The following is a 126,943-nucleotide window of genomic DNA, read 5'->3' on the forward strand; positions in this document are numbered from 1 at the left end:
CAGAAGGGATCACCAATTGCAAGGAATGAGAAGAGAAGTTAGTGTTCTCTAGTGTGCACAATCTCTGTTCCCTCCTTCTGCCAGAATCTACTTTTTCAAAGACTTCCCCTTTTCAAGCCTTTTGGTCTATTTTATCTGTAATCAAAATACTAAACCACTCTCTAATGACAACAGGAGTTGTTATATTTTGAAAAAGCAGTGTGTTTGGGTGCTTAATAGTACTTGACTTTGTGCCTTGTATCTAATAACATACCCAGGCAAGCTTCCCTGCTTCCTTAAAAGATGAATGTTAAGGGCATTCTGCAAAGACATCATAGAACCTTAAACTAAATCATAAGGCTGGAAAAAAGCCACTTGGGTCATCCTGTCTGAACCCCTTTAAAGTCCAGGAAAATGTATGTTAGAAAGATGTGAAGGAAAGACTTCTCTTACGTAATCATTGGCAGCTCAGACTTCTCCACTGATGTTCTCAGGACAAATTTGAAATTTTACATACAAGCTATATCATTGCCAGGAATAATTGATCTAAGATCATGTTTTCGAAAATGCTCAGTATTGTCCAAATTATTTTCGCACTAACACCAAATGGGAGTTTTGTTAGACCAACAGCTTTGGAAATCCCACCCCAACAGGGCTTCCCAGAGGATTCAGAGGGCCTGGGGTCTTCGGCGGTTGGGGACTCCCACCGCTGAAATACCACCGAAGACCCGGAGCAAAAGAAGCTCCGGGGGCCCGGGCCCTGCGAGAGTTTTCCAGGGTCCCTGGAGCGAGTGAAGGACCCCACTCCAGGGGCCCTGAAAAACTCTCGTGGGGGCCCCTGTGGGGCCTGGGGCAAATTGCCCCACTTGCCCCCGCTCTGGGTGGCCCTGCATCCCAATCTCTTTTTGACTATCCACAGTGCTCCCAACTCAGCCATTGCTCTTAGCAGTCTGTTCCATGGCCCAATTGCTCTGATTATGTAAAAACCTTTTTCTAATTCTTCAACTAAATTATCCTTCTTTAACTTCATATTATTATTATAAATTCATAATAGATTAATAGACTCTAGGACTGGAAGGAACCTCGAGAGGTCATCGAGTCCAGTCCCTTGCCTTCATGGCAGGACCAAATACTGTCTAGACCATCCCTGATAGACATTTATCTAACCTACTCTTAAATATCTCCAGAGATGGAGATTCCACAACCTCCCTAGGCAATTTATTCCAGTGTTTAACTACCCTGACAGTTAGGAACTTTTTCCTAATGTCCAACCTAAATCTCCCTTGCTGCAGTTTAAGCCCATTGCTTCTTGTTCTATCATTAGAGGCTAAGGTGAACAAGTTTTCTCCCTCCTCCTGATGACACCCTTTTAGATACCTGAAAACTGCTATCATGTCCCCTCTCAGTCTTCTCTTTTCCAAACTAAATAAACCCAATTCTTTCAGCCTTCCTTCATAGGTCATGTTCTCAAGACCTTTAATCATTCTTGTTGCTCTTCTCTGGACCCTCTCCAATTTCTCCACATCTTTCTTGAAATGTGGTGCCCAGAACTGGACACAATACTCCAGTTGAGGCCTAACCAGCGCAGAGTAGAGCGGAAGAATGACTTCTCGTGTCTTGTTTACAACACACCTGTTAATGCATCCCAGAATCATGTTTGCTTTTTTTGCAACAGTATCACACTGTTGACTCATATTTAGCTTGTGGTCCACTATGACCCCTAGATCTCTTTCTGCCATACTCCTTCCTAGACAGTCTCTTCCCATTCTGTATGTGTGAAACTGATTGTTCCTTCCTAAGTGGAGCACTTTGCATTTGTCTTTATTGAACTTCATCCGGTTTACCTCAGACCATTTCTCCAATTTGTCCAGATCATTTTGAATTTTGACCCTGTCCTCCAAAGCAGTTGCAATCCCTCCCAGTTTGGTATCGTCCGCAAACTTAATAAGCGTACTTTCTATGCCAACATCTAAGTCGTTGATGAAGATATTGAACAGAGCCGGTCCCAAAACAGACCCCTGCGGAACCCCACTTGTTATACCTTTCCAGCAGGATTGGGAGCCATTAATAACTACTCTCTGAGTACGGTTATCCAGCCAGTTATGCACCCACCTTATAGTAGCCCCATCTAAATTGTATTTGCCTAGTTTATCGATAAGGATATCATGCGAGACCGTATCAAATGCCTTACTAAAGTCTAGGTATACCACATCCACCGCTTCTCCCTTATCCACAAGACTCGTTATCCTATCAAAGAAAGCTATCAGATTGGTTTGACACGATTTGTTCTTTACAAATCCATGCTGGCTATGCCCTATCACCTTACCACCTTCCAAGTGTTTGCAGATGATTTCTTTAATTACTTGCTCCATTATCTTCCCTGGCACAGAAGTTAAACTAACTGGTCTGTAGTTTCCTGGGTTGTTTTTATTTCCCTTTTTATAGATGGGCACTATATTTGCCCTTTTCCAGTCTTCTGGAATCTCTCCCGTCTCCCATGACTTTCCAAAGATAATAGCTAGAGGCTCAGATACCTCCTCTATTAACTCCTTGAGTATTCTAGGATGCATTTCATCAGGCCCTGGTGACTTGCAGGCATCTAACTTTTCTAAGTGATTTTTAACTTGCTCTTTTTTTATTTTATCTTCTAAACCTACCCCCTTCCCATAAGCATTCACTATGTTAGACATTCCTTCAGACTTCTCAGTGAAGACTGAAACAGAGAAGTCATTAAGCATCTCTGCCATTTTCAAGTTTCCTGTTACTGTTTCTCCCTCCTCACTGAGCAGTGGGCCTACTCTGTCCTTGGTCTTCCTCTTGCTTCTAATGTATTGATAAAAAGTGTTCTTGTTTCCCTTTATTCCCATAGCTAGTTTGAGCTCATTTTGTGCCTTTGCCTTTCTAATCTCGCCCCTGCATTCCTGTGTTGTTTGCCTATATTCATCCTTTGTAATCTGTCCTAGTTTCCATTTTTTATATGATTCCTTTTTATTTTTTAGATCATGCAAGATATCGTGGTTAAACCGAGCCGATCTTTTGCCACATTTTCTATCTTTCCTACCCAGCAGAATAGCTTGCTTTTGGGCCCTTAATAGTGTCCCTTTGAAAAACTGCCAACTCTCTTCTGTTGTTTTTCCCCTCAGTCTTGATTCCCATGGGACCTTACCCATCAGCTCTCTGAGCTTACTAAAATCTGCCTTCCTGAAATCCATGGTCTCTGTTTTGCTGTACTCCCTTCTACCCTTCCTTAGAATTGCAAACTCTATGATTTCATGATCACTTTCACCCAGGCTTCCTTCTACTTTCAAATTCTCAACAAGTTCCTCCCTATTTGTTAAAATCAAGTCTACTTTTTAAAATCAAGTCTAATTATAACTACTCCATTACTCTGAGAATCTGAATAATACCCTTCTTTGGTCACTTCTATCACATTTGAGTAAGTACAGAACAATCAACCACTATGATGTGTCACAAAAGGATGAACAATCATAGTTTCTCAAAGGAACAAGAGCCTCAGCTTGACAAATGGGAAGAATCAAGTGGAGTGTCATAGAGGCTGGTAGGGGCAGTGTGCTGGGAGAGAAGCTGAGCCCTGAGCAGGGGGCAGGGCTTCTCTGACTAGGGGTCCTATAAAAGGTAGCCAGCCAGTCACGCAGAGGCATAGACAGCTGCAGCTGCACAGGAGCCAGCAAACAGAGCTGTAAACAGGGAAGAAAAGAGCTGAGGATTGGAGATGCAGGTGGAAATGCTGGTTGAGTTTAGAAGGGGGTTTGAGTGGATGATGGAGCAAAGACCTGAGGAGTCCAAGTGGAAAAACTCAGACTTGCAGATGGAAGCAGGACCAAAGACTTCTGAGGGGAGACTGCTGGGTGAGGAAAGTGGACAGTGGAAGCACGTGACTAAGAGAACCAGGCAGAGGAAAAGACGGGCTAGTGAAGGAGAAATAGAACTCAGGAACAGGTTTGCAGAGTTGGAAAATGAAGAAGGGGCACAGCAGAAGGTCACTGAAGGTGAGAGGGCGAAGAAGAGAAAAACAGTTCTATAAGAAGATGGGAAAAGTCAATGAAGACAACACCAAACATGAGCCCCAGGAGGATACAGGATGGGTTGCAGAAGATTGCAAGGGTGAATAGGAATCGAGAGGACTTGCAGCCAGAATGAACAGGGGATAGATCAGAGAATCACACTGTCACCAGGAAAAGGCAGGTCTACGTGATTGGAGACTCCTTACTGAGAAGAATAGACAGGTCTGTAACCAGAGTTGATCCAGAGAACAGAAGGATGTGTTGTCTGCCGGGTGCTAAGATACAGGATGTGGACCTGAGGCTGAAGAGGATCCTAACGGGAGCGGAAAAGAATCCATTGATTGTCTTTCATGGGGGAATGAATGATGCGGCTAGATTCTTGCTGGAACGTATCAAGCAGAGGTGAAAGTAAGCTGGTCCGGTCCAGTCTGGTACCAGTACGCCGTGCCGGACTGCATCGGCTTCTGTGGTGGGGATTTAAAGGGCTTAAATCCTAGGCCGCAGCTCCAGCGGCTGGGCTGGGGCCGGGATTTAAAAGGCTCCTCCGGGCTCCCTGCCATGGGGGGGAGCCTGGAGGAGCCCTTTAAATCCAGCCCGCAGCTTTGGCAACTGGAGCTGCCAGCCAGGGCCAGAATTTAAGGGGCTCCCCTGAGTTCCCTGCCGCCAGTCCGGGATTTAAAGGGCTCCACGGGGCTTCCCGCCGCAGCGGGGAACCCGGAGCAGCCATTTAAATCCCAGCTGCAGTTTTGACAGCAGGAGTTGCCAGCCAGGGCCGGGATTTAAAGGGCTCCTCTGAGTTCCCTGCCGCCCGGCCTGGCTGCCACAGCAAGCCAGGATTTAAAGGGCTCCACTGGGCTTCCCACTGCGGCGGGGAGCTTGGAGGAGCCCTTTAAATCCTGGCCCCAGCCCAGCCACCGGGCTGAGCAGCAGGGACCCCTTTAAATCCTGGCCGCAGCCAGGCTGGGGCTGGCATTTAAAGGGCCTGGAGCTCCATGGCGTCTGGAGCCTCGGGCCCTTTAGTTCGCCCCAGGGGCTACCAGCCACCTCTTTAGCTGGGAACCCCCTGGGTGATTTAAAGGCCCTGGGACTCCCAGCCACCGCTGGTGCCCCAGGGCCTTTAACTCTTGAGGCCACGCCTCTTCCAGTTTAGGCCACATCCCCCAGGACTCCGGCCATACCAGTAAGTCCTGTGAGTTACTTTCACCCCTGGTATCAAGGAAGACTATGCCAGACTGGAGAAGACGCTTAAGGAAATCGAGGCTCAGGTGATCTTCAGTGGGATTCTGCCTGTTCCTAGAGAAGGGCAACAAAGATGTGACAAGATTTTGATGATCCACAGATGGCTCAGGCAGTAGTGCTATAAGGAGGTCTTTGGGATATATGGCCACTGGGAGGCATTCATGGACAGAGGACTGATCTCTTGGGATGGACTTCACCTGAGTAGGGAAAGGAAATAGACTTCTAGGATAGAGGCTGGCACTACTGATTGAGAGCTTTAAGCTAGGAATTGGGGGGAGATGGTTGGGAGATGTCCAGGTAATCTCCACACCAGATTTTAACACTGAGGGAAGGAAATGAAGTAAGAAAGTATGCAGCCGTGGGAAGGAGAATGGACATAAGGAGGAAGGGTAGAGTAGATACCAGTCTAATAGGTGATACTGGCAATAAAATATCTGTGCCTAATCGGGTAAAGAATGTGAGCGAAGCCAAACAGCAAGAATTAAGATGTTTGTACACCAATGCAAGGAGCCTAAGTAACAAAATGGAGGAACTACAGTTACTGGTGCAGGAAATGAAACTGGATATTATAGGGATAACAGAAACATGGTGGAATAGTAGTCATGACTGGAGTACAGGTATTGAAGGCTATGTGCTGTTTAGGAAAGACAGAAATAAAGGCAAAGATGGTGGAGTAACATTGTATATCAATGATGAGGTAGACAGTAAAGAAATAAGAAGGGATAGAATGGATTAAGACAGAGTCTGTCTGGGCAAAAATCACATTGGGGAAGAAAGCTACTAGAGCCTCCCCTGAGATGGTGCTTGGGATGTGCTATAGACCACCAGGATCTGACTTGGATATGAATAGAGACCTTTTAATGAAGTAAACACTAATGAGAATTGTGTGATCATGGGAGACTCTAACTTCTCAGATACAGACTGGAGGACAAGCGCTAGTAATAATAATAGGGCTCAGATTTTCCTAGATGCGATAGCTGATGGATTCCTTCACCAAGTAGTTGCTGAAGCTATTGAAGGCAGGGAAGGATGCCTCTGACCCAAAGAACTTCAGGTCAATATCACTCCTATGCCATCTTTATAAACTTTATGAATGTCTTATCCTCAGTCATCTCTCACCTCATATCAAATAGAACGAGTACCAGAATGAGCCAGATTTAGACCAGGAAAGTGGCCAAATAGTAAATATCAACCAGCATATGGAAGACGGATTCAAGAGAGGGATATGTGATGGGTTGGATCCCCGTTCTAGGGTGCCACCTGCTGTATTGTGGTCCCACTGAGCTTGCGCATTCCACCAGCCTGGGCTTCCTCACCTTGTCCTTCTGCGCGCGCATGCGCACACACACGGACACACCTAGCTGTAGAATCACACAAAGTCTGCAATCAGCTCTATGTGGAAAGACTCAGCTCAGGGAATTTCCCTGCACTCTGGTGCATACACCCTCTGGAGTGTAAACTCAAAATTTTATATTGTCTTATACTGTATAGAGATCTACACAGCATAAGTTCATGAAATTTGCTCCTTCCCTCAATGTGGGAGAAGATATGCACAGCTTTTGCCCCTCCCTCCCCATTAGGAATTGCACAAACTGGTTATAGAATAAACAAAAATGAGTTTATTGACTACAAAAGGTAGATTTTAAGTGATTATAAGGGATAACAAACAGAATACAGATCACTGAACAAATAAAACATATAAACTAAGCTTATTACATTAAAGAAATTATCTACAAATAGTAATTTTTCACCCTAAATATTGTTCTATGCAGGTTGCAGAGTTTCTTTAAGGTAAACTTGCAGCTTAAATCTCCAGGTAAACCCTTCACAGGCTGATCTTTCTCACTTGGGCTCAGCCCCTGTCTCCCTCTCCCTTATCTTAGGGTACGTCTACACTACCTGCCAGATTGGCGGGTAGTGATCGCTGTATTGTAGATTGGTTTATTGCGTGGAGTGTAGACACGATAAATCGATCCCCGATCGCTCTCCTGTTGACTGCTGAACTCCAGCAGTGTGAGAGGCAGAAGCAAAGTCCACGGGGGAGCCGCGGCCATCGATCCAGTGCTGTGAGGATGCGAAGTAAGTAATTTTAATTTGATCTAAGATACGTTGACTTCAGCTACCCTATTCTCATAGCTGAAGTTGCATATCTTAGATCGATTTCCCCCCGTCCCCCGTCGCCCCACCCAGTGTAGACCAGGCCTTAGTTCCTTTGTTTCTTGGAGTGTTTTCAGTAGTCTTCCTTCTTGGGCAGGGAGGCAGTGGGGAAGGGCCAAGATTAATTCACTCCCCAGACTTAAATAGGATTTACATATGGTGGGAATCCTTTGTTTTCTAATTTGACCCACCACCCCTTTCCAGTGGAAAAATACCAGAAGTCCAAAATGATGTCCAGTACCAGGTGACATGATCACCTGACCCTGCAGTGTTAAAGCAGCATCCCAGGAAACTTCTCAGGAAGGTGGGAAATTAGCATCTTCCAAGTCCTATTGTCCTTCCTAATGGCCCATCCAGGCTGTTTGCATACTGTCTGATGGGCATTCCCCAGGTGAAAACACAGTTGCAATTATTATATTGTCAATATTTCTTACTTCAGATACAGAAATGACACATGCATACAAATTGGATAATCACATTCAGTAAATCATAACCTTTCCAATGATACCTTGCATGATCCATCTTGCATAATACATATCTTAGTTATGCCATATTCATATCATAAGCATATCTCTATGAAGAATACAGGGTGTAGGGTCAGAGGATAACAGCAGCATACGATACAGTCAGCCATCAAAACTTGTTTGGCAAAGGCTATGATGTAATGCATCACTACCATCTAGTGCAACTCATCCAATCACTTCTGGAGACTAGATGTTTTTACATAAAACTGTGCAAGAAGCAGAGCTGCCGGAGACAGCAACGAAATAGCAGCCAAAACCCCAGAGCAGTGAGATTCCCGCTGCTGGCCCCTTGCCAGCCGGGGTCCCACTACCAGTCCCACACAGTGCCCGCTGCCAGCCTAGGTGAAGGAACCCCAGGCTGGCAGCGGGCTGAGACCCTGGCTGGCAGGAGCCAGCAGCTGAAACTCCCAGAGCTGGGGTGGGCTGAGCGGCTACGCAGGCTGAGCTGCTCAGCCCGCCCGCCGCTCTGGGGTTCCCCCTGCTGGCCCCTTGCCAGCCAGCATCTCCCACTCCAAAATCCCACTCGGGACATGTTGCTGGCCTGGGTCAAGGAATTCCAGGCTGGCAGCAGGCTGAGACTCCGGCTGGCAGGAGCCAGCAGCTGAAACCCCAGAGTGACAGCAGCGGGCTGAGCCGCTCAGTCACTGCTCTAGGGCTCTGGCTGCTGGCCCCTTGCCTGCCGGGGTCCCCTACCGCAGCCTCACTCACTTTGCTTCCAGCTGGAGTTCCAGCACAAGCCCTCTGCCAGACAGGGTCGAGGCTTCCAGCCCTGCTCAGCCCTACCAGCGCCAGCTCCACTCACCTCAGCTGCTGATCTGGGGTTCCAGCCAGTTAACAAGTGATCACTCAGAAGCCTGTGTGCAGCTTAAAATATCGAAATACATGCCAGACATTGGAAAACTCAGCAAGGATAAGCAAGGGCAAGGATCACACTAAACTGATAAGATCTGCATTTTAATTTAATTTTAAATAAAGCTTCTGAAACATTTTGAAAACTTTGTTTACTTTACATATAACAGTAGTTTGGTTATATATTATAGACTTAGAGAGACACCTTCTAAAAAACATTAAAATGTATTACGGGTACGCGAAGCCTTAAATTGGAGTGTATACATGAAGACTCGGCACACTGCTGCTGAAAGGTTGCCGACCCCTGATCTACATAAATAGTCTATAATTAAACTGGCATGTTATATAGCACTTGTCATGGTAAGTACACCTTTTCATTGAACAGCACAATAATGGTAATGTAGAACATACATGAATTGTCACTGGGCATCACTTACTGAGATGGTCTGTCTGCTTTTCCCTTGGTGTAAATAACACATGACGTCTGTGAAAAGGAAACAAAGGTTGTTTGCCCTGTGGGTTTTTTTAAATGACTAATGTTAATGATCTTTTGTTTCTTTTATGAAAATTCTAGATGAAGAATTGTTTCATTATCTCTTCCTATCCACATAAACATGACTATTGCCAAAGTGGGACTGAGGTCAGCTCAACAACTGGGGTAAATCAGCATACCACAGATATGGCCCTGAGTGTTTAAAAACAATATTAAAATTAGTTTAAAATGAACTTCACTGCACTGAGACGTTCATTCACGATTTCACAAATTGACCATAAATTCTACCAATGAATGTTCTTTCTGAAGAATAATTTAGACATGGTAGATACAGTATTCTGGATAAATATTTCCTGTCTAGTAAGTAAGTAACCCATATGGCTCACTTATAAATACTGTATCTATAAAAGTATTGTTGCCAACATTAAAAAGTAAATAAATAGAATTACGTATTACCCTAGCACCCCTTGATTCCAGTTTTCACAAGTGATTACAAGCACTTGTTATGTCAAGCAAATTTTAACTGAGAACTCTTATTTAATTGTAATTATGGTTTTGGGAAATTGGGAGCCTTGGCAAAGAAATCAAACCAAAGCATTTTTAATTCCTTGGTAAAGATTTGTTTGTGTGTACATCTCCTTTGAGTCCAGTAAGGAAAAAGCTAACTTTTTTATTTCGAGAGTGGGCGGGTTGTTTTTTCCAATTTCATGTTGAAGTATATAACTATCAATGTAAACTGAATTAATCAGAATAATAACTGAGAATCAGGGAACATTTCATTTAGCAAAATAACAACATATTGAATATAGAAACACTAATTTAGATATTTTTGTTAATGAATGAACTGTACAAAAGTAAATATTGACCTGAAACAATGCATTGTTTTATTCCTCACCTATCATTGATTATTAGGTTTGGAAGGGACCTCAAGAGATCATCTAGTCCAACCCCCTGCTTAAAGTAGGACCAATCCCCAAATGGCCCCCTTAAGGACTGAATTCACAACCCTGGGTTTAGCAGGCTAATGCTCAAACCACTGAGCTATCCCTCCTCCTACCTATAACAAAAGAAAATCTTTAGCATCATCCATTTGTTTTGTTTTTAATTTCAAGTGAGACAAGGTAGTTTACACTGTGGAGTAGAAAATATCAGTGTAAAATAGACCTGCATGCTGTCAAATGGATTGATTCACGAAATACATTTTTCTAGACTTTGACCCCAACAAGAAGCTCAATCTATGTTTACTTTTCATCTCCCTTCTTGTCATTACAAGCAGCAGCTTTTGGGTTCAGAAGCATTCAGATGTAGATTTACCAGTGCTTTGGCTGACCTTTTTCATTTTTGCAATTATTTAATTGTCCTCATGCAAAAAACAAAAACGCTAACTAAAAATTAAATCCACCACTAAACTTCCATACAAAAACTGAAAGTAAATGGCTGATCTCTGGCAATATAATATAGCTCAGTAAGATGTTCTTCCAATGCTGGTAATGTATACATTGATTTTCAACATCTGTTTTAAATTAGTGAAGCTTCCAAATGAGGTGCTTGTTAAATCCCTGGCCACTTGTGCAGAAGCACTAGTCTATTACCTGGTGCCTCTCTTAACAGAAGGTCAACTTAACCTTTCAGGGTTATGATATAATCCCAAAGGCACAGAATCACTTCTGGTCTGTCATATCAGTGCAAACATGGTAACAAAGTGCTTCATATTTCTGTCTGTAATTGCTAAGCTTTAGGGGGACTGAACATTTACTGGTCAAAATTGACTATAAGTCACAATTAAGTTTTACCACATTTATTTGGGCCTGATATTTATTTACACTAAGACCACTTTACAATGCTCGTTTTACATCTACTTAAAGGCCCCTTTACACTTCTAGAGTGTTAATGAGTTTCAGTCCCATTTATTTCTAAGTACTGCAATGTAGGTTAGTAAGGAAGTTAGCCTGTACGTTTACTAGTATCCGAGGGGTAGCCGTGTTAGTCTGGATCTGTAAAAGCAACAGTGAGTCCTGTGGCACCTTATAGACTAACAGATGTATTGGAGCATGAGCTTTCGTGGGTGAATACCACTTCGTTGGATGCATCACCCATGAAAGCTCATGCTCCAATATGTCTGTTAGACAATAAGGTGCCACAGGACTCTTTGCTGCTTGTAGGTTTACTGGTACTCTGGTCTTTAGCTACTAATAATATATAAACAAAGCTAAATCAGTATAGATTTCATATTGATTTATAAAAGCAGACAAGAAAGCTTGGGATCTCTGAGGAAACAGAGATTGATTCTATGCATCTTTTTTAAACACAGTAACTGCGCATGAGTTCATTTCAGAACTGGACGACTAAGCTGAACCAAGGTACATTTCCTAACTTTAAGAAAATGTGTGCCGTAACATACTAGGCAATGGAAAGACAGTGAAAACGGGGGTTGGAAGTGCCTGCAGCACTGGCATTCTATGCTAACATACATCCTCACTGCACAGTGTGTGAGAGAGAAGGCTGAATAATAGTGAAGCATTTACAATTCATCTGCAAAGATGTCCAGAGAAAAATTTCTGGGTAGTCAGCCATGAGACTTAAGCCTTGTCTACAGGGGAAGGATTTTGAAGATGCCATCACTAAAGGGGAAGTATAGGAAAATCTGTGCTCTGCTCTCTCAAGCAGTATCGCTGAGATGAGGTTACTCTTCACATGTCAGGTCTGCTGCCAGAGAGAGCGGGGTGTGAGCTACTTTCTCTGCCCTACCTTCCAGATGTGGTGGTATTATTGGTATTACAGTAAACCCTAGAAGCCATAACCAAGATCAGGGCCCCAGTGTGCTGGCACTGTACAGAAGCATAGTAAGGAATAGTCTCTTCTCAAGAACTCACTTCAACAAGACAGACAAAGGAAATACTGTTGTCTCCATTTTACAAATGAGAAACTGAAGCACTGAGAGGTGAAGCGACTTACCCAGGATCAAACAAAATCGGCAGTAAACTTGTGAATTGAATCCAAATCTCCTGAATTCCAATGCAGTGCCTTACCAAAAGACCCCTTGTGTCCCTTGGGTGGGGGTGGGAGGTAGGGCAGGGTTTCTCAGGGGTCGCTGCTTGTGTAGGGAAAGCCCCTGGCGGGCCAGACCAGTTTGTTTACCTGCCGCGTCCACAGGTCCAGCCAATCGTGGCTCCCACTGGCCATGGATCGCTGCTCCGGGCCAATGGGAGCTGCTGGAAGCAGCAGCCAGTACATCCCTTGGCCTGTGCCGCTTCCAGCAGCTCCCATTGGCCCAGAGCAGCAATCCATGGCCAGTGGGAGCCACGATCGGCTGGACCTGCAGACGGGGCAGGTAAACACACCTGCCCGGCCTGCCAGGGGCTTTCCCTACACAAGCAGCGACCCCTGTTTGAGAAACCTTGGGGTAGGGGAATAATTGTTTCTTAGAGTCGAGATACCTGCAAGAAATACATACAGGATACACTCCCTTCAATGAGACTTCAATTCTTCAAGATGGAACAAAGACACAATTAATTCAGCTACTAGAGTAAGGGTCGTAACACTTTCTCCTGATATCACTGCTGCTGTTTCATAAGTTTCCCCTTTGCAGCAAGAAGTTAGACTAATTGGAGGCTTATGTGACGGAAGCAAACATGCAGCCCAGTCATAGAGTCAGTACATTTTCTAGTGGATGCACGTATCTGCCTTGTGTGTTCCTAGGCTGTATATTCCTATGGTTTGTACAACAAAAACTGTAGCAAGTTGATGGAGCTTAATCTTTCTATTTAGTATACTACCATACCATCTTAAAGGTATTGGTTACCCATATAAGAGCTTCATATGAGCCGCACAATCAAAAGGGTGTCTGATCTGATTAAATGTGGGAGTCAGAGCAAAGCTACAGAAGCTACAATGGAAAAACAAAATTAATTATAGCAGAAAATTGATAGGACATTAACTGTTTCAAGTGGCATTAACCTGCTATTGGAAAAATCTGAACCTTGTGGCAAAATATGAATGCTTCATTGCATGTGAAATCATATATGGACCTTCTGCAAACAATGAAAACATGGGCTTCATCTCAGACTCTGACCAGCTTTGAAAAGTTATCTGCACATTTCCTTACGTTATGGCTTCTTGCTTGTCCCAAACTTGCTCCCTCTGAGATGGAAGACCAAGGGTCCAGTCCCCCTACTCTGAAGACTATTTTATCATATACCCCAGGGGTTGGCAATCTCTGGCCTGCGGCTCTCCAGGGTAGGCACCCTGGCGGACCAGGCCAGTTTGTTTACCTACCGTGTCAGCAGGTTTGACGGACTGCAGCTCCCACTGGCCGCGGTTTGCCATCCCAGACCAATGGGGGTAGCAGGAAGCGGCGCAGGCGAGGGATGTGCTGTCCGCGGCTTCCTGCCACCCCCATTGGCCTGGGACAGTGAACCACGGCAAGTGGGAGCTGCAATCAGCCTAACCTGCCAACGTGGCAGGTAAACAAATCGGCCCGGCCCACCAGGGTGTTTACCCTGGCGAGCTGCGTGCCAGAGGTTGCCGACCCCTGATATACCCAAAGTGGAGCAGCTTCAGTAGAAGACATTGAGAAAGCCCCACAACAGAATATCCTGTGACATAGGGGTTAGTGCATGCTTGTGAGAGGTGGGAGACCCCCTGTTCAAATCCTTTCTATCCATCAAGCAGAGGGGAGAATTGAACCTGGAGCTTCCATATAACTGTGCTAATCAGTGAGCTAAAAGTTATAAAATGGGCACTACACTTCCTCCAGCTGATTTGTGTGGAATGAAACCGGCACCTAACTCCTCACAAGAAATGTTTTAGGTGTCTAAAGTACCTCACTCCAGGAGAGAGTTTCCTGGCTATAGATTACTAGCAGAGTTAGGTGCCTGGATTTAGGCACCTGATTCCATGAGAGGCAGGCCTAGAACACACTCCTTTTGTCAACATCTCCCACTGGATTGTTTAGGTGGGTCCATGCCTAGTGTGTTGGCTTTTGGAGATCACATTCTTAGGCATCTGGCTCCCCATGCATTGTATAAAAGCCTAAGCACTAGGTTTTGTGGAATGCAGTGTTGTCCCCAATGATTTTTTGAGTGCCTAAAAGTTAGGAGTTGTGATACTCAGCACTGCAATTCCTAAGTCCCTTTCTGGGCCTAAGACCCGGGTATTGCTTTCACTAAAGTCCATGATAAAACTTATAGCTCTATAGCAATGAACAAATACATTCAAATGGCAAGGAGCCAAAGAATGGAATCCTCAGCCCTAAACTTAATACATTCAGATTATGTCTGGTATAAGGTGGTCACTATTGTTAGATGGATATAAGGGGAAAACACACACAAAATAAGAGACAGTGCTTTATTTTAAGGGACATTTTAGGGAAACAGCATTTCCCATAACATACCATGTATTTTTCTCTCAAGTATACATTTCTACTGCCCTCATGTATGCAATGGAATTATCAGAAGCTTCAATTTAATGTTTAAAATGATACTTATAATTTTAATACATAAGAACGGCCATACTGGCTCAGACTAATGGTCCATCTTAGCCCAGTACCCTGTCTTCCCGCAGTGGCCAGTGGTAGATGCTTCAGAGGAAGGAACAGAACAGGGTAATTATCAAATGATCCATCTCCAAACATGCCAAACCTGTGGGAAAAAACACAGAAATTGGACTTGTTTTTGGCTTAATTGTCTTATGAGTTGCATGTTGGCTAGTTTTTAGCTTGTTGCTTGTTTGGCTTGTAGCTTGTTTCTTCGTTTTTTTGATGGGCTCCAGGTAAGCAGCGGGCAAGTGGGGCAAGCGGGGCAAGTTGGGGAGAGAGTCAGGGGTGTACAGGGGGCCCACCACAGTCCCAGACTGCATGCCGGGGGATCTAGTCACATAGAGTGTTGAGGTTCTTAGGGATTGGCTTGTTTTGAAATGGGATTAGCTTGATTTTTGGCTTATTGTGAAAGTCGAGGTGCTTATTTGCTGCATGAAAGTTGGCAACTGCATCGATCTCCTGTTGTCTAGTCCCAGCTTCTGGCAATCAGAGGCTTAGGTTATGTCTACACAGCAAAGAAAAACTTGGGTTTGGCTGGACCCCCTCAGGGTCTTAGAGCCCAGGCTCTAGTGTGAGCCTGGAAGTTTACAGAGCAATGTAGGACTGCTGTGGGTTTTTCTTTGCTGTGTTGACATACCATGAGGCACATCCAGACCATCTTGGTTAATAATCATTTATGGACCTATACTTCATGAACATATCTAATTCTTTTAACCCAGTTATACTTTTGGCCTTAACATCCCCTGGCAATGAGTTTCACAGGTTGACTGTACTTTGTGTGAAGTACTTCCTTATGTTTATTTTAAACTTGCTGCCTTAACTTCATTGGATGACCCTTGGTTCTTGTGTCATATGAAGGGGTAAATCACACTTCCCTGTCCACTTTCTCCACACTATTCGTGACTTTATAGACCTCTATCATATCCCCCTTAGTCATGTGTTTTCTAAATTGAATGGTTCCAGGCTTTTTAATCTATTATGTGGAAGCTGTTCCATACCCCTAATCATTTTTGTTGCCCTTTTTTTGTACTTTTTCCATTTCCAATATATCTTTTTGCATGAGCTTTTCCCACTCATTTTCCACAGCTGAAGTCACTACTATGGATGACCAGATGTCCCAATTTTATAGGGACAGTCTCGATATTTGGGACTTTTTTTAATATGGGTGCCTATTACCCCCCACCCCATCCTGATTTTTCACACTTGCTATCTGGTCACCCTAGACACTATGTGGCATTTCTGCTGCAGTTGGTCCCTTACAGTTTTCCACTTGGGGTGGGAGGGCAGCAGGATTTGACTTCACAAAGCAGGCCAGGGTCCTGCAGACAAGTCTCCTTCACTCCAGGACTCATCGTTAAATCACTCCCTGCCTGAGCACTAACTGAGGCAGGAGGTCCGGTGGAAATAGCTTCTGATCACCCAGCTGAAGGCTGAATCCTAATGCAGCTGCACTGCGGGGCAGGTAATTAAGGATCATAGTTGGGCAACCTTAATCCTGGACCTTCCCTCACTTTGGAGGGATCGACCTTGCAACCCTGTTACTGCGCCTTCATGCAGCGCGTGTGTAACACCCCAGAAGTGCTGCCACAAGCCCATGGATTTTACGACGGTGGCCCCAGGCTGAACCCAGGGCTTGGCAGCCCCCCGGTCTCTTTCCCCTTCCTCTGCTGCCCAACGCCCCTCCCCGCGAAGGGGCCACTGTGCCTCCACCGCGCAGTACGGAACAGACCGACCCCAACATGGCCGCCAGCGCGCGCCGCCGCCTAACTGCTGCGTGCCGGCAGCGTCCGCCGCGAAACCCTCGCCCGCCTCTGCTCCCCGCCCAATGGGAAAGGTGGGTACTCTATGGTTCGGGGCGGAAAGCAGCGCGCCCTGCTCTCCAGCTCGGTGCATGCCGGGATACCCTGCTATGCCCGCGAGTCCTCCGAGGCTGCGCCGAGGCGATATTCGTGTTTCTCCCAAGATGGTGGCGCTGGGTTCGGGGTGAGAGAAGCGCAACGCGGGCCCTGACCACCTCCCCGACCGAGCGCCCCCAGCCCGGACCGGACCCACGGCCTCGCCCTCACCCACCGCCCTCCGGACCCCGCCGAGGCCGCTGCCCCGCAGCAGACCGGCTCGGCACAGGCAGCGGCGCGCCTCCCCGCCCCGAGAGCAGCGCGGGCCCCGCATGAGCCCGGGGCGGTGTGCAGCAGTTCGATCGCGTCAGGGCCGCGCCGGGGAGCAGGCCCGCAGGCACAGGTTCCGTTCCGCGGGTGCGGGGAGGTTCGGCCCGGCCCGGCCCGGGCAGGCTCTTCCGCGGCCCAGGCGCGGCCCGCCCGCGTGGCCCTCCTGGGGCAGTTTCGGTTTCGCCGCTGGGGTTTGCGGGGATGGAGCGCGGGGCAGCTGCCCGGGTGCCAGGAGATGGGGGTCAGTAGTGACCCCCGAGACAGGGGGTAGGTGCTGGTGGGGCCTCTGTTCTTTGGGGGGAGGTGTCCACGGAGCAGGGTACGTGGGTACTCTGGGGCACACGGTGTAGGGGGTCCTCTTAACATGGGGCTACTGCTTTGAGAGCAGGGGGTGGAGAGGAAGCATGACCAGTGCTTTGGGCATTAGCTGGGGAGACATCAAGTCCCTGTTCTGTCACCAACTTCCTGTGTGACCTTGGACACGTCACTTAGCTTCTCTAGGTAGGTCTGCACGGTATTTTGGAACCCAGGGGAGCAAGCTTCTGGGCCCAAGGCAATGGACTTGGACTAGCAGGGTGACTCTGGTGCTTTAAAAATTGTTGTGTAGACAGCGCTTTGAAGATGTGGTGTGGGCCGGAGCTGGGGTTCTGAAACCCTGGTCTCTACCCTGAGCCGCAGCTTCAAAGGACTGTCTGCACAGTTACTTTCAGAGCACTAGCAGGAGCCATGCTAACCTGAGTCTGGAAAGTTTGCTCCCCTGGGTTCCAAGACACTGTATAGACTGTACCTCCGTTCTTTAAAGTGTGGATAACAGTACTTCCTTATCTCACACAGTGTTGTGAGTTACAAATATTAAAGATTAGGAGGTGCTCACATGCTGCTGTGATGGGGGCCATATAAATGTGATAGGCTATTCAAGGGGGTAAGCTGACTTGCTTGTGTAATATGTCATTCTGGTTGAAGAGTTGGACTTCCTGAGCTGTAAACAAGCGGCTCTTCAGTTCACTTTATTTAGTTAATGTTGATTGCAGGATTTTTTTTGCTTTTTGTGCCAGTATTTAACATGAAAAACCAAAACAAATAGATTGGTTGGATTCTGCTCCTTGGACTCTGTCTGATCACGTTTCAAGTTATAACGTAACTTAGTTAACTATAAGTTATAACTGAGGTGAAATGTTGTAAAGTTGTGTCAGTGGCTGAGATTAAATTAATGGAGCTGTGGAAATGTTTTTATTAAATTGATTAGTTGTAAGGTTTGTAAGTGTTTATAGTGTATATATACTATCTTATTAGAGTTGTTACAGTCAAGGAAAGCTTTTCTTCACTTTCTGTGTAATACCCACGCTGCCCCTGCATTCTAAGCATCTTTGGGCTGGAAATGTGTTCTAGGCAACATTCTTGTGATCTGATGCTTGCAAGAAGGCCTGGTGTTTATGGACTTCAGTGGGATTCTTTACAGATGCAAGGGCCTTCAAGGATCAGTTTGCTGGATCTGAGTCTTATTTGGTGCAGGACATCAAACCTACTGTATCTATGGCAAAAAGTCAGTTTTAGGGCAGAGACCTTGGGTTTTTATTTTAATTTAATGAGAAGTGGCTAGCACATTTTGTGTGCTACCAGATCAAATAATTTAATACATCATTTGCATTCCAAAAGCAGAGAAGCTGGGAAACAGATTTAAAGATACAGATTCTATCACTTCGTAATGCTATGAACGTTAGTGTTTATGAGTGCATGTGAACTGTAACCATATTCATCTTGTAAATTAAATCTCTAAAATGTGTATTATAAAATTAATTTGAATAACTTTCTCGCATAACATTCATCATATTGACTTATATACCTATTCAGATTTTGATTATTCCTGGTTCTGGTCACTTTTAGCTGCACATCTCCGTCAGAACAACTGTAATTTTGTGTCAACTGTTACAGCATAAACCAGTCCTAGAAAAACTGGTTATCGCAGTATTAGGTAATATATGGCACTATTTATAACATTGGAATTTTAAAAGAAGATACTTGTTCTGTCTACTCCTGTGTTTTCCATCATTACAATATGAGTACCTTCCAAGAATTTAAAAATAAATAAGAATAGCCATACCGGGTCACACCAATGGTCCATCTAGCTCAGTAGCCTGTCTTCTGTCAGTGGTCAATGTCAGGTGCTTCAGAGGGAATGAACAGAATAGATAAACAAGTGGTCCATTCTGTGTCGCCTGCTCTCAGCTTCTGGCAAACAGAGGCTATGGACACTTCAGAGCAGGGTTTTTCAAACAGGGGTCACTGCTTGTATAGGGAAAGCCCCTGGTGGGCTGGGCCAGTGTGTTTACCTGCCCCATCGGCAGGTCCGGCCAAGGGACTTACTGACCACCACTTTCAGCAGCCCTCATTGGCCCAGAGCAGTGACCCGCAGCCAGTGGGAGCCGCAATTGGCCAGACCTGTAGACGGGGCAGGTAAACACATGGGCCTGGCCTGCCAGGGGCTTTCTCTACACAAGCAGCGTCCTAAGTTTTAGTCTTAGCGTTCACAACATCCTCTGGCAAGGAGTTCCACAGGTTGACTGTGTGTTGTGTGAAGAAATAGTTCCTTTTGTTTGTTTTTAAACCTGTCTATTAATTTCATTTGGTGACCTCTAGTTCTTGTGTTATGAGGAGTAAACACTTCTTTATTTACTTTCTCCAAAGCAGTCATGTTTTTATAGACCTGTCATGTCCCTCCTTAGTCATCTCTTTTCTGAGCTGAAAAGTCCCAGTCTTATTAATCGTTCCTCATATGGAAGCTGTTCTGTATTCCTAATAATTTTTGTTGCTCTTTTCTGTACCTTTTCCAATTCCAGTTCCAATATATCTTTTCTGACATGGGGTGACCAGATCTGCACACAGTATTCAAGATGTGGGCATTTCATGAATATATATAGAGGCAATATGATATTTTTCTGTCTTATCTATTCCTTTCCCAGTAATTCCCAACATTGTTTGCTTTTTTGACTTTTACTGATATTTAAGTAAAAACATGAATCTTTATTCCTAGGTTTTAAGAGAAATAGTTTGATTTGCTTGTAATTTTATTTTGGGTTTTGATTTGAATGTGAATGGGGGTGTACACCTCTGTGTTTGAGAAAAATAGTTATAGAAGGAAAGTTAGGTTGAAAACGTTAGTTTTATATTTAGCTCTGAAACTGGTAAGTTCATGGTCATTATTACCTTTTGTGGGAGTGAGTTCCATAGAATAAACCCAGTCCTGTGGAAATTCCAGCTTCATACTGTACCTCTCTTCCCTTTAAAAATTCACACAAGTTTGTTTAGAACTCGTTCTGCTTATTGCTGCAGTTGCTAAGAGACAAATGTCAATGATATTCCTTGTGATTGGCAATTTTTTGTGGATTTTGTGGATTTCTTTCATTAGTTAACTAATGAAAGAAAAGAATCAGTAAGTAGTATTAAATTGGCCTTTTAGAAATAATAATATTTAAGATTTGTCAAATACAAATTGACACACATTGTCACATTACCTAACTTGTCCCATTATAATGTCTATTTTCAGAAGGCTTAGGAGCTGTCTGTTTTATTTTATGTTGGGCTGAAACTTATTACAGAACTCGTTGGCCAAGATAGATATTTCTTAAGTTAATTAAAACTACACTTTTAACATGCAGAGTTTAAAAAAAAAAAAAAAAAAAAAGTAGTAGTCGCACTTTGGTTGATTTCAGGAGCTATTCAGTAGAACCTTTACTTAAAAAAAATCAACAGTGCTCACTTTTTAAAAATTAGAAAGCATGATCATAATGCTATTGCAAGACATTAATAGATTTATCTACACTAGGTTATCTTCTCAATTTCCCCACTATAACTATTCCCTGGTAGTGATACTAGCATAGACAAGCTGTTGGAATTTTAACCACTATGTCAACTAAACCAATACACCCTGGTTGCATTTTCAGTTCATAGAGCCCTGAAAAGCTGTGCATCTTGCATATGGCTCAATTTTTCCAGCTTCATTTTTTGTTATAGTAAAGCAGAGGTATCGATCACTTCTCTGTATCAGCAAAGTTTTCTTAACTATTCTGTCCCACAGTGATACGTTTCATGATGTGTCATAGCAGGCTTTGTGGGATGTGTACAGAATTTAATAGCTTAATTTAGACTTATTAATAACCTGAATCCCCAATTTATCCAATATTCTGGATAGTTGAGACACTTGATATGCAGTTCTGTACAGTTTAATGTCATTGCTTTTATTTTAACAATTTGTTTGATGTACAATGCATCATGACACTGTAGGCGGGATATTTTAATCCTGTATGCTTGTTTAGCAGCTTAAATAATCCTTGGACATGACACCTTCAATGCTTTTTTATCAGCCTCAGTTCTGTATTAAACTTCTATGCTGTTGAAATGTGATGTTTTGAATGCATAAAAATCAAGAAGTCTAGTTGTTGAGCAACTGCATCTCTTCTGCGTTGCAAATATGTTTTCTTCTCCGTTTACCTATTTGTAAAATAGGTGTAATATTTAATTTACTAAGGTATTCTGAGATATGATTAATTTATGTACATTATTTTGACATTCTGCAATTAAAGACAGTGTAAAGTATATAAATGTAAACTATTTATGTAAAAGCATACACAAACTATAGCTGCAGTTTTCTTCTCTCCCTTCCATCCCTCAAAAACATTCAGTGAAAACTGAGGATACTCAGTATTCATGGGATTGGAGTCTGTAATAAATGAGGCTCATAATGAGTTAACATGTAAATTCTCATGATGGAGTAAGTCTTTCCTACCAGCTGGTGATGATAGGAGTAGATCCATTTGTAGTTCCCTTCTAGTAGATATTCATGTAAGTAGACAGGCAACATATTTCTGCATAGAGCCCATATCGCATGTACTCATTCATTAGCCCGTTCATTTACAAGCCTACCCCCCCAAGATGGATAGGTAAAAATAGCAAAAACTGTATGACCCTTTCATAAGCTGACCCTGTATTTCAGGGCTTGGCAAACTTTGTCTCCTGGCCTGTTAGGGTAAGCCGCTAGCAGGCCTGGACGTTTTGTTTACCTGGAGCATCACAGGTACGGAGCCTCTCAGCTTCCTGCAGCTCCCAGTGGCTGGGAACCCTGAACCGTGGCCGCTGAGGGCTCCATGCCTGCAGACTCTCCAGGTAAACAGAATGACAGTGTATTAGATATTCAATTCAATGATTCCATGGAGTTTAAAATCATCAAATTTTGGTGTAGATCCGTTTATAAGCCGACCCCTGCTCTTTGACACATCACTTTTTTACCAAAAATATTCGGCTTATGAAAGAATATATACAGTACTTGTGCTTCTTTGGTTTGTGGTAGTCCTTGGGCCGTGCTTTCTGCTTTTGGCCTACGTCTAATGAAACTGACTGCCTGTGCACTACCGGCCTGATTTTCGGAGGTGCTGGGCACCTGCATTTCCCATTGATGTTAATTGGACTTGTTAATGCTGAACAGTTCTGAAAGTCTCGTCCTGAATCTCTTGATTTCCTTTCCACCACCTCCCTACAGGCCCTCTGTGCTGAAAGATGAATAGAAAGGGGTTCCATTGATCCTCTTTTTCTCTTCCAGCCTTTCATGGAGCAGGGATTTGGGATCTTCCACACACATACTTGTAACAGGAGAGGAAAGGAGAAAATAGGATGATATTCAAACTGGTTATTTTCATATGAATGGATTCTTTATAACAAAGGAGGCAGTGAAACATTTCTGTAGGGGGCTGAGTATGGGTAGGTTTAGGTGTTTGATTTTCCTCATAGCTATGAAACTGGCCCGCACTTCTCTCCGGTAATGCGTATGCATGTAATAGCTAGATCTCTTGAAGTGAGTTTGGAGAGAACTACCAATGCTTTACTGTATGTCTACGCTGCAGTAAAACACCCATGGCTGGCCTCTGTCAGCTAATCCGCACTTGCAGGTCTCAGATTGCAAGGCTATAAAATTGCATTGTAGCTGTTCACGATTGGGCTGGAAGATAGATGCTGAGATTCCAGCCCAATCCTGAACATTTACAGTGCAGTTTAATAGCCCCGAAGTCTGAGCTCTGCAAGCCCCAGCAACTGCCATGGGCCATCTGTGGGTGGTTCATTGTAGCGTAGAAATACCCTTAATGTTTTGTGTCTCTTCTTGTGCAGCAAGGGTTATCTCCTTGTGCTGTCATGGATGAGATGTTTACCAGATTGACCTCTTGACTCTGCAACAGGGAAGGAGAGGGACGCATTAAACAAGGACCATTCACTCTAACCTTAACAGGAATTCTCTTAAAAGAAAATAAATAAATCAGTGAAATCCTGGAGAAACAGGAATTTTGCATTCACAAAAGTTTGAGAAGGAAGTCAAAGGTAGTAAACAGGTGTCTGGTGTTGTGAAGGTAAGGGACTAAATGAAGTAGAAAAAACTTCACTTTTTTGGAAGATGACAGTACTGAACATGGGAAGGCTAGATTTGAAATAGAGGAAGCTTTCAGATTCCTGTGACACTCAGTGGCATAGAAGCAGGACTGAAGGAAGCAAATGTGAGAAATAAACCCAGTCTGAGAGTTAGTACACAAGACCATAAGAATGGCCATACTTGGTCAGACCAAAGGTCCATCTAGCCCAGTATTCTGTCTTCCAACAGTGGCCAATGCGAGGTGCCCCAAAGGGAATGAACAGAACAGGTGATCATCAAGTGATCCATCCCCTGTCACCTACTCCCAGCTTCTGGCAAAGAGGCTAGGGACAGCATCCCTTTCCATCATGGCTTATAGCCATTGATGGACCTATCCTCCGTGAATTTATCTAGTTCTTTTTTGAATTATAGTCTTGACCTTCACAACATCTTCTAGCAAAGAGTTCCACTGGTTGACTGTGCATTGTGTAAAGAAATACTTCCTTTTGTTTGTCTTTTAAACCTGCTGCATGTTCATTTCATTTGGTGACCCCTAGTTCTTGTGTTAGGAGATGGAGTTAATGGCACTTCCTTATTTACTTTCTCTACACCAGTCATGATTTTATAGACCTCTATCATATCCCCCCTTTGTCTCTTTTCCAAGCTGAAAAGTCCCAGTCTTATTAGTCTCTCATCATATGGCAGTCGTTCCATACCCCAATCATTTTGATTGCCCTTTTCTGTACTTTTTCCAATTCCAATATATCTTTTTTGAGATGGGGTAGCCACATATGCACGCAGTATTCAAATTGTGGGCGTACCATGGATTTATATAGAGGCAATATATTTTCTGTCTTCTTATCTAGCCCTTTCTTAATGATTCCCAATATTCTATTCGCTTTTTTGACTGCCTCTGCACATGGAGTGGATGTTTTCAGAGAACTATCTACACTGACTGCAAAATCTTTCTTGAGTGGTAACAGCTAATTTAGAGCCCATTCTTTTATATGTATAGTTGGGATTTTGTTTTCCATATGCATTATTTTGCATTTATCAATACTGAATTTCTTCTGCCATTTTGTTGCCCAGTCACCCAGTTTTGAGAGCCTTTTGTAGCTCTTCTCAGTCTTCCTGGGACTTAACTGTCTTGAGTAGTTTTGGATCATCTTCAGATTTTGCCACCTCACTGTTTACTCCTTTTTCCAGATCATTTATGAATATGTTGAATAGAACTAGTACAGACTTCTGGAGGACACCACTATTTACCTCTCTCCATTCTGAAAACTGACCACTGGTTCCTACCCTTTGTTTCCTATCTTTAAACAGTGATCAAGATAGAAAGAACTTGGTCATTGAGAGGTCAGGGAGAGAGCAGTACTTAGACATCCTCATGTGTAGGGCCCTATGAAATTTACGATCCTTTTTGGTCAATTTCATGGTCACAGGATTTTAAAAATTGTAAATTTCATGATTTCATCTATTTTTCAATCTGAAATTTCAAAGTGTTGTAATTGTAGAGTCCTGACAGAAGGAGGAGTTGGGAGAGAAGAGTACGCACAAGGTTATTGTAGGTGGGGTTGTGGCACTGCTACCCTTACTTCTGTGGTGCTGCTGGTAGTGGTGCTGCTTTCAGAGCAGGACAGCTGGAGAGTGGTGGCTGCTGTCTGAGAGCCCAGTTCTGAAGGCAGCTGCAGCACAGAAGTAAGGATGTCAATACTGTACAACGCCACCCTGACTTCTGCCCTGCTGCCTGCAGAGCTGGGCCATTGGCCAGCAGCCGCCACTCTCCAGTCACTTAGCTCTGAAGGTAGCAGCACAGAAGTAAGGGTGGTTATGTGATATTGCCACCCTTACTTCTGTGATGCTGCTGGTCAGGCACTGTCTTCTGAGCGGGCATCCATTGAACAGCAGGGTGGCAATACTGTGACTCCCTTAAAATAACCTTGAGACCCCCATGCAATACCCTTTCAGGTCAGGACCCCCAGTTTGAGAAACGCTGGCCTCCTCCGTGAAATCGGTATAATATAGGGTAAAAGCACACACAAAACCTGATTTCACGGTCCGTGACATGTTTTTCATGGTCGTGAATTTGGTAGGGCCCCGCTCATGTGACTTAATCTGTACATGCGAGTGTGTTAACTCATATTGATGGGTGGGGACAGGGAGACTTCCACGTGAAGAGGAGGAAGAACTATGTGGCAGATGCATTGTGAAGCAGGGAATAAAGGATAAAAAGGCTTATTGATTAAACTATAATATAAATGAAATAGTAGAGTAAGACAATAGATTCATTAGAATGAAGAAAAAAATTTCCAGGGATAGACTTAAAGGAAGTAGCAATCTGCTTCTCTTTGAATCTCCCCTAAGACTTTTTCCCAAACTATCTATAAAAAGCATTTCATATCAACTGGAGGAAAGGGCCAGTTGATTCAATATAAATATCTTCTTTTTAACCATCAACTTTTTTTAATAAGTTGAGCCTTCTTTCCCGTATCAGTTTTGCAAATCCCCTGGTTGGAAGGAAGTAGGGATGGTGTCGCCTGCTTCAGTTTTTTCTACTACCTTCTTCCACCTTTCCCACCCTTTTTGCAGAATAGTGGAGAATTCAGAGGAAGAGCTGCAAATGCTCAGCTATGTGGAACTAATTGGTGAGGTCTTTGAATTCTCACTTCAGTGGCTGAGGCAAGAGGAGTGAGCCAACCACTTCTTTGAAGCATCCTGCTCTTTTTTTACTTGAGGGGAGAGGGGCAGGGAATGTATTTTAAGAGAGACTTCTGATACTCATCTGGACAGAAAACTTGGATTTTCCTTGGTGGTTGAAGGAGGCTTTATCGTCTTGATGTGTGCCAACCTGACCCCCAGTATAGATGCAGCTAGGTTGATAGCTTCTGTCAGCTTCTTCCGAAGAATTGCATCCGAAGGTTGCATCCAAAGAAGTGAGCTGGAGCTCACGAAAACTCATGCCGAAATAAATTTGTTAGTCTCTAAGGTGCCACAAGTACTCCTGTTCTTTTTGTGGATGCAGACTAACACGGCTGCTACTCTGAAAGCTTAGCTACTGTCACTCAAGGAGATGGGGATCGTATCATAATACAACCATTGTGAAAGGCTGCATCTACGCCAGAGTTTCTCAAACAGGGGTTGCCGCTTGTGTGGGGAAAGCCCCTGGCGGGCCGGTCCAGTGTGTTTACCTACCCCATCCGCAGGTCCTGCCAGTCGGGGATCCCACTGGCTGTGGATCACTGCTCCAGGCCAGTGGGAGCTGCTGGATCCTGGGAGACCCAGCCTTCCCCTCCATCATGAAGTCAAACACCTGCCACCTCGACAGCACCAAGGAACCATTCAGCTACTATCTCAGCAGATTTGAATGTGGATTTGGTCGTCTGAAGGGTCATTGACATTGTTTACTCACAAGATTGGACCTCCAGTGAAAAAAATATCCCAATGATTAGAGCTGCCTTCTGTGTCCTGCACAATATATGTGGAGGTGGAGTGGCTGTCTGCTGAATTTTAACACTGAAATATAAGGGCTACTAGAAGAGCTCAACATGCTGCTATGTAGCTCAGGGAGGTTTTGAAATTTAGTGAGCAAGAGTAGTGTGTGGTGTGCTCGACCTGGCCCTGCTCTTTTTGTGGCCTGGTAAGGATCGTGTGGTTACTGTACATGTAGAAATATAATATTCAGTGCACCTATTTTGCTTTGCGTGATCCTATGAGTTGTGTGTCACCGTTATTACGAACTGCCTTTCCGTCAGAGCAGTTCAGTCAATTCAAGAGAGAGCAGGTGGATTTTAACCATTTCTTGAAAACTACAATAGAAGTAAGTAAACAATCTCACTCCCTGCTGGGTGGTTCAGCAAGGCATACCGACTGCAGGCAAATTAACCTTTTTTTTTTTTCTTGCTTAGAGTCTGTCACTACTCCACTACACAGAGAAGCTCTTAACACCCTCCTATATATCCTAAGTTACGCAGGTGCCTTGTAATGGTTACATGCAGGGTGGATTTGATTTAAATCAATTTGATTTAAATCAGGATTTAAACCACTGGTCAGGGAGACTCGATTTAATCATGGATTTCTACATAAAAGTGCATTCTTGTTGGTTGTTATAACCTTAATACATGTTCTTCACCACTCAGAGATAGATGTAGGTTTCATTTTTAGAAGGTACACACTATACATTTGTAAAGTGATTTATTTTGAAAACTTTTCAGATTAGTTTTACAACTATATCAGAAAATGAATGATTGGTTATTTCATTTACCAAAGGTAATTGAAGCCGATATTTATGAAGTCATTTGGAGGTGAACTATCTCCAGTTCAACAGGTTAATCGTTAATATTTGGAGGATTTTCTTGCCATGCTGTATTAGGAGAACATCACCAGACAGACATTTAAATTGTTTTATTTAACTAAAACAACAACATTACATATTCTGGATATTTTTTTTTTCTTCAACAGCAAACTAATAATGTTTTAACAAAACAAACATATGAATTTTTAAATTTAGTTAAACATTCAAGTTTTTTAATTCAGATTTGTTTTTGTTAAAATTGTTTAACGAAAATAGTTAAATGAATTTAAAAAAAACAAACAAAAATTAAATCGACTGTCAGCCAGGTCAACATGAGAAACTTAAAATATTGGCTTCTGCAGCTAACTCAGTCGTCTTCACCTTAATTTTCCTGTTTTTTCATAATCTGGAAAAGAAAAACAAGCTTTCCTGTTTTTTTCAGGTCCCAGGAAGAATATATTCTTTCTACACTGGCAGAAGAAGCTGCTGCTCTTAAGTGAGATTATCACTTCAACAGTCGCTGAATCCAAGTGCTTAAGTGACTTCCTCCAGTTCACTGGTGTGACTTTCTTTAAAACGTCATCGGCAAACGTAGATTTATTGAATGGTTCACCCTTAGCTCTGAAGTTTATTATGGTTGGCATTATGGAAGGATGATTGCTGGATGTCCATGTCCATGTCATAGCCATCTCCTCTTTTTCAGCAGTTTGACCCTAGTACTGAGTATTGAGAATATTTGCAAGAAAATGAGATGGAGATAGTGCTTGTCCCATTCATTTTTTCAATGCTTTAATTAAAATTTAATTTAACTCTATCATTGAATATTTCTCTTTTTAAGATCTCACTTCATTCCTTCCAAATTTCAACAATATCAGCAATAAAACAGCTTTTTCCCTGCATTTTGTTCAAGGCTACAGAAATAGGCTTCAGGGCACTCAATGTATGTTCAGTATTTCTCGTGAGTTCAATGTTGAGAACTTTGGCTGTGACAGTGCCATCTCTTTTTTTCACAGTTTTGTTCACAACTGTCATCAGATTAAGCCAATTCTTGATATAGTGCTCAAAACAGTCCACTACTGAGTTCCATCTCATGTTTTGTGGGAGGTTAGCTTGGTTCCTCCAACTTTTTTCAGAGCAGCTGCTGCAAAGTGGTTATGAAAGTATTTTGCAATTTCAACAATAGCCTTTATTTCTGGAACACTGAGGGCTTTGGCTAGGAGGTGTATCAAATGAGCACTGCAACCGTTATTAGCTTGGGACTCTTCTAAATAATTTCTTCTCATCTTGGCTATATTTGCAGCATTGTCTATGACCAAGCTGCATACTAGACATTTGATTTTTTTTTTTCAGTTTGTTATAGCTTTTACTGCTACTTCTTGTAAGTATTCTGCTGTGTGTGTATTTCCGGATGTATCAGTTGTTTCTGTACGGAAGACATTCCCTTCTTCTGTTGTCACACCAGCATATACAACAGGATCATTGTGGACATCGTTAACCTGAGTCTTGATAGGTAGAGCAATTTTACCCTCATGACCAGTAGTTCTCAAAGCCGGTCTGCCACTTGTTCAGGGAAAGTCCCTGGCAGCCTGGACCGGTTTGTTTACCTGCCGTGTCCGCAGGTTCGGCCGATCGCGGCTCCCACTGGCTGCAGTTCACTGCTCCAGGCCAATGGGGGCTGCAGGAAGCAGTGTGGGCCAAGGGATATGCTGGCTGCCGTTTCCCGGAGCCCCCGTTGGCCTGGAGCATCGAAGCGTGGCCAGTGGGAGCCGCGATTGGATGAACCTGCAGACATGGCAGGTAAACAAACTGGCCTGGCCCGCCAGGCGCTTTCCTGGAACAAGCAATGGACCGGCTTTGAGAATCGCTGCTCTAGACCTTCTGCACACTGCTCAATTTCTCTTTCAGATACTTTATCCAGCAATTTGCCTGCAACATCTGCTCTGTTTGGTAGACTGTATCCTGGTCTTAATGACTGAACCGTGTTAATGAAGTGTGGATTCTCAATCACACGGAATGGAGAGTTTGTTGCATAAACAAACCAGGCAATTTTTTCATCAATTATCTCTTTTTGTAATCTGCTGGTTCTTATCACAAAATTATCTAGGTTTGTTTCTGGATGATGGAGACTTTTTGCTACAGGTGATATACTGTGGCTATGTGACATACATGAAGTGACTGAAATACTGTCATTGGTAGATAACTCTGAAACAATAGAAAATGATGGTGATCTTGAAGGTGGACAGTCTTCAGAATCTTGTATGTTGAGGATGGTTTCTCCTAAATAAAATAAATCAATGCGGTTATTTAATTATTTCCATACTGCTTATTTAGTATCACTCATTGCATTCACTGGCACTCAGTACTACTTTAAAGGTGAAATTGTAGAAAAGATTTGCCTGTTTCGACTATTTTTTTATCACAACTGCATCTAAAATGATAGTACCATAGAGTAACAACTATATTTTTTGCTCACACATGAGAATTCAAGAATAGTCCAGAAGGAAGACAAGTAGTCCTTAAGAAAGAAGTATGAAATAAAAAAGTTTAGCCACCTGAAGATCCTGCATGTTCCTACTTATTCCTTTCATCTTCTTCAGTGCAGCTTCCTCCTGAGAAGGAACACATCTCATGACGTTGTGTCATTTGGGGAACCAGGCCTTGCATTTTTTTGTTGCACTATTTGTATTTTGCACACATGCCTGTCTTACCCACAGGTAGAGGAACTAAATGAAAATATTCCCAAACTAGGTTTCTTTTATGGCCTGCTGCCATTATAGGTTTTCCCTTCTCATGAGAGAATGGTCTGGTTGATCTCAAATGAGTGGAGGCTAGTCTCAGAAAGGCCTCAAGACTTCCAGAATATGCTCTTAAACAGTTTAACTTTTGTTTCTTCTACCTGTCCCTCCCTTCTCACATTTATCTCCAGACTTCTACCTGTGCAGATCTGTTCTGCCCTCAACAATCTTCTTTTCATTGAACTTTTTGAAACTTTGCACTTTTAGAGAGAGGTAAGGGATTGACTCTGCGTACACAAATTTGCAGAGGGACAATAGGGTTGAGGTCTGTTATTTCTCACCCCTGTCTATTAATAAATAAACATTTTTGCTGTTAACAAGCATGTTATCTCTGTAGACAACAAATCCACAGTTTGAGAACTGCAAAACTAAGCATCTCTGATGGTATCTTCTAGACTGAGCACTGAGTCCCATTGGGTAGATAGAAAGATTAACCAAAATTCATACAGAAGCCCCTGAAACTCCATAAGATTGGGTCCCTAATCCATGAACTGTTGGAACTGGTTTACAAAACTTTTCTTAAACATTACATAAATATATTGTCTCATATTATAGAATTAGACTTTATAATTCCTATTCCATGATGAGATAGTTTTAATTAAGATACATTGTGGCTCAAAGATATCTTTAGATTTTTTTCCTCAAATCATTTTATCCCGTGGTAACACTTTAACCGTCTTCCTTTTTGAGGTAAATATACTTGATAGAGGAAATTAGCATATCAATACTGACATAGGGTCTCACCCAGCAGGAGAGAAGGCAAGTTCCCTTTCCTTAGATGTTTTACCTTCATTTGACTCACTACTTCAAGTTCTAGTCCTTTTCTTAAAGAGAAATCCTCTGTAGTTTCCATCTTCTTTCTCCTAACTGCTGAGCTGCTCCATTGCTCGCTTTAGCAAGTCTAGTTTTCAGTTGGTCCAGAAATCTATCAGCAGATACTAATGCTTGACATTCTTCTAGAACAGGAGCATACCAGAGCTCTGGCAACTGCTTTTGTCTACCTGTTACTAATTCAAATGGGCTATATCCAGTAGAGACATTAATTAGTAGCTGCTCAGGGAGCCATCAGAATTTGTGTAATATCTCAGTCCTTTCCACTTTCAGTGACAACTTTGCCAAGTGTCTATTTAGTTGTGCAGTTTGACTGCTCCATGTTTCCACTAGCCTGAGTATGGGAGGGGATGTGGACTCTCTGCTCAACTCCATATAGCTTGTATACTAATTGGGTTAGATCTCCCTTGAAATGGGATCCCTGGACAAATCCAAAGAATGATAGAAATTCCCCACCTAGGCATTACATGTTCAGTGAGACACCTAGCCGCATTTAAAGAGGTGTTAGTTTTTACAGGGAAAGCGTCAATCCATTTTGTAAAAGTATCCACTTACCGAGGTATTTATTTCCTCTACATGTGGTAGGTATAATCGACTTGCACCTTAATCCATGAACCATATATCCTCTGGGTTTGTTAAGGGGATCTTGCTTCTTCCCTGATCTGCGTTGACAGCAGCACATGGCAATTTCTGACATATTGGTCAATATGAGATTGTACCAAGGGCCACCAAGCTGTTTGCAATAGACATTCAGTTGAATGAGCAATGCCCTGATGCCCCCCTTGATCATATGCAAGATACATGATGTCATTTTGTAAGTGTTAAGGCACTACTCACATCTGCTGGCTTTGTGGCTTTGCTATGAGTAGACCACCCCCTTCAGGCAGTATTTGAAGAGGGACTCCTGCCTCGTTATCTTTTTTAAAGAGATTTCATAGAGAGATTGTTTGTTCTGCATTTCAGCAAGACTGTTTTTTTTTGACTCTGATGTTTGAGTTCTTGCTACAACATTTTGTTGTGGAGATTGCCAGCAGGTTATATTTAATGCTGCCTGTTTAGCTTCAAAATCAGCCTGATCGTTTCATTCTGCTTTGGGTCCTTTCTTTTGATGTGCTTTAACGTTGCCAATTAAAGTTTCATTTCTTCTCGTTTTTAAAAGGGTAACTATATATAGCTATAAACCATCTGAACTATATATAGCATTTTTCTCCCATTCTGAAATCCAGTCAACCCATTGAGAATCAGAAGACAAGTACAGATCTTTTTTTTTATTAGGAAACATTTTCCAAAGTTCACTGCAGCCAATTCAACTTACTGAGCCAAATGTATATTACATTTGCTTGCAATCTCTGTCTAATTGCCAGGATCTGTAAAGTGCAAAGCCAGTATAGGCTTTTCCATCAGTGTGGTATAATGAACCATCTATAAACCACACCTGAATAGATTTTTGTTCAGGAAAAGGTTTCACATCCCATTTGGAGCCCCAGAAAGAGATTGCTTTCAAGTGCTTAGTTGAAGAAATAGGCACTCCTGGGGCTTCCCACCTACCAATAATCCTAAAGCAGTTTTAGATGGTCCAAACCAGGACTTTACCTGCAAATCTCAATCCATTAAAGCTGAAGTCCAGCAAGCCAGCTGAGAATTTGATACCTGCCCATCTTTAATTTGTCCAGAGAAGATATTTAGAAGGGTGTGAAGAGTACTAAGGACTATGTGTTTAACCCTGTAATAGATTGTGAATGGCCCAATACGCTGCTAGAACTTGTTTGGTTTGGTTTTGTCTTGCAGAAAATTTTTCCTCCACTCAACTAGGAAGCAGGGAAGCATAGGTAGTAGGTTTATCCTTGCCTAACTGAAGCTGCATTAACACAGCAGAAAGAACTGTAGCTGAAGCTCCTACTTCTAAAATAAAAGGTTTTTGTAGGTTAGTATCTGAGGGGTAGCCGTGTTAGTTTGGATCTGTAAAAAGCGGCAGAGTCCTGTGATTCCTTATAGACCAACAGACGTATTGGAGCATAAGCTTGTCATGTCATCTGATGAAGTGGGTATTCACTCATGAAAGCTTATGCTCCAATACGTCTGTTATTCTATAAGGTGCCACAGGACTCTTTGTCACTTTTTGTAAGTTAGGATGTGCTCATGCAGCTATCTGGGCAATTTTTGATTTTAAGCCCTAGACTCTTGATTGTGTTCAGACTTCCATTCCCAAATATCTCCCTTCTTGAGAAGTCTATACAGCAGTTTAGCAATTTCAGCAAATGCTGGAATAAATTCCCTATTGAATCCTGCTAATCTCAGAAAGGATCTCAACTCATGTTCTGAGTATTTGGACTTACTCCTGAAGGGGCTATCTGCTATCAGGGCCAATTTCACTTCCCAGGAAGCATACGTTATTCCTGGCTATCTGAACCTTCTTCCCATTCAGTTTTAACCCTATCTTACTCAGCAGTTTAAACAACCAAGTTAGGACTTCTTTGTGTGCTGCCTCAGTTTCTGAGGCAGCTGATATATCGTCGTCATGTACCAATACCCTATCAGTTTCTAAAAGAGGAGCCAGAAACTTGGTTATGTCTGCATGAAATAATGTGAGAGAGTTAATAAATCCCTGAGGAAGTAGGGTCCCTATAAACCAGGGGTAGACAATCTATGGCACGTGTGCCAAAGGTGGCACGCAAGCTGAATTTCAGTGGCACTCACACTGCTTGGGTCCTGGCCACCGGTCTGGGGGGCTCTGCATTTTAATTTAATTTTAAATGAAGCTTCTTAAACATTTAAAAAATCTTATTTACTTTACATATAACAATAGTTTAGTTATATATTATAGACTTATAGAAAGAGACCTTCTAAAAATGTTAAAATGTGTTACAGGCACGCGAAACCTTAAATTGAAGTGAATAAATGAAGACTCGGCACACCACTTTTGAAAGGTTTCCAACCCCTGGTGTAAATTGTTGACCTTTGTGCATGAAAGCAAACGTCTATTTCTGGGCTTTCTGGGGCCGCAAGGACAGACCAAAAGCTATTAGTTAAATCAAAAACAGAAAACTGCTGCCTTCCATCAGTTACTCGTTCTGTTAGGATGCCACCACTGAGGCAACTGCAGGAGTATGCTAATTCAATGCTCAGTAATCAGTGGTTAGTCTCCAGGAGCCATCCTGTTTATGGACTGGCCAAAGAGGAGAATTGTTTGTTCTTGTTGTGAGAACTAGTATCCTTTGGTCCACTAAGGACTTAATAATTTGAGTATCTGCCTCTTCTGCCTCCTGAGGGTATTCATACTGCTTTTTCAGTGGAGGATCACTTCCCACAATTAGCACTTCTCCACTGAGCTTTCCACAGTCTTGTTTATGGGTAGCCCACAATTTAGGGAATTGGCTTGTTAATTGGTCCCATGGAGGGTTCTGCTTGAGGCACTGGGATAGATTCATTGATGGCTCTCATGTAGTAAGTGCCTTCCATTCCTTCCCTTGAATCAGGATTAGTTTCTGTTCCCTTTTCTAATACACAAAATTTGTTTTTTATAATCAGTGATACCATGGATGTCTGGAGAATGTCACTCCTAAGAATCCCTATATCATCTTCCAAATTTTGTTTGTCAAATTTTGTGTTGGTCTGCTCCTGAGATATTATTATTGGAATTTTACCTTTTAAAAGGTATAAAGGGGGTTGACCAGTGTATCTATCCAGTTCATGTTTCCTGGATTTTAAGGACCCACGTGCACTTGGTTCTACAGGTAAGATACTGTTTGTCGCCTTGGTATCCACTAACATTTTGTATTGCCTATCATGATTTTAACATCGGGGCACCCACAGGAATCCCAGGATAAGGGAACCTCCATGGGTTGGTGGGGAATGCTGTCCTATTGTGGACAGGGAGCATTAGGCTCCAATCCTGGGTCACCACCCAAGGTTCTAACTGTGTTTGCAGGTACAGATTTAGAAAAAGTCTTTCCAGGTGCTATGTACTCATGTTTAGAAAGTGTCATTATTAACTTCCAGCATGGAGTTCTTTACTTGACATCTTCATTTTGTTTTTTAAATGGTCCCTTCATTCAGAATAAGAAGGCCTCTTTTGATCTTTTCCTTTATCCCCTTTTATCTCTGAAGCCCTTCTCCTCTCCTTCCTTTCTCCCTTGAATGGTCACAACAGATCTTATTTTTTCTTTTATCTTTAAATCCTGCCTAGCGGAGCTATCCTGCCATGCTCCATATGCAATGAAGATTTTGCCGTCGGTATTGTTTGCATTGACCAGCAAGACAATCCTATTCCTAAAACCAGGATGGAATCCTATTATTAATGTTTGTAGACCAGATTATCACAGTTGGCATCTGGGAAGATTAAATCATAGCCTCTCCAAAAGTGAGCTTCAAAAGGCTGAGTGGTCTCATACTCCCTTTGTTTTCTAGTCTACAAATTATTTTCCCCTAAGAATGTGGCACTAGATTATTTTTAGGTTCTCTTAATTGTGGTTTCTGATCTAGACACTTCCCTATAATCTCAGTGGAAATGGCTAATTTGAGGTTGGGTATAAGTGAAACCGCAACCACTAAACAAAAACCTTGATTTGTCCATTCATTTACTTTAGTTTCTCTTTTCCAGTTTAGAAGCCAGCTCTTGTTAAAGGTCCCATGGACTGAACAATGGCTCGAGTTGTTCAGGAAAAAGTGAAGTAGTCTCATTTACCACTTCTTTGCGGTCACCATTTTGATCGCCCCTTGGTGGGTCTCCACCTGACATGATGACATCTAGTGACAGGGACAATTGGATTAGGGCAGTGGTTCTGAAACTATTTACCATTGTGGGCCACATCCAATGCTACCTGTATGGCCCCAAGGATGTTACATGGCCCACAGCTGTGTGCTGATTGACTAGGTTGAGAACCACTGGATTAGGCTGACAATCTCTCTGATCTGGATCATCAAGCCATAAATCACACGCATAATATGAGGGATATTAATCTTCCTCATTGTCATTCCTCTGAGGAGGAGGGTGTGAACTCTGTGAACTCCTACACGACTCACTTGCAACTGGATTTGTAATTTAGCAATGGTTTGATTGCAGTGACCATGGCAGGCTGCCCATTTCCATCCCTAGTTCTCCTGCATTAAAGCTCAAAGGACAGATCACATGTCTTCAATTCTTTCTCTAATTCCCCTACTTTTTTCCCAAGTTGTTGGCATTTCTTGGACAGTGTCACATTTTCATTAGTGACTGTTCCCATTGTCACTGAGGAGCTCAAAATGGAGGCTTGAGCAGCCTGCAGATTGCTCTAATGCTGATGGGCATGTTAGTGTCCCACCAATTGGACTTTTAAATCCTTCAGGGTTTCTGGATCTGACTCAGTCTTTCATGGGATTTGCTGCTCGCCTTCCAGCATCCTTGAATGAAGGTGTTTTTCCTAATGACTCTTTTAGGCTTAGTTGCCATCAACTTTCTCCTTGCTCTTGGAGCAAATCCCAAAGAGGATCATTGAGAGTCTGCCATGAAGGCATCCTGGGACCAGTAAGGCCTCCTGTTGGAGGAGATATAACTGAATACCTCTTCCTCTCCCATCCTCTCTTCTGTAGAGACTTTTTAGACCACTACAATCTGTCTTCGAGAGACTACTATGTCTTCCCCCGTCTGGATTGCAAGGTTGCAGTCCCTGACCCCAAGTACTGTAATTTTGAAATCTGACAAGATCCACTGGTCATTACATGGGACATCAGTTATTATGAACTGCCCTTCCTTTCATCCCCGACCCCAGAGTAATTGAGAGAGATCAAGTGGATTTTAACCATTTATTGACAACTGCAGTAGAATCTAAATATGTGATCCTAGGCTATAATACAGCAAGTAAGTAAACAATCTCGCTCGTTGCTGAGTGGTCCAGTGAGGAGTATCAGTTTGGGTGGATGAATCTTTCTTTCTGTTTAGCGTCTATCACCCCTCCACCACATGCCACAAAGAGAAGCTCTAAACATATATGCTAAGTTATGCATGTGCCTTGTGATTGTTATGTGCATAATAATAATAATAATTGGAGATATACCTATCTCCTAGAACTGGAAGGGACCTTGAAAGGTCATTGAGTCCAGCCCCCTGCCTTCACTAGCAGGACCAGTTTTTGCCCCAGATCCCTAAGTGGCCCCCTCAAGGATTGAAATCACAACCTCGGGTTTAGCAGGCCAATGCTCAAACCACTGAGCTATCCCCCTGCAATTTCCACTCCCACCTGCTCTCGCATTGTTTCTTGCATTTTTATCCTGCTCCCACCCACAAAAACCTTAGATACCACAAATCCCTCAGGAGACAGATCTCTGCATGCTATTAAAAAAATCAGTTTATGTCTATTCAGTTTGCTGCCTAAGAAGTCCATTATGTCCTGGCGTATCTCCCTTTCCTTCTCCTGCTTGAACTCCTGGATCTTTCTCCTTTCCACTGTTTCCTTCTCCAAGTTGTCCACAGTATTTATCCTCTAGGCCTTGTGCTCAGGGTCCAATGCAGCATTGGCTTGCAGGATTGCATGGAACAAGTCATCTTGAGTCCTTTTTTCTCCTCCTTATCTGGCTTAGGCATTCTGCGGGTGTGGAGGGGGAGATCCTGAAGGGTGCAGTGGTAGCAGCTGAAGATAAAACACTCAGAAGTACCGTTGTCAGCGCATTCACTACAGAAAGTGAAACTTAAGATGCTGAACTCACTCCTCTTGCTCCCTAAAGTTTTAAGCCCTACATTCTCACCTCTGTTTGGGAATGTTTATGCACAGCACCAGCCATGGTGAGTATGGCCTGCCAGGGGTTGGGGAAGTGAGGAGGGAATTGCTTGGTTGCATGATTCTAGTAGTGTAGGTCAGTGGCATTGAGTACTGGTATTGTTTTCTGTAGGCAGTGGTTGTTTTAGCTGATATTTCTCAGTGTCGCAAAGACAGAGAAAACACAGCTGCTGCTAGCATCCCGAAGCCACCTGAGCCTGTGTGCTGCTAGCCTGGGTACTTAAATTGTGCCTGCTGAACTTATTGCTGAGTGGTGTGAGAGAGTGTCCTAATATGGAGGAAGAAATAAGGCAGCCTTCCCTAGAAACCTTCGGCAGAGGATTTCAGAGGATCTCAAGGAAATTTTCATTGAGATCTTTCAGGAGGATTCCAGGGACATCCTTGTGTACATAAAAGGCTCTACATGGTGCCCCTACCTAACTCTAGAGGGGAATGAAAAGCAGATACAACTCTACTTCTCTTGGTTGTGCCACTACCTCTTCTAGCGTGAGTAAATTAATGAAAAGTCAAAAGACGTGTCTTGCTACTTTGGGGGGATGGGAGGGAGGCATCCCTGTAATAGAAAATTTATCTACATATTTACCCAAGATTCCTTCCCCTGCATAGGGCTCGCCTGTGCTCAACTGGCTGGACTGCAGTGCAGTCAAAAATAGATCCTGGCTCACTGCCCAGCTGGATCCCCTAGTTGCCTGTCCCCCATACTCTTTCTCCTCACTTTTCACAGTGCTGGAGACGGGGTGCATGAGCAGAGTATGGGGTGCAGCTCTTTGTAAAAGCGGCATGTCTGAGGCTTGACACCAGATGTATTGTTGGCTTCCCCGGCCTTCTGGTATGTCTGCCACAGCTCCTTGACTTTCCTGCAGCACTGCTGCTGGCACCTGTTGCATCCCTTCTACTGTATCCCCTGTGCAATCTGCTCATAGATATTGACATTTATATGGCTGGTCCAGAGCTGTGCCCACACAGCCTCTTCTCCCCACAGGCCCAGAAGTTCCAATATCTTCTGTATACTCTAGGCAGGAGCGCATGTGGAGCATGTAGCCAGCATGATCAAAACTGGTCAATTGCACTGAACTATGTGCAGCTACTATGTGTGCTCACCAAGCCAGGCAATCAGTGCAGACATGCACAACTAGGTCAACGTAAGCTGCCTTGCATCATCCTAACTTTGTAGTGTAGACTAGGCCTGAGTACACTTCCCAGGCCTGAAGAAGAGCTCTGTGTAAGCTCAAAGGCTTGTCTCTCTCCAACAAAAGTTGCTCCAATAAAAGATATTACTTCACCCACCTTGTCTCTATGATTATTTCATAGCAGTTCCAGTGTCCAAAGTCTTAGTGCTAAAGGAAAGGGTTAGGAATGCCTGTAAATGCCATAGGTTATTTTAAACTGAAGTTTATAACTGAACATTTGTTAGTCTATTGCAATCAGGTATCATTTTACCAAAAAGCTACTACGTTTGTGATGTTGGGAAGTAGAGCCCAATGTAAGATTGTAAACATGAAATATTCCACTTATCCTTTTGTTAAGAAAGGATTTACATGATTTGCCATTGTTGGACTACAGTGCTGCTTGTTCCAGATATCTCTTTGGAAGTTGACCACAAGGATGTTATTTTAATGTTTGTATTTTAAACTGCATAGTGTTTTTTATGCACAACTCTTATGTGAACATCCATAATACTGAGCAATATGTCTATAGCTTCCTTTAAAGTAATTGGAAGTTTTTTCTTTAACCTCTTGGTGCTGGTTGCAGTTGCACTTGATGGTGACACTAATGCATTAGGCAGGGAATATAGACTGGTGGGTAAGTGAATGTCCTCTGTTGATCAAGCAGGAATATGCCAGTCAGAATGAAGTGATGTGATTTGATGTTTGGGCATCAGTTTCATTTTTTAAAATTCTTCATTGGTATTTCATGCACTACAACTGTTTTCTTCTCAATGATTTGGACCAGTTCCAATCAGCAGGTTTTTTTGCAATGTCCATTATGATATCCTGTACAAATTCATTTTGTTCCTTATTATAGTAAAGATGTGTGCCACAGGAGTGCTGGTAAGACTAATCTTTGGTTTTTGATTCCAGTCACGTGACATGGGTCAAGGTTACATAAGTCTTAGACCCCTGTCACTTGCAAGGGATCTGTGTCTACTGAATCCAGGGCTTAGTTTACCTCACCACCACCCTTCCCCCTCTCCCCTCTTACTTGGGTATTTTTAAAAATAGAATGGAACATGTAAGCAAACCTAACGTTGCCAGTTAATAAAATGCAGATAGAGTATCTTAAGATGGCGGTCATGTGAACGTCATGAACCACTTTGACAGGATTATTCTGCTTCCTATTGAACAACAAGTATGAACTCTGAAGCTCAGTTGTTTCCTGATCATATAGCTGCTTCTCAAAGATCTTCTGTAGTGGCCAGTTCAGCTGCTGAGACAGATTCCACCTGCTTTTGGATGTGGCGGTGGATGTTGAAAGACCGCGAGGTATACTGCCAGTCAGGACACCTGGGTTCTGTTCCAGGCTCTGCCACTGTCTGTCTGTGTGACCTTAGGCAAATTGTCTTTGTCCCCACTTCTCCTGCTTTGTCTTTTCTTTTTAGACTGTAAATTCTGAGGGGCAGGAGCTGTCTGTTTTGTACAGTGCCTACCATGGTGAGGTCTCAGTCATAATTGGGCTTTCTAGGAGTTGCCCTCTTCCAATTATGATCATAAATGTTAGTGACTGAGTGAATTTATGGTACTTCTCTTAACACATGCTACATTGTTCACAGCATTCTGGATGTCCTCAGACAAAGATATTGTCTTCCTTAGTTTCATCATGTGTATTAACTTGATATTCATGGTATGGCTTTGCAGATTGCTGTTTATCTTTTCAGATTGCCAGCCACTTTGTTTGATACCTGATATTCCTGTGTTGGTCACAGTATTCTTGAAATTCTTTAATGACTGACTTAGTAGCTTGTAATCCTCTTTATGCTACTGCTGAAATATACTGTAGTTCTTCAATGTCTCTGGACCTGCCAGTTTTAGTGTGTGGAGAACTTTTGCTTGTTTCAGATTCTCTGCACTATCCCCTGCTTCCAGGAAAATTGTAAACATTACAGTCACCTCCATTTATTCCTTTACAGATTGAGGGATTCATGTGCTTTCATATGATCCATTTTTAAAATTTATATTCTGACATGAAATAATAATGTGGGCACACTGTTGCTTGTAAGAGACTAATCTTAATTTCCTAATCCCAGTCACATGTCATGGGTGTCAAGAGTGGTCGTCAAGAGTGTTCAGTAAAGTAGTAGCTTTGTTTCATGTGCCACACAGGCTACATCAGGGGTTGGCAACCTCTGGCACGCCAGGCCAGTTTGTTTACCTGCCGCGTCGGCAGGTTCGGCCGACTGCGGCTTCCACTGACCACAGTTCACCGTCCCAGGCCAATGGGGGCTGCGGGAAGCAGTTCAGGCCGAGGGATGTGCTGGTCGTGGCTTCCCGCCACCCCCATTGGCCTGGGAGGGCGAACCGTGGCCAGTGGGAGCCGTGATCGGCAGCACCTGCGGACGCGGCAGGTAAACAAACTGGCCCGGCCTGCCAGGGTGCTTACCCTGGCGAGCCGTGTGCCAGAGGTTGCCGACCCCTGGGCTGCATGGTTGAATAAAGTTTTAAGACAAATTTTCATGTAGTTTGCATAGCTTAAAGGGGTCACAGTTCCACTTGTGAGTACCTAATCTTTTACTGGAATAGGTGTGATGGCACTAAAGAATTGTGTGTGTGTGTGTGTGTGTATATATATATGTATATATAATTATCAGAGAGAAATCACCTTTATTAAGTGAATCTGTGTGCTAACAATATTAAGAACTATGAAATAATTACAGATACTCATTGTTGCTTGTATGGAAAAAAGTCTGGTATTGAAAAATTTGCCATGCAGTGTGAGACTAAGGATATTGTCTACACTAGTACTTTTGACAGTATAATTTATGTTGCTCAGGGATATGAAAAAACACCCCTCTGAGCAGCATAAGTTGTACTGAGAGAAGCGCTGATGTGGACAACGCTATGTCAGCAGGAGATGCTCTCCTGCCAGCATAGCTACCACCACTTCTTGAAGGTGGTTTTATTATGTTGCTGGGAGAGGTCTCCCGTCTGGGTAGAGTGGTTTAACATGAGCAGTCTTACAGCAGCTGTGCCACTGTAAGCTCACTTGTGTAGACATAGCCTAAATAAACACAATCTACTTAGTGAGGGTAATTAGTGACAATTTACCTAGAAATGTGATGGATTTTCCATTCCTTGACATCTTTAAATCAAGATTGGATGTTCTTCTAAATGATGTGCTTTAGCTCAGCCTGAAGTTATGGACTTGAGGCAGGAATTGCATAGTGACATTCTATGCCCTATGTTGAAGGTTGGACTAGACGTTCGTAATGGTTCCTTTTAGCCTTAAAATCTATGAAAAAAAAATATTTCATTTTCAAAGTACCCAAAGATGGTATTTTGTACTAAATTAACGATCTTACCATTTTTATCTATTGAACCACAGTAACACAGGTTTAAAAGACTCAGCATTAACTCTGAGTACATTTTTGTCACCAATCCCCCAAAAGTAAATTTCAAAATTAGTAGTTTAATTGCCAGAAAAGTAAAATAGAAAGAATAAAATAAGGTTGTGTGCTAAGGCAGATTTTGTTAGTTTTATGCTTGATTCCATTCTAAGTTACAACTCCATAAAAAGGGATTCATTGTAGCAGTGCCTTCAAACCTGAAAGATTACATGTTCAGCAAAAATACAAAAAATGTGATTTTTCTTCTTTGCTGCTGCTTTGATGTGTAATGGCAGCCTTAAACTTTTTTTGCAGTTATACATCTCAGTCTCTCCAAAGGCTTTTCCAAGATCCTACATCAAAGAGAGGGAAATGGATATTTATATTAGATTATGTGGGTCTCTTGGGAAAGTCTTTTTACATCCTCAAGGAGAGTAGAAAAAGGCATTTTTTGTTTTGATTTTTCACGGTTTCCCTTAACACTGCATATGTGTTTGTAAATATTGTATCTATTTGTGAATTATACCGTGTTTGTTTTTGTGCACATAACATGTTTTGTGTTTGAGGATGTTCATCCAGTAAATGACACTAGTTTTTCAAGGCTGCTTTGTTTTGTTCCAAGTTGGTATTGAACTTGTTCGGCAGTGCAGAAACTGAAATGTGATGTTTTGTATTATAGGTCCAAAACCAGTGGAAATCCATATTATAACTTGCAAGAACAAACTTCTGAAGCTGTGGAAAAATATGGTATGTCTGCTGTATTTTCATGTGTTGTATGTGCAACTTGTTGCCAACTGTCTCTTGAGTTGTAGTTGTTACCTTAACAAAACTTGTCTATAAAAATGAGAAGTTGTAACAAAAACTCCATTTAGGGGAAGTACTGAGACATATTCTTTTATTTTCAAACATTTAGGTTGTAATATCTCTTCCCTTATGATACACAGTTCTGACAGTTGGCAGTCACTTGACATTCAGGGATTCAGTGAATGAAACACAAAATGATGTAGCCTTGATGAACCCTCTTTTAAGTTGTTTAACAAACCTAACATATTGCTGTTACTATATATCTGCACTTATGTGGATTGAATCAAGAATTGAGACAACTTTTTTAATTTTTATCTAACTGCTGAACACATTTGCAGAATTTCTAGTTGCTAATTTAAAAGTACTAAATAAGATGTATAACAGCATTCCGTGCAAAAACCGATATTAACGTAGTATTAAGATTACAAATTGAAACATCAGAAAATGCAGAAATTAAGGTTCTAATAGTAATATTAATGTGGTTGTATTGCATACGGTGTCCATTTTGTTCATACTTTTAACAGTGTAACCTAGAATTGAAAATATTACATATGTGCAGTGTAGCAAAATAGTTCTAATTTTTAAACTTTAAACTTTTAAAATATCATGCAACCTTTAAACTTAATGGGGAAAAATATGGACAAGAGAAGAAAAACAGTGTTCTAAACAGTTTCATAACTATCTAGGTTTTCAATTGCACTTCTACATAGATACAAAAAAATATAGCTGTAGAATTCTAAAATTTCCAAGTGCAGTAACCAGTAAATGACTGAAAACCTTTTTGAACTGCACATGCCCGAAATGATTTTTTAATCATTGTTACGTTTTTTTTCTAGTTTACTGAGTGACTGTCTATTAATAAAGGCTAACATTATGAAATGGAAATGCGGAAGTTTTAAATTTCAGCCACTTTTGAATAGTGTACAGAATGGTTTTGGTTTTTTTTGGTTTTTTTTTTAATGGTTTAAATGTTAGAAGAGGTGGCTTTCCTAATTAAAGAACTGCTGAATGCATCTGGGGGGAGGTGGGTGGGTTTTTTGTTTTGTTTTGTTTTTTAAATGCCAACCCCTTCCCCCCTCCCAAAAAAAAAAAGTTTCTGTTCTAAAGTATTGGAAGGATTGGCCCAGAAGGAAAGTGTTCCTAACTCTTTAAAAACTTTGTAAAACTGTTGAAGGGGGTGAGCTTTATAATGAAAGTTGAGTTACAACCTTAACTATAGATTTTGCTTTTGTGAAGGCTGTAACTCTGCAAGAGCTGTGATGTTTCCTTTCCATAATACAGTTGTTTTGGGGAGACTTTAGAAATTGGTCCTCTGCTCTGTCAAGCAGGTAGCAGCTAGTGACTGCTCAGTCATTTTTGTACCCATGGCACCTTTCAGACCACCCACCTGCTTCTTGTTCTACAGAAAATTGCTCTTCAGTTGCAAAAAGTTTTTGTGGATGGTGACCGCTCCTGTTGAAATCCAGGCCACTACCTTTATGCTAACTTTTCTCCTGCTGGCCACTCTGCTCTGAATGATGTAACTGTTTGTCATGGTTGGGTTTTTTTAACATATTCCCTGAATCTGTACTAAACAATTTAGGCACTTTATAAAATAAGGGCATGTTCCTTACCCCATTTTAGAACTTGCAATCTTATTTTAGATGTGGGGAACATCAAGGATGGTGATTACAGGAACCTAATCAAATGGGTATTCCGTTTTAGTATCTTCACATTTTAGTAGTTCCAGTAAGTAAGGGGGCGGTGGGGGAGGGTGAGAGAGCACAATCCCATCCTGTAGGTAACATGGAGGAAGTTTGTTTTTTAGGAGCGATCAGGGGATGGTGAGGATTTGTGAATAGACACTGGGAAGGTAGTCTGCATAAGAAGCAACATGGAAGAAGATAAGAATGTGAGAAGGAAACTAATGAGGGGATCACAGGTGGAGAAGAGGCTTGATGGAACAAAAGGTCAAACGTGAAGGCTGAAGTGGAACTGTGTACTGTCTTCATTGCAAGGACAGGAACTTTAAATTTGATACACAGGGCCAGAGGGAGCCATTGGAAGATTTTAAAAAGGGGTGATATGGTCTAATAGCTGATATGCACAGTAATTTCAGCAGCAGCTGTGGGTATCAAAGACTGGAAGGAATTTAAAGTGATGGAGATGATTAAGATGTAGACAAGTTATTTTACTGTTGCAAAAGACAGGAAGGAATGGATTCTTTTTTATGATGAGAAAGATGGAGCAGGTGAGAGATGGAGTTAAAATGACCCCTAGATTTTATCACTTTATGATGGATACTCATGTCAGTAATGAAGAGAAGTAATGGACAGGTATAGGAGGAAAAATAAATGGCTTTTGTTCATGCTGAACCTAAGGTAAAAGCAACCTATCCAAAAGGAAACCTAGGAGAGAGTCTGAAATGCAAGGCTGGACATACCCCATGTAGAGAAATAAATCAGGGTTGCATCCCTGGTCATCTTGGCGGATAGCCACTGATGGACCCATCCTACATTAACTTATCTAATTCTGTTTTGAACCCAGTTATAATTTTGGCCTTCACAACATCTCCTGACAATTGAGTTCCATAGGTGGACTGTATATTAGCTACCCTCCAGTCATCTGGTATAGAGGCTGATTTAAGCAATAAGAAACATACCATAGTTAGTAGTTCTGCAGTTTCATATTTACGTTCTTGCAGAACTCTTGGTTGAAACCATCTGATCCTGGTGACTTATTAATGTTTTAATTTATAAGTTTTTTCCAAAACCACCTCTGTTGACACCTAAATCTGGGACAGTTCATCAGATTTGTTACCTAAAAATGGTAACTCAGGTGTGGGAATCATCCTCATGTCCAGTGGCGTGAAAACTGATACAAAGAATTTATTTAGCTTATCTGAAATAGCCTTGTCTTCTTTGAATGCTTCTTTAGCACTTCAATGGTCCAGTGGCCCCACTAATTGTTTAGCAGGTTTCCTGCTTCTAATGTACTTAATTTATTATTATTTTATTATTTATTGACTTATTTATTGCTGTTCATTTTTGAGTCTTCTTCTAGTTGCTCTTCAAATTCTTTTTTGGCCTGCCTAATTATATTTTTTAATTTGACTTGCTAGATTTTGTGCTCCTTTCTATTCTCCTCCCTCGCATTTGACTTCCAATTTTTAAGGACGCCTTTTTACCTATTACAGCTTCTTTTATTTTATCATTGTTGTTTGCCATAGTGGCACTGTTTTGATCCTCTTACTATGTTTTTTTGTTTGTTTTTGTTTGTTTTTAATTTTGGGTCTACGTTTTAGTTTGAGCCTCTCCTATGGTGTTTTTAAATAGTTTCCATGCAGTTTGCAGCCATGTCACTCTTACAACTGTAACCTTTAATTTTCATTTAACTACCTTCCTCATTTTTGTGTAGTTCCTCTTTCTGAAGTTAGTATTTTCCGTCCCATAAGGATGTTAAATTTAATTACATTATGGTCAGTATTACTGAGCACTTCGACTATATTGACCTCATCCTGTCCATCCTTGGATTTTGTAGAAGTGCCATCTCTCTAGCTGTATTCTTCATTTGGTGGTTTCTCTTTCTGCCCACTCCTCTTTGTTGGCACCCATTCACAGGCCTCTATGATTGCCCCTTTCTTGTTCCTGTGCACTATACCTTTTGCTTTTTTAGGATCCTTTAACAAAGAAGCATGGCTAACTCATGGCAGATGGGTTTAAAAGCCCACTCTTGAGCATCCAGAGGGAGCTACCAAGCAGGAGAAGCAAACAGGAGTTTTGTAGTGGTGTGTGAGAGCCAGATACACCTAAAAGACATACTTTAAACTTCAGCAAATAACACCTCTCCTCTCCTCTCAAAAAAAGAACAAACAACCTCTACAAGAGTAAAAAAAATGCATGCTGAAATCCAGTGGCAGAGCAGGGCTATCAAGTTTCTTGCATTGAATGCACGACATACGATTAGCTCCTTTGTAGACAGATGGCATACATGTGCAGTTGTTGCAAGCAACTCATGGCCCTCAGAGATGAATATGGGCTCTTGAGACTGGAATGGCTGAACTGGGAGGGAGACAAAGATATACAGACAGAACTTTCAGGAACATAGTAGTGTGGTGCTACCCCCAGTCCATCAGCATCTGCTGTTGAGGAGAATGAAAGACTCAAAGGAGAACATCAAGCTGGAGGGGACAAAAACAATCCCATAGTTGGGACCCTCTTTCCAGGTGATGTCATGATATCCTCTCTCACTGACGAGACCATCCTTAGGAAGGGAACCACAGTCACTAGGAAAAGCCAGGTAATAGTATCGAGAGATTTGATCATTTGAAATATAGATAGTTGGGTTTGTGATGACAGGGAGAACCACATAGTGAATTTCCTGCTGGGTGCAAAGGTTGCAGATCTCTCAAAACCTGTAGCTAGACTTACATGCAATGCTGGGGAAGAGCCAGTGGTCGTGGTAAACATAGGTACCAGTGGCATAAGGAAAGGTAGGTCCTTGAGGCCAAATTTAGGCTGCTAAGTAAGAGATTAAAGTCCAAGACCTCCCCAGTAGCATTTTCTGAAATGCTTCCAATTCCATGTGCAGGGCCAGTTAGACAGGCAGAACAGCAGGGTGTCAATGCGTGGATGAGATGGTGGTGTTTGGAGGAGGAACTTAGGTTTATTGGGAACATTTTGAGAGGAGGAAGAGCCTATACAGGAAGGATGGGCTGCATCTACACCAAAACAGAACCAGACTGCTATCATGTAACATAAAAAAGGGTATTTTTAAACTATGGGCAGGGGGAAAGCAGACAGGTACAGAGGGACACACAGTTCGGATAGAGACATCCCTTAGGAGAGGATTTATTAAAGGGGATACTTTATATCCTTATAAAGAGGAGAGGATAGAAGTTGATAAAGTACAGGTAGGACCTGAAGAGAAATGGTCAAAGGAGTCCCATTTAATCACATCACATGAAGGCAGACAACTAAATACTGACAAATTTTATAAGTTCTTGTATACAAATGCAAGAAGTCTAAATACTAAGATGCGTGAACTTGAGCACCTGCTATTAAATGAGAATATTGAAATAACTGACATCACAGAAACTTGATGGAACAATGATAACCAATGGGACACAGTAATACCAGAGTACAAAACACACAGGAATGAGAGTAGGTCACACTGGAGGGGGAGTGGAACTATATGTGAAAAAGAGGATAGTCAAATATAATAAAAAAAATCTTAAATGAATCAAACTGTACTGCAGAATCTCTATGAATAGAAATTCCATGCTTGAATAATAGACATATACCAGTAGGACTATACTACTGATCACCTGACCAGGATGGTTTTGATTGTGAAATATTCAGGGAGATTAAAGAAGCTACAAAAACAGAAAATCCACAGAAAAATAGTAATGGGGAATTTTAACTATTTCCATGTTGATTGGGTACATGTTATCTCAGGATGGGATGCAGAGAGAAAATTTTTAGCCACTGTTAATGACTGATTCTTGGAGCAGCTAGTCCCTGGAACCCACAAGGGTAGAGGCAGTTTCTGAGTCCTAAATGGGACTCAGGATCTGGTCCATAAGGTGGGTTTAGCTGAATCGCTCAGTAATAGCAACTATAATGTAATTCAACTTAACAACCTTGTAGGGGAAAAAAATACTAAAGAAACCCACAACAGTAGTAGTTAACTTTCAAAAGGGGTATCTCATAAAAATGAGGAAGCTAGTTAAATGGAAATTCAAAGAGAGTCACGAGTGCCATGCCTACAAGCTGCTTGAAAACTATTTAAAAACATCGTAATAGAGGCTCAAACTAAATGGATCTCCTCCCCCCCATTTCCCAAAAGAAGAGTAAGAGGACCCAAAAATACTATCATGGCTAAACAGCAGAGTAAAAGAGGCAGTTACAGTCAAAAAGACATCCTTTAAAAACTGGAAGTCAAATCCTAGTGAGGAAAGTAGAATAGAGCGTAAGCTCTGACAGGCCAAGTGTAAAAGTATAATTAGGCAGCCAAAAAAAAAATTGAAGAGCAGTTTTTGTGTCTTTTGTGAATTAAAAGTTTACTCACAGGTTACTTTTAAGACCAATTATGCTACAGTTTATCTAATTAATTTCCTTCCCACTTTGGCCAGACACTATTCCAAGCAGCTTTACAAAAATCAGGTGGCTGTCTTCACTGCTCTCCAGAAGATTTCTCTGTTTAGGCAATTGGTTCATCTTGTCCATATTTTGATCCTGGCAGCAAACATACATAATTTCTTCCTCATGGGCCTCTGCCATGTTTGGAGGCAATAGTAAAAATACTCCAGAAAGGAAAGTTTTTCTAACAGACAGAATGGTCAAATTGTCATTTCTAATTAGGGTTTTAAAGAAGCAAATTTCACCAACAAGAAAGTCTCACAACCTGTAGTTTGTCAGCCCTTATTCCTTAGACCCTGTCCTGGCTGAGACCACTTCAGATCATCTTCTAGTAGGTGTCGCTGTATGGAGAATCTGGAAGCAAAACTCAGCCCCTTTTCTGGGGAAAGCCTTGGTGGCTGAACAAGCAATGCACAAAAGCAAGCACCATTCTCCAGGAGCTAGACACTAATAAGCTGCAAACATCACCTGACAGAATCCTCAGGGCACATATAGAGACAGTCTCAGAATAAACTCTAACTATAGAAGGTGAAGAGTCTGTAAAGAAAAGTATTAGGGCTCATAGCTGCTCAGCTAGCCCTATGTTGAGTAACTCAAGTATGTCCCTATAAACACATACCATTCGAATGGAACCCATGGTAGTGGTGACCTATATGTAGTATGGAGAAGCCATAGTTTTTTCAGGAATCTGTTCTCTTCAGATGAGCAGAGTGAAATCGACTGTGTAACACACATTTCCATCTGCTAGGTGCCAAAATAGTTGAGGGGAAGGGCATCTAAATCCATAAATCTTCATCAGGGTAACTGAGGAGAGGAGCTCACACTGTACATTCATCATCCCCAAGAATGTTTTTTGACATCCTGTCCATATCAGCCCTTTAAAAGGAAGGAAAAAAGCCCAGTTATTGTGAAGATGGTTAGTGGTGTTAGGCCACCTGAATATTACAGTGAAAGAACCTTTACTGTTCTTTGACCCCAAAGAGAGAGCTTTTTCAATGGAGTCAGTACTCTATTCCTGTTCAAGATCCCTCAGATTTGTAGCATGGCTCATGGCACACAGCTTGTTATCCAAAATAAAGGTACTGGGTATAGCCAAATTAGGTTCCATTTTTCTTTATCTAGAGGCATGCCAATTAAGCTTAAGAAAAGGGGCTAGAATTCAGTTATTCATGGATTTATTTTTCATTTCTAAGTGCATTCTTACAAACCTGCTTTACTGCACCCATGCAAAATTGAATAAAAACACACAATTCAGGCAGCTTTCCTGAGAAGCAAAAAGGAAATTACGTTGCTTCCGATTAGGGCTTTTTTCCTTCTCTAAAGCAAATTAAGAAGATCGGGCATGACAACCATTAGACAGGTCTTGTGCCATTTTCGAAGGAATACTGTAAACTTTTTCATCCTGTTTTGTATCACCACCTCTTGCTTGGATCACAGATATTTCATTCTGTGGACCACTAATTGATCCATGGACATTAGTTTTAGAACCACTACCTTAAGGATTCATATCTCTGCCACTGATAGTCTTAGGGAAATGTGGCAGTCTATTCTATGGGCTTTTAAACCTTGTGCCAACTTCCTGGAAATGGTGGTTTGCATTTAGATCCCCCTCTTTTCTACCATTAGATCCCCAGCTATTTTGAGCCTTAATTTGATTTTGAAAAGGTTATTTTTTTTTTATCATTCCTTCCTCACTCAGAGGCCTTCAAAGGTATTGCAGCCGTTAATCTAGATTGTGTTAGATTTCTCCTCTTTGTGGCCTTTAGGTTTGCCAGAAGAACAGGGATAATAACCCTTTCTGCAGTTCCAGAATAGATTTTTTTCCCCCCCCATCTTTCCACTCACCTTTCCTATTTGCCTTTCATTTAGCCCTAGATGTGGGAAGGAAATGTCATGTCACTATTTTGATATTGGTATTAGTAATATTTTCACTTTGCCCTTCTCATCTATTGATCTCAAACTGCATTACAAAGGTAGTAAGTTTCATTACTGCATTTACGGTTGGAGAATTTGAAGCCCAATAGTGAAATGAGTTGTCCTCATGAGTCAGTGGCAGAGCTGGGAAACTTCAAAAAGTTTGAAGCCTTTAAGGATCATAATGAGCTGCAGTATACTTCAGTGAACAGAGTTGGTGGTGGCTGTTGCTAATGCTTGTCAACATTCACTCCTTTCTGCAAGGGTCCTTGTGACCTGTTCAGCTGAAAAGGGGGGGCTTTGCTGGGTGACATGTATCGAGCCTTCACATGCACTCGTTGATTATTCACCAAATAAGTGTGTGTTTTCGTCATTAGCAGATGTGGTGGTCAGCTGCAGAATGCTGAAGCCTTTTTTTAACCTCAGTAGGCCATTTACCTTTGTTCATTTGTGTGTGAAGATAGTGCTAGTTAGATCCCTAAGGTCTGTACAGGTCAGAGTGAGAGCTCACTGAAGAAAACTTCCTCGCTTATTGCACAGTGCTGGACTTGTGTGGCCACTGGCTGTTAACTGATCACCATTTTTAGAAAAAACTAAAATCAAATTTATTTATTTTTTCACTTACTAAATGCAGTAGTAACATATACATATGTTTAAACAAAAGGGAGTGCTTGTCTTGAATGAATCCTTCTGCATTAGGAGATCAACTTACCGTATATACTCGATCATAACCTGGTTCGTTTATAAGCTGACTCCCCCAAGATGAATGAGTAAAAATGGAAATCTTTTATGACCCGTTCATAAGCCCATCCTATAATTCAGGGGTCGGCAAACTTTGGCTTCCTGGGCCATCAGGATAAGCTGCTGGTGGGCCGAGATGGTTTGTTTACCTTGAGCATCGGCAGGCACATAGGTAAACCTAAGTAAACCAAGTGTCCCAGCGCCCCAGCAGCTTACTGGGACAGCAACTGGTGGGGAAACGTTTTTTTGGGGAAGAAGCTGGGTGTCAGGGGAGTAACCCATGTGACCATCCTCCACGTGACCCCACCCCTAGCCTGGGACCCCCACACTCTCTTCATCCCATCCCTTCCTACCTTATCTGGGGAGGGCCAGGGGAGGATATCTCTGGCCTGGCTGGAGCTGCTCCAGCAGGCTGGGCAGCGTGGCCACAGCCTGCTCCAGTGGGCCAGACCAGGTGGTGCGGCAGCAGCATGTTCCGGTGGGCCGGCGGCACGGCCGAAGCCTGCTCTGGGGGGCCGGGCCAAGCGGCATGGGTGCAGCCTGCCAGCCCCAGAGCTGCAGCTGCTTCGGAGGCTGGGAGGAGAGCAGCCTGGACAGAAGTGGAGAGACTCTGGCTCTGCCTCTTCCCTTCTGGCTCTGCTGCCTCTCTTTGCTCCCTCTGTTGGGGGGAGGGGTTGTGTCCCACCTCTCCCTCGCTATACCTGTTCATAAGCTGACCCCCTTCTCTGGTGCTTCCCTTTTTTACTAAAAAAAAAAAAAAAATTCAGCTTATTAACAAGTATATACAGTAGGTAAATTTCTGGTTTTTTATTGCTTTTTGTGAGCTGACTCCATCACAGGATATAGGATCCACGTTTTTTTGTATTCTATACTCCTATCCAGTCCTGCTAGGAGTGTGGGAGTGGGATGGAGGAGGAGAGAATGGGGTGATTTTAAGTGTGGAGGATTGTTTTTTATCCATTAATTTTAGTTTAGGACAGATAATAGAAATAGGTAAGAGACTAACTGGTTCCTTTTCAGACATGGAAGTAATCAGCTGGGGTGGTCCCAGGGCGCTTTGGGCACGAGCATTGCTGAGTTATCATTGGCTGCCACCTGCCTGACAGAGTAGAGGACCAACCCTACAATTTATGCCAGTGGAGACAGATCACAAGAAACAATTGACAGGTAAAATAATTGTGTTTTTTTTTAAATGGAAGAAGACGAAAAAATCTGTAATATAAATGGGGCCAACACTCTAATGAGATGTCCAAACACTGTAAAGTTTATTGCTCCTGTAAAATATCAGACCGGTTTCATGCATGGACTTTGATCATTCTGCTTATTTTTAGATGAAAAACATAGCAAAAAATAAGCTATACGGAAGCTCCTTGAAACCCAGCAATCTTTCTAGAAACAAATTAAAATTGAGTTATATTAAGGAAACATATTATCAAATATAGTAGTATACTGAGAACTAAACTGTAATTCATGTTTATTTAATGTTTCCAAATCTCTGAGTGTTCATTATATTGAAATGAAGTCTCTTCTATTGATCAGTGAGGTTTGTGTGTTTGTTTTTACTGAGTTAACAAACTTCAGGGTTAGTATTAAAGTTCACTTAGATGGACCAGTTCCATCTGTTATAGTGAACTAAAGTAGAAATCATAGCTGGTGTTGAATGGCCCTGTAATTCTCTTTAGCAGCACAGTCTTAAGTTTATCAGCTAAAACTATTTTTTAGCATCTGTAATTATTTTACCTCTTTGTGTTGTTTATTCGGTGTACTGGCTGGAAACGTTAACTTTTAAGGACTTTTTTAACTGTGTTTTAATTTATTTAGAGTTGTTAAGCCTAGGTGTAGTCCAGCTTAACGACTGGTGTGACAACCTGTTTTTAATCAGTGACTCAAAACTGTGATCACCCCGATGTCACCGAATGGCCACAACTTGTAAAAGGTAAACATGAAAAGATTTAATGGTATTTTTGTGAATGAACTAAATATTATCTTTAGTATAATAATTTAAAGAATAGTTGATTCATATGACTTTGAAGGTAATTGTATAAATAGAATACAAGTAGCTTTTGAAAGGACAATGTGACAGTTAGTCGAGACCTAACCTTTGACCTACACTTTTTCTTGTGTTGATGTGAAAGTCCATGTAATTCTCCCCTATGCTGCCTTAAATGTCAGCATCCTAGGACTCATGTCCATCCCTCAACAGGAAACCACTGTATGCCAAAGATCTAAGAAAAGCATTGGTAAGAAGCAGATCACAATTTCAAGTCTCCAACTACTGTTATAACAGTATAAAATTTCATGATGAAAAATATCTTGCCAGCATCTTATTAAAATATGCATTTAATTAGTGAGTATTTGCTAAAAACATTAGTCCAGGAAACTTGATGATACTGAAATTCAGTAGACTTGCATACCTTTACTTTTCTCTCCTAGGGAGTTACAGTGGAGGTAAAAGGAGTGGCTTGCAGAATGGAGAAGTTGCTCCCAGTGTTGTTGGAAGTGAGCCATCATTTGAATTTGCTAGCTCATGCTGCAGTATTCAGATTAGTTGGTGTCTTGTGATCACAGTTTCTGCAATCTAATTCAAGGTTGAAAGTTGTAAGAGCATTTGCTCTGGGGTCTTGTTAAAATTGTTATTGTAAAGTAACTTAAAACTCTTCTGTTCAGATTTTTAAACAAATGGTGTTGAAAAAAAACATTTCAGCATGTTTAATGTATTCTTAGCAGTTTAAGTATAATGTAATTGTGTCTTCAGTATATTACATTTTTAGAAAAGTAGTACTATATTTTGTTAATTCTATTTGATATTAATAAATAGCTGCTCAGCAAACTAGTGAACTTCCGGTTCTGTAATAAAATTGATTTCCCACACTGTTTTCATGAGTGTTATAAGCTTAGCTTGAATTTTTTTAAACTTGATATTATCCTTACATCCTTTATTTTTTAAAAATATGTCCTGTCCTTTTTAATCTGTGATATTTAATGAGAAAATTAATAATTCACTAAATCATATTATAAACAGGACCACTGGAAACCTAGGAAAAAATACTTATAGGGATTTTGCACTTTGTGTCTACAGAAACAGTTTTATGAGATCCTGTACTTGTTCTGAAGTTGCTTGATTTTTTTCCATAAACCTAAAGGTCTCTATTAGTTTAAAAATAAACAAACTGGTCAGCCTGTAGGACAGCTTGGAGTTGGGTGCCTACTTTCTAGTGATGTCACCTCTCTGGAAGACCAGATGGGATGAATATAGATTATAGAGAGATACTCTACAACAAATTGGTGCCAGACTGGTACCGACATCCTTTTGTTTTATTTTTTGTTGTTGTTGTTTGCCTGGTGTCTGCTTTCTTCTGTTTCCCTTCTCATTTTGAATGTGTTGCTGCATTATATTGTATTGGAAACTGCTGATATTCTTCAATTCCCTTAATACCAGCAACTATTTTTTGTCTGCCCATCAGTTTATAGGGGTGAATGGAACTGGCTCACTATAGTGTGTATGAGTGTGTAATTTCAATTTAATTCTGCTAGCACATGGATATTGACAACATTGCAGCTTTTAAGGTGACATTCAGAAAAGATATATTGAGGCTTTTTTCTAGAAAGCTGCTGGAGGTTCAGTGTTACAAAGGCAACTTGCTTGTTCATTGGGAGTAGGAGATTAGGAAGTTGTATTTGTCATTGCAGTGTAGCTATACCTTTAGTCATTCTGTAAATGAGATAGTGGAGAGGGATTAAGCTACAGACAACTGTTGCTTGAAAATTCAAGAGCAGGAATGGATTAATATAAAACATCCGACTAAACCCTATTGGAAAAGATCAAACAATCCCTGCCCATTTCTCTAGATGCTGCAGTTCTCCCAGTCAAGTTCACTTGTGTCTTGTTTGGACTGAGTTTTAGTCAGTGACTTTCCTGCAGGTTCTGATTTCAGTCAGATATACTTATCTATCTCATAGAACTGGAAGGGACCCCGAAAGGTCATCAAGTCCAGCCCCCTGCCTTCAGTAGCATGACCAAGTACTGATTTTGCCCCAGATCCCTAAGTGGCCCCCTCAAGGATTGAACTCACAACCCTGGGTTAAGCAGGCCAATGCTCAAACCACTGAGCTATCCCTTTATAATCATCTCCACTGGCTTTTCCTTCATATTTAATATGAGGGATAATGAGAATGATCCCTATGTTCTATATAAGAAAATTTAGGAGTGGAAGAGCAACTTTTATCCCCCAGAGGAAACATTAAAACATAGTTAATGGTATCAAAAATTGCTTACAGAATGAAAATCAGTATGGAAATATTTGGTTTCTCTTTAGCTATATGTGTACAATGTAAGTAATTAAATGCAGAATTAAAGCTATACAAAACAGTGTTATAAAATTATTAAAATGAGTTGTAAATACAAAAAAAAATTAAAGCAACTGGATGGGCTGACAGTTTTTCTCGAGTTTTCTGTAATGTGGCAGATCACTGTAGTATATAAGGGCTGATATTTGTATTTGCAGTAGAGTGATTTGGCAGTACATATTTATTATTTCATTTGCTTTATCGTTTTTTATAGTTTTAGGTGAGCCTTGCACACTATTCAAATACAAACTTTTTGTAACTAAAAATTCACTTGTGTGTTTCATGTTAAAACTTTTCTCCAGGAAAAAAAAAACAACTCAATTACTCAGAAACATTGTCTGTAATGGTAATTAGCTAAGCATTTAGAACTAAATCCTGTGTCTGCTAGGCTATATAATGCAATCGCAGAGTCGTCTTCTCATCTGGGAAAGGCTGATTCCTACCCGCTCACGAACAGCTATGAGAGTTGATAATTCTCATAGCTGACACAATGATTTTGGTACTGGAGAATGATTTTAGCTGAGGCAGTGTTTCTCCCTTACCCCCACTGGGGTGAAAGTGACCTGAATGGGCTGGGCTGGCTTAACTGTAATTAAGAAAAGAGTGTTGGGGGTGTTTACCTTCTAAAACATCAATCTATTTAAGTTGGGAAGGAAGAGCAGAAAAGTACATGTAACCCCCGCACCTTCCCCCAATCTCTCTCACCACCAACGCTCTCTGGGATTACAGCAAGCGTAGGGCTGAAGTTCACGGACACAGCATTGTGAGGGAGAGGTGACTAGAATCTGTTCAGCTACTGCAGGTGTTGGGTGCTTCACACTTCGCTTCTGTTGAACTTTTCTGTCTCTCTCGCCACACAAGGTTCAGCCATATGCAAGATCAGTCCATTTGGTACAGAGCTGTTTTTTGTGGTGATAAAGGAACTTAAGTGCACCTTACTACTACAGAACTTGCTGTGATGATTTGGCCCGTGGTTGACTGTGAAACCTAGAAGGGGAAAATGACCAACAAAAATCTATTTACTTTCCTGTCATATGAGCCTTGAAAACATTGCCTTTCTCACTAGAAAATCATTCTTGCCTTAATCTTATTCTCAACCATTGTCATTACATATGTACATAAACCATGTTTTCCCCCAGAGTTTAACTAAACTAATAAAAATGTATAAGCAAGTCATATTTCAGTTACTTGTTTATAGTTTTTAACAGTAGTATAAACATTATAGACCTAGCAATATAGGTAACATTTCCTTTTCTGATTTTCCTATCCAGCATGTTTTAATCTCTTAGAATAAAGAGTGATGCTTGACATTTCTTTTCTGCATCTTGCAGATCACCAGGAGAACCTCACTCTGAAAACATTGAAACTAGCCGAATGTAAGTACATTAAGCAGTAATTAGATGGGTTTTGTGTATTATGTTTAAAGCTCCTCTGAGCTAAATGCAACAGAAGCTTTTTGCAAAAATAAACCTTAAGTGTACATTTAAAAACAAGCAAGAAAATCCTTTGGCTGTCTCCTTGCAAGACCTGTGCACTGTTGTAGGTGAGTTGGTCCCAGGATATTAGAGAGACAAGATGGGTGAGGTAATATCTTTACCTCTGGCCACGTCTACACTACGGGATAATATCGAATTAGCTAAAATCGGTTTTATAAAACTGATATTATAAATTCGATTTCATGTGGCTACACTAGGCACAGTAATTCGGCGTTGTGCGTCCATGCTCCGAGGCTAACGTCGATTTCTGAAGCGTTGCATTGTGGGTAGCCTAGTCTTCCGTAGCAATCCCATAGTTCCGCAGTCTCCCCGCCCCTTGGATTCTGGGTGAATCATTATTGTTGCGGGTGGTTCTGGTAAATGTCGTAGTCATTCCTTCCTCGGGAAAACATCAGCTGGAAATCCTTTCGCGCCGTTTTCCTGGATTGCCCTGGCAGACACCATAGCATGGCAACCATGGAGCCCGTGTTCAGCTTTTTTTTTCCGGCACCGATGTATACTGGATGCCCGCGGACAGAGAGGCGATACTCCAGCGCTACACAGCAGCATTATTGCTTTTGCATGATAAGCAGAGATGGTTACCAGTCGTTCTGTACCGTCTACTGCCGGAGTAAACTGCAATTAGAATGCGGTTATCTCTCCCCCTCTGTACTGTCGCTGCTATTATGAGTGCCCTGGCTGAAATCGGCTCGGCCAACACAAAAGCAAAATTGGGATTGACTCCCGGGTCAATCCTCCCTTATGGTTCTAAATAGAGTCAGTCCTGCCTAGAATAGGGGCAGTGTATTAGAGGAGCAGTGTATCAGAGAGCACGCTGCTCCGGTCAGTATTCACAGGGGGTGCCCCTGCAACAACCCCACCCGTTGCTTCCTTCCCCAACCTCCGGGCTCCGTGGCAGTGTCCTGCCATTTGTGTCATGAAGTAATAAGAAATGCAGGAATAAGAACCTGATTAGTGACATAAATGAGGGGGAGGCAGCCTCCCGGGCTACAGTCCAGCAGGACAATAAGCAGTGCGGGGAGGGAGCCCAGCATGCTGCTGCTATGACAGTCCAGCAGTACAGAATCTTTTCTTTACACAGGAAAGGGAGGGGCTGATTGAAGCTCAGCCCCCATTGCTATGAGGAAGACGGTTTACCAGCTATTGTGACCATCTACTGGAATAACTGGGAGTCATTTCCCATTTTTAGCCAGGCGCCCCCCCGGCCAGCCTCACCTAGCCAGCCAGGAGCATTCATGGGCTGATGGCGACGATGGGTATCAGTCATATTGCACCCTCTACCACCGGGGAGGGGAGAGGAGCGGGACTGCTCTTCACTGCTGCCGTGATCGTGTCTACCAGCAGCATTCAGTACACATGGGTGACATTGAAAGCAGTCAAGAAATGATTTCTTCCCTTTTCTTTCACGTGGTGGGGGGGGGGGAAGAAACTGAGGAGCTATTCCCTGAACCATGCCAGACACTGGTTTGAACCTACAGACATTGGAGCTCAGCCAAGATGTAAATACTTTTGGAGACTGCTGTGGACTCTGAGATAGCTGGGTCTCAGTACCCTCTCCCTCCCTCTATGAGCGTCCATTGATTCTTTGGCTTTCCGTTACACTTGTCATGCAGCACGTAGCTGAGATTTTTTTAACACACTTTGGCATTGCGTCTTCTGTACACAGAGCTCTGATACAACAGAGTTGTCCCCATAAAGCGATCAGATCCAGTAGTCTCCCGTACGGTACATGCTGGGCTCTTTAGATTTGGGACTGCATCGCCACCCGTGCTGATCAGAGCTCCACGCTGGGCAAACAGGAAATGTAATTCAAAAGTTCGCGGGGCTTTTCCTGTTTACCTGCCCGCTGCATCCGAGTTCAGATTTCTATCCAGAGCGGTCAGTGGTGCACTGTGGGATACCGCCCGGAGGCCAATAACGTCGATTTCCGTCCACACTAACCGTAATCCGATATGTTAATATCGAATTTAGCGCTACTCCTCTCATCGGGGAGGAGTACAGAAATCGACTTAAAGAGCCCTTTCTATCGATATAAAGGGCGTTGTAGTGTGGACGGGTGCAGCGTTAAATCGATTTAAACGCGTAGTGTAGACCAGGCCTCTGTGTAGCTCAGAAGCTTGTCTCTCTCTCCAATAGAAGTTGATCCAATAAAAGATACCTGACCCACTTTGTCTCTGCAAGACTTATGTCTAATTAATATTTTTTTTAAAAGAGTAGTATTTGGTTTTCAGTTTAGAAATATAATTCTCACTGAAATAACATTTTTTTTAGAAGTTTAATTTAGTACCAACCAGAAGATGGTAGCATAATACAGTATCTGAAATTTACAACCCTGCACTTTGACCTAATAGCTTGTCAAATTATACGCCTGAAGAAGAGCTCTATTGGGTTCAAATGTTTCTCCTTCACCCAACGGACGGTGGTTCCATAAAAGGTGGTCTCACCCACCTTGTCTCCCTAAATTATACTTACGGCCCTACCAAATTTGCAGCCATGAAAAACGCGTCACGGACTATGAAATCTGATGTATTGGGTGCTTTCACCCTATATTCTATAGATTTCATGGTGGGAGACCAGTGTTCCTCGAATTGGAGGACCTGACCCAAAAGGGAGTTGCATGGGGGTCATAAGGTTATTTTAGGGGGGATCGCAATATTGCTACCCTTATTTCTGCACTGCCTTCAGAGTTTGGCAGCTGAGGAGCAGCGGCTGTTGCTGGGGGCCCAGCTCTGAAGGTAGTGCCCCACCAGCAGAAGCACAGAAGTACAGGTGGCAATACCATACCATACCATGCCATCCTTCCTTCTGTGCTGCAGCTGCCGCTCACCAGCCACCCAGCTCTGAAGGCAGCACTGCCACCAGCAACAGTGCAGAAGTAACAGTACCAGTGCCACAACCCCCCACCCCAATAATAATCTTGCTTTCCCCCCACACACACAACTCCTTTTTGGGGTCAGGACCCCTACAATTACAACACCATGACATTTCAGATTTAAATAGCTGAATTCATGAAATTTATGACTTATAAAATCCTATGACCATAATGGACCATGAATTTGGTAAGGCCCTAATTATACTCCTAGAGTTTTAACATCTCATTGCACACATTTGGAAACAAGTTGATTAGTCAAATACTTAGCAAAATAGAAAACATCAAGTTTTGCATATTGTGGGACATGAGCTGCAGAACTAGAGAGAACAATCCTTGGCCTTGTATGGAAACTTGTATCATCTAGTTTGTGCTTGTTTTCCATATTGATTATTGCAGCTTGCAAGTTAGCTAATTTCCAAAGCAGCATAATAGTAATAATTAGATGTATTCCTGTTTGTAAGAGCTGAGTAGAATCCAGGGCTGCTGACTTCATTGGCCCAGGGTGTGATTATTTTCAGGTTAACTGGAGGCATGGTCTAGTTATGCAGAAATGCTCATTCATACTTCAAAACGAAAAAGAAATTTTAAAAAAGGCTATAAAACTGTTGAAAAGTAAATAATTTCTTCTGGGCCTTCCTTTTCTACAGGTCAGCAAGGCACTTCTCAGCAGGACTTCTTTAAATTCTTCTACAGTTGGGAAGAAAAACTTCAGAATACAAAAAGAAACACACACACATTATAGATAGAAGAGCCTAGCTGACATATGAAGAGAGATGGTCCAAAAGAATTTAATAGAGGAAGGATGACTCAGTGGTTAGGGCAATAGTCTAGGAGTTAGGTTTAAATTCAATTCTTTCTCTGCCACAGACTTCCTATCACATTAGACAATCTCTCTGCTTCATATTGTCAGGATAAATGCATTAAAGACTGCAAGATGGTCTGCTGCTGTAAAATACCTATCACGCATAGAAAGAGAAATGAATCAAAACTGTTTTCCTTTCAACAGTTTGGCAGCCCCATTTTTGTGTTTTCCTGAGGATTTTTTCCTTGTTGAACTTGGAGCTGAAAGGAATGAGAATCTGAGGCTGCCATGTTTGTTTTACACACAGACTAAAAAATTTTGTTACATGAGCTAATGAGACAGTGATTGGAATCACTCTTATTATTCAGATCCCTGCACTTGGGCTAAAAATGATTGTTAGCCACTCAGATGATGAGGATCTGCATATTTTTGAGCAATAACTATGCAATGATTATAGATATTACACTTGCAGAAATGAAGAACCTGGAACTACATAACTAAGAAACCATGTGGTTATGCATCACCAACTGCAGCATTTCTGCAGTCTGCCAGACACAGTTGCTCTTAATACACAAAATGGTACACTTTGCTTTAGTTATTCAGTTCTTGACACTCTGATTCTGGATATCTGATCTGCATAATCATTGTACAGTTAGAAAAATAACTACAGTATTCAGTCCATGTACTCCAGCTAGTAAAGTCTGTCAGCCAGTTAGAATGCAGGGATTTTCATAATCACTTTTAAGTTTTGCTAATTGCACTGTGAATATGCAGGTTGATTTACTTTAGTTTACTATAATTTCTCTGCTCAGATCCTAGACTCTGTTAAAGCTGTGTGCCAGCATCACAGATGGCCAAATGCTTGTAACTGACTTCAACTAAACAAGGAAAACTTACGTTTTATTTGTTTGATATTTTCCCCTCTTCATGTGACTGCCAAACAGCATGAATTGATATTTAAAAAAAAAAAAAATTGAGTCTCTCTTCTTGGATTTCCTCCTCCCCTCTCTCTAGTGCAACAGGCTCTTGTCCCCATAATAACTTCCATTTCTCCAAACATTTTGGTTTCATTGGATTCCCACTTCTAGTTCCATACTTCCACAGTACAACTTAATTGACTCATACTTGTCAAGTTTTTGTCATAACTGTTCTTTTCACAGACCTCATTCAAGTGTCTGGTTTGTCCCTGCTATCTTAGCTGAGTTGTCTCATGCTTCCTGCCCACTTACTAAGTTCACACAATATCCCTTTCTAATTTCCTCCTTTGATTAGTCTTCCTTTCAAAGCCTGTTCCAGCTTAATTTGGGGTGGCAAGATCTAATTGCCTGCCTCTTCAGTACATCCAGGTTATTCATCTGATTCTCGCACTACATCGGATCTCCACTGATGCCTCTCCCAACCTTTCAAGGCAAGTGTCCTGCCTCTCCCAACCTTTCAAGGCAGGTGTTCACAGGACATTTTGTTTCTGTGTCCCCCCGTCTCTCTCCTTATTCTTTCCGGTGTCAGGACTTTGAAACGCTAGGGATTTTGAGCCCTCCTGTTTCCATCACTACAGCTTTTCTGGTGGTTGTACTTAGTGCATAGTTGTCTCTTCGATGCTTCATTTCTGTTGTATTATTGCTTTTGAAAGAATAGAAGAAGGAAGAGTCCAGCAGCTTCCCAAAATATGCCCAAACATATGCCCCTTACAGAGAGGCATGACTGTTACTTGTCTGGTCAAGGACTGTGTGGTCTTACATCATATCATCTGCTTTCAGATGTCACCCAGTCCCTTCAATCCTGAGAGTGGCCAGTAGCCATCCTGGTCTCTTCCAAAAATGCAAGTAAATCCAACACATAGCTCAACACTCTGGCCATGGCCTCTGAATCAAACACCCAAATTTAATGCAAAGACTCTTCATTGGCATCAGTTCCTTTCTTGCAGGTCTAAAGAGAGGCTATATCTACAGTAATACTTCCACGTCAGAGTCTTGCACAATCCTGTGTTTCACTGTCACCAGGCTGTACTAGAAATTCCACACAGCGCCCAGGCAACACATGCATTCAAAGGAAATCAGTGCACTGGGGAAGCGACTGATTTCTTTGAAATGTCATGCTCTGTTCATCAGGAAAGCAGAATTCATCTTTCCAACTCAGAGCCATCACAGCTCTTGATATCTGGTAGCAACTTCAGTAATCCTCCACAAATACCTGTTGTTCTCATTGCCACAGCCAGAGAAGCTTGAAGGTCACGTCAAGACTCTCTTCAGGACTGAGCTGCTTCAGCTGCCAGCCTGAAATGTGTTGCTGCACAGGTTACTTGCAAAGCCACCACCTTTATGAAGCATTGTTACCCAAAGTTGTCATCTGAGTAGGAATCTGTTACTAGATTATCTGTGTTACAGAGCCTGTTCCCCATTTAAGGTGCTTAAACTCTGCTCCCCACTTCCTCCAGTAGGTATTATTTCTTTGGAAATAGCTCTTTACACTCATTCTGGGACTGTGTCTGGCATTTAATCCTCAATTTTTCATTGTTGGAAGCACATTAGTTCCCTATTTTAAAACAGTTTGTTTTCATATTTCCAAATTAGTCCTTGGTGTAGTTTGGAGACAATCCTTGAGCCTTTGGGTTTCCAAGAGTGGGAGTTTAGTGGGATGAACATCTTTTGGAGAAAGCAAATTACTAGCCTGCAGTTCTTGTTCTTTGAAAATTTATTGCATAATTTAACATCTTGCTGTGAAGCTGCAAGAATTAATTTACAGTGGAAAACTTTGTTTTAAAATACAAATGTACAGAAATAAATATGAATATACCTGGCACACTGCATGAAATACGCACATGAATATAAAGCAAATTTAAAATATACCATTAGTTTACCTCTTGCCAGTCCTGCTCCATATACACTCTGGAGGGTTATGTAATTTATTATAGGTCAGTCTTTCTTTGTGTGTTTTTAGTTTTTTTATTTGGGAGTTTCTGCTTCCTGCTTGGAAAAAGAACTGACTTTAGGAATATTAAAACTTGGCCCAGTATCCTCTCTGTATGGACACCAGTCTGTTGCAAATGTACCTAACTGCTGTGTCCCACATGCATCTTGCATCACCTGGGTCTTGGCAGAGTCTAGTACAGGGGTCGGCAACCTACGGCACACGTGCCAAACACGGCACACGAGCTGATTTTGAGCGGCACGCAGCCGCCTGCCGCAGTCCTGGTCCTCAGCCCCCCTGCCCACCGCTCTCCCCTGCGGGGGCAGGAGGCAGAAGCTTGGTTCTGTGGCAGCCAAGCTTCTCCCTCCCCAGCTTCTTCCCCCAGCATGGTGCTTTCCTGCCCCGCCCCCTCTCCTTCCCTGCGCCAATCAACTGATGGCCCTAGCTAGGGGGAGGGAGGAAGAGCGGCAGCGCGCAGGCAGCTCTGTAGAGGAGGCAGAGAGAGGTAGGGACGGAGCCTTGGGGAAGAGGGTGGAACAGGGCGTATCCCTTCCAGTCTCCTGCCTTGAGCCACCCAGGGCAAGGGGCTGGGAGCACCCTCATGAGCTGAGCACCCCAGCCCTCTGCCCTGATGCCCCACACACACTCAGTCTTTTGTCCTACACCCCCCACACCCTCTGCCCTAACCTCCCACACACACACTCAGATTTCTGCCCTGCAGCCCCCAAACCGCTTAGCCCTCTGCCCTGAACTCCCCTTACCCCAACACACACACAGCCTTCTGCCCTGCATCCCGACAGCCCCATCCCTCTGCCCTGCGCCCCCACACATACCCAGCCCTTTGCCCTGACCCCTGAACCCCCCCACATGTCCAGCCCTCTGCCCTCATCCCTGAACCCCGCCCCCAGCCTTCTGCCCTGAACCCCATCCCCCACCCCTCTGTCCTGACCCTTGAACCCCCCCACCCAGGTCTGGGGTCCCGGCCGCAGGATGTGCTCAGCCCGCTGCTGGTCTAGGTGAACAGAACCCCAGGCTGGCAGCGAGCTGAGCAGGCTGGCGGCGTAAGATCAGGACTTCAATTTAATTTTAAATGACTCATCCTAAACATTTTGAAAACCTTGTTTACTTTACATACAATATTTTAGTTATATATTATAGACTTATAGAAAGAGACCTTCTAAAAACCTTAAAATGTATTACTGGCACGCGAAACCTTAAATTTGAGTGAATAAATGAAGACTCGGCACACCACTTCTGAAAGTTTGCCGACCCCTGGTCTAGTAACTGTTTAGCTCTGGATCTGACAAACATACTTGGAGACCTCTTGTCAGAGTCCTTCATTGGCATGTGAGACTCTTCTGTGCCTTGAAACCAGTGCTTTATATCTCCCTAGCACCCAGTTGCTTACATACACTTTCCCAAAGCTCTACCTAGGCTGTGGACAACTGGGCTTCTACTTTAGCTAACCCCTCTGGGACAATATAGCAGGAAAGCAAGGAACTTAGGCTTAGCAAAAGTATTTCTTTAACACAGAAATTCTACTCTTAAAAGTATTAAAGTTACAGATTTCTGAAAACAACAAAAAGTACCAAGGCACGCCCTCCCCATATCTGAGCTTTCCCTTTTGTGAGTCAGAGGTTGGTCACTGTTCAGGCTGAACAAAGTCCCTCTTGCCCTCTCTTCAGCAAGTTCTTACACATGGCTATGGTTTCTCCCTCCCACCCCTGGCCTTAAATAGCCTGTCTTCTTGCCATGTACTCCACTGGAACTGTCCAGTCCCCTGCCTCAATTGTATATGCATCCCCTGTGGGCCCCCTCTGTAGAAAAAACATTGTTCCATGGGACATGCATCTGACAAAGTGGGTATTCATTCACCCATGAAAGCTCATGCTCCAAAACGTCTGTTAGTCTGTAAGGTGCCACAAGACTCTTTGCTGCTGTTCCGTGGGAGTTGGCCAGCAGCTTAGAGACCATCAAATCCAGTAGCTTGATGACTTTTCAGTGATAGTCCTTCAATGAGGTGGTGCAAACATCTCCTGGGCAGGGCTGCTCTCTGGAATGCAATTCAGTAGGCTTGCCTTAGGCAAGTGTAGAATACAAGTTCAATGTATAATACGAAATAGAGTCTATAATTTGATACAAACATATCCCACTTTGTCACAAGGACATAAGGGGCAATTTAGGCAGTTGGCTGAGGCATTCAAAAAGAGCACATATAGGTGTTTTGGAGGCACGCAACACCTGTGCAGTTTCCCACATGGCTTAGTGCTGCTGTAAGCTGACCTGGACATGATAATTCAATAGGATAGAAATTTTTAGAAAATAACAAATATAAGAATGATTTTTCTGTAATTGTCTACATTATTAGTTTGCTTTGAGAGAATTCTAACCACCATCAGCCCAATTCAGTTTTGAAACACCACATGAAAAATGTTTCTACATTTACACTGGAGGCAAGACTTTTTAAAAAATCATGGAGGGTGAGCGATAGGTTATAATACTTAATATTTTATATATTTATAAAACCATATACAATATACAGACTAACTAATCCTCACAAGCCCATGGCGTTAATAGGCAAATATTATCCCCTTTTTCATATGGAGACAAAGTTGATGGTGACTTGATCTAGGCCACACAGCTAGTGGCAGAGTCAGGATTAGAGCTCAGAACATTCCCAGTTATCTGTCTTGTGCTCATTCCTGAAGACTTTACTAACTCAAGAGGATGAGGAGGAAGAAAACGGAGAGAGGAAATGCTTGAAGTGTTTTTAAATAACTAAACAGACCTTTCAGCAGTTTGAAGCCTATTTTGATTTTGTAATCTCTTAAAGTATCAATAAAAAGTAATAATCATTCCAGTCTTGATTCCAGAAGGCTAGTATCCCAGGTAATCAAATGGAGTCCATCAGTTGAGAAGAGTCTTCTTTCTGTGAACGCTTTCCCATGGTCGATCATCCCAAAATCTTCCTCAGAGCACCAGTCCTTGAGCCATCTATTCATCTTCATTATTTTGCCACATCTTCACCCTCCTTCTGTAGGGACTGAAGATCATTTGAGCTTCCACGTCTTTAAGCATCTTATCAACCCTACTGTAATTATCCTTGATCTAGTCTATTGGGAATCAAGCAAGGTCATTCATCCTGACATGCAGCGCAGTCAGTGGATTTTTTTCCCCCTCACTCTCATCAGGATCCTTTTGAGCTTCACGTCCACATCTTGTATCCTTGTTCCTGACAGATAATGAACTCTTCTGTCTCTATTAGGTCTAGTGACACGACTGTCAATTCTTCTTAGTATGGAGTCCCTGGTCACATAGACATGTCTCTTCCTGATGTTGGTATGAATCTCACATTCTTCTGCAGTCCTCTGTACATCATCTTCATTTTTCCTTGGGCTCCAGTCCTTGGCTATCTCCATTCTCTCTTCTGCAACGACTGGCTGCCCTTCTTTTCTTCCTCGACATCCCATCTGCCTGTTTCTTCTCCTCCTTCAACTCTCTTTCACCTCCACTAGCTGGTCTTTTCCTTGTCTTCATGGTCACATTCTTCCATTGATCACCCTCCTTCTCTGGCAGTCTGCCCTCCAGATCCTTTTGTGGACACCTGATGAACAAATATTTAGTTGTTTGTGCCACCTCCTCTTTTTAGATTAAATTATCAACTACCCATCTGAATTCTGTCATCATCTCTAGTCCTTGAATCTTTTCTGCCACGAAGGCTCTATCAGGTAACAGTTTATGCATAAGTAGCTTCCATCAGATGTACATACCACAGCTGCCACATCTGACCATCTTCTTTGTCTCCTCTCCTCCTTGGGACACTTCTAGTGTGCTGCCTCAGCCGTCATCATTGTCTTAACTTTGTAGTTCCTCCTCCTAGGGGGGGAAAAAAGAGGACAAAAATCCCCCAAATCCCTGCCTCCAAACTTCCACATACATTTCACTGTTAGCTGCTAGTTATTCATTTCAGCTACAGTTGTTTCCAGAAGTACATTATAAAAATTCTGGAGCTGTATCAGTGATTTAAAGTTTTGTCTTACAAGATCTCCTATTTGCCCTTTTATTATATAAAAAATAAATGAAACAGTAATTCATGAATTAAAACATCAACATTTTAAATGATTTTTCTTCCATTTTTTATATAGAAAATGGGCACTGTTTTCCTTTTACGTCCATAATTTCCACGTGATGCCTGTTGACATCATTCACTTGTTGGGGATAATCTAATGCAGATTTTTTTTCATTGTGCTTGTTAAAGAAAGGAATTAGATAATGATAATGCTGCCTTGGTACTTTGAATTCCTACTGAATTAATTAGTATAGGAGATTGTAAACTTCAGTGAACGTTAATGTATATGTTTTTCTAAAGGCATTAAATAGTGATGCTGTTCTGTGCAGAAAAGTATAAAAGTTAGCATGCACATAATGTGTAATCCTTTTTTTTTTTAAATAGCCACCATACTCTATACTGTTGTGCTAAATTACTACAAAATCTTGTATTATTCTTCATTCGAAAATGTGTTATATAAATTGAACACTTAAAGGTTGGGTTTTTTGCACAAGTTAATAACCTAGGCTAACACCAGATAACACAACTTTGGAATTTTACTTGTGAATTCCTTATTCAAAATAAAGCAGTAGATAAATATGTGGTTTTAAATTTCTTCTAAAGCTGGTAAAATGTTTATGTAGCTCTCATTTGCTTGGTTGCCTAGTTATGTATGTGTTGCTCTTACATGTTTAGCTTATTCACCATTTCTGTGCAAGTGTTGAGTTGTTTGAAAAATGCAGATTCATGTGCTATCATGGATTTAAACTTTATATTTTCTCTTTTTATTATGAAGAAACTGTTCTTGAATTGTTCAATAAAACAAATAATCCCCCATAATCTATTCCACAATTTGCATATGAGCCTTGGACGTGCTATATGCTATGATCTTGCAACCCAAATTATACTACTGAACAGACAGACAGACTTATGAGGCTAGTGCCTAATAAAAATTGAAACACCTCTGAACTTGTGGTTATTTGTAATTGAATTATGACATATTTATAAAGGGATGTCTGTAAGCATTCTCCGTTATTCTACAAAAACAGTCAGTGTAAGTTAAAGTTTATTTAAAATAAAAACCAAGATTTCAGATATTTATTTGTAATATCTAAAAGCAAAATTATGTCTCTGATTTTGGGGAAATGTACAAACACACATTTCTGGAAGAAACTAGACATGCCAGGAGTACTATGCTATGAAATATTCTGTTTCATTTAAACAGTGTACAGATGTAGATATTAGTATATAACACTTTTTAAACTGAGCAGAGTCTATATAGGATTTCTACTGTCCTGCTTCACTTAGGGCTTGTCTATGTGTGGAAATTTACTGGCGTTCTTATACCACTCAAGTTGCACTGGTATAATTCCTTGTGTGGACACACATTCTGGAATAAGAGAGTCTCTTTTCGTTTTTAGTTTGTCACTTCCACACACTTTTTTTTTTTGCACAATTTTAACTATATGGGTTTAGATACAGAAAAATAGTTAAAATAGAAATAGAAGTATATTTAAATTGGTACAAAAATAGTGTAGATCAGTCCTTAGTGTCAACATTAATAATTTCATTGCTGATCTATCTCCAAATAGGCATTTATATTGCCCCTCCATCGTTATCAGATTTTGTCATTATACTTGCAATAAGTCTGTGAGATACAGAAATATTTAAGACTAAAACCCTGTGTATACTACATATTCTTCTTTGAGTGATGGTCCTAGATGTATTCCACACATCGTAGTAGTGTCCATTGACCTGCATGTGCGTGGTGCGTTCCTTCCTGCTCCTAGCCAAGGTATAATAGGTAGTGCAGATCTACACCACTCCAGTTGCCTCTTACCGCTGAGTTGGAACCCCTATTCCTTCATGCTCTTAGTTTTGATCTGAGAATGACTGCTCCTTGTTCAGTGTACATAATTTTAGATAGTTGTATTTTGTTATTTTAGAGATAGATAATAAGTAAGTTGTAGTTCTCCTCTTCGGGGAACATCCCCACCCATGAGGACTATGCTCTGGATTCCAGGATTTAAAAATTTTCTCCTGCCCTTGGTCACTCTCTGAGCGATGAGCACCAGAGATGCCTTCACTGCCTTGAAAAGGCACATATCATGACTCGCTGCTCCATCTGCAGGTTCTTCTTACCCCAAACCAAGGATACTTGAGAGCTTTGCCTCCATAAGTACTTGATGGAGGAAGCCTTGAGACCAGAACCACTAATACAGCGTCCGTCTCCAGCAGTGAGCATCCCTGTGAACATGTCCCATGTCCTGGATCCATTAGTACTAAAGAAAAAGGGCAAGTCTCAACAGGAAAGTAAAAAAACCTACTCTCTCAGGCATAAGAGCAGATTCCCAATGCAGACTGCTTCTAAGCACAGCATTTTCTCCCAAAGTGAGATGTTATGCATGGATCTGACCAGACCAGTGCCTAATAATTGCCCTGTTTTGTTCATTCCCTGTGAAGCATTTGACATTGGCCATTGTCGGAAGACAAGATACTGGGCTACATGGACCATTGTTGTGACCCAGTAGGCCATTCTTATGTTCTTAATTGATCCTTTCCTCTACATTTAAATACATAAGATGCTAACCTACACTTTAGTCTAAATAGGCTGGATCTAAATGCTCAGAGTAAGGAGGATTTATACTGGTGTGTATAACACCCAAAGAAATACTAGGCACTTTATAAAAAAACAAAGATTATGCCAGAGATCTTGCAGTCTAAATTTAGACATGATTAAATAAGTGAACATAACATTGCAGGGAATGGTTTAAGGAAGGCTAAATGTTACAGCAATAATATTATGTGGCTATTGTTGGACCATCACGGTTTTATGTAAAAAAAAAAAAAAAAAAAAAAATTATCTTGTATGTATCATGGAAAAACAGTCTTAAAGAGGGGTATGAGATATGAAAGTAGTAGTGGTTTGGACTTCATTTGGGTACATGTTCCATGATGGGAGGTGGTAAAAGTAATGCATTGTACTAATCGCAAGAGAAGCAAACAAATGAATTATCAAGGCAAGGCCTACACTTTCCTTAGTAAGCTAAAAGCAGCTTTAATGTTTGGTTTTAAAAGAACCACATGTACATGAAATTAGAACTGATCATTGTTTCTTATAGTGTATCTATCCACTTCCAAACATCAGAATCCCCTACTTCTAACATTAGGGTGTCCCAAATAAATGTATCTAAATTGTGGACCCGTTTTTACAGTTTTATATTTAAGGTTTGCAAAAGTGGGGGAGGAGTGGCTGTAAAAAATTGCTTTAATTTTGTAATGTGAATGGATACAACGTGGAAAAAAATTTAAACAAATCAGTGGTAGGTTTTCCAATGTTGGGGGGTTTTTTGGTTTTTTTTTGTATTTGTTCTTTTTTTTGGACTGGTAGTTAAACATTTGTAATCTGCTTCTGGCTTATCTATCTGCAATAGTTGACTTGATTTTGCTGGCACATCTTTCTTTACTTGCTCATTTAGGCTCTGTGTGATGTATCTGGGATGTCTTTTATATTCTCTTGGTTCTGGGCTCAGATTGGGCTTTCAGAAAATCAAGGTGACAAATTGTGAATACACTTGTGCTATAAAATGAAATATTTGAGAAGTCAGTCATCTTTAACTTGTACAGTGCTTGTTAAGCCCTGAGTTCAGTATTATGTTTTCTCTACAAAAGTTGAAGAAAACATCTAAAAATTTGCAATGAAATGTTCCTTATTCAGTTTTAAGTATTTCTCATCAGCTATTACACGGGGAGGGAGAATTCTGAACTCGGGACTTGATAGATATATTAAATATTTATAGTTTGTAGCCCGAATGTAAACATAGTTTTTCATTTTCACATGGATAATGTTTTATTTAAATCTTGTTGTTAGACAAGTGTAAAACTCTAGGAAAGGATTATAATGCCTTACAGAACTATTTGAAGGCATAAGTAGAATTAAATGGTAAAATATAAAATAGAACCTTGCTCATTCACTCTTTGATGAAATGCAGACACGCCATGGAAGCAGATACTCAAGTTTTTAGTTCAGTGTAGAGCAGTGAGGTTCTACAGCTGTTCTGGGCGCACAGCCAGTGCTGGTGACAATATATTTCCACTGTCATCTTTGTATCTAGATGTATCTGTATCATTCATTGCCCAGTTACAGGATTTTTGTTACTGACAGTGCTAGGCGCAGATGAGTTTCCTCTTTGCAGCTTTTCACTTCAGAAAGAAAGCAGGGAGAAGGAGGCAGCTGTATCTTTGAAACAGTACATGGCACTAGGTTAGTATCTATTTTAGAAAGTACTGCACCACCGAATATAATCAGAAAAAAAAAGAGAAGGGAAGATCTGTTGAAAGATAGTCAGGGGTTCAAATGCCTTATTTGAGCCAGGAGAAATAGTTTTTTAGGCTTCAGCTCCACTTTTATTTTATTCTCAGCAGTGTAATTGCCCTGAGTATTGAGTAAATAAACATAGGACAGAGTTCCATTTTTGCTCCTGGAATGCTGTAAAACTGGAAATGTAATTTTTAAAGGATCTATATCTCGCTGGTTTCAATGGGAGTAGAAGGTGTTCAGCACCTAACAGGATCGGGTCCTAAATTAATCAAAGGGTGCTTTTCAGCTTGGACAGACTTAATGTCACTCCAGCATTTTTATAAAAGAAAACATAAACTTACAAGACTTTCAGATTGTGTGACAGTGTCGTGCAAGTGCTTATGCAAGGTGTTGATCAGCCAACCAAGTGAAATGTTGCCTGTAACGTGACAGAAGACTAATTCTAAATTTGGAATATCTAGATACTTAGCTTCAGTTAATTTATACCTCAGTTTTAACTGAGTGAGTTAGTTTCTCCCAGCAGAATTTTCATAGTAAACTTAAGTATTACATTTGAATGTAGAACTGAGAACTTTTAGTGCTGGAGAAACATGGTAAAAACCTGCTTTTCTTTCAATTTACATATGACCTGCAACTAAATTGTGCATTAAATATACTTTCTTTTGTCAAAATAAGAATCCTGCATTTTCAAAATCTCCTAATGCATGTCCTTTGATTCAGAAGTGTTTTATTTCAGTGTCTGACTAATCTCTACTTTGATGATAATTTGAATGACCTTTGTATGTGAAAGCTGTACTAATCCTTATGCTTACTGTTTGAATGTTTGGTACAGGAAGCGAGCAGCTGCAAAACATCTAATAGAACGCTACTACCACCAGTTAACTGAGGGCTGTGGAAATGAAGCCTGCACGAATGAATTTTGTGCTTCCTGTCCAACTTTTCGCCGTATGGATAACAATGCAGCAGCCATTAAGGCCCTCGAGCTTTATAAGATTAATGCAAAACTCTGTGATCCTCATCCCTCCAAGAAAGGAACGAGCTCAGCTTACCTAGAAAACAATTCCAAAGGTGCCCATAACAACTCCTGTACTGACAGAAAAATGAACAAGAAGGAAATGCAAGGCCCAAGAGATGACTTTAAAGGTAAGGCATTATAGAATCTTTATAAAATAAAAATCCCTAAAAATGGTGGTATTGGAAGCTTGTAGATTTCTTTCTTATGTCCAGTATATAAATCTAAAATTACAACTCTAGGTATCATCTGTGAACAGTTATACAGGATTCTGGGTTGGAAGCAGATACTGCAATAAACACTAGTGATTTGATTATTAGGATGTTCAGAATTGTTTGATAGCAAGTAGCTGGATATTCATAACCACTACTATAACATTGGATACTGGTAGCCTGTATGGAGGAAGGGAAAGACAACTGTACTGGAGTAGGCTAGATATTGCGGGAAATTGGATAGAGATTTCTGGAGAAAAAGATAGGGTTATATATGGAAGGAGAAGGCATTGAATTCAAGCACTGTGGATAAAATGCTGGAAAGGGAACCTAAGGCTCTCAGTGGAAAAGAGCTGCAGGTTTGGTGTGGAGGGGAAAGAAGCCAGGCCATGACTGTTGCTACATAACTGTTTAAGTATTGGGTATTTGGGCTGCATTTTAGAATAAGATTTTTACAAATATTACAAAAGGGCTGGATTCATGTCCAGAATTGATTTCAAACTGGATATTCATCACATCCCTGCTAAAATATATGGGTGGGTTGAGTTGTTATGGAAACATTTTTTCTTTTGTCTTAAAATTTCAAAAGTTAATGTTGTCACGTGCTAATGTAACAGATGCTTCAGTACTGCCAGTTTACTGCTCAGTCACATGACTCATCAGTTGAATAGATTCTCAAGATTACACCTTTCATTTTTGGTCTCTGAATTGTGTTTGGGAACAGACAGGTAAAGGAGGAAAGGAACAGCAAAAGGGCCAGCTTGGTTTCATGGTTTTCAAGCTTGGATGAGGCAGAGCCGGTCAAAATAGAGTCGGTTCTAGAGTCTGGGTTTGAATTGTACCTTCCTTTGGTACTAGGAAGAGGAGGATTTATGGCCAAACTCCAGAAAACCAGCCAGTTCTTACACTGTGGCTCTTTTGCTGAGCCTGTTGATATTCCACACACGCAAATCATTAAGTTACAGATAAGGTTGCTACAGTAAACACAGAAATTTGCTGGCTTAATGTCATAAATAAAAAGAGAAAAAACAACAACTTGGGAAGTATAATTAATGCCTTGGTTGTTAACGGAAAAAATACCTGTCTGTGGACCTACATCTATAAAAGCTAAAACATTATGCTAAGACAAATTCATTTGTAAGGTAGAGATCTGAAAAAAATACAGCATCCCATAACTGTCCCATAAGTGTGTTTTGAACACTTAAACAGTTGAACCTATTTACTTCTGGCTTTCCAGAAAATTACATCTGTACTCCGACAGACTTGTGTAACTTTGGCTATGACCAATACTTTACTTTCATCCCTAGCAAAGACTGAAATCCCACATTCACTGAAAAACCCAAAGCCTTTAACTGTGGAGCTGCCCATCACATTTCCAAAATTAGTATTACTAAGGTACTGTTGCGACAGGTTGTGCAGACATGCAAGTTGGGATTCACTAACAATTAATTAAATGGAAGGTATAATCTTTTTAGCAAAGGATAAAGGGATGTATTGCACCTGTAGTGTACCATCCTGTTTGTTTGTAATATTACAACAACACCTAGAGGCCCCCGTCAGGATTGGGGACCGTTTGTGTTAGGCACTATATACAGAACATACTGAGAGATGGACCTGGCCCCTAATTTCCTACAGGGTGGGGAAAGGGAACCAACATAGAGACAGAGTGATTGTTGCAAGTGTCATGTTCTGCATTTTTGTGGTGAGGGAATTCTATCTAATCTATATCTTTAATCTTTCTATATTTAACAGGGTGTTTTTAGTTTCTCTACTTCTTCACAGCTATGTGCATAGATTCTAGACAGTGGTTTCCTTGGAACTCTGTAGGCAGACCAATCCTGTGAGTCGCTGCTTCAGGCTAGGCCCCAACCACTGCAGAACCTGCCAGTATTGACCTGTCTCCATAGCTGCTTGGACTGACTGACCATCCTCTGCAGAGCATTAGTGCCTAGAGGAAAAAACTTCTGAAGTCTGTCTGAGGCTCCCAACTAGCTTTGGAACCAAAATTTCCTTCTGAGGAATTTGAAATCCTGAATTACTGCTATGGTCCTCCTGCAGCTGCAGTTGCTGGGGAAACAGCAATCAAATTTTAGAATGCCAAGAAAAAGGGTAAGCAGCCTGCTATTACATTTGATTCTGAATGGCAGTTTTGAAGCGACTAAATCAAAAAGCTCAACAGCTTCCCCAAACAAAGCCCACCAAATCCATTGTTAAAGAACCATGTGGGTTTGTCTTAGCCGACTGTGCTACTGACCCTAAACCCAACAGCGAGCTTTTCCCTAACTCAGGGCAGTCTCAAAAAGCTGCAGCCCCAATTCATAGAAGAAAGTGGGGGACCTTTGTTTCATTTGCTGTTAAGGAGACAGACCATTTCCTTTTGGTCAGATCACTTCAGGAAGGGAGTCACATCAGCCTCAGGCCTTGGCTACACTCACACTTTACAGCGCTGCAAGTTTCGCGCTCAGGGGTGTGAAAAAACACCCCCCTGAGCGCTGCAAGATACAGCGCTGTAAAGCGTCAGTGTAATCAGGGCGGCAGCGCTGGGAGCACAGCTCCCAGCGCTGCACACTACATCCATAAAGGATGTGGTTTACGTGCAGCGCTGGGAGAGCTCTCTCCCAGCGCTGTCGCTCTGACCACACTCACACTTCAAAGCACTGCCGCGGCAGTGCTGTGAAATTCGAAGTGTAGCCATACCCTCTGTCTCTTCAGTCAGCCCAAGAGAAAGGAGCAACCCTCCAAGGAGTTAGCAGTGCTCCAAGAGCAGCCAGGGGAGCAGCTGTGGCAACTACTGCTAGAGGTTCTGCTGACTCTTTGCCGAAAATTCTCTATGGGGTGCTTTATGTTGCTGCTGCTGACCATGGCCATAGCACCATGCTGTTTCTGTTCCTGGACAGTACAGAACATCTAGCACAGATGACAGAGTAGAAACAAACGGTCAGTTTTTAACAAGGCAAAAGATTGGCAATGAGATATCCCAAAGTCCATGTTCTGTTGTTCTTTAATATATATACCTTCAAGGTCTGGAAAACAGGATAAATAATGAGGTGACAAAATTTGGAGATGACTTACAATTGTGGAAGTTAAATCTGGGTGGGGGGTCAAGAGCTCAGTGCAAATCTCTATGCAATGTTTAATGACACTCAAAAAAGCAAACGTGAAGAAGTATAAAGTATGCGCTAGAAAATATTTCTGAAAACAATATAATGCCACAATATAAATCAGTGGCACACTCTCATCTGGAATGCTATATTCAGTTTTAATCACTCTCAAAAAAAAAAAAAAAAAAAAATGGCAGAATTAGATGTCCAGAGATGAGTGACAAATAGTTAGAGGCCTGAAAAAGCTTCTGTATAAAAAGATGGAAAAATTGTTTTGTTTAGGGAAACTCCTAAGAGGGGACATGATAGAGACAAAATAACAAATGGTGCAATTGTTCGCTATGGGAATTCTTGCATCTGGTGTTGATAACTATTAGAGACAAGATATTGGACTGGCCTGGTATGGTAGTTCTTATGTTACTGGTAATGTTATCGATATTTAAACAGATCATTTGAACTGTGCTTATAAGGTATGAAGCTATAAAACTTGTGTTAAATGCCTGGAATTCAAGCTATTTGGTCAGAAACATGCATTAGATATGTTTTTTTTATTATGTTTCTCGGATGTTAACATAAAAGAATAGTATACATATATTTGTTGGAAGCAGCAGGATGAGATTTGAAATGCAGTATATTTCAACCATAATCATTATCATTATAAAATGATCAATTTGTTATACAGTACAGCTAATAACCTCTGTAGTCAGAGCCAGTGAATTTAGTACTTCATAAACATGGTTTATGAGACTTATCGTGTGGCATAGCACCGAAAATGTCTGAGATAGTTGACTATCACTTTCTTTTTACAATCACAACTTGATTTCTAGATGTATGCTGCAACAAACCTAAAGTGTACTAGGAAGTAATTCCATTAACTACAAGTGTATTCAGTACTACAGCTTTGTATTTTAGCAATAACATTTTTTATGCAAATGAGTGCAGTCTGCTTTTTTCCACATGGACAAGAAGTTAAAGATCAGAGTCCTTCCTCTATTTTCAGGAACATAGTTCCTATATGAACTTCCATGGATTATTAGAGAAATTAGAGTTTAGGGTTTCTGCACAGCCACACTTCTGTAATCCTTATATTTTGCCAGTTTTCTTAAATCTGTGACATATTCCTCAGAAATTTAATTTTCCATTTTTCTTTCTCTGATCATAGAATATGAGGACTGGAAGGGACCTCAGAAGGTCATCTAGTCCACCCCCTGCTCAAAGCAGGACCAGTCCCCAGACAGATTTTTGCCCTAGATGGCCACCTCAAGGATTGAACTCACAACCCTGGGTTTAGTAGGCCAATGTTCAAACCACTGATCTGGTCTGTCTCATCTGGGCTTAATCCCTACCTCTCCCAGCTTAGTTCCTTTGTTTCCTCAAGTGTTCTTAGCAGTCTTCCTTCTTGAGCAGGGAGACAGTGGAGAAGAGCCAAGATTAACTCGCTCCCCAGCCTTAAATAGAATTTGCATGTGGCAGGAATGCTTTGTTTCCTAGTTTGATTCCAACCCCTTTCCTTTGGAAAAGTACCAGCATTTCAAGATGGTAACCTGTACCAAGTGACATGATCGCACGACCCTGCAGTGTCAAAGGAGCATCTCAGGAAACTTCTCAGGAAGGTGGGAGATTAGTACCTTCAAAGTCCTATTGTCCTTCCTAATGGCCTATGCAGGCTGATTGCATACTTTCTGATGGGCATTCCCCAAGTATACACATGGTTGTAATTATTACATATTCAGTATTTCTAACTTCAGATACAGAAATGATACATGCATACAAATTGGATAATCACATTTACTAAAATCATAACCTTTCCAGTGATACCTCACATGACCCGTTTTGCATAAAACATCTTAGTTATGCCATATTCATATCATAACAGTATTTCTATGAAGAATATGGGGCATAATATCACAGATGTTAAACAGCAACTACTAAAGTTAGACATTTTTAAATCAGCAGATCTGGATAACGAGCACCCAAGAGTTTTAAAAGAGCTGGCTGAGGGCCTTGCTGAACTGCTAATGTTGATTTTTCACTACGTCTGGGAACTCTGGGGAAGTTCCAGAAAACTGGATCAAAGCTAATGTTGTGCCAATATTTTAATAGGGTAAAGAAGATGACCCTGGTAATGATAGGCCTGTCACTCTGACATTTATGTTGGGCAAGATAATGGAGTGGCAGATACAGGACTCGATTAATAAAGAACTAAAGAAGGGTAATGTAATTGATGCCAATCAACATGGGTTTATGGAAAACAGATCTTGTAAAACTAACTTGATGTATCTTTTTGATGAGATTACAAGTTTGATAAAGATAGTGGTGTTGCTGTAATATACTTAGATTACTGTAAAATATTTGACTTGGTAAGACACCATATTTTGATTTAAAAAAAAACCAGAAGAATATAAAACTAACGTCACACATTAAATGGATTAAAAACTTGTGAAGTGATAGGATGTTCTCAAAATGTAATTGTAAACAGGGAATCATCATCAAGCAGTTGGGTTTCTAGTAGGATCCCACAGGGCTTCGTTCTTTGCCCTATGCTATTTAACTTTCTATCAGTGATCTGAAAGAGACCATAAAATCATCACTGATAAAGCTTGCAGGTGACTTAATATTGAGATAGTGGAATAATGAAGAGGACAGGTCACTGATACAGTGTGATCTGGGTCATTTGGTAAGCTGAGCGTAAGCAAATAATGTGTGTCTTAATACTGTTAAATGTAGGCTATAATTACAAAAAGGGGCACTCCGTCCTGGGAAGCAGTAATTCTGAAAAAGACTTAGGGGTCATGGCGGCTAATCAGTTGAACGTGAATTCCCAGTACAACACTGCTGCCAAAAGGGCTAATTCAGTCGTCGGCTGTGTAAACGAGAATCTTGAGGAGGAGTAGAGAGATTGTTACTGCTATATTTGGCACTAGTGCAACTGCTGCCAGAATACTGTGTCCAGTTCAGGCATCCACAATTCAAGAATGATGTTGACAAATTGGAGACGGTTCAGAAAAGAGCCATGAGGATTATTAAAGGTTTGGAAAACATGCCTTATAGTGATTGATTCAAGGAGCTCAATCTGTTTGTTTTAAAAATGAAAAGGTTAAGGAGCAACTTAATTATAGTCTATAAGTACCTACATAGGGAATACATATTTGGCTCTTCAGTCTGGCAGACAAGGGTATAACAATATTCAATGGCTAAAAATTGAAGCTAGGTAAATTCAGACTGGAAATTAAGTGTAAATTTTTAACCATTAGAACAGTTTACCAGGGGTTGTGATGGATTCTCCACCACCAGCAATTTTAAATTAAGATTGGGTGTGTTTTTTAAAAAGAGATGTTCTAGTTCAAAAGTAATTATTTCGGGAAAGTTTTCTGGCCTGTGTTATACCAGAGGTCAGACAAGATGATCACAATGGTCCCTTCTAACTTTTGGATCTATTAACCTTTTTAGATTCTGATCCTATAAACATTTAGGCATGGTAGTAACTTTATGTGCATAGGTAATTCCACTGAAATCAATGAGATTGGTGTAGGTAAAGTAATTTATAAGTAACTTACAAACAACTTAACTGTTTGCAAGATCAGGGCCTCAGAAAGGCTTCTGAAGGCATGGAGAGAAAAGCAGCAACAGTAAAGAGGAAAAAGGATAAATCTTAAATAAATCTTTCACCAAAATAAGATTTTTTTCATATCTAGTTTGGGACCCACTGAAACTACCTTTTTAAAAATCAACTTGTGTAGACTTAAATTAACATTAGTAGGCAACCTTAAGAATATCTGTTAGTTTGTTTAACTAATAAAGTGGCCCAGCACATACAGAAGAACCCCTTTGATTCAAGACCAGTTATGTATGTCAGATACACTGCAGCATGAATTTCTGAGATTGATATTTATTATATATTTTTGAATGCTTTTCAGACATGTTTCATATTCATGAGATTTTTTTAAAACTGTTGCAGAAATTACTACTATAAATGACTATATTATCCTTCATTTACTGTATCACAAAATAAACTGACTAGCTCTCTTGTGAAGAATCTATTTTTTAAAAAGTTAACATTTCTTATGGTACCTTAAAATGAATAGTCGCTACTGAGCAGTGACCATACTTTCAGTAATTTTCAGTTTAGTTACTTTAATGGGCATTTGATCAACAGATTTTTAAGGACTGTGAAAAGATGAATTAAAAACAATGGTATCCTGTCCTGTAACATCAAATGGAGATCGTTTTATCAAGTACGTTGATGGGTTGGTCTTCATACTTTAAGTTTTTTAAAGTTTTACACATTTAAACATTTTACGGACTTTGTTTCCAGGAAATAATACCATTATATATTACCAAATGTATTTCATTTTTCCTGCAATTCTGTTGCAAAGCTATCTCATTATTGCAATTGACTCCTAGGTCACAGAGCTTCGTAGAAGTAAGGAATAAAACATTCAAGTACAGTGAATCTACTGTGAATAGATGAGTTTGTTTCTCCATGTTAATGAAATTACGAAGAAAATTTGTCTTAAACTCATTCAACAATGTCATAGTAGGAGGTATTAGATGTGAGGTGATGGTAAAAAATTGTGTATATCATTGCAACTTGATAAAAAGTGAATTATTTACTGTAGCAAGTAAATTTCAAGTGTGGTCTCTTTTTTAACTTTATAGATGTGACTTACCTAACAGAAGAGAAGGTAGATGAAATTCTTGAACTGTGTAGAGAGAGAGAGGACTATTCTCCTCTAATTCGTGTCATTGGGAGAGTATTTTCTAGTGCTGAGGCATTGGTACAAAGTTTCAGAAAAGCCAAGCAGCATACCAAGGAAGAGCTGAAGTCTCTTCAAGGAAAGGATGAAGATAAGGATGAAGATGAAAAAGAAAAAGCTGCCTGTTCAGCTGCTGCGATGGAGGAAGATTCCGGAGCGTCGTCATCATCTTCATCAAGAGTAGGTGACAACACACAAGGAGATAACAACCTACAAAAATTAGGCCCCGATGAAGTATCTGTAGATATTGAAGCAGTCAGACGGGTCTACAGTAGATTACTTTCTAATGAAAAAATAGAAACTGCCTTTTTAAATGCACTTGTGTACTTGTCACCTAATGTAGAATGTGACTTGACTTACCATAATGTGTACTCTCGGGATCCTAACTATCTGAATTTGTTTGTAATTGTTATGGAGAATGGTAATCTTCATAGCCCTGAATATCTGGAAATGGCACTACCATTGTTTTGCAAAGCAATGAGCAAGCTACCCCTTGCAGCTCAAGCAAAACTAGTCAGATTGTGGTCTAAGTACAGTGCAGACCAGATTCGGAGAATGATGGAAACATTTCAACAGCTTATCACCTACAAAGTCATAAGCAATGAATTCAACAGTCGCAATCTAGTGAATGATGATGATGCCATTGTTGCTGCTTCAAAGTGCTTGAAAATGGTTTACTATGCAAATGTAGTCGGAGGGGATGTGGATACAGACCACAATGAAGAGGAAGATGAAGAGCCCCTCCCAGAATCCAGTGAATTAACTCTTCAAGAGCTTCTGGGTGAGGAAAGAAGAAATAAGAAAGGGCCTCGAGTGGACCCGCTGGAAACTGAGCTTGGTGTAAAAACTATAGATTGCCGAAAACCACTTATCCCTTTTGAAGAATTTATTAATGAACCACTGAATGATGTTCTAGAAATGGACAAAGACTACACTTTCTTCAAAGTAGAAACAGAAAACAAATTCTCTTTTATGACATGTCCCTTTATATTGAATGCTGTTACCAAGAACCTGGGATTGTATTATGACAATAGAATCCGCATGTACAGTGAACGACGCATAACTGTGCTGTACAGTTTAGTTCAAGGACAGCAGTTGAACCCATATTTGCGACTCAAAGTGAGACGTGATCACATCATAGATGATGCACTTGTCAGGGTAAGTCATGCAACAGTGTAAAACTTAAATATGCTATATTGTAGTAGTAGCTAGAACCCTTCGCTACCTCAAAAGCAAAAATGTACTTATTAGTTATTGGGTTTCTTCAAGGTGAAATGCATCGTACAAATTTAAGGTCTTGTCCTGCACACGCTATTGATGGTACAGCATCATGGGACTACTTTGGATAGTAAGCATGACCCCTCTGATGTTTGCAGACTTTGAACCTAAACTGATAAACATCTTGTCCATTAGTAGTGTGGTATCCAGTATTGAGTGCAGCCCTTGCTACTGGACATTGGCATGCCAACTCCTTTCATGTCTATTGAAGCTCCTTATTTTCCCTTGAACAAACTTTCTTTAAATTATCCTTTGGGGCTGAAATGTTCTATACTTGACCTTAGTCAAAAGGTGAATTTTATTTTTCAGGAGGGAGTTTGAACAAAAGCCATTACATTGTTTTGAGTTCCACAAAAGAGAGAAGTTTCTCGTTCTATTTAAAAAAAATTTTTTTTTTGAATGCACACACAATGAGCAAAACTTACATTTTAAAATACTCCTGTGGCTTCATCTAAGTATATTAGTAAACCACAGCTTGTAGGGCAGAAGGAAGAGTGGCTTCGAGCATCTGAAAACTGCACCAGTAACCTGCCAATATGTACTCTGACAAGCCTTATTACTCTAGGGATATGGCTTCTTAAATTAAAACTCAGTGTAAAAACAAAAATTGCTAGAACCACTTTTGAGCACAAAGGAATTAGTGGGTTATGCAAGTCATTCACTATGAAAAATAGTACATAGTAAATAAATAACATATAATGGAGAGAAGTTTATAAGCATATTTTCTTGTATGAATAAACCAACTTAACTTTTTAGGATTGGGCAACAAAGAGATGAGGTGGGTAGTACTAAAGCCAACTGTAAACAGAAAGGGAGTAGGCAGGAGGACTCCTGTCTACCCAAGGTGAAGATCTGTGACAGAACCTTCATTAACACAGCTGTGACCTTTTTTTAAGGTTCGCTTGTCTCAGACCACTTCTCCCCTTCCAAGTCTTTCTGTGTGTTCAGCTACTGTTTACCTATAATTTCTGTTACTAACAAACTACATTGGTGGTTCTAAATTTATTTAGTTTATACTGTTACTGAAGAAACAGAATTGAGAGCCCCCAAGTAAGCTCCCAGTTCAATGCTGTGAGTACATTTTAACTTTCAAACAGCGTGGCTGCTTCTTGGATGGTGATAAATCTGACCAAACTGGGAAGAGTCCTGCTTCAAGTACTAGCGCGGAACTTGTGGAGGGAAAATGGCTTTTTTTCCCTTTGAACTCATCTGAGACATTCAGCACCTGAGAAACAGCCAGGTTGTTGTGAAGCTTAACTTTACTCCGTGTACCAATATTTTATCGTTTGAGTAAGAATGTGCTTAGTGATTTCACTGCTTGTCTGGTTTATAGCTATAACCAAATATGTGGTGTTGTGTTTAACCTAATAGGTTATTGCATAAACTCCAGGTGGCTTCTAGATGCTTAAATTCTGGAGGACAGCAGGAAGCAAAGTACACTTTTTCTGATTATAATACTCTGAGGGCTGGTCTACACTACGGGGGGAAATCGATCTTAGATACGCAACTTCAGCTACGTGAATAACGTAGCTGAAGTCGAATATCTAAGATCGGATTACTCACCTGTCCTCACCGCGTGGGATCGAGGTCCGCGGCTCTCCCTGTCGATTCCGCAACTCCGTTGGGGTTGGTGGAGTTCCGGAATCGATATAAGCGCATTCAGGGATCGATATATCGCATCTAGATGAGACGCAATATATCGATCCCCGAGCAGTCGATTTTAACCCGCCGATACAGCAGGTCGTCTAGACATAGCCTGAGAGAATGGGCTAAAACTAGGTAACAGCCAATTTCAAAGGAGTATTAAACTTTGTAAATTCATGCAGGGAGGACTGATCGGGGAGGAATAAAATATGCAACTATGTGAAAAAGCACTCAAGGCTTATCTAGATTTACAGCGCAGCAGTGGCAGTGTTACACCGGTGAAGGTAGTGAAGATGTTGCCTACGCTGAAGGGAGAGCTTCTCCCATTGGTGAAGGTACTCCACCTCCCTGAGAGGCAGTAGCTATGTCCACAGGAAAAGTTCTCCTGTTAACATAACTGGTGTTTGGGTTGGTATAACTATCACTCAGCAGTGTGAATAAATCACAGCACTGAGCAATGTAGTTGTACTAACATACGTTGGTAGTGTAGACCAAGACTTGGAAGGAGATTGCTTATTGTGGAAGGAAATTAAAATCTTTTGACAAGAACAAAAGAACTGATTTCCCTGCCTACCAATGTTAATCTGAAAAACATGCATTTTCAACTGACTCAGTTTTGATTGCTTTCTAATAAAATCTCAGTTAAGACCAGCGGAATTGAATTGTGGTGTGTGTTAGTTGGGACAAGAGCTGCTGGCCTTTCCTGGAAATAAAGACCTTCTTTTCCACCATTAGGGAAGTGAAGGTTCACTTTCTTTGTCAGGCAGGGGAACTGTGGGTGCCCTCCCCAGCATATACAGTAAGGGATCCCATGTAGGCTGGTGGGTACATGAAGAAATCCATTAGACCTAAGGAATACTGTGCAAGGATATAAAATGTGACACCTTGGCCTGGCTCTTATATAACAGCAAAGTCAGGGAAACTAGTTACAACACTTATCTCCTGATACATTACAGTTTGAAATACGAATGGCACCAAATCCCAGTTTTTTCCTCTAAATACTAGATAACACTGCTTTCCTGGTCCAGGGTTTCTACCTTGGTCCATAACCACATAAAAACCCTGGATCAGGAAAACTGTGTTATCTAGTATTTAGAGGGGAAAACTGGGATTTGGGTCACCTGGGTTCTATAATATGCTTAGCCACCTCATTGTAAAGCATTTTGAGGCCTTTTGACAAAAAGCAATTACATGAATGCCAACCAAGTATTAAGTGTTCCAGTCTGTATGCAAATATTTATAGGACCCTTCTTATTTCTCTGTCCTCACTGGTATTCAAAACAATTTGTAGTTTAATATCCTTAACTTCCATAATGATCAGGGAATTTTGTAAAGTAAGACTAGGGGTGAAATTTTAAAAGAACTTGAATGATGTAGGCTTCTGAGCCCTATTTTCAAAAGTGACTTTGGCACATACAAACTTGAGGGTCATTGAAAGTATTAGTAAATGGATATCATTTAAAACAAATAAAAGGAAGTTCTTCACATAGTGCACAGTCAACTTGTGGAACTCCTTGCCTGAGGAGGTTGTGAAGGCTAGGACTATAACAGCGTTTAAAAGAGAACTGGATAAATTCATGATGGTTAAGTCCATAAATGGCTGTTAGCCAGGATGGGTAAGGAATGGTGTCCCTAGCCTCTGTTTGTCAGAGGATGGAGATGGATGGCAGGAAAGTGATCACTTGACCATTGCCTGTTTAGGTTCATTCCCTCTGGGGCACCTGGCATTGGCCACTGTTGGTAGACAGGATACTGGACTAGATGGACCTTTGGTCTGACCCGGTACGACCATTCTTATGTAGGATCACTTCTCCGATTTTCAAACTAAAATTTTCAGATCTGACTAGATTAATAGTTAATTTGTTAAATACTTTATATATAGTGTTTAGTTCATGGGTGAGTTAATACTGCTGTAAGAATGTTTTTCATACTTTGACTTTTATACATTCAAATCTGCAACTTTCATGTTAATTTATCTCGGAATTTTTGCATATTATGAAACTTTTATTGCTATGAACACTAAGTGTCTGAGCAACGGTAAGTCATTACATACTCAACAGTCAATAAATGTACAGGTCTAGCTAATTTCTTCTTTATTAATTCAATTCCATATGATGATTCACTTATATGGAATAACGGCATTTGAATAATTAGTTCCTTCAACCAGGTGCCTCATAACATCAGTTGAGACATGCAGTAATCATCCCCAAATGTATTGCCTGTGGTTTTATTGATTAGATTAAAATTGAGTTAGGAGGAGTATGTCCACTTAAGTACATAGAATTAGTTACCTGAAAAAATCTCCTGCATCATTTATTAATAAGTAGCATGACTAACTTTGTTACACATTTGAAAAAACAGACTGCTAGCCACTCCATGATCACACTACTTGAGTACTGTCAAGTAGTGTAAAAATAAAACTTTTCTGACCCACTATTGTATTTTAATATATTAAACTAGTAGTTGAAATATTTCCTAGATAGCTGCTTTAATTTGTTTCTTGATGGAAGGATGGAAAGGTGGTAGTGATTGTTGTTGATTAGACATACCTTTTATACAAAATTTTATTAAGGTTCCATCTCTTTGCTCAGTCTACTTCCTTATACCTGTAGAGAAGTTGTTCCACTTTTTTCATCTGTTAGATTAGAATGGACCACCTCAGAGTCATTACAAGTATGAATGAGCAACCTTAATTCCTCTCCAGTTTATACTGCTTGAATGGAATTAAGTTCCACTTGCAGAATCTTTATTGCTGATGGTCGCACACCAAGAAAGAACTCAGCTTGACTTAATTCCAGGCTGAATTTGGAGGACTGGCAGTTAAGAAAAATATCCTTATTTGTAAATAGAGCAGATTTGTCTGGAGTCATTAAGGGATAACTATGAAAGTATGCAGTGACACGGTCATTTTTGGAGTGCAAGTAACTGCACTTCATGCAAGTTATACTTAAGAATACCTATGCCACCAGACTCTGATTCTACTTTTCCTTCAAACTCTAGACTCACTGTGATTATGCAGCTTCCTCCTTATGCTGGATGTGTTCCCACAATCATTAGTGAGAGAATATTGATACTCTGTTCCAAGATTCTGAATTTTCTTCTGACAAACCATTTTGATTTTTAAAATAATCTAAAAGTAATAGTTATCAAAATAAAACTAATTGTAAACATACTTAATTTTCTGTTTCCAAAATTAAGGATTTGAATAATTTCTATATTGTGATTAAAAAAAATTCAGAACTAGCATATAAATTGTGCGTCTGAGAGCACAAAATGTTTTTACTATTGCATGTCAAACAGTTTTTCCTTTGCCTCCATTGCAGTTTAGATATAGTTCACTGACTGCTATTAGTGACTGCAGTGGTCTGTTATCTATGCTTTCTACTAAGAGCTGTTTTTCCTGCTAAACAGCAGTTGTCTGAGGGACAAGATTGACCCTAGAAGCAAATAACCCTGCAGACTTGAATTGAGCTTCCCCAGGAACCTTGCCTAAACCTAACCCAACCTAACCTTGCTCTAACCTAGAGCATATTGTGGAATCAGGTCAGTGACTCAGATGAGCCCACCTTTTTTGGCACTTCTACAGCTGATCTCCACACAGACCTTCACTGGATATGTCAAAACTGCAATGTAAGCCCAGGGTTTCTGGGACTCAAGTTCTCTGGCCCGTGTTAGGAAACCCTGGTCTTGAGCATCTCCATTATATTTTAACTCTATGTTAAGGATTTTCTAAAATGTGCTAGAACCTGCAATGCACAGGCCTGAGTCAAAGTAACCATATCCCAGAGTTCCTAGACCTCTCCCCTTCCCCACCAACATGTGGCTGCTCTAGTCCTAGGACCATAGGGCATTGTGGAAAACTGTACTGTCTGCCCTTCATGTTACCAGAAGGCAGCTTGATTTGTAAAAGGCTTGATCGGTCGCTCTGCATTGCAAACCTAGGAGTCACTGACAGGGTGCTTGCAGATCATTGATCTGAAAAGAATGAGTCAAGAGGGGCTGCGTCTACACTGCAGAGCAATAGGGCCAATGTTCCCTCTAATTTTTTCCATCCATGTATGGAATAAATTTTCTTATGTGCACTGAGGTATGTGCACCACTAGTAGAAACAAAAAACCTAGATATAATATATAATTTTTAAAAGTTACCATAGGGATAATTACTCCAGCCAGGACAGGTTAGGGATTTTAGAACTCACTACTCAAAGAATTAAACGTAAGTGTAAGCGAAATAAAAATTACAAAATGCATAGATCAGTCTAAACACTAAAATAACATTTTGGAAGAATAAAATTACAGAGAATATATGTGCATTGCAAGAAGTACCAACTAGTAACAACAACAGTAATACAAGTACACCTCTACCTTGATAAAACGTGACCTGATATAACACACATTCGTCTATAATGCGGTAAAGCAGTGCTCAGGAGAGAGGGGCTGTGCATTCCAGTGGATCATAGCAAGTTCGATATAGTGCGGTTTCACCTATAACACAGTAAGATTTTTTGGCTCCCAAGGACAGCTTTATATCAAAGTAAAAGTGTATATTTTGGGAGGTGAGTGAAACAGAGACTGTGTGTGTGTGTGTGTGTGTGTGTGAGAAAGAGAGAGAGAGACTGACTGTGTGAGGTGGCTTCTGGGGATATCTCAGAAACAGTGCACTGTCTCTTTAAGAAAGGCACTCACCTGAGAGCCACTCACCTGTTCAGACTGCAGCAGCTCTGAGTCCTGAGCCAGGCTGTCCCCTCTGCCCTGCTCTGCGTAGGCGGGAGGGATAGCTCAGTGGTTTGAGCATTGTCCTGTTAAACCCAGGGTTGTGAGTTCAGTCCTTGAAGGGGCCATTTAGGGGTCTGGGGCAAAAATCTGGCTGGGGATTGGTCCTGCTTTGAGCAGGGGGTTGTACTATATGACCTCTTGAGGTCCCTTCCAACCCTGACATTCTATGACCTAAATCCTCTGCGGGGGACAGGGACACCCTCACATCAGTACTTCCCCCCACCTCCTGCTCTGCACAGCCAGCAGGAGGGTCCCAGGAGCAGCTTCAGGACAAAGCAATGTGAGGGGAGGAGCGCCTGAACACATGCTGCTAGCTGTGCACACTCTATCAGCTGGGCAGCATTTAAATCTCTCCTGTGCGGCCGCCAAGCACACAGCTTACAGGGAACAAAGAATAGAGCTCACATCCTGGGTTCTGGCTTAACTTGACCTCAGACCATCCCGCCCTGCAAGACCCTGGTTCCAAACCTTGGACAACTGCAGTATAGACACAAGGGGGAGTTAGCCTTGAGCTTTGGCTCAAGCACAGACTTATATTGAAGTGTAAACATACTCACTGAGGACTTCCAATCTACTTTATCCATTGCTGTCCAGCCAGCTTCACTCTAACAGTGTAGTTTTAATTACTACCTCAGTCTGCAGTCTCCTTAGAAATCAGGCTTGTTGAGAAGGCCAATCTGAAATAACATTTAACTTTCATATCAGCAGATTTAATCACTCATTTTAATATAAAATCCATTAATATGACAAGAAAATCCCAGCACCATGCCTGTGAAAAGATAGTGTTTTTAAGGAAATTATTCGGAAACTGTGCATTGTTCGTTGTAACTTCTATGATTTTATAAAACTTACAATACAGTATTTATTGCCAGCAACAGTTTACTCCAAAGCCAACAGTACATCATGATTAGCTGTCAGTGAGAAAAAGGATTGGACAACAAAGAGATGAGGTGGGTAGTACTAAAGCCAACTGTAAGCAGAAAGGGAGTAGGCAGGAGGACTCCCATCTACCCAATGTGAAGATCTGTGACAGAACCTTCATTAACACAGCTGTGACCTTTTCAAAGTAACGAAGTAGCATCTGTGATATCGACTCGCTAGTGTTCTTAGTATAATATTATGAAAATCATTGCTGCATACGCTTCATACTTGGTTTAAATATTTATTCTTGCTATGTATTGCAGTAGCATATATGATCCCAGATCAGGACCCCTTATATGCATCAAAAAAAAGATTTTCTTTTGTGAAAATTTACAGTCCTAAATTTGAACTGAGACACAACAGGTAGATATAGTGTAGTTGTGGGGAGAACCAATATAAAACTAATATAACTCTATGGGATTTTGCTGCACAAGTACTTAAAAAAGATAGTATATTTCTTTCAAGAATATTTTGATCCTTTGAGACTAAATATGAATTATTTTTTACTGAAGATATGGGAAGCCAAATGGGCAGTCCTTTTCAGCTAAACCACAACTATGTGTACCCTGGGGTCCTGTAAATTTTATATAAAATTTGATCATTCCTCTTTTAGTTCCATTAACCTCTTTGCTTCACTTTTAGGACCCTTCATGGCTTAACTCTTCCCCCTCTTGTATATGGTATGGAGCCACCAGTACCCATCATTGCTCCACCAATGATGCTTGCCTTCATTGCCAGTTAGTCAAATTATCCAGAAAACACCTACATACTTTCATGCTGCCCCTTTTGCATGAGAGGAATTGCCATAAAAATCCTCAAAGCCACTACATTATGCTCCTCCACATTGTACTCCTGGGGAAATTCTGCACTACTGCACACGTGCAGAATTCATGTCCCCCGCAGATTTTTTTTTCTCTGCAGAAAATACATTCTGTCGGAGAGGAGCTGCAGTTATGATTTTTGCCCACCAAGGGCTGCTGTGGCACCAGAACAGAGGGCAGCCAGCTCAGTGGCCATAGTAGCCAGCAGCTGATAGGGAAGAGGAGAGGCTGCATTCCTCATAGCACCCTGTCCATTAGGCCAGGTGAGGAGGCACAGGATACTCAGGGGACGGACAGAGAGCAGGGTATACAGGGGTCACATAGACTGGGGTTCAGAAGGGCTTATGGGGGGCTTAATGGGAGTGGGAGTGCAGAGACACCAAGAACAGGGGGAGTGGGGGTACAGGGACACATGGGGATGGCGGGAGGTGGGTGCAGGCACACATGGGGACAGAGGCAGAGGTGCCTGACTGAATGGGAGAGGCTAGGGATCTGCATGGTGGAGGCTTCCCAACAATCCCTTTCCCCCACCCACTCCAAAAAACTGTTCCATACTTCTCCCACCCACATGCAACAACCCTCAAGGTTCACACCCAGGCTTCTTCCCAGCAATTACTTCCCTCTCCCTCAGCTCCTCTGTTAACTCTCTTTTCCCCCAAGCCTTTGCACTGCTTCTGAGGGGTGCAGGGAATACGATTCTATATTGTAGTTTAAATGAATTATTATTCAAAGTTCTGTATTAATATGCCTACTAATGAATCTATTTGTCAAAAACATTTCCTGAATCTTTTTTGTTGTCAGTATTGTTACAGACATACTTGTTGACAAGTATTTTGAAATAAATGACCAAAATAATTGAAACTGGCATGATTACATTGTTGTTTTCACAAATAAATTTGCAGAATTTTAAAATATTGTGGGCAGAATTTTTAATTTTTTGGTGCAGAATTCCCCCAGGAGTAACATTAATCTCTTCTGTGATGCCTAGAAAACATTTGACAATGGCCAGGCAGTTCTTAAGCTGTGATCACAGTACACTTGTAATTTTCTCACTGTTACCTAGTCCTGCCCCTTCATCTTTATGTAAGTTTATAGAGACTGGGAAGGTGGTCTTGGGTCTGTTTGGGGCGGGGTTTTTGGCATCAGGGAGAGGAGGCTAGCACAGTTGGGCTAGGATCTCTAGGCACTACTACAATGTAAATAATTTCAATAATAATTAAATTTAGGATTTTTTCCTGTGGTTGATCAGCAAACTGAATGACTGGTGTAATTTGGAATATCTGGGATTATAGGCAAGTATTACTGGCATACTTACTTCTGTTGTATGGCAATGGATGCAACCAGAAGAATTAAAGTAAGGGCTTGTCTATGCTGAGGTTTTTGTAACAGCATTGAGAACCTCAATATAGTTGCACTGATGCAAACCCCCAGTGTAAACAGTGATTTATGCAGGTGTGGAAAGTACACTAAGATGTACCACAGCAAGCTACTGCTTACTTTCATGTGTCTGCATAATGGTGTGCATCCCTGCTGCAAAAAACTCCAGTGTGGGTAATCCAGAAGACTAAATATTATTTGTTTTCTCGTGCCAAAAGAGTACTCCTGATTAGACAGAAGAGTGATGCAATCTCATCAAATATCAGAGGGGTAGCCATATTAGTCCGGATCTGTAAAAAGCGAGAGAGAGTCCTGTGGCACCTTATAGACTAACAGACATAAGAATCAGACTGATTCTCGCCTGCATATTTAAACCTGCCTCTGGAAATTTCCACTACATGTGTCTGACAAAGTGGGTATTCACCCACAAAAGCTTATGCTTCAATACATCTGTTAGTCTATAAAGTGCCACAGGACTCTTTGTCACTTTTTACTATCCCATCAAAGATTCTTGTGTAGAAATGACTGGACATTTCACAAAGAGCCAATTATAGGATTAATGAATTCACACATGTATGAAAGCAATGCATTAGTTTTGTTAAAAGAAATTAGTCCAAGAGATTTCTAAGGGTTCTCTGGTAGGTTGATTGGAGAAGCTGGTAAGCCTGATACTCTCAGTTCTTCCCTTTCTGGTTTTGCCTTTATTTTCCTTTTTATCAGTTTTCATGCAGCTAGACATAGGTATGTCAGACTGTTGAATATAACGATTCCTTTCACTGAAAACTGATCTAAAGGGGAAAAAGTGTTAATAAGGACATTTGTTTAAATAATTCTTTCACCAAACTTTTTTATTGTGAAGAACAATGAGTTACTCCTATTCAAACACATAAATGATATAAACACACAAATGATATTCAGTTGACTCTAATGGTAATCCCGATTTTTAGTTATTCCGTTGATAAATTTTATAGTTTATTTGTATTTTATTCTGTTTTCTATTTACACTGTCTTATTTTATCTATCTCAAAAACAAAAACTTTAATAAAAATACTGAAAATAAGAGACAGGGCACTAACGCATTTGTGCTATTGATAAGATATGATAGTCCTCACTAGATACCTCTACCCCGTTTGCCCCCAAATTCATGGCTTACAGAATGCATTTAGTCAGATTCTAGATTTTCATTACCTTCCCATATTTACACTTGTGGGTGACATCTACCTACCTTTCTGTTTCTCAATTTTTCTTGTATTCTGTGTGCATCATTTTTTCTAGTAAAATGGGTATACTAATGACATGTTTGTATTGACCCAATAGCTAGAGATGATTGCCATGGAAAATCCTGCAGACCTGAAGAAGCAGTTATACGTGGAATTTGAAGGAGAGCAAGGGGTAGATGAAGGAGGTGTTTCCAAAGAGTTTTTTCAACTGGTTGTGGAGGAAATTTTCAACCCTGATATTGGTATGCAATTTAATAACTCCCTCATCTCTATGAAGTGCATGTACACACTTTCTCCCCATATCTACTTCCTAATTATAGGTACTCTTTTTCTGAGGGTCCTGTGTATCCCTTGTTAAGCTAAAAGGGCATCTGATTCAGTTTGAGATCCTGCATCTGACAGAGCCACCATCCCAAGGACAACTGGAATGACTGCAATACTTTTTGCCACAAGTGAATGTTACCACTTATACATTTAGATCACTGACAAGTAACGCAATATTTTTATTTTTACCCGCTTCTGAAAATTTGAATCTAAACCTCCTCTCGGCTTTCCCCTTGGCTTCAAGTTTTGCTTCTAGGGCTAGTAATCAAACCTGAGAAATAAAAATATCTCTTACCAAGTGTCCAAGGCAAAGCTGTATAAAGTGGTGGGTTTTTTTTCAAGTTTTAAAAAATGGCAATATGAAAAAGAGTTAACTCTGTTCTCAAGTAGTGATGCTGATTTAAATTTTGGTTGAAAGTTTAGAAATACTGTCAAATGCAAATCAATTACAAACAAAATTTAGCAGTTGTTTCTGGTATTACACCTGTTCCTGAGTTCCCCTACCAGTTTTTGTGGTTTAGCAATCACATTTTCCTTGTGTGTGGGTTTTTTTAAATGTTTTTTCTGTCCTGTTCTCCCTTCACTTTCCACTGCTGTGTGAAAGAGCCACTCAGATAAGAGAACTGACTAAAGGGAATACAATGAAACCAATGATACACAGTTCTATGCCAGAAACATAAAATAAACTTGAAAAAAGTCTCTAGTTTCTTACAATTATAACTTTTTAAAAATTCAGACAGGTAATGATTTATCAAATTGACCATTCCCCTTTAAAATTGAGTATAACAGAAGGACATCGTTATGTAGGGATGAGGAGGAGGAAGAAATGTTAAAGGGATACTTTGGTCCAGTTTGTCCCCAAATTTAGTCTTTTAGAAAAAAGCTTATACAAAACTTAAAAGATCCCTAGAGACTTTCCCAAAATCTTCTAAAAATTGTAATCAAAATAATTTGTGCTGTAACAGGAGAATATTTGGGTAATGAGTCATTGCATCATTGTGCTACAGTATAAGAACTTGAAAGTGAAATTGAATAGAAACAAACGTGAAATTGGCTAGTCTGTTTTCATTGGCAAAGGTCAGAATAATGAAATATGTAGACAACATAAATAGAAAATAAAAGTTTGAGTGCTTTCAGTTCACTATTATAGTGCATAATGTAGTAAAGGAATTAAAATTTCTTCTTCGAGTGCTTGCTCATATCCATTCCAGTAGGTGTGCGCGCGCCGCGTGCAAGTTCGTCGGAGACTTTTACCCTAGCAACACTCGGTGGGCCAGCAGGGCGCCCCCTGGAGTGGCGCCGCTATGGCGCCTGATATATACCCTTGCCGGCCCAACCGCTCCTCAGTTCTTCTTACCGCCTGTGTCGGTCGTTGGAACTGTGGAGCGCAGGCTACCTGTTTCTCCACATCCTAGCGATTCTCTTGACTCTATTTGTAAATTCTGTATATAGTGAATTAGTTAGTAGATAAGTATTAGTTTTTATAGTTACTTAGAAGGGATCGGGCCTTATCCCCGTCCCCTACCCCGGTACCGGGCTCATGCCTGATCACCGGGCTTTAAACCGTGTGCGGCCTGCCGTCGGCCTGTGCCCACAGGCGACCCGCACGATTCTTGTCTGAAGTGTTCTGGCGAGTTCCCACTTAACAGACAAGTGCAAAATCTGTAAGGCATTTAAGCCTCGTACCAAGAAAGAGCGGCAACGTTCGCCTGAAGCAGTTGCTGATGGAGGCAGCTCTAAACATCCACCGTCCTCGGCACCGTCCGCGCACCGGGGCACAAGCGCCTCCTCTGGCACCGCGCTGCACGCCCTCAGACAAGACGCCGTCCCACAGGTCTCTGGCACCAGCTTCTGGTCGGGCACCGCTCGCTGTCTCCGCAAAGCAAGAAGCGTAAGCCTTCTGCGGCCGCTATTTCCCAGCGCCGCAGTCCGAGCGCTTATCAAACCAGACCGCCCGGCACAAACTACATCTGCCGCAGCCTCGATGTCTGGTGCACCGTTGATTCCGGCCTCCGAAGAGCCGTCGAGTCCGGTGCCTATTAGCTCCCAGCACGTGCTGCGGTTGAGCTCATTGTGCCTTCAACCCCTGGAGACATTCTCCGCTGGCAAGGGACCTAATCGCGATGACGGAGCCCGAGCTGCCTCGACCCCCGGCACCGCCGGTGCGGGTCCCAAATCTCTGGCAAGCCGGCTCTCATGAGATCTCCCGGCACCGTGGGACCCGCCGTTTCAGGTCCAGATCCAGGTCCCGCAGACGTTCCCGGGTCTCGTCATCGCTCCCGCGACCGACAGTCCCTCGCAGTCCCGGTACCGTTCCCATAAACCCAGTATACGACATCCGGTACCGCTAAAAATAAACGTGAATCCCAACCCCCCCACCCGCCAGTCTGTCGGCATTTACCGAATTACTCTACAGACTCGCACGTATAAAACACTAAAATAAAAACCTCACGGAGGTCTCGGCAAACGTCACCGTCCAGGCAATACGGCACCGCTCCAGATCTCGGCACCGAATGTCGTGCAGCCGATCTCGGCATGCAGGCTCTCGGCACCGGTCGACCTCCCAGCACCGGCCTGGTCGTAGGTCCCGGTCACCTTCACGGCACCGGCGGGATTCCAGCACCGCTTCCCGGACCGCGCTGGGGACGATTCTGTTGGACTGTCACCGCCGTCGGGACCCATATCTCAGCAGCTCTCGCTCCACCATGGCTGTCCCGCCAACCGTCCATCTCTTCCATGCTGGACACTGCATCGTATGGGAGTCGGACAATCAAGGTCCCCATCAGTGGCCCTTTTGGACTCCGTGGCTTACCACCAGAGCCAAGGTAGCCACCATCCGCCGCCACGCTCTGTTTCCCTCCGACCACCGAGCACCGGAGTCCACGGCGAGCAGACCCCCTCCAGCAACCTTGGAGCATCTGCCTGCCCAGGCAATGCGGACCAACAGAGCAGCCCTCGGATGCTCCTCAGAACGAAGAGTCTCTGCATGAACCCTTTGGTCCCTGGAGTCTCGTCCTCTTCTTCCCCCGGACGAGACTGTGGCGGAACGGCAACGTCAGGGCCGCCGCCTATCGACCTCATCTCACCAGGATCTCCTACGCCGGGTGGCCTTGAACATAAACTTACCGGCAGAGGAAGTTCCTGAGGTAGATGACCCAGTGGTCAGTATCCTTTCGGCGGAGGCACCGACCAGGGTGGCGCTCCCCTTTATTCGTTCCATTCAGGCACGAGCCGACACCATCTGGCAGACCCCGGCTTCGATTCCACCTACAGCGAAAGGGGTGAAACGAAAATATATGGTGCTGTCAAAGGGATATGAATACCTTTATGTCCACCCTCCGCCTTGCTCGTTGGTGGTCCAATCCGTAAATGAGCGAGAGGGGCATGGCCAGCAAGCTCCTGCGCCCAAATCCCGGGAGGCCAGGCGGATGGACCTATTGGGCAGGAAAATCTACTCAGCAGGAGGCCTCCAGCTCCAGGTTGCGAATCAACAGGCCCTCCTGAGCCGTTATAGTTTCAATACCTGGGAGGCAGTGGGGAAGTTTGTAGAGCTAGTCCCGCAGGACTCCCGCCAAGAGTTCTCCGCTCTCCTGGCGGAGAGGAAAAAAGTTGCGAGGACCTCCCTTCAGGCCTCGTTGGACGCCGCAGACTCGGCGGCTAGAACTCTTGCCTCGGGGGTAGCTATGAGGCGTATTTCATGGCTGCAAGTGTCCGGTCTGCCGCCGGAGCTGCAGTGCACGATACAGGACCTGCCCTTTGACTGTGAGGGACTCTTCTCACAGAAAACGGACCCTCAACTCCAGAGTCTCAAAGACAATCGTGTGATAATGCGTTCGCTGGGAATGCACACACCGCAGACTCAGAGAAGACCCTTCCATTCCCAGCCCCAACGGTCCTACCCCCCACCTCGGCCAAGGCAGGACTTCTCCAGAAGGAGAGCCCGGACCTCTCGTAGGCGCCAGTCTGGCCCTCAAGGGGGTAACAATTCCGGTCCCGCGAAACCACCAGCGGGACCAAAGCCTAACTTTTGAAGGTGCGCTCAAGAGCACCGTACCAATTTCCTCCAGCGATCCCGCTCACTTCGCCAGTCGCCTTGCCGCTTTCTTCCCTGCTTGGTCCCAGCTGACATCAGACTGCTGGGTCCTCAGCACGGTGGAAGGTGGCTACCGTCTTCAGTTTATTTCGACCCCACCTTCCCTCCCACCCTCCCTCCTCGTCCCTCTTCAGGGACCCCTCTCACGAGCAACTCCTCATACAGGAAGTCTCCAAGCTCCTAACGTTGGGAGCAATAGAGGATGTTCCAGAGCACTTAAGAGGCAGAGGGTTCTATTCCAGATACTTCCTAATTCCCAAGGCGAAAGGCGGCCTCCGGCCCATACTGGATCTGCAAGCTCTGAACAAGTACATCAAGAAACTCAAGTTCCGCATGGTGTCCCTGGGAAACATCATTCCTTCCCTCGATCTCGGAGATTGGTACGCTGCTCTCGACATGAAGGACGCTTATTTTCATATAGCGATTTACCCACCGCCCAGGAGGTTTCTTCGCTTCGTGCTGAACCGTCATCACTACTAATTTGCGGTTCTTCCCTTCGGCCTCTCCTCGGCCCCCCGAGTTTTTACGAAGTGTATGGCGGTAGTAGCTGCATACCTCCGTCGTCGTCGTATTCATGTTTTCCCATACCTCGACGACTGGTTGATTCGAGGGTCTTCTGAGAACCAAGTGACCGCGAACGTAGACTTCATCAAAGATCTGTTTTCTCGTCTATGTTTAATCATCAATCTAGACAAATCCATTCTGCGCCCTACGCAGAACATAGAATTCATAGTGGCACTGCTGGACTCCAATCGAGCAACAGCCAGCTTGCCTCCTCAGAGGTTCCGGTCTATAGTTATCCTCATTCAAAGGCTCCAAGCCTTCCCCACAACCTCTGTCCGCACCGCACTCGCTCTCCTCGGTCACATGGCTGCGGGCACTTTCGTGACAAAGCACGCGAGACTACGCATGCGTTCTCTGCAACTCTGGCTCTCCTCGGTCTATCAGCCGCGCAGGGATGCCCTGGACATGATAATCACAATACCGTCGCACGTGCTGGGATCCCTCAACTGATGGCTGGACCCTGCCCTGGTGTGTGCCGGTCGACCGTTCCATCCATCTCAACCCTCGCTGTCCCTAACAACGGACGCTTCCTCTCTGGGGTGGGGCGCACACCTGGGCCATCTGCGTACCCAAGGTCTTTGGTCCTTGCCGGAACTCCACCTCCACATCAATGTCCGCGAACTCAGGGCGGTCCGGTTGGCATGCCAGGCCTTTCGCCAACAGCTGCAGGGCCGTTGTGTTGCCATTTTTACGAACAACACACCGGCCATGTATTACATAAACAAACAAGGAGGAACACAATCTTCTCCTCTTTGCCAAGAGGCAATGCAACTGTGGGACTTTTGTATAGCCCAGTCAATAGACTTGATAGCGTCCTTCCTCCCGGGGGTCCGGAACACTCTAGCGGACCGCCTGAGCCGGTTGTTCCTGACATACGAATGGTCCATCCGCCCGGACATCCTACTTTCTGTTTTCCGGAAGTGGGGCTTTCCCCAGATAGACCTATTCACCTCCAAGGAGAACAGGAAGTGTCAGTGTTTCTGCTCCCTGCAGGGTCGCTCCCCGGGCTCTCTCTCGGACGCTTTCCTCATTCCCTGGAAAGGGTGTCTCCTTTTATGCCTTTCCACCCTTTCCCTTAGTCCACAGGGTCCTGCTCAAGCTATGCAGGGACAAGGCCAAGCTGATCCTGATCGCTCCGGCATGGCCGAGGCAGCATTGGTACTCCATGCTGCTCGACCTGTCCCTAGCGACTCCGATACCACTGCCCCTCTACCCGGACCTTATAACGCAGGACTTCGGCAGGCTTCAGCACCCGGACCTCCGTCCCTGCACCTGACGGCGTGGCTTCTGTCTGGTTAAACGAGTCTGAGCGCCAGTGCTCCAGCCAGGTTCAGCAGGTCCTTTTGGTAGTAGGAAACCCTCTACGCGGGCACTTATCTCGCTAAGTGGAAGCGGTTCTCTTACTGGTGTACGCAGCGTTCCTGGTCCCTAACACCGTTCCAGTCCCTGTTGTCCTGGACTATTTGTTGTATCTCAAGGGCCAAGGCCTAGCCCTCTCTTCAATTAGGGTCCATCTGGCCGCAATCTCCACCTTCCATCCTGGAGAGTCCGGCACTTCCACCTTTTCTCACCCAATAGTTTCCAGATTCCTTAAGGGATTGGAGAGACTCTACCCTCCGGTTAAGCCTCCTTCCCCTACATGGGATCTCAACCTGGTGCTGTTAGGCTCATGGCCCCACCTTTTGAGCCGTTAGCCACCTGCTCCTTACTCTACCTGTCTTGGAAGACGGCCTTCCTGGTAGCCATCACCTCGGCCAGACGGGTATCTGAGCTCCGTGCGTTGGTAGTAGACCCACCTTACACCATCTTTCACAAAGAAAAGTGCAGCTTTACGACCACACCCAGCCTTCCTTCCGAAGGTGGTCTCTGCCTTTCATATTAACCAAGACATTTTTCTACCGGTCTTCTTCCCGAAGCCGCACGCATCCCGCCGGGGACCAGCAGCTACACACCCTGATGTCTGCCGGGCTCTTGCATTCTACATCAGCAGGACTAAAGCCTTCAGACGCTCGCCCAGTTATTCATAGCAGTGGCGGAGCGTATGAAAGGTCTCCCTGTAACTTCCCAGCGGATTTCATCATGGGTGACGTCCTGTATCCGGGATGTGCTATGACTTAGCTCACGTCCAATTGGCCAACTCACCGCCCATTCTACTCGGGCTCAAGCCTCGTCTGCTGCTTTCCTGGCGCAGGTCCCCATCCAAGACATATGCCGGGCGGCTACCTGTCGTCAGGATCACCTTCACGTCGCACTATGCGCTGGTTGAGCAATCTAGAGACGATGCCGCTTCGGCTCAGCGGTCTTACTTTCACAACGTCTCACTCCGACCCCACCGCCTAGGTAAGGCTTGGGAATCACCTACTGGAATGGATATGAGCAAGAACTCGAAGAAGAAAAGATGGTTACTCACCTTAGTAACTGTTGTTCTTCGAGATGTGTTGCTCATATCCATTCCACACCCGCCCTCCTTCCCCACTGTCGGAGTAGCCCGGTAAGAAGGAACTGAGGAGCGGTCGGGCCGGCAAGGGTATATATCAGGCGCCATAGCGGCGCCACTCCAGGGGGCGCCCTGCTGGCCCACCGAGTGTTGCTAGGGTAAAAGTCTCCGACGAACGTGCACGCAGCGCGCGCACACCTACTGGAATGGATATGAGCAACACATCTCGAAGAACAACAGTTACTAAGGTGAGTAACCATCTTGTCTCAATATACCAATTACAATTTGAACTGTTGGTGTAAAAAAGTGGTTACATACCTATTGTGCACAAAGTTTTAAAATTAAAACATTTTCAGGAAGTCTTTCACTAGCTTACACATTTCAGTGGACTTTTCATGCCCTTTATGACCCATTCAATGAAGATACATATTTGAGTGTTAAAAATCTTCCTCTGAAAGGATGTCTTGTTTCCTTAAATTCACACTTTTGAAAAGTAAATAGAACTTGTTTTGAAATCCAACTCTTGCCCCCCCCCCCCCGCCCCCTTAAATGGAAAAAAAGTGCCTGCCGTTTAGTTAGGCGGTTGTCTACACAGTCAGCGTTGATGGGGTCAGCAGCTAAACTGCCTGAAAACAAGCTTCCAGTGCCAGCAGCAACCCTAAAGGAACCTCAAGGAGGGAAGAATGCATCTCTAAGTCGTTACTAGCCAGGTCAGAAGGGCAGAGAGCACACTGCTGTTGGGGAGCATTTGGGTTTGGCAGGCATCAGAGCTGACAGTGAGATATCTAACTTTCCCTTTTTTTTAGAGGTGTCAGCTGGCCCGCCCACCACTAAGTAAAATATGTTTTCAATTAATGTGTCATGTTCCATGTTGTACATACAGCAAAACTACAGTAACCAAAAAGGATCACATTCATATCACCATCATGTATACCAGTGGTCCCCAACCTTTTTGTGGTCAGTAGCACATTCATGTTTTCAGAAGAGTGTGGCAGGCGCCAACAATTTTACAAGGCTTATTTTGTATTTGTACATGAAATAATACAAAAAAAATATTTAATATTACATAATATATGAATCAAGAGAGAAGCCGGAGAAAAGCCGCAAGGACAGAGAACACTGGTGCCCGCAGCCCTGGGGTACTCTGTCCCCAGCTGTTGCGGGGCCCCAGATTCTTTTCTCTGCTGGGCACTTAGGTGGGCCCCACACCTGCTGGGGACCGAGAACACCAGCGCCAGAGTTCTCTGTTCCTGGCAGGTGTGGGGCCACGGCTTCTCTCCTCTGGCAGGCTTGGGGCCACAGCTTCTCTCCGGCTTAAGCCGCAGCCCTGCACCTGCCAGGGACCGAAAACACCGGTGCCCGCAGCCCCCGAGTTCTCTGTCCCTGGCAGGCGTGGGGCCTCAGCTTCTCTCTCCTGCTGGGACCTAGGCAGGCCCCGCACCTGCCAGGAACAGAGAACACCACACCCGCAACCTGAGGTCTCCTCTGCTTTGCACTAGGCGGGCACATATAAATGCCTGGGCGGGTGCCGCGTTGAGGACCACTGACGTATACGTTAGATTGAAGATTTTTGCCTCTCTACTCTTGAAAGTTAATTTGGATTAAGAAGAGTCCACATATGGAGTTATTCCTGAATAGCTGTTCTGGAGTAATTCCACATATAGACAGTCCCTTAAAAACTGCGTCTGTCTCTATGCACCATTCCACTAGTTGAGATCTACTAAGATACTTTTATAACCCTAAATTCCTGCAGACAGGTCAACTTTTGTGAACGGGCCTCAACCCTGGATTTGGAATTCACTTACCCTGTTGGCCCAAGTGAGCTAGAATTTGTTGGCGTACAGCTTTTGTCAGCGGGAGGTTGCTTGAGTGGGATATCTTATGTTGTGATTTGGGGAACGTAATGGGGTCCACTAGGCCCAGAGGCTCCTGCTGGAGGCCTCAGGGTCCTACCGTACCTCATCCCAGACAGGAGCAGAAGAGAAGTCCTCCAAGCAGCCTAGAGTGGTTGTGGGGAAGCAGCCAGTCAGAGCCCAGCAGACTCGCATGAAAGGAACTGCAGGGCCAGAGTCAGTCTGTTGCTGCCTGGAGCTGTGTTCCTGGCTGGCTGACTGAAGGAGCAGCAGGACCACAGACAGATCAGTTGCTGGCAGGGACTAGGGGAGCAAGAAGGAGCTCCTGGTTGGCTGCTGGGACTGAATAAGGACTGAGCCCAGTGAGGGCTGCAGGAAGACTGTGTGTCCAGGGAGCAAGCCCTGGGGGTATGGCCACATACCAGGCCTGGAACTATGTAAGGACTAAGTCTGGGGAGAACTGCAGAGATACCAACAGATGGGTACAGGGTTAGGCACCTGTTGGACTGTATACCCTGGAACAGGTCTGTTCTGTTTGACATACAGACTGTGTGAGAGAGTTGGCTTCAGGGCTGAGTTGTTGAAAACTGTCCTGAGAAACCACTGACAAAGGTCAGCACAAATTGAGAGTCTGCAGACACACGTACTCAACCAGGAGGCACTCGTGAGAGGTGGGTGCCCATCCCATTGCAGGGAAACTTTGGGAGATTGGTTATAAATGTGTGGCTTTATAACTGATGTACGTGTTCCTATAGGCCAGGAGCATCACAGTTTATAAAACCCGAAACATTAATTCATGGTATGAATATGTAATGTTTTTGGTAAAGTATACAATTCTAAATTTAAAGTGTAATTTTATATGTATATCTGGTACAGATGGATTTAGAAGGTGAATTTTTAAACTTGATGTTTGCTCTACATTTTTGTTGTTTTTTCTAAATATGAAAGTAATCATTTAAATTAATTTCTTATAGGTATGTTCACATACGATGAGTCTACAAAACTGTTTTGGTTTAACCCATCCTCTTTTGAAACTGAGGGTCAGTTTACACTGATTGGCATAGTACTGGGTCTGGCTATTTACAATAACTGTATACTGGATGTACATTTTCCCATGGTTGTCTACAGGAAGCTAATGGGCAAAAAAGGAACTTTCCGTGATCTGGCAGATTCTCACCCTGTAAGTTCATTGTGTACCTTGAATTTATTACTACAGGTTGTTAAAAATGTGTGTTCATTTAATTAAGATTTGATTTCAACACAAGCTTACTGTCAGAATAGGTGAAAGTGAAATCCCCTGTTAGGTTAGTCAAAACATTATAGGGTTATTTGTTAAAATGTGTGGACTGGTACATGATGCTACCACTACATCTAATTTGGAGGAATATGCTTTGGCTAGCAATAGTATGTTGGTCCTATTTCTGCCTCACTGCATGAATGTGGGCAAGTCACTTAACCTTCTGTGCCACAATAAACCAGTCTGTAAAATGAGAATATTATTGACCAATCTTTAGTAAAACACTTTTTAAAAATTCTCATGGAAGTGCTATGCTGTAGTGACTCTATTAAGTGAAAGGCAGTTGTGGCAGATGGAGATTATTCACAAATTCTTGAAGCAATTATGAGTTTTCTCACATGCTTTTTATTGTCTCATCTTAAAAACTATAGAGAGAAAGGGGAGGGGGAGGGTTCTTTTGCTGATGGCTGTAAAATAGCAATAAGCCACAATAAATGTGTGAGAGTTAACAGTTAAAGCACATCTCATGTATTTTGGTCCTCTGCCTTCAACCATCCAAAGTACACCAATAGCTTTCTAACTTGCAACCTAGTGTGTTTTATTGCTGTTAGTATGATTTATTTGAATTAATTTGGGGTATTTTTCCCATTTTTTATTTGTAAGAGCTATGCAATAAATCCTTCCACTATCGCAAATGGTTCAAAGAAAGAAAAGAGAAAGTGAATAGGATAAAGGTTATTATAAATGCCTTTTATTTTACTATATTAGAAAAAATAACTTAATTTTTTATAGATTTCCCGGTCTGTTTAAATTGTTTTTCATGCCAACAGTTTGCCAACTCAGGCCACTCTTTCAGCTGTAGTTTGTGACTTTAAAGTCATTTTTTATTGTAATAACAAAATTGAGCTGTTTCAGATTCTCAGGTTAGTTTTATTTTTAGTAACAAGTGAATTCAAACTTGTCAAGAGGCTACAAAATGTGGAGCGACCAGTCTCATTTTTGTGGGAAGAGAATGGGTGGATTTAAAAGTTCAGTTTACCTCTTACCTCCATTCCTCTTCCACAGTTGTCTTACTCTGCCACCTCTACTTTAAAATCACCCTTCATAGACTCCATTAAACAGACCAAGTTATTTAAATGCTGATTGAGAGTCTTAAAACTGTATAAAATTCAAAGTAGTCAGGCCACATAAGGCATTGTTGAGTACCACGGCCAGAATTCAGAGGGCAAGAGAGCCAGATCTTGTTTAAAAAGTAGTGGTTCCTAAATCGGTGTTTACTAACATGGACCTTTGAAGTGTTTGTGGAGCATAGGAGGAAGACAACTGGTGAGAGGATGAGGATTGCAGCCAAAACTTACAAGAAGTATATGGGGAAAGTTCACTATACTTTCTCTAATTAAAAAGTACTCTGACTTTCTCTGACCTTCAGTTTGCATCCCTGAGCAGCTCATACCTCTGTCCCCTAGTGGGAGCCCTTAAACTGCTGCTGCCTGCACATCATCTGCTGCTTCTGGGCAGTATTACTAGGGGACTCCTCAGAGGTGTGGGGCTTATTACTGCTGGAGTACAGGGACTCAGAGGGCTCCCTAAACCCCTTCAAACAACTTGCATTCATTTTTTAAAATTCCACCTGTACTGCAAAGTTACTGACCCTAACTTGTGCTTATTTTTCAAAGTGAGGGTCAAATATTTAGCAACACTTTAACTTCCTTCTCTTCACATTATGTGCACAAATATTTTCCTGGCATTTCTGGTGATTATGTCCCAATCATGAACAATTGGGATTTGGTACAAAGTTGTGACCTCACCCAAAAGATATAGCTGACCAATCCAAGTATGTTTTTGGACAGTCAGTATCTAAAGCCGTACTCTGATTAACATTGGTGATATATAGTGGAACTTATATTTTACAACTCTATCATCAAATGTTTTTATTTTATTAGGTTCTTTATCAGAGTTTAAGAGACTTGTTACAGTATGAGGGAAGTGTAGAAGATGATATGATGATAACTTTCCAAATATCTCATACGGATCTCTTCGGCAATCCAATGATGCATGATTTAAAGGAAAATGGAGATAAAATCCCTATTACAAATGAAAACAGAAAGGTAATTCACATGGCACTCTAACGGTGGAATGATCTTTGTCATTACTATGTATCTCAGAATTTCAGGCATGTAACTAAAACATTAATTTCAGCTAGCGATAAAGAAATAGTTAAATTTAAAATTCTAATAGTCCAATTTGGTTAAAAAGCAGAAGAAAACACTTTTTCTATAATTCTCTTGCATGTATGACTTCGAGAACACCAGTTGAAGATACATTTGCTGTAACATACATGTTTATGTATAACAAGTCAGAAGTATTTGACTCCTTTTTAATGTTTGCTGTTTACAAGCAACTGTTAACAGAATCCTGAATAGATATTTAAGTTTATAGCCAGTTTACTCATCAGGAGGAGTGAGAGAACTTGTTCACCTTAGCCTCTAATGATAGAACAAGAAGCAATGGGCTTAAACTGCAGCAAGGGAGATTTAGGTTGGACATTAGGAAAAAGTTCCTAACTGTCAGGGTAGTTAAACACTGGAATAAATTGCCTAGGGAGGTTGTGGAATCTCCATCTCTGGAGATATTTAAGAGTAGGTTAGATAAATGTCTATCAGGGATGGTCTAGACAGTATTTGGTCCTTCCATGAGGACAGGGAACTGGACTCGATGACCTCTCGAGGTCCCTTCCAGTCCTAGAGTCTACAGTCTAAGTTATGTATATGCAGATTGCTGAGTAAACTGGCTATAAAACTAGTAAATTGAAATATGCGTACCAGACCTCACATTGTCTATCTCCCCAAACACACTTTGGACTCAGCATCGGAACATAATCTTATAGGAAAATGTGACAGACCGAAAGATCATCTACTGTCTCCTTTAGTTGTAACTTGCTGCTGAATAGGCTTAGGTTTAATACAAATATAGACTACACAAAATTTTGATACATGTAGAAGTAAGCTTTTGTGTTAGGTTTTGAATCCTACCATTGTTTGTGATGGCGTCAACTTTATTTACTACTGGCTGTGTCCTACCAGAGTCCTCGAGATTGGTGGATGTTTGTGTGGGAGAAAGAGAAATTTTCCTTGCCCATAAACTTGGTTTCTCAAATGAAGTTGTCCACCAACTGGGAGGAATCCACCTGGACTATTTTCTGTGTGCATGTGGATAATTTCTGTTTAAAAATTTCAGTACATGTGAAGTTGACAGAAGTGTCCAGTCATAGCTCAGCTGCCTCTGAAATTGGGGGGAGGGATAGCTCAGTGGTTTGAGCATTGGCCTGCTAAACCCAGGGTTGTGAGTTCAAGCCTTGAGGGGGCCATTTAGGGATCTGGGACAAAAATCTGTGTGGGGATTGGCCCTGCTTTGAGCAGCAGGTTGGACTAGATGACTTCCTGAGGTCCCTTCAACCCTGATATTCTATGATTGATTGTAGGTGGGCAAAGTCCAGTGGTACACTCTGGCTTGGTTCCAGTTATGAGAAAACAAATTTATACAAATGCCATGAAATACTTGCTTTCCCTAATTAAAACATCAGACCAAAATGTCTTGTTTGAGTGTATCTTGTTTTTTGAAGGGTTGGGTTTGGCTTTTAACTATTAAATAAGTTTTGGGGTTGTTTTCTTACAGGAATTTGTCAATCTGTATGCAGACTACATTCTCAACAAATCAGTAGAAAAGCAGTTCAAAGCCTTTCGGAGAGGATTCCATATGGTGACCAATGAGTCTCCACTGAAATATTTATTTAGACCAGAGGAAATTGAATTACTTATTTGTGGAAGTAGGGTAAGAAATCTGGAATGTGCAACAAAACAAATTGCTAGTTTTCTTATCCCAAAGATACCATTATGGGTGGTGATAAAATGTCTTACATTTACAGAATCTAGACTTTCAAGCACTAGAAGAAACTACAGAATATGATGGTGGCTATAGCAGAGACTCTCTTATTATTAGGTAAGTTCTTTAACTTTTCAAGGGATGTACAAGCAAACTGTATTTTACTAAATTTGTGATGAAGAGGCAGCATCTGTGAGGTTTGTGGTTTTGAAGTACACACTGAAGTCCAGCAAGAGCTAAATATCATCATTTATTATTGGTAGTGCATTATCTATCAGTTCACTGTGAGTATTTGAATCAAGTCAGCAAATGATAAGATGCTTAATGTGCTGTTATAAAATAAACTCTTTAAACAAATGAAAAGTTATCAAAAGCTGTTGAAGAAACTGAAGGGTTAAAAATGATGGTTACTTTGCACTTGCTCTTTTTTCCTTGTGTGCTTTCTTGTTGAGAGATGGAAGGGACTCATTAGGTAACCCCCAACTGGGCGGGATTATTTCTTACACTATGCTACCTATTTGCCTAGTTTAGTAAAATACGTTTCTAAGAAATGACCTGGATTACTCCCACATATGGGAAAGGAAATTCCACATCTTGTTGCTTGCAGAATTTCCAATTAATTGTTCTCTTAGTGTGAGAGAATCTGTAGGAGCCATGCTGATAAAGTTCCCCTGTAATTTACTACTCAACCCTTCAAGGGAGAAGTTCCTTAGTACACAGCAAGGGAAGCAGGTAGATTAATGTTCAGAGTCCTTTGGGGTTGCCCTTAGGGGATGTGTGCTCAACTACATCCTTCTCACTCACAGAGCCCATGTTGCACAGAAGGTTTTCTGTGGGGTAAAAAGTGGAATAATGCTATGGAGAGTTTTCCTATCCTCCTCTGGGAGAGGATGGTATAGTTCTTGTCATCTTTGGCTGTCTGCTTCTCCTCCAGGCCATGGTTGTCTTTCTCTTCTAATCCCTCTTCAGTCTGTCTACATCATTCTAATATTGAGGTTCCCAGTTCTGAATGAAATAGTCTGTGTGTAGTCTCTCTTATAAGTCTAGAATATATTCAAATGATCTTCAGGACCATGAAATAAGAGATGGCGATGATTCTTGCTCAATGATGATTTATCCTAACAGGATTTTGTGATGGGTGGAAGTGTCATAATTTGTTCTGATGGGCCATTAGTGAGTACATTATCACATATAATCGAAACAAAAGGCCTTGCCATATGTCAAGAATGAGGATGTGCAAAATATTGTATTTACCATAGTTACGATTATAGAAAAACATAGGGGCTGCAAAAACTCCTGCTCTGATTATTTTACATATAATCAGGCTGACACTTTTTTGATAAATTACTATTTTTATTCCTCTGATATTGTAGAAGCCACCTTTTCTGATCTTTATTTTCACCTCTGCTTTGATCTTAACTCACAGCTGGTAATTGTCACATGACTTGAACTATTTAGTCAAACTAATATTGATGTGTTTGGTAATACGATACGAGGAAGAGAGAGAGAAGATTATCAGAGAATAGACAATGCATTGCAATAAGGATAATTTAAAAATATAGAAAATACGAACAGTATAGAAAACAAATGGACAGCTTCTGCAAATGATTTGCTAATTTTAGAGTAGTCTGAAACAGTTTTAAAAAGTTAACACTTTAACCTTCAAGGATTTTGAAATACTTCAGATGTAGCTTCAAAACTTCAGTGGTTAGCAAATGTTTGAATGCAATTTTGTTCAACTCCTGTATGCTCGGTTTGTATGCTGATATGTTAAGAGGATCAAATATGGTTCCATATTTGATGATGTGTCAATTAACAGCTGCAAATTGCATAATTCTGGTAGTTGGGAAAGTTACATACAAGTAGGGGGGAGGTCTTGTTTGTCTCAAATATTCTTAACAATATTTTTCTCTTGCTTTCTCAACTTTTTGTTTTTAATTTCCCCTCAATAGGGAATTCTGGGAAATAGTCCATTCATTTACAGATGAGCAGAAAAGACTATTTTTGCAGTTTACAACAGGCACGGACAGAGCACCTGTGGGAGGGCTTGGAAAATTAAAGATGATTATAGCCAAAAATGGCCCAGACACAGAGAGGTAAAATATTGACCTTCTGTTTGGTAAAAATTTTATTTTGACTTCCTAAAAATTAACATGAATTCTGCAAAGTGAAAATACCGGCAGCCAAACCTTAACATTAAGGGTTTTTAATAGCATTTTAATAATATTTTATAACACTGTGACCTCAAGGTTACGTGAAAACAATTGGTATAAATTGTAAAGCAGAACTGAAGTATTGTTCTTGCATATGTAAGCAGATGAAATAGCAGGGTATTTCTCAAAGATGATGATGCTTATGTGCATGCGCTGTGCATTCTGATGACTGAATTCTTCCTTTTCTGTTTTTCCTCAGATTGCCTACATCTCACACATGCTTTAATGTCCTTTTGCTTCCGGAATACTCAAACAAAGAAAAGCTTAAAGAGAGATTGTTGAAGGCCATCACATATGCCAAAGGATTTGGCATGCTGTAATAAATAAATAAATATAACAAAAGGGATTAAAATTGGTGGTGGTGATGTCCCTGTCCAAAAAAGGCCATAAGATAGTGAGCTACAGTAGTCACCTGTGTTTGTGCCTCCCTTCTTTACTGGGGACACTGGGCTGGAACAGCAGATTTCAGCTGCTTGTATGAACAAATTCTTTATTTTTTCTTTTAGCGTGAAAGTATTACATATTCTTTCACTTGTATGTACAGAGAGGTTTTCCTGAATATTTATTTTAAGGGTTAAATCACTTTTGCTTGTGTTTATTACTGCTTGAAGTTGAGCCTTTTTGAGTATTTACAAGAAAACAAAGTGTACTCTCCCAAGGAAAACATTGCCATCATTTGTAGACCATGTAACCTTCAAGTATGTGCTATATTTTTGTCCCTGTATCTAATCAAATCAGGAACTGTACTTTTTTGAAGAGTTTGCTTTTGAAACTTGAAGTCTTGGAAAACAGTGTGATGCAATTACTGCTGTTCTAGCCCCCAAAGAGTTTCTGTTCAAAATCATAATCAATAAAGATGGAAGGGAGAACTTGGAATGTTAAACTGCAGCCTTGAGAACTTTACTTTAGCCACAGCACAACAATTAAAACTCATTTCACTATGTGTTGTCTTCACATGTCTTGTAATATATTGTCTTTTAATTAGCAAAACATATTTCTTAGTCTATGAAAGGGTAGGCGTTTTAGTTACGTTGTTTAAAAAAAAAAGTTTACTGGGGAAAGTGCATTTTCAGCCAAATAGCTTTAGACTAGAGAGTGAAGTTTGTTTGAAAAAAGGATAGGAAGTTGCTATATTATAAACAAAAAGCATGTGGAAGTGCACTTAAAATTTTTGAAGTTTTATTATTAATTGCCTATTACATTGACATTTTAAAGAGACAATCCAAAGTCTTCCCTACATGTTATGTCATCATCCTTATTTAGTGAACTGTTGTTCCCTTATCAAGGCACATGATCAGTGTTGCAACATAATCAAAAGGGATGGCTACTGTACGGTATAGTTTTCATCTGACAATAGACAGAAATTGAAAATGATTAAAACAAACTTTTAAGGCTTACTTTATATTGTTTATTCCCAACTATTTAATATGCTGTGAGAAAGGAAATACTAAGATTACTTTCATCTGCTACATAAAATATACAATAGAGTTTGAATTTAAATCTACAAATCATATCAGAAGTAAATCCTTTACCTTTCGTAATCTGTATATGTAATGTTAACTTCTCCTGTTGCAATGTAAAATAAAGGGATTATGCATTTTTAACTAAGAGGACATAATTGGCATATCTCGTTTCACTGCAAGCAACAGCTGATGTGCAGAGCTGAGCTTGTGCCTTGACAGTTGCTATAACTGACTACTACAGATCAAATCCATTTGATGATTTGTGTGAAATTGGCATTAAAAGGCAGTTTTGAAATCATTGGAGGGAGAAAAGATGTCTTTTCAGGATTATTTTAATAAATTCTTTCTAGTAATAGAAACAGACAAATGTTATGTAACTATAATGCTGAATAAAACAGTGACGTTTTTCACCATGGTTCAGTGAAAAAGAAGACAGTGATTTCCTTACTTCTATAAGTTAACATGGAGCATCATTAAACTATTTATTTTGAAACCTTTAAAATATATTATATGTTGAGGATGAGACAAACATTAAGCTCTCCAGAAATGACATAACGCAGTGTTGTCAACCCTAAGTGTTCAAAAATCATGAGTCAGGCCCCAAACCATCAAGATTGCCTTAAAAATTGATCTTTTTTTAAATGAGATTTGAAAAAATTGATTCTTTTTATCTGGTTTTGAGCCTTTAGGGTGTACTTAGAATACATTTTCGAGGTTTTCTCTACCACCATGTGGCTGGAAACTGTTTTTGTTTAAATGAAAGTGAGATTCTCACCTAATCACATCTGCAGAAGCCAGGGCTTTTAAAAAAAAAAAGAAAATCAACTATTGCAAATTTCTCACCACAACACTGCCTTACTGAATTATTTGGGCACCTCGCCATCTTCCTGTGCTTTAGATGGTGAGCATAGACGCTGTTCATGATTGCCTTGCTGCAGTTTGTGAGTATGAAAAATTCTTGGTACCACATGTTTGTTGTAGAGCTGTTCAAATCATATCCCTTTAATGTGATTTGTCCAGGAAATGTTCTGAATGATATTTATGTCCGTTTCTCTCTGTGTAAGATTTGTGGTGATGGTTATTTTTATATAGCTCCAAAAGTGCCAGGCATTTCACAGTCAGGTAAAAATACACGGTTCTTGCTCTGAATTGATTACATTCTAAATGGATGAGAACTTTATACTACAGAAGAAAAAGTAACATTAAAATAATGTATAATTGTAGTAGCTTTCAAAAAGCATGAATTGCTTTTGAGGGGGCATTACCAGATATATATGAACTTCGTAGAATTACTGGACTTCTCATTTAAAGATACTATGTTAAAGATACCACCTATACCGGATCCTTCGGTCTGAGTTTTATCTCTTAGCACAGCACTGGTGGAATTCTCTAAATATAAAGGCTTTTTTACCCTTGAGGAGTAGAAGTAGCGGTAGTAAGCCGGAACCCTTACTGGCAGCTCCCCACCGTAAATACTTCCCTAAAACGTTCCATTCAGTTTCATTTACTGACCTTATCAAGAAGAAAGCATTTCCCTCAGAGGACTGACTTTTCTGTCTTCAGCTATTCAGGATTTCAGGAACACTGACTGAATATCCTTCACCATTAATTAACTCCTAGGCTGGTCTGGTACAATAAAGACTTACAAAATTTAGCTTGGGAACTTGGGTACACGTGTGCAGCACTTTGATGCCTGTTCCTAGGCATTTTAGCGCACACCTTTTTTTTTCCCTCCAGGGTGAAGGTGTGGGGGGCATTTTGGAATCTCTTCTTTTTTTGCCAGCACCTTGGTGTTTTTACTAGATTCACAGAGCTCTACCATTGCCATTGTCCTTGGCACACTGACACCATAATATCCTAGGCAATTGAACACCTTACACTGAGACACCTGTCCTGGTTCAGTGCCTTGCTTGGTGCTCATCAATTATTTGGTTCAACATCCAGCACTTCCTTCAGTGCCAGGTATCTATGGGCCATTGATTTCAGGCATGGCACTGAGAGAGGAAAGAAGGTTGCTCAGGTGCTTCAAACATTTGCCAAGTGGGCACTCAACATTTGGGAACATAGAGCCCTAACTGTGACGGGTTTTTACCAGCACGCACAGGTAGGGACACACCCAGCTGCAGTTACATACGGATGCTGTGCTCAGCTGTGGATGGAAAGGCTTCACCTAAGGGACTTCCCAGCTACTCAGGTACACACACCTCTCGGGGGTATAATATAAACCCAAAATTTATACTATCTTGCACTGCACAGCATAAGCTCATGAAGTTCACCCCCCTCCCTCAGTGTGGAGAGAAAATATACAACAGCTTTCTGCCGTGAGTTATGATTTTCACACACTGGTTTTAAACAAAGCAAAAACAAGTTATTAACTACAAAAGCTTGGTTTTAAGTGATTATAAGGGATAGCAAACATCAGAGCAGATTACCTAGCAAATGAACAAAACTTGCAAACTAAGCTTAATATACTAAAGAGATTGGATTTGAATAGCAAATTCTCATACTAAATGATTATAAAGCAGGCTCTTAAGGGGCAAGCTGCACTGGCTTGCAGCTTAGAAACCCCAGTTCCATTCACAGGCTAAAAATCCCTTTAACCTGGATCCAGGACTCCCCCACCCCCCCAGTTCAATCTTTGTTCCTCAGGTGTTTCCAGGAGTCATCTTGGGCAGGCAAGTCAGTGAAGAACCATGAGGTGGTCATTCCCTTGTCTGCTATAGCTTTTGTGTATGACAGGAACCATTTGTCTCAAAACTTGGTTCCCACACCAGTCAATGGAAAAACACTGGTATTCCAAGATGGAGTCCAGCACCAGGTGACCTGGTCACATGTCCCTGGCTACAGCAGACAAGTGGAACCTGTTTGTAGCATCCTCAGGAAGGCCCCCAGGTGAGCAATAAACTGCTTCTATGGGCTGTTCTCCCTAATGGTTCATTAATTTGAATGAGACTTTCCCAGCCAGCCATCTACACTGAGAATCTTTTGTCTAGTGGGTGTTCCCCATATGTAAACATGTTTGTAACAGATACATAATCAATATTCACAACTTCAGATACAGAAATGATACATGCATACAAATAGGATAATCATATTCAGTAAATCATACCCTTTCCAATGATACCTCACATGATGTATATTGCATAAAATAATTGTCATACAATAAAATCTATGAAAAATATGGGAGGCAGTGTCACACTGACCTCTACCTCATCACATATACAGAAGGCAGGCACCAAGAGGGCTAGCAGCTCCCTGAGGTACTCCTAACTCAAACCAGCTTGTATTGAAGTTTCCTGACTGCTTCAAAGCAGTGAATACAAAGGAGGAGAGAGATGATATCCATTCCCCATATCACTCTATAGTAAGTGACATGCAGTCATTCCTAGTCCTCTGCAAGGATGCCATGAAGCCCTTAGTGTCAACTTTGAGTCATTCATCTTCTATGAGGTCAGCAGGGCTATGATCTCAGTGCTGCAAGTTTACACATTCTGAGCGCTTCCAACACAAGAAAAGCTTTGGCTTCACCACTGGTGCCTCAGTACTCAGGCCTCTGACACTGCTAATGTTGGTACTTGCAAATATAGAGTATTTGGGGATTCCACAGCTTTGCCAGCTTGCCATTACCAGTGTTCTTCGAGTGCTTTCTCATATCAATTCCAATTAGATGTGTGCGCGCCACGTGCACGCTCGTCAGAAGATTTTTACCCTAGCAAAACTCGGTGGGTCGGCTGGGCGCCCCCTGGAGTGGCGCTGTTATGGCTCTGATATATACCCCTGCCAAACCAATGGCCGTTCAGTTCCTTCTTACCACCTGTGACAGTCGTTGGAACTGTGGCACGCGGCTTTGCTGATCTCCACATCCCTAGCTACTCGTAGTTCTTTACTGTTACTGTGTCTATAGTTCGAGTTCTTGTAGTTTTAGTTAGTATTAGTTAGTTAGTGTATATAGTTTAAGGGGGAATCGGGGATTAGCCCCTTTCCTCCATCCCAGTGCGGGCCCATGCCCAAGGCACTGGGATTCAAACCATGCTCGGCATGCCAAAAGCTGATGCCAATAGGGGATTCCCATGACTCCTGCCTCAAGTGCCTAGGGGAATCCCACCTTGCTGATAAGTGCCGCATCTGCAAGTCCTTTAAACCAAGGATGAAGAAGGAGCGGGACTTTCGATTGAAACAGCTCCTCGTGGAGTCGGCATTTAGTCCTGCAGCGTTGGCACTGAGCACCCAAGAGACTGCTTCGGTAAGGAGCACCCCTTTGGCACTGGACCACTCCGGTACCAAGGAGTCCTGGCACCGACCCTTACCGGCATCGACATCTGCTCGGCACCGCTCCCTGTCCCCAAGACCTGGGAAGCAACACAGTGCCTCAACTTCGGCTCCACGGAAGGAGCGCTCTTCCAAGATGGTTCGTCTGGCACCATCATCTGCCATGGCACCGTCGACTGTGACACCGCAGATTGCGGCTCTGCCAAACTCAGCACCATCAATTCCGATCCCACAAAGGCTGTTGAGTTCGGTGCTCAACAGCTCCCCGGCTCATGCTGTGGTTGAGCTTGCCCTCCCTTCTACGCCGGAGACTTTCTCCACGGCAAGGGAGCTCATCGCAATGACGGAGTCAACATGGCCTCAACCCCCGGCACCGCCAGTGTAGGTCATGTAATCCATCGGCAAGCCCGGCCATGGTAAGGCCTCCTTCTGTTGGTCCCCCAGAGAGACATCATTCAAGATCCTGGTCTCGCAGACGCTCTCGATCGCGCCGTTCCCGCTCCCGGCACCGCTCTCCATCATGGTACCGATCACACTCGCGGCACCTTTCAACATCTCATTCGCCGGACAGATACTCCTGGTACTGATCCGGCTCACGGCACCAATCTCGGCACTGTGTATCCCGCAGTCGCTCCAGACGAAGGGACTCGAGATCTCGGTCAACTTCCTGGCACCGATACAGTAGAAGGTCCCGGTCTCGCTCGCGATGCCATTATAGGTCCCGGTACCTCTCCCCAGTACCGCCCTGGGCCCAAGCGTTAAGAACAGTGGCGCCCTCCCAGGGCCTATCGGCACCGCCGTGGCCTTCCAGACACACAGTGTCATCACAGGCTGGTAGTGCATCCTATCATCAGGAGCGTGATTCTGATGTCCCCAGACATATATGCTCAGAGAGACAGAGCCACGAGCAAGGACCTCATCACTGGTCCTTCTGGACACTGTGGGCATACCATCAAAGCCAAGGTCCACCATCAGTGGCTCAACAGTCGGCACCGTCAGAACACCAGGTACCAGAGGCGACAGTAGGCCCCCCACCCCCACCGGCACGGATGAGGCTCCAATACTATCTGCAGTCGCCGAGGTTCCACCAGATGCAGATGACACCTATCAAGTACAGGAGTCACCACAGGACCCTTTGGTCCCGGGCCTCTCCTCCTCCTCCTCGCCTGATGAGGCGGTGGCGGGGATATCCTCCTCAGGCCCTCCACCAATTGACCTCAGGGCCCATTAGGACCTTTTGCGGCGAGTGGCTCAGAATATGAACTTGCAGGTGGAAGAGGTCCCTGAAATAGAGGACCCGGTCGTGGACATCTTATCGGCTGATGCACCTACTAGAGTCGCTCTTCCGTTCATCCGCACCATACAGGCTAATGCGAACACCATTTGGCAATCCCCAGCTTTAATTTCACCTACAGCAAGGAGAGTAAAGAGAAAATATATGGTCCCCTCAAAGGGGTATGAATATCTCTACACTCACTCACCTCCTTGCTCTCTAGTTGTCCAATTGGTGAACGAACGGGAGCATCATGGCCAGCAAGCCCCAGCTCCTAAGTCAAAGGAGGCTAGGTGTATGGACCTACTAGGCCGCAAAATATACTCGGCCGGGGGCCTCCAGCTTAGGGTGGCGAACCAACAAGCCCTCCTATGTAGGTATAACTTTAATATTTGGATGTCCTTGGGGAAGTTTATGGAGTTTCTTCCCCAAGAGTCCCGTGAAGAATTCACGGCCCTACTTGAGGAGGGTAAAAAGATAGCGAGAACCTCCCTCCAGGACTTTCTGGGTGCAGCGGACTCTGCTGCCAGAACTCTGGCATCAGGAGTGACGATGGGGCATATCTCCTGGCTCCAGGTATCAGGCCTTCCCACTGAATTGCAACAAACTATTTAGGATTTACCCTTTGAAGGCCAGGGCCTTTTCTCAGACAAGACTGACCCCAGGTTGCAAAGTCTGAAGGACAATCGCGTTATAATGCACTCGCTGGGTATGCACACGCCAGTGACCCAACGCAGGACCTTACAGCCCCAGCTACACCATCCTTATGCCCAGACTACGCCGTGTCAGGACGTTACTAGAAGGCGTGGCAAGGGGAATCGGCAGAGACAGTCTGGCCCTCAAGGAGCTCAAAATCAGGCATCCCCTAAACCACCAGCGGGGCCTAAGCAGAACTTTTGATGGGACGCCCGAGGATGGCCCACCAGTTACCCTACTGGATCCTTCTCTTCTCTTTTTCAACCGCCTCTCCTGATTCCTCCCTGCCTGGTCCCAGCTAACTTCAGATCGTTGGGTCCTGCGCACGGTGGAAGGGGGATACCACCTCCAGTTTGCTTCAACCCCGCCTTCCCACCCTCCCTACCCGTCCCTCTTCAGGGACCCCTCTCACGAGCAATTCCTCTTACAAGAGGTCCAGTCGCTCCTAGCCATGGGAGCCATAGAGGAGGTGCCAAAGGACATGAGAGGCAAGGGGTTTTATTCCCACTACTTCTTAATCCCCAAGGCAAAGGGAGGTCTATGACCGATCCTAGACCTGCGAGAACTCAACAAATTCATGATAAAGCTGAAGTTCCGCATGGTATCCCTGGGGACCATTATCCCATCCCTGGATCCTGGAGACTGGTATGCTGCCCTCGATATGAAGGACTTGTATTTCCACATCGCAATTTATCCACCACACAGATGGTACCTCCGTTTTGTGGTCAACCACCAACACTTTCAGTTTACTGTACTTCTGTTTGGCCTTTCAGCAGCTCCGCGTATCTTCACAAAGTGCATGGCTGTAGTCGCCGCCTGCCTCTGGCGTCGTCGAGTACACGTCTACCCATATCTTGACGATTGGCTCATTCAAGGGACTTCCCAGTGGCAAGTATCACAGCACCTGCACATCGTCAGAGACCTCTTCAGGAGCCTAGGTCTCATGATCAACACAGAAAAGTCTACTCTCACGCCCATGCAGAGAATAGACTTCATTGGAGCGGTTCTGGACTCCAATCTGGCCAGACCCTTCCTCCCACAGTCGCATTTTCAGACAATGGCTTCATTAATCCGAAGTCTTCAAACCTTCCCGACAACGTCGGTGCGCACCTTCCTCAGCCCAGTAGGTCACATGGCCTCCTGCACCTTCGTGACCAAGCACGCCAGGCTACTCCTCCGTCTCTTCCAAGCGTGGCTTGCTTCAATGTACCAGCCACACAGAGACAACCTGGACTCGGTGCTCACTATCCCCAGGAAGGTTCTGGGCTCCCAAACCTGGTGGCTAGACCCCACTCTAGTCTGTGCAGGGATGCCATTCCACCCACCTCAACCCTCGATGGCCCTAGCCACGGACACGTCATTTCTGGGTTGGGGTGCCCACCTCGGGGGACTTCGCACTCAAGGCTTCTGGTTGCCTCAAGAACTGGCCTTACACATCAATGTGCGGGAGCTGAGAGCAGTCCGTCTAGCATGCCAGGTGTTTCGAGACCATCTCCAAGGCCGTTGTGTATCTGTGTTCATGGACAACACAACGGCCATGTTTTACATAAACAAGCAGGGCGGAGCATGCTCCTCCCCACTTTTCCAAGAAGCCATCCACCTTTGGAACTTTTGCGTAGCCCACTCGATCGAATTGGTAGCTTCTTTTCTCCCAGGATTCCAGAACACCCTGGCGGATCACCTCAGCAGATCCTTCCTGTCTCACGAGTGGTCGATTCGCCCGGACATCATCTATTCTGTTTTCCGGCAGTGGGGATTTCCCCACATAGACCTCTTTGCCCCCCGAGAGAACAGGAAATGCCAGGTGTTCTGCTCCTTCCAGGGACACTCCCTGGGCTCCCTCTCAGACGCATTCCTGATCCCGTGGAAGAGGCACCTACTTTATGCCTTCCCACCGTTTCCACTCGTCCACAGAGTCCTACTCAAGCTCCGCAGGGACAGCGCCCACCTGATCCTGATTGCTCCAGCGTGGCCGAGGCAGCACTGATACACCACATTGTTTGACCTCTCAATGGCAGACCCGATTCCCCTGCCACTCTGGCTGGACCTCATAACACAGGACTTCGGCAGACTTCACCATCCGGACCTGCAGTCCCTTCATCTCACAGCATGGTTGCTGCGTGGTTGAGCCAGTCTGAATTGCATTGCTCTGCCTCGGTCCAATAGGTGCTCTTGGGCAGTAGGAAGCCTTCCACTAGGATGACATATCTCACCAAGTGGAAGCGTTTCTCCTGTTGGTGTGCTCAGCATAACTTAATCCCCAGACAGGTGTCCGTTCCCACTGTCTTGGACTACCTTTGGTCCCTCAAAGAGCAGGGCCTAGCGGTCTCTTCCATAAAGGTGCATCTGGCAGCCATTTCCGCCTTCCATCCAGGGGAAAATAACCGATCAATCTTCTTTCACCCTATAGTTTCAAGGTTCCTCAAGGGATTGGAACGTTTGTATCCTCAAGTTAGTCACCCAACCCCTACCTGGGATCTAAACCTGGTGCTAGCCAGGCTCATGGGTGCTCCTTTCGAACCACTGGCTACCTGCTCGCTGCTGTACCTGTCCTGGAAGACAGCCTTCCTCATCGCTATTACTTCAGCGACACGAGTATCTTAGCTTCGGGCTTTGACAGCGAACACAGGTTTCCATAAGGACAAGGTACAGCTGCGACCACACCCCTCTTTCCTCCCTAAGGTGGTTTCCGCCTTTCATGTCAACCAAGACATCTTCCTCCCGAAGCCGCACCCATCGCATCGGGAACAACAGCTACACACTCTGGACATCCGCAGGGCTCTCGCCTTTTATATCGAGAGAACCAAACCCTTCCGAAGGTCACCTCAGCTCTTTGTAGCGGTCGCAGACCGGACGAAAGGCCTACCGGTCTCTTCCCAATGGATTTCATTTTGGGTGACATCCTGCATCCGCACATGCTATGAATTGGCTCACGTTCCAGCTAGCCACCTCACTGCCCATTCTACTCGGGCACAAGCTTCATCTGCTGCCTTCCTGGCCCATGTCCCCATCCAGGAAATATGTCGAGCAGCTACCTGGTCATCCATTCACACCTTTGCTGCACATTACGCATTGGTTCAACAGTCCAGAGATGATGCAGCATTTGGCTCAGCAGTTTTGCATTCTGCAACATCTCGCTCCGATCCCACAGCCTAGATAAGGCTTGGGAATCACCTAATTGGAATCGATATGAGCAAGCACTCGAAGAAGAAAAGACAGTTGTTCTTCGAGATGTGTTGCTCATATCCATTCCAAACCTGCCCTCCTTCCCCTCTGTCGGAGTAGCCAGCAAGAAGGCACTGAAGGGCCGTTGGGCCGGCAGGGGTATATATCTAACACCATAAGGGCGCCACTCCAGGGGGCGCCCGGCCGACCCACCAAGTGTTGCTAGGGTAAAAATCTTCCAATGAGCGTGCACATGGCGCGCGCACACCTAAATGGAATGGATATGAGCAACACATCTCGAAGACCAACAGTTACAAAGGTGAGTAACTGTCTTTTCTGCCTCCTGGAGGCAGACCTGGAGGACCTTTTTAAAACTGCACTGGCAGCTGGTCTCCTCAAACACAGCTCCTGACTATTCTTCGAGGTGGATGGCAGGGTACAAGATCAAAAGATTGCCCCACTCACAAAAATGCTCCCGTTTCTCAGTAACAGAAACAGATGCTGCAGGCAATTCACTCCCTTCTGGCACAGAAAGTCAGAAAGCCTGTCTTACCAGGCAAGATGAAGTCTTATTCCAGAAATGAATGAATATCTTATCAAAGAAATGCTCAAGATAGTCACCCTGAGTCATCATGCTGCTTTATTATTTTTTTTTAAAGAGGAAGGCCATATGTATCCCTAGGTGGACTTCTTCATGCACCTGGGGGTGCTCCCCAAATACTGGAAAATTTGCTGTACTACATTCAGATGTTACCTTTGAGGATATTGTTGGTGCCAAATATTTTCATTAAAAGGCTGGAGGGGAAGTTGTGTCCTACCTGCACAGCCTGGCAGTATGTGTTCCCCTACTTGTAAAATTGGCTGATTGCACCACTCTGAAATGTGTCAAAAGATCAATCCCTGCTGTGGGGTGTTGAAGCTGGAATATAGGAGTCACTAATGTTCATGATAAATTACCCAGAGATCCGATTTATACCTAGCAGACAATTGGAATATAGATAGGTTAAAAGTTTCAGAAGTGCCTAAGGCTTGGTCTACAGTTCACTTAGGCACTTCTGAAAATTTTACCCTGTTAGATTTACTCAGCTCAGACTTCTTTGATTTTGGACTAAGTTAAAAATGTTGGGTCTCGTAGCCTAGCAGTGAGCCCTCTTCACATGAAACAATCTCATTGGATTTCATGGCACCAATGGCAACAAGCATCATAGACTCCCACATCGTATCTGGGCAGCAGCTGAGCTCTGGACTTCTCTGCCCTCTTGACATTCCAGGGACAAACTCCAGTCTAAACACTATCTGGTCAAATACTAGTGACCACAGACCCACCTAGCATTGAATGGAGAGCCCACACAGGGATTCAAAGTTCCATGGGAGTGGTCTCTCCAAGAGCAGCAGTTGTGCAGATGTTTTGCAAATAAGGATGAATCTGTATGTTCTAATAACCTTTAGAGACCAGGTATCCCAAAAAGGGTGTCTTGATTGGCATGGTGAATCAGGCCACCATGTTCTACATTAACAAGGAATGAGGCACAAGTCACAGCTCTGTTGGCAAGAAAGCCTTACAGGTGAGGGGGCTGACTTCTGGCTCAAGATATTCCTACATACCATGTATCTACTATGGAAGAAGAATGTTGCTGCAGGTAGGCAATCAGTTTGACAGAGCCCCCCGAGTGACCTAGATCAGGAAGCAGCCATAAATCCAGTGGTTTGGGGAGAGGGATAGCTCAGTGGTTTGAGCATTGGCCTGCTAAACCCAGGGTTGTGAGTTCAAACCAGCTCTTTCTCCAGTAGAGGGGGGATATACTGATCCGGGGAGACCTCATTTGCTGTTGAAAGGTTTTGGAAGTTCTCTTAAAAACGCAACTTTTTTCCAATTAACACATTTGACTGGCATTGCCGTTACCTAAAGAACCACATGAGATGAGTTGGAGGATCTGTCTATGCAATTTATGAATTCTGTTTGATAGTTGTTATGAAGTAGCTCTGTCATGGAATACCTCTAGTTCTCTGTCAACACCAGGGCTTAGAAGCCTGAAAGCACACTGTTACTAAATCAGGGACAACAGCTGATGATTAAGGACTATCAGCACCTGAATAGGTCTTACTTGCAGAAAATAAGAGTAACTGCATACTAAGGGAACCCAGATCTCTTCACCTTCCCTCTGCTGGGGGCTGGTGATGGATAGAAGACTGGAAAATTACCAAAGAGACAGAGACAGACAAGATAAAGCGGGGATGTAAAAAGGAAACACATGAGGAGGAGATGGGGAACGTAGGACATCTGGGAGAAGATGGATACCCAAGGTCACAGAAGGCAAGCTGAGGAGAGAAAGCTCCATGTTTCAGAACACAAACCATGCACTGGAGTAGGACTCTGGATGGTCCAAAGGACTCTGACCACAGCCCAAGGAATACTCTGGAGTGCTGAGGAAATGGAGGCAGAGAAATGAGCATAGGGTTTATTGTACAGAACTACGTATTTCTCATGCTTTTGAAGAGCTATGTTGTGTTTATCTCCTGTGCAAAGTCTGTGTGTGTTACATCAGGGTCGACTATAGGCACCAGCATTTCAAACATGTGCTTGGGGTGGCACTTTTCAAGGGGCGGCATTCCGACTTTTTTTTTTTTTTTTTTGCTTGGAGCGGCAAAAAACCTGGAGCCGGCCCTGGGTTACATGCTATGCCTACCGCGATGGCCCACACATTTGGGTAGAGTTCTGAGTTGTAAGAAATGGAGTCAGATCTGTAGTACACATGTTCAGTTTACAGGAGAATTTTTTTTGTAAGCAGATTCCTAGTCAACCAGTAAAAGTCCTTCTTGACTACAAAGATGTTATGAACTGCTTAAAAAATACCACTCCAACATCCTATTCTGGCTCACAACACCATTGCAGTATATCTCCTGTCCCAAGTTTGCATCTCATAAATGCAAAGTTCTATAGTCCCTGAGACTGCATTATAGAGGAAAGCTCTGTTTCTAAATTTTAGAGAACAGATCAATTTGTGGCTGATAGGAACGTTGATGGAAGGGCTAATAGGTGTGTCATTTCCAGGTCTACAGTAACCAGGATTCATTACATTTGCTTGGCTGGTTGTAGCTTTGATTTCACATGAAGGGTTATCATAGGCCTGGTCTACACTACGAAGTTAGGTTGACATATGCCACATTAGGCTGAGTTAATAATGTATGTGTCTACACTATTGAGTCCCTTCCGCTGCCATAAAGGGCTTGTAAAGTCAACTTCTGTACTCCATCTCCACAAGAAGCGTAGTGCTTCAGTTGACATCCACATATCAACATGGGAATAGTGTAGACACTGTCATGTAATTCGAATGAATTGGCCTCCAGGAGGTGTCCCACAGTGATGCGCTGTGACCGCTCTGGAGAGCACTTTCAATTCCACTGCACTTCAGCCAGCTACACAAGAAACAGCCGCCTCCCAGCGCCCCTACCCCCACGTTAAAGCCCCAGGAACTTTTGAATTTTCGTTTCCTGTTTGATTGACATGGAGAGCTTGTCAGCACAACTGACAATGAATGCTCAAGGTTGCAAACAGGTTCCAGCATGGAGCGCACAGGAGGTAGTGGATCTTACTGCTGTGTGGGGAGAAGAGTCTGTGCAACCAGAGCTCAGAACCAGCAGAAGAAACACTAACATCTATGCCAAAATTGCACAGGGCATGGAGGAGAAGGGCTACACCAGGGACACAGCAGTGCCGCATGAAAATAAAGGAGCTTCGATAAGCATACCAGAAGACAAGGGAGGTGAACAGTCGCTCTGGTTCAGAGCCACAGACATGCTGCTTCTATGAGGAGCTGCATGTGATTCTAGGGGGCGACTCCACCACTACCCCAAAACACTCCATGGAGACCTCCCAGGAGCCCCAGACAACCTGGGGCAACAATAAGGAAGATATTGTTGACAAGGAAGAGGAGGAGGAGGAGAATGTGAGGAAGGCATGTGGAGGATCCATTCTCCCTGACAGCCAAGAATTTTTTTTTTTAAACTCCAGAGCCCATCCCTTCACAGGATCAACTGTCGGTGGAGCATGATGCCGGGGAAGGCACCTCTGGTGAGTACACTCAGGGGTTACATGCTCTTATTTTTAATGTTGAATCTGAATTTAAAAAATGGGATAGAAGTTATCGGCAGTCACTCCAGAGCGTGATCTCTGAAAAAGGCTGTTCATTTGACGGGGGTGGCTGGGGAAGCTTCCCTTGCAATCACTAGGAAGCTTTCATGGAGGTACTCTGCAATCCCTTGCAGATGGTTTCTGGAAAGGGCTGCCTTATTTCATCCACCACAGTAGGACGCTTTCCTGTGCCGCTCCAGTATTAACTCTTCTGGCATTATTGCGGCACACAGCATTACAGCATAATAACCAGGTCTGTACCCAGACGCTTGCAGCATCTGCTCCCTTTTCACCTCTGTTACCCTCAGGAGATGATATCACATATGGTCACCTAGGGGACAAGAAGGAAGTTTTCAGTGGTAGCGCTTAAACTGCAAACAATTCAACAAGTAATCCGCCCCATTTGGTGAAATCTGGGTCACACAACCGCAGTTTCCTGAGCGTGCCCTGGTTGTGGTTGGAAGGGATTGCCATGTATTGCAGCCAGCATTTAAAAAGGGGGGCAACACTTCCTGTTTGTGTCCCTTCCACTCCAAACTGGTGCCGTTTTTGTAACTGTTTGCGAGGCTTAGCCCTGGTATTTGTCCTCAAGCACCATCCCAGTTGCTATGGGAAAAGGGGCTGTGCTGAAGTTACAACCATTGATCCCAAGCATGTCTTCACAAAAGCTGCAGCACAAGCCCTCTCGCCCATGCCTCATAGCTTTACTCACTATGGCTGGAGCAGCAAAGCAACCCTTGCAATAGCCAGTGCTTCTGCTTACGTTGTGGCTTTCAGGGAAGTGCATTGAGGGGTGTTTCTTTTTTAAAAAGAAGTAACCTTGCACCAGAAACAATGTAAGCACTGTCAATGCTACCCTTGTTTTGTATTCTTTGCAGCTGAAACCTTGGCCGTAGGCACATCCTCCACACCAGGACAGAGACTTTCCCAGATTAGAAGGCGGAAAAAGAAGAGTTGGGAGGACATGTTCAATGAGTTAATGCACCCGCCGAGAGTGACAGGATGGAGCTCACCATATGGAGGATTGCACTGTCTGACAGCCTGCACAATGACTGCAAGGACAGGAGAGCATGAGGAAACATGAGCATGACATGCAGGACTCATAGACTCATAGGTCAGAGGGGACCAATATGATCATCTAGTCTGACCTCCTGCACAAGGCAGGCCACAAAACCCTACCCATACACATTTATAACAACCCCTAACCCATGACTGAGTTATTGAAATCCTCAAAATTGTGATTTGAAGACCTCAAGCTGCAGAGAATCCACCAGCAAGCGACC

General features: G+C 42.5%; 1 protein-coding gene and 1 long non-coding RNA gene across 8 annotated transcripts; one reads left to right on the forward strand and one right to left on the reverse strand.

Annotated features, from left to right (window-relative positions):
* Positions 1–14,598: 14,598 nt before the first annotated feature.
* LOC142045963 (uncharacterized) lies at positions 14,599–16,401 on the reverse strand. Its single transcript, XR_012654878.1, has 2 exons — positions 16,063–16,401; positions 14,599–14,905 (listed from the first exon to the last, which is right to left on the reverse strand). It is a non-coding gene; the product is annotated as an uncharacterized LOC142045963 (long non-coding RNA).
* A 280-nt stretch (positions 16,402–16,681) lies between these two features.
* Positions 16,682–112,540, forward strand: UBE3A (ubiquitin protein ligase E3A). Of its 7 annotated transcripts, none has more exons than XM_032805581.2 (14): positions 16,682–17,040; positions 43,250–43,317; positions 53,169–53,315; positions 53,970–54,084; positions 57,827–57,871; positions 73,774–74,084; positions 81,926–83,181; positions 94,157–94,301; positions 104,305–104,510; positions 106,511–106,675; positions 108,243–108,398; positions 108,493–108,566; positions 110,402–110,545; positions 110,862–112,540. In XM_032805581.2, exons 4-14 carry the CDS (start codon positions 54,065–54,067, stop codon positions 110,980–110,982), a joined length of 2,643 nt encoding a protein of 880 aa, XP_032661472.1. In that variant the 5' UTR covers positions 16,682–17,040; positions 43,250–43,317; positions 53,169–53,315; positions 53,970–54,064; the 3' UTR covers positions 110,983–112,540. The 7 variants fall into 7 exon arrangements, with proteins under 7 accessions (XP_032661472.1, XP_032661481.1, XP_032661475.1 ...); XM_032805584.2 differs by having other exon boundaries at positions 16,694–17,040; positions 54,031–54,084; XM_032805590.2 differs by lacking the exon at positions 110,402–110,545 and having other exon boundaries at positions 16,691–17,040.
* Positions 112,541–126,943: the final 14,403 nt, after the last annotated feature.

The sequence above is a fragment of the Chelonoidis abingdonii genome, chromosome 1 (assembly GCF_003597395.2).
Source record: "Chelonoidis abingdonii isolate Lonesome George chromosome 1, CheloAbing_2.0, whole genome shotgun sequence".
NCBI lineage: Eukaryota > Metazoa > Chordata > Testudines > Testudinidae > Chelonoidis > Chelonoidis abingdonii.

What these genes read in the sequence shown, in the direction of transcription:
- UBE3A (XM_032805581.2), top strand. Translation starts at nt 54,065, where the DNA reads ATGGCCACAACTTGTAAAAG. An exon ending in ATCTGGCAGATTCTCACCCT is followed by an intron (nt 104,511 to 106,510) that starts GTAAGTTCATTG and finishes TTATTTTATTAG; the next exon opens with GTTCTTTATCAGAGTTTAAG. An exon ending in AATGGCCCAGACACAGAGAG is followed by an intron (nt 110,546 to 110,861) that starts GTAAAATATTGA and finishes GTTTTTCCTCAG; the next exon opens with ATTGCCTACATCTCACACAT.